The 143,996-nt window shown below is 34.9% G+C and overlaps 2 protein-coding genes and 1 long non-coding RNA gene across 6 annotated transcripts; 2 read left to right on the top strand and 1 right to left on the bottom strand.

Moving 5' to 3' along the window:
- Positions 1–7,909: 7,909 nt before the first annotated feature.
- LOC136025061 (uncharacterized) lies at positions 7,910–64,823 on the bottom strand. The gene is made up of 3 exons (XR_010617010.1): positions 64,695–64,823; positions 38,852–39,048; positions 7,910–9,335 (listed from the first exon to the last, which is right to left on the bottom strand). It is a non-coding gene; the product is annotated as an uncharacterized LOC136025061 (long non-coding RNA).
- LOC136025060 (neuropeptide F receptor-like) lies at positions 36,174–53,451 on the top strand. Of its 2 annotated transcripts, XM_065700743.1 has the most exons (3): positions 36,190–36,234; positions 39,531–39,591; positions 48,151–53,451. In XM_065700743.1, exon 3 carries the CDS (start codon positions 48,240–48,242, stop codon positions 49,461–49,463), a length of 1,224 nt encoding a protein of 407 aa, XP_065556815.1. In that variant the 5' UTR covers positions 36,190–36,234; positions 39,531–39,591; positions 48,151–48,239; the 3' UTR covers positions 49,464–53,451. The 2 variants fall into 2 exon arrangements, with proteins under 2 accessions (XP_065556814.1, XP_065556815.1); XM_065700742.1 differs by lacking the exon at positions 39,531–39,591 and having other exon boundaries at positions 36,174–36,234.
- Positions 64,824–66,798: 1,975 nt separating the features above from the next.
- On the top strand, positions 66,799–118,623 carry LOC136025059 (neuropeptide F receptor-like). 3 transcript variants are annotated; one of them, XR_010617008.1, is made up of 4 exons: positions 66,799–66,879; positions 81,864–82,041; positions 114,054–118,275; positions 118,308–118,623. XR_010617008.1 is itself a non-coding variant. In XM_065700740.1 (3 exons), the coding sequence occupies exon 3, from the start codon at positions 114,197–114,199 to the stop codon at positions 115,460–115,462; it is 1,266 nt and encodes a 421-aa protein (XP_065556812.1). In that variant the 5' UTR covers positions 66,799–66,879; positions 81,864–82,041; positions 114,054–114,196; the 3' UTR covers positions 115,463–118,623. The 3 variants fall into 3 exon arrangements, 2 of the variants coding, with proteins under 2 accessions (XP_065556812.1, XP_065556813.1); XM_065700740.1 differs by having other exon boundaries at positions 114,054–118,623; XM_065700741.1 differs by lacking the exons at positions 66,799–66,879; positions 81,864–82,041 and adding an exon at positions 108,371–108,461 and having other exon boundaries at positions 114,054–118,623.
- The last annotated feature ends 25,373 nt before the right edge of the window (positions 118,624–143,996 follow it).

Below are 143,996 nucleotides of genomic sequence, written 5' to 3' on the forward strand. Positions count from 1 at the left end.
TCATTCGATTCTGAATCCTATATTCCGCTGCCCTCTTAAGGCTCGAAATCGACCAAAGGGTAACATGCTATCGCTTTGAAGGGCTCTATGTGACGTCCGATCAAAATTTAGAGTATTTAAAATCAAAATTTTATTCGAATAGATCACAAGATAGGAAAAGTGTATGGACTAAACCCCACCAAGTATCCTCACCCACATTTTTTCATAAAAAACGGGAAGGGTTTCTGATATTTTGATAGCAAATATGATCTGAGAGACAAAATTGGTCCATTGCCCCTCCGCCAAGCTTCTCTCTCCTTGCTAACTATTTATCAGAAAGGTGAAACGTTTCACCTTGCTTTGAAGTAAAATTGTACAGCAATTTTAAATTTGTATAATTAAAGGTACAAATTGTGTTTGTCCTAATTAAAGGCCTCCAGTGCCATCACCCATCGGCAACTTTTCAGCAAAAACGTGGTTAGGCTTTTCTTCACAAATCGGTATGAAATCCATGTGGCAAGTAGCTCCTGCTAATGACACACGAGGATAATATTTTACAGAGGCGCACATTGCTTCTTCAATCTTTGCACAAAAGTCTCAGGCCCTCTTGAAGCAAATTAGAGATTTCTAGCCAATGGTGCAGATTGGACGAATTTTTTCTGATAATAAGTTGCTTCTGAGCTCTCATTCCCTTTCAAGATAGGCGTCGACATTCACTTGAAATGTTTTTGTCAGGCACCTACAGCTAATAAGACTTTAATCAAGAATTTTTATACCCTTGACGCTTCAGCCTGGACACTAGTAGGCTTTACAGTTTCAGTGTTCGGAGATTTCCGGAAAGAGCCGTCTTTTAACAATATTCTATTTTGTTGGGTTTGTTTTTTTAATAAATATTTAAAGACATTTTTGTGGTAAGTTTCATTTTGAAGTTTGATGAGCTGACGATTGAACGGTTTAATTGATGTCAAAGAAAAAGAACACGGTGCTGCTCCTATCGACAAAGGTAACCAAAGTTTGCCGCAAGACTTCACATCGCATAAACACCGTAAATCTCATTTCTGTTGCACTTGGGCCTTACATATCATATCCTCGTCTTCGACATGTTTTCTTAAGTTTAGCTGTTAAATTTTGCTCTTAACTCTTCGTGATTAAACCCTGCTTTTAAACTTAAGTTCATCAAAGGGATAAAGATGCGCACAAACACAACACCCAATATTTTTTTTTTAATGTCACCCTAAAAGAAATTTTTCTTTGGGATTTTAGTCAATTTTAGGGCAAGACTTCTGGAAGCTAGCGATTTATTGCACTTATTAGACTAAGGACTTATTGGACCTGTGGACTTTTTATTCTAACTTAACATTAGACTGCCTTCATTTCCATTTTAGACACGTTTATTTGGAGTTGTGGATAGTTGCAAAAAAAGCAGGACAAAATTATTGCCAAATTTAGTCAAGTGTTTCCACGATGGTCGATTACACATTGAAGGTGACGCATACCCAGAAGGATCTAACATCTCAAAAGAGATACATATATTGAAAATTTATTAATATGCTATGGGCAAAATTTAATAATATGTTACTTAAATTTTAAGTGATTACTGTAACTGTAAAAGCCCGAAGAGAACACAAAATTAAGTTTTACATTATTATTTCACCTTATAAGGAGTGTGAGTACAAAGGAGTGCCGAATGTTTTCACAATTGAACAAAACATAAAATCGAGAAGTTGTTCGTACTGGTGCGTTATATTGTAGCTTTAACTTCTTGGAAAGTAACGATAGATTAACCATGTCTCGTTTTTTCGTAAATCCAGAAACGAAGCGTCAATCAAGGCATTGAAAAACCCAAACTTCGTAGAATGTCTAACTGTTGATCACCATTACTGACAAACAATGTCAACCAATTAGAAGATAAACCCGAGCTCTGGAAATACAAAGTAAGTATTCTTTATCAGGACAACACACCGGCTCGCATTATCTAGCAACTGCTACATCTCTAGCCGCAATCTCTAGAAACTCCTATACTTAAAAGTTCATTGCTTTGTACCAAAGTCAAAGATGTACATTGCTGTGATTTATAATAGTAAACTCCCCGAGGAGTCATAGCACATGATCCCTCGGTTACATAAATCGATATTGCTTTCTTAAGAAATTCCCTCTAGAATCGTCTCTTGGTAATAGAAGAGAATTGCTTTTCTCCTTAAAGTGTAGGTCGTAAGTCAAGAACAATCCTAATGTGAATTTATTAGATTCAGAATATAGCTGATACAATATGAATCTATGAAAAACGTAAGAATTTGCTGTCAATAAAATTATGGAAAGTAGTATAAAGGATTGCCAAGGAATTGCAGCAAAGATCTCAAAATTGTCTCTGGGCTTACGAAACAAGCTCACCTCAAATCTGTTATAAATTCAAAAACAATAATCATTATACCATCGTTAGGTTCATAGAAATATTCAGATCATTGCTTATTAAAAAAAATTGATGTTCTGCAAAATTTATTTGCTGAGTAATTTTTGGGAATTTAGTAAAGAAGGCGATTATTAGTGTCAATTTGAAAACAATGTAATTTAGAAGAATCTTATTTTTATTACGCTTTCAAATATGTATATTTAATGTATTGAGGGGGAGGGGGCTGCACTTAGTAAATTGTTAGCACAAAATAAATTGCCCAATTTCAAAAAGAAGAAAACACATCAACAAGAGTTCGATTTCGCTAAATATTATACCACCAACTGATGTATATATGAGTGGGGCCAAAACGGATAGTCTTTTGCTGTCTTTGAGCAAAGATTTACTTTGTGTGTGCCAAAATGGGGATGTATAGATAAAGATAAACACCTGAAGTTGATTCCTTAGCTTTCGCTGCTTGAAGCCATATATATTTTTTGGGTTCCAAATCTCAGTTTAAGCAGGCACCCAAACAGCCACTAGCTTCAGATTGGAGGCAGACTAAATCTAGAAGTGCTTAAGATATACAGCGGGTCCATGGCACCGTCTTCAAACCATTTTTTTTTTTACAAATAATAAATAAGAAAATATAGATATCCAAAAAGGAGCATCTTACCACTGGTCCAAAAGTACTGCAATCTACTGATACCAGCTATTACTGTTTGTGATTTTGGTTAGTTTTATTATTTTGTCCTCTACGTTTGGAACGAAGCAGAGGAGTGGTGTCAAATTTGTGTCCTAAACTTGTAATAGTCCTATTATTGCTAAAGAAATAGGAGCGGGCCCTTTGCTTGTTTCTTAGTAGTGATATTAAAAAGTTGGCCAAGTGGAACAAAATCATCTTTCGATCTAAGAGATATACTTTTTTGTTACACCGATCAATAGCCCTTGAACAGCTGATAAGAGTATGCAACATCAGTTTTTCTTGTTGTTTTTTATTGATTTTGATCGTTAAACACACCATCTGGAAAAACCGAGGGTTGACAACTTTATCGTTGAAAGAAAGGGATAATGACTCCGTGTAAAGATAACCCGGGTGTTGTTTCATTCAAAACAAACCAAGTCCTGATCCACCGCAAAACAAAGCTGGGGTAAAAATCGAGCCAGTCATCCAATCCTCATCTTTCCAATCCATTCATCTTTCATTCCTCGGGACTCCCTCCGGCAATTTTCTAGTATAAAAGTAGGTATTTTTAACCTACTTTTGATAGTATTTTACTATTTATACTATTTTAGTTATTTTATCTACTATGGGTTCCCCCCCCCGTAGTAGCATAATGTCCTTAGGCATGAATATATAATGGGTTGGAGGTAATAGGCTCGGGACTGTCTGTGCAGGATTTCGACTCTTGCTTATAGAAGAGATCGCTAAGTGCAGAAAACCATGTTGTGAAGATAGGCCTAGGATTGCACAGAGTCTCCATTCACACTGGAGGTCCCAGGGACTTCTTGCTGTCCCGTTCTAAGCCGGCTTAAGTGCTTGAGATTAGATTTGACAAAACATGTTTATCCACATTCTGCACTGGTTTCTGGGATCTTTACTTTTCCTGATGCCAAAATAGTTTCACTGATTTAAAGAACATGAAAATTGGAACTTGGGATGTTACGAAGTTAAAAAATGACCATTGTATTGACATTTTGGCTGATATGTTCAGACGACTCGAATTTGACTTATTAAGAGTTACAGAAATTAATATCCCAGGGATAGGAAGCATGAAATAAGGTGATATAGAATTTGTTTACTCAGACAAGAAGGATGGGGTACATAAACAGGGAGTAGGGCTCATGATGTATTCATCATACATTAGGGAAGCTAATAAGTCTTGTTTAGGCTGGGAAGTTATTAATAATAGAATACTAATTGCTCATTTTATGACTAAGAATTAAGGGTATCAGTTATAGAAGTACATGCCCCTGTTGAATCGACTGACGGAAATACTAGTGACTAAGATGAATTTTACTTACAGTTACAGGAGCAAATAGACAGGGTCCCAGGTAGATATGATGTTTTTACTGGGAGGTAGAAATAGCCCAACGCCATTTCTATTTCAACGCTATAACTAGAAATAGCAACGCCCAGGTCGGTAGAAATAGCGATAGATGGTATCCTAGCCTAGGTAAATTTGGCATAGGAAAAGAAAACAGTAATGGCTATATACTTTTGTAGTTTTGTAGGTATAACCGTCTAGTTATAACCAGTACGGTGTTTGGTCATAAAATGGCCCATAAGTTGACATGGTACTCACGTGATGGTAAGACAGAAGACCATATTGATTATGTTATAGTAGACCGAAGATCGGCAGGATCAGTACAAGATACAAAGGTGTATAGAAGTGTTGTTATTGATGCTAAAAGTAAGGATCACCATCTAGTAGTTTCCGGGGTTAATTTCAAGCAGAAATTTCGGAAGGGTAACTACCTCCCGTGAAGTTTTGTTGTTGGTAGACTCAAGGATGAGAATTTGAGAGAAACTTTCGAGGGAACTGTTAAATACTAGAAAGTTTAATAACTTGAGAGTTTAAAATTTGACAATGTGGAGGATGGTTGGAGCAATCTTAGAAAAACAATTTGTGAAGTTGCTGATGGTGTCTTAGGAAAGAAAATTAAAAATGCAGCTAGGAATATTAGTAAAAAAGCTTATGTTCAATAAAGAAAAGAAGGGGTTTGTGCAAGAATTATCTGAGTGATAGACCTTATGAAAATAAAAGGAATGTAAAGAAAGCGGAGAAAGCATTAAAATTTGAACTAAGGAGGTGTGGGTTGGAGGCCATGCATAAAATTGCCAAAGATATGGAAGATGCAGCTTGTCGGCATAATAATAAAATATTGTACTGGCATGTTAATAAATTGGGAGGGAGTATTCGATCCGGACTTGTCTCATTTAAAGATAGGAACGGGGCCACAATTAGTGATAAGAAAAGAGTTAAAGAGAGATGGGTGGGACATTTTGAGAATGTGCTAAACGGAGATACATTTGCAGGAAAAGATACAGAGGAAAATGAAAATATTTGTGATATTTTGGATATGAAGAAAGATTTGTTTTGTAAGGAGGAATTAGCGACAGTATTAAAAGGATTAAAAATAATACGGCTTCAGGTTCTGATAATGTGGTAAATAAGTTTCTTAAATATGGTGGCTCCGAGGTTAGAAATAAGTTACCGATGATTATGAATATGATTTTTGAAAAAGAGGAAGTACCAAACAATTTTAGGAAAACCTTAATTAAAACAATCTATGAGAAAGCTGATTAGAGTGAGTTTTGTAATTATCAAGGTATTAGTCAGGTCTCTGTAGGTAGCAAATTACTTAGTAATTTGATACTTTTTGGACTGAGAAATACTGTAGATAGGTTTTAAGAGAAGAAAAGTGCGGTTTTAGAAAAGGTAGATGATGTTTCGACCAAATTTGTACTCTTAGGTTAATAATTGAGAAGTGTCTTAGTTGTCACCACGGAATCAAATGGGGAGGAAAAACTCTCCTGGATTTAGATTATACTGGTGATTTAAGAATCCTAGGAGAAAGTGTAAGCAAAATAAATGAACTTTTCGAGGTTTTGCAAGTTCAGGGTGCTAGAAAAGGTTTGAAAAAAATGTTAAGAAGACTAAGTCACTAAAGCTAGGAATAAGTGAAGATGAATAAGTGACGTTGGGTACCCAAAAGATTGATTAGGTGGGCAGCTTCACTTACCTTATTAGTATTATTATTAAAGACGGCGGGAGTAGTGAAGATGTTAAAAGTAGAATAGCCAACGCTCAGGGCGTTTTTTCACAATTAAAAAAAGTTTGTACAAATAGGAAGATAAGTTGTCAAGCCAAGAATAGAATATTGGAAGGTACAGTGATCAAATACGGCTCTGAAGCATGGGTGCTCCGAAAAGCGGATGAAAATTTACTAGATATTTTCTAGAAAAATTGCGTACGTGTTGTTCTGGGTACCCGGCTGACTGATCGCATTTCAAACAGTAGGCTGTACGAAAATTGTAGTTCAATCCCACTTTCTAGGGCTATAATGAAAGAAAGTTTGAGATGGTTAGGACACATTCTGTTGATCAAGGATGATAGATTGCCAAAGATTGTCCTTTTTGGCCAACCGTCTGCGGATAAGCGGAAAGCAGGTCGTCCTCGTCTGAGGTGGGAGGATGTCATAAAGAAAGATTTAAAGGAATTGGAAACTTTTTGGGAGGGTGTATAGAGGGAGGATTGAATAGATTGGGATTAAGGAGGATCGTACGTAGCTGTGTTGGCCTCAGGTGGCTTGGTGCTGCGGTGAGTTGTTAGTAGTAATAGTATTTTAGCGTGTTTGAAGTATCGTCAATTTGTTTTATCAGAGCCAAAAAGTAGGGCAGGCTTTTTTAGCTGATCGGCTTGAAATGTATAGGGCACGGATGTTGAGATGATGGGCAATGATAAGGATAAGGATAATTTTCCATAGTAAGAGGTTGCATAGTTTTTTTAATTGACCGCAATTAATTCATTTTCTATACACTTTTGGGTTTGGGAACTTGGTCTTCATGCAAGTGTATACGCAATAATTATATATATATATATATATATATATATATATATATATATATATATATATATATATATATATATATATATATATATATATATATATATATATATATATATATATATATATATATATATATATATATATATATATCAATGCAGCGTAATAACATAGTCTCACAGCTATAAGTGGATGTTTTTGTGACAATCATTCAGCGATATGAAGATAAATTCATAACAGTCACGTAGAAATGAGCGGTAGCTTTTAAATGAGTAATTGAGCATTTCTATATGACCTTCCGGTAGCCTGCTAGCCTCGGTAGAAAAAGGAAAAAAACAGCACACCAATGTTACCCACACAAGAATGCGACGTCTATTATTTTTAAAGATGGTCAGGGGCTCGGAACATCCCGTTTACTGCTTTCGATCATGGCGATTCTGTTGTTAGTTGTGTTAGTGACATAGATACGAGGGATACACCCTTATTTGGGGCCTAAATCTTGCCAATATTACAGAAGATACACCTGTATTTGGGACACTATAGTTTACCTATAGTCCAGAGGTCACGCCTGAGGCTTGTCCTACTTAAATGTGAGTTTACAGAAGTTAACAAATAAGAATTTCGGCAGTGGTCAGGTGATTTTTTTATATATACTGGTTGTTTATAAGGTAACAGTATCAGTTTTGAAACAGCTTCAAAATGAACAAGTGATATTCAACAGTAAATAATTAAGAATTATATTTGCCTCACCTTTTTACTTTTATCATTTAAGGAAAATCCGAATTTTTCATAGATCAAATTTATTTGATCTATAGACAAGCAAATACCCTTAATCAGACAAACAACACCCTTCGCAATACCCACGTACGATTTAATGCCCCTGAATTATAATCCGGATAAGAATACATTGAGAGAAAACTTTTCTGCCAAATAAAACTTTCACATATACCAAAAACATATATTTTTCGTTAAGAATAATCAAGGCATTGCAACACATCCTCATAACCAGATATCAGGTGACAGTTCCATGAACAACAATGCAATGATCCAACTTCCTGAAGGCTTAAATCTCAAGCTTGGATATGAACACTACTATGAAGTGGCTGTAGGCTTAATTGAGACGAAACTAGGCCTCTATCCCTTGCGATATTCGCCAATAAAAACTTCTTCAATGCGAAAAGGTCTGCACAATAACTCACCAAGGACTGATAAAGCAAGGAAAAATAAACAGAAAACGAATATCTCAATCTCTGTAAAATAAGAAAAGAACAATGAAATAGGAATTAATAATAAAAAACGCAAAAAAAACAAACAAACAAATGATTAATTAATTCAATGAAAAAAAATACAAAACACTACAAGCATTCCACAAGGCATCAATATCTTCGGTGCAGACGGTTCACCTGGAAGTTTCGCAAGTATTTTCCACGATCAGTTCATACGTGTTTTACACCAATCACATCCCTAGCTGCGTTTATGGTATCACGACGTCTTTTGGTGAGGGATTCACACACAAAAATACCAGAATCAGATAGTTTGGCCTTACTCGCTAAAAATATTCCTTGTGGTTTCTTTTCTGCTGAATTTACCGTCACCAGAATTATCACTTCATCGCCAGAATTCAGAGGCTCATTAACTTAAAACGAAAAACAGTAGATATGTCACTTGGCAAAATACCAGTAAGGCCCATCTTTGATGACAGGGTAATCAACATATTCGTTTGCAACTCGACGCCAGGATGCTGCTTCAAGCCGTTAAACATTAGGCGATCCAGCATGTTTTCTTAAGTAATATCGTCTAATTTCAGTTCAAGCTTGTTCACACGGTTATCTAGATTAGATGTTTGCAACCTATATGCTTTCAACTCGTGTTTGACCCGTTAGAGGGCTGGATGAAATTCCAAAGAAATAGACTTGTAAACCTCATTGATAACAACTTCGGCCAAGTTTTTTAAACTTTCAACCTCAGCCATATTTCCAATTTTAGCAGTAATTTGCCGAGCTATTTCCGAAACTATAGATTCCCTAGTCTTTTCAAGTTCATGCTCTGTGGCGGAAATCCTGGCAAACAGAACAGTCCGTGGACTAGAGCAACTGGAAGCTAATGGAGACCCATTCAAAGCAATGAAGGACTCTGAAACAGACTTTGTAACTCTGCAAAAATTTTGTAACTCTTCAAAAGCTTGTTTAACGTTCTTTGCAGTTAAACAAATCCTCCTTAAACGGTAAATTCTTCCGGATATTATCTTTTCCTTATGGTCATCGTAGCCCAATGTCAGATAACTGTTGTTTGCACCATCTTCTTTTGTAATCTTGAGAAATTCGCACAGGGCACAATGGATTGCCCAAAAGTTTTGTGAATGCCAAATCGAGCTATCTGAAAACCTTCATTATATCTAAAGAAAAACAAGAATAAACTAAGTTATAATCAGTAGGCAGGCCCACAGATTGTAATAACAATCCAAGAATGCACAGTATCTAAATATCAAAATATTTAAACAACACACACAATATTAAATCTTTGAATTCAAACACAATATTCAAATCTTTGAATATGCTCTATTGCAAACACTGTACTGTGAATTCGACTGAATGAAACAAAGCAGGGGAAGAGTCGATGCCCATTCTGCTAATCCCTGCAGTTTAAAGGAGGTCCCTATCGGCAAGAAAACAGGCTCTTGGGGTAGAAAAATCGCCCCTCTTCTGCCTACAATGTATTCACACTTCACCACTCTAATATATTTCTTAGATCGTCAAAATTAATAAAAAGCTTCGAAAACACAAAAAACAAACGTAGCTTTTGGTGGTGCCATAGGCTTATATTCAAGTCAGCCAAACAAAACAATTCTAATTACTTCATTAAGTCAGTCCAAAAAAATATAAGCAGAATCGATTTGCGTAAAAATGAACTTGTTACTTTAATCCTTACGAATTGTATTGCGTAAGAGTTTCTTGTTACATTAATCCTTTATGGAGGACTAATCCTTTACTTTAATCCTTCAATTAAATTAGAATAAATAATCTAAAATTAGTAGTTTGGATATTACCCCTAGCCATAAACCTTCTGATGGCTATTGGAGAATTTCTGCTTTACTGAAAAGATTTTATGTTTTAAATATCATTTTTATAATTATAACATAGAAAATGAAAGATTATCGTTACACGAAATCTTGAATCTTGAGTTGCTGAGACTTTCAAGAATTAAGATAACAAATAAATATTAAATTTGCAGTTTTATTTTTGTTTGTTCTTTCCAGTCATCTGGATTGTTATTGGGACTTTATTTTTATTTTTCGGCCGTGATCGGACAAAGTACACTGTTAAAAAAACAACAAAAATGATGCAATTGGCTTTAAAAAGTTTACGGCTAGAGGATGGGGCAGTGGGCACACTCCTTTTTGTAGTAGTTTCTGTTCGTTTTACATTTGATTTAAGCAATCATTTCAATTTTTAATTGTTCAAGAAATTATTCGTCTATATCAGTACCTGTTCTTTTTGTTCGATGTGATTCAAATGTATACATACATCGTATTTTCATCCATATAAAGGGTCATTTAGCTCTTTTTTTTGGTATGTAAGTAGGCTTTATTACCATTTTGCTCTTTTTCCTGGAATGTGAAGGCTTGCTTATTTTTGAACGGAATTTCTTCATATCGACTATATCAATTTTTTTCGATGTACCCTCGCTGGATATTTCCTTTTGCAAGAGTTTCATCAAGCGGGGGCATATAGCTCTTTTATATAAATTTCTTCTTGTTTTTCTTGATTATTCGAGAGGCTGAGTGTGGAGCAGCATTCATTTGACGTACAATCACCTTTTCTTTTCTCCGAGGATTTCTACTCGGATGGGAATACAAGGCTTTCACAACTTCTTGGTCCAGCAGTACTGAAGATTGCCTTAATGCTGTCTATCTACAATATTTCGAAATCCTATTTACCTTGTTATAGTATCACACAAATAGCCTTAGATAACTGGCAGTAATCTAAGCAGTAAGAATATTTCTCCTGCACTTTTCCACGGTTTGAGCAACACCAAAACTTCAAAATGGCCAGGTCGTATTTGACTAATTATCTTGCCTTTCAGTCCTGACTAAGTTAGTTCCAAGTAGCACTATTGTCAACTTGACTAAGATAACGAATCCAGTAAATCCAGGTTTTTTTTTGGATTTTAGCACGGAAACACATATTTTACTCCCAACTTTTAGCATCCGCAAGCGCATTGTTAAAAATTTATATTTATACCAGAAAACATAAATAGTAGACATTTGTTATGTTTGAAATAAAGTCTACTGAAGTTTATACCTAAATAAACTAGAGCTGAATATTTTTAACATGTCAACGTATAAGCATACGGCAAATAGTTTTGACGGTTTCCCCCATTACATGATTAGTAATTAAAATAGAAGTTTTACATCCTTAGGAATGTTCGCTTTGTTTATCTATTAATTAAAAAAAACAAGTTTTTTTTAACTGAAAGTAAGGAGCGACATTAAAACTTAAAACGACCAGAAATTACTTCGTATATGAAAGAGGCTGCTTCCTCATCAACGCCTCGCTCTTTACGCTAAAGTTTGACTCTTTCTCTCAATTCTTCTTTTTAAAACAGTAAAAAACTTTAGCGTAAAGAGCAGGGCGTTGATGAGGAAGCAGCCTCTTTCATATACGAGATAATTTCTGGTCGTTTTAAGTTTTAATGTCGCTCCTTACTTTCAGTTAAAAAAACTTGTTTTTTTAATTTAATTTCTGGACGTTTTTGAATCAATGCATGTTTTGATTTTGGCTCTCCGCAGAGGAATAATTAAAACAAAATTTGCATTTTTTTTTGGCTAAATGGCCTTCTCATAATTTTGATCGATTGATTTTGAGAAAAAAAGAGCGGGGGAGGAAGCCTAGTTGCCCTCCGATTTTTTGGTTAATTAAAAAGGCAACTAGAATTTTTAATTTTTTACGAATATTTTTATTAGTAAAAGATTTACGTAACTTATAAATTATCTTACGTAAAGAACTTTTGTATTCTCATATTTTTATTACATATATGAGGAGGTTCCCCCCTTGTCAGATCCTCGCTCTTTACACTAAAGCTTAAATTTTGTCCCAATTCATTAAGAACGACCCCAGAATCACAAAAGCCGTAGAATAAATAGTTGAAATTACTAAAAATACTTTAGCGTAAAGAGCGAGGTATTAGGAGGAGGTGAGCCCCTCAAATGGGTAATAATTTCTGTTTGTTTTAAGTTTTAATGCTGCTCCTTACTTCCAGCTGAAAGGACTTTTTCATATTTTTTTTTTTTTTTTAATAATGCTAGTAAATCCTGCGCTCCCTTCATGGAGATTTTCTTCCCCCATGACAAACTATCGATGGAAAGTTCCCCCAGCATATCCCTCTCTTCTCAACCCCTCCCCAAACCAAACCTCCCCTACTTCTACAGTAGGGTTCTCTGATACGCTGAATCTGATGGTGTGATTTTCGTCAAGATTCTATGACTTCTAGGGGGCGTTTCCCCCTATTTTCTAAAATAACGCAAATTTTCTCAGGCTCTTAACTTTTGATGGGTAAGACTAAACTTGATGAAACTTATATATTTAAAATCAGCATTAAAATGCAATTCTTTTGATGTATGTATTGGTATCAAAATTCTATTTTTTAGAGTTTTGGTTACTATTGAGCCGGGTCGCTCCTTACTACAGTTCGTTACCACGAACTGTTTGATAAAACTTGTCAATTTGGCTTCTGGAAGGTATTACAGTAGATTGTAAGTTTAAGATAAGTCTATGCTTGTCATATATGCAGTCAAATGAAATGAAAGTATTAAAAACAGTTAAAATTTTAATAAGACGGAGGAAAAAGTTTTTTTTGTACAAATAATAATAAAATTGCGAAAATTTCTGCTTCATATCCGGAAGCCTTTATCGACAGGAAAAAACACAAAAAAAGGCAAATGTTAGCTTCAACAAACATATAAAAATGGTAAGAAAAAATGAAAAATCGTTTAACACTATACAAACAAGAGCTAAGAGCTCATGTGGCACTTGTGACGAGGCAAGAAGAGCTAAGAGCCAAGAGGTCATATGGTATGAGCTCTAACAAAATTCTATGAATCAATAGATTGATTTAAAAAGGAAAATAAGAGACTTAATGCCGGTCAGGATTTAAAATAAGAGCTCTGAGTTACGATGTCCTTCTAAATATGAAAATTCATTAAGATCCGATCACCCACTCGTAAGTTATAAATACCTAATTTTTTTCTAATTTTTTCTCTCCTTTTAGCCCCCCAGATGGTCGAATCTGGGAAAACGACTTTATCAAGTCAAATTGTGCAGCTCCCTGACACGCCTACCAATTTTCATCGTCCTACCACCTCCAGAAGCACCAAACTCACCAAATCACTGAAACCCTCCCCTAACTCCTCCAAAGAGAGCGAATCCAGTACGATTCTGTCAATCACGTATCAAGGACATTTGTTTATTCTATCCACCAAGCTTCATCCCGATTCCTCCACTCCAAGTGTTTTTCCAAGATTTCCCCCTCCAACTCCCCCCAATGTCAAAAGATTTGGTCGGGATTTGAAATAAGAGCTCTTTGAAATGAATTCCTTCTAAAAATCAAATTTCATTAAGATCCGATCATCTATTCGTAAGATAAAAATACCCTAATTTTCACGTTTTCCAAGAATTCCGGTTTCCCCCTCCAACTCCCCCTAATGTCACAGGATCTGGTCGGAATTTAAAATTAGAACTTTAAAGCACAAGATCCTTCTAAATATCAAATTTCATTAAGATCTGGTCACCCTTTCGTAAGTTACAAATACCTCAATTTTCAAAATTACCCCCCCCCCTCCCAAATCCACCAAGGAGAGCAGATCCGGTCCGGTTATGTCAGTCACGTATCTTGGACAGGTTTCTATTCTTCCCATCCAGTTGCATCCTGATCTCACCGCTTTAAGTATTTTCTAAGATTTCGGGTCTCCCCAACTGCCCCCCTCCCAATTACGCTTGATCCGGTTGAAATTTAAAATTAGAGATCTGAGTTATGAGGTCCCTCTAACTATGAAGTTTCATGAAGATCCGATCACTCCTTTGTAAGTGAAAAATACCTCATTTTTTCTAATTTTTCAGAAATAACCCCCCCCCCCAACTACTCCAAAGAGAGCGGATCCGTTCCGTTTCTGTCAATCATGTATCCAGGACTTGTATTTATTTTTCCCACCAAGTTTCATCCCGATCCCTCCACTCTAAGTGTTTTCCAAGTTTTAGGTTTCCCCCTCCCAAATCCCCCCCATGTCACCAGATCCGGTCGGGATTTAAAATAAGAGCTCTAAGACACGATATCCTTCTAAACATCAAATTTCATTGAGACCCGATCAACCGTTCGTAAGTTAAAAATACCTCATTTTTCTAATTTTTCAGAAGTAACCCCCCCCCCCCCCAACTACCCCAAAGAGAGTGGATCCGTTCCGATTATGTCAATCATGTATCGGGGCTTGTGCTTATTTTTCCCATCAAGTTTCATCCCGATCCCTCCACTCTAAGTGTTTTCCAAGATTTTACTCTGAAAATCGTTCGATAATTTTTTACTAAAAGTACATACTTTTTTTCCCTTTTGGACGCTCTATCGTTAGCCCTACTTTGGTCCCTCTGAACATACGTTCAAAATTATCAATGGTCACAAATAAAAAGGGTGGTGACTTATCTATACTCATAAATTTCAGGGGTGGGAGAGGCTTCATGGTCCTGTGTGGAACACTCCTTTTATACCAAAGACAATAAAAGGATAAAATAGTAAATACAACTTATTTGAGTAAATCAGACTTAAAACTTAAGAACAAAGGAATGCCTCAATTCTAACATAAAATTCGAAACCATATATGAAATATATATTTGTTGTGTTTTTATTTAGGATAATCATCTCATCATTTAAGACCTTTCCCAAAAGGACCAATGAATACTCACGACCATACAATTATGCATCCAAATATTTATGTCCAATAATTTCAGTAAGCTATTCTTGTAAAAGGCCCATAATTTCATTAAAATTTATCCATGGTTCTTTTGTTTAAAATAGGCTATTGATATAAGTTGGGAGTCTTGCTCAGAGGCGTCTGGCAAGCATATGTATGAAATTTTGATTTCAGTCCCAAATTTGTAAAAAGTGACTTCAAATTCCTTAAATCCCTGTTTTGATTTAATTCAAACATCATATCTAAGAATTCGAATCCATTCCAAACATAGTCTCTAAAAAATTACAAGTTTAAATTGTACAACCTGTCTATAAGTAATATAGGGGTTCTAATTCGGAAGCATGGGGTACTATTTGGGTACATTCCCTAGATTCTTTTTTGCCCTAGATTTCAAATATTAGCTTTTCTTGGCCTTTTTTGAAAAGATTAAAACGATAACATTTCTCCCCTCTAGATTTCGAAAAATATGTGTTTTGTAGCTTCTTTAAAATAATTACCAAAATTCCCCCCCTTCACATATATTTTGGTTAACTGTGGCCCCTGATTTGAGAATTGGGGCAGTAAACCTTGGTTCCAGCAGCTTACAATTATGTATAACAAAAATCTGTGCTCAGAATGGTTTCTACGAGGTATTTTATTACCGTTATAGCTACCTGACTATGGCTCCTGTGAACTAGGTTGGGTTTAAAAAGACTGGATGGTCCTGATGGTTGCGGAGGTGTGGCCCTATCAGGTTAGTCTTGCCTTCCGTTCCTAGTTAAACTTTGGAGAAATCCAACAATGGTCTCCTCATGGTGGTAGTCAGGTGGAAATGGCTAGAATTGCTTATCCCAATTCTTGCTAGGCCCAACCGCAGAGGGTGCCATGAGGGGGTGGAGACCTGCATAGTCAGATGCATTTCCAGGAAAATGGTAAATGCAACTCAATGTAAAGAGTTCAACACATGCTACGGCATTCCCGGCAAGCGATGCGCTGGTGATTCCATAATTATCTTCTCCAAAAAAATTGGCAAGTATGTAAAACGGCATCCCCAGCAAGCGATGCCTTTAAGGTTTCATCAACACATTCTCCGAAAAATTGGCAAGCTGAGATACTCCTTCGGAAACAAAGACAGCACCTCAGTGTAGGGTGTTGGAACGTCTGTTCGATGAAATGCCATACGACCCAGTCGTTTCTTACTGAGGAATTATTGCGTTACAACATACACATCATGTGTGGTTTAAAAACTCGAATCAATGACATTGTGGAAGGCTCAGAGATTAGAACTCCTGAGGACGACTTTTTTTTTCTCCTTTTTCAAATCCGGATCCCTTGATGGATCTGTATATCGTTGAGTAGGCATCATTTTAAGCGTCCTTGTATCGAGGTTTTCTTCTAGAGTGGGAACCTATCTCACATAGGGTAGCAAGAGTGCGATTCAAAGGCCTCCTATTCAACATATCAGTTATTGTAGTTTATGCTCCGACAGACATGCACCGAAGACTGAAGCAGATGTTTTTTTTTTACTGACTTCTAGCTTGTACACTTAAGAAGATCCCGAAACAAGACTCTGCCAAGAGATGGTAGATGGTGAAAAGCCTGGTTGATTAATTTCTCGTGTCCCACCGTTAAAAATAAATGGCTACGAATAGTAGATTGTACATTGGAGTAGATACTGGATCGAAAGATGAGTCGGATAATCTTCTAGTCAAGTTAGATCTAAAGTTGTGACTAGAAGCACGTCCTAAAAGGAAACCTCCACAAAGATTTGACACCAATCACTTCCATGAGATTAACATACGACAGGCATTCTGCTTCGAGATGTCTAATCACTTTGATGCTCTCCAAATGCAAGTGACCGATGAGCAAACCCAAAGTTTGGATGAAGAGTCGCTAACTGTACGCAATACAATCCATGAGGCTGCAGAAGCTAAGATAGAATATCGCAAATGGCTATTCAATAAATGGATGTCAACACGTACAATTCAACTGGCAAATATCAGACAGAAAATCAGAGTTGTTCAAGCGCCAAAGAAGAGAATAAAATCATTCGGCTAAGAATTATAAGAACCAATACTGGGAGAAAACCACTGAAGGCATGGAAGCCACTGCCTCCAGATCCGACACCAGGAAGATGTATCAGCTTCTAAAATCAATCAGAAATAAATCACATAAGCCCAGTAGTACGTCCGTCGAAGATGAAAATGGCAAGTTACTCTCGAACAGTTCTTAAATAATAAATCAAACAGTTCGTCGTAACAAACTGTAGTAAGGAGCGACCCGGCTCAATAGTAACCAAAACTCTAAAAAATGGAATTTTGATATCAATAGCTACATCAAAAGAATCGCATTTTAATTTTGATTTTAAATATGTAAGTTTCATCAAGTTTATTCTTACCCATCAAAAGTTACGAGCCTGAGAAAATTTGCATAATTTAAGAAAATAGGAGGAAACACCCCCTAAAAGTCGTAGAATCTTAACGAAAATGACACCATCAGATTCAGCGTATCAGAGAACCCTACTGTAGAAGTTTCGAACTCCTATCTACAAAAATGTGGGATTTTGTATTTTTTGCCAGAAGACAAATCACGGGCGTGTTTTTTTTTTTTTTTTTTTTTTTCCAGGAGTCATCGTATCGACCAAGTGGTCCTAGAACGTCGCAAGAGGGCTCATTCTAACGGATATGAAAAGTTCTAGTGCCCTTTTTAAGTAACCAAAAAGATTGGAGGGCATCTAGGCCCCTCCCACGCTCATTTTTTCCCAAAGTCAACGGATCAAAATTTCGAGATAGCCATTTTGTTCAGCATAGTCGAAAACCATAATAACTATGTCTTTGGGGATGACTTACTCTCCCACAATCCCTGGGGGAGGGGCTGCAAGTTACAAACTTTGACCAGTGTTTACATTTAGTAATGGTTATTGGGAAGTGTACAGACGTTTTCAGAGGGATTTTATTTTGTTTGGGGGTGGGGCTGAGCGGAGGGGGCTATGTTGGAGGATCTTTCCTTGGAGATATCTGTCATGGGGGAAGAAAAATTCAAGGAAAAGGGCGCAGGATTTTCTAGCATTACTATAAGAAAACAATGAAAAATAAACATGAAAAGTTTTTTTCAAATGAAAGGAAGGAGTAGAATTCAAACTTAAAACGAACAGAGATTATTACGCACGTGAGGGGTTCTAAAAATACTTTAGCATAAAGAGCGAGGTATTTAGGAGGGTTGTCCCCTCCGCAATCCCTCGCTCTTTACGCTAAAGTTTGACTCTTTGCCACAATTCTACTTTTTAAAACAATTAAAAACTTTAGCGCAAAGAGCGAGGGATTGCGGAAGGGACAACCCATTTCATATACGGAGTAATTTCTGTTCGTTTTAAGTTTTAATATTGCTCCTTACTTTCAGCTAAAAAAATTCGTTTTTTTTATTTAATTGCTGGAAGGAGCTATTTGACAAACTACTTAACCAGCTACAACTCTCCACAGCAGTTGATCATAATTAGCGTTGCCAAAATCCAAATCGCAGCCCTGATGACCTTTGGAAACCTAACTCATCCAGTAGCATTTACAAAAACGTGAACGTGGCTCCCCTCCCCACGTTAAATGAAGTCCGACAAGAAATCAATTGCCTGAAAGTAATAAAGCCTCAGGTCCTGATGCCATTCTGGCTTAACTATATAAGTATGGAGGGGCAGCACTTGTCAGCAGGCTGTATAAGCTAACCTGTAGTATATGGGAAGAAGAGATGGCTCCTCAGGATTGAGAAGACTATCACCCTTCCAGTCTTCAAGAAAGGGCTAAAGATAAACTGTAGCAATTATTGCAGGAGCTCTCTCATCAACATTGCTGCTAAAAAATTTGCCATAGTGCTACATAGTTGCTTTCGTATGCAGCACAGCGAGAAGACAAGACCCAATCAAGCGGGATTCCACCCAGGCATGAGAACAATCGACCAAATATTCGTCTTAAAACAAAGACAGGGCAAAACACCACAAACTGGCAGTGTCTTTATTCAAAGATTTTATTACAGTTTTATTCTGAACTAAGGGTTGGAATCTGGAAGGCCATGACAAAGGATGATTTCGTAATCTACTGGATTATGACCAGAGCACTGACGATCTTTTCAGGCGTTCAAGTAAATCCCAATTTTGTTATCACTAATCTGGACTAGGCCGACGATATTTTTTTATTAGCTGAAGATCATTCAGAAGCCTAATCCATGCTATCGAAGGTAGCAAAAGAATCCTCTGGTCGACCTGAAGATAAACTCCTCGGAGAAAAGTCATAGTGTCTGGTATACCATCTCCAAACCTCCCAATTTTACTTGAACAGTCTTCAACAGACGATATATCTGAATTAAGTACCTAGGCTCTCTGGTAGACCAACTGGAGGATGCAAATCCAAAATTCAGACGAGAATTACTTCAGTAACTGGAGTCTTCATCCAGCTAAATCACCCTCTATGGAGCCAGAAAATGTTCGTTTGAAGAGAATAATAAGGATATATCAGGCCCTTATTTGGTCTGTCTTACTCTTCGACTCTGAGACATGGGCTCTGAAAGCATCCGACCTTCAAGTTTTCAAAGTATTTGACCATTCATGTCTAAGGAGAATCATCAGTATTAAATTCCATAATCGATTCAGCAATAAACAACCCCTCAAAATCTGCCATTAGTGTTTTGATTTGGCCTCTATAATTAAAAAAAGAATACTCCGATGGTTTGGCCATACACTTCGCCGCCCACACCACGCCTTCTTCAATATAGCCTTCGGATGTACGCCTTTTCCGGGACAGAAAAAGCGACATAGGGGACCAAAGAAAACGTGGCTCACCTGCATCAAGACTGACCAAGACGCAATCGGTGGCTTCAAGAAGTATGGACGAAGATAGGAAAAGTCCTGGCTCGAACTGATTGAGCCACTCGCAAACGACGGAGACTCCTGGCTTACTACAATGACGAAGCCATTGGACGCCAGGGAGAGCTAAAATGCTTGAATCCTGCTACAAGTACGACTAAGTATTATCACCATTATTTTTACTAAAACCTATCCATGGAATCGTTGTTTAAAAAGGGGCAGTTTGAATATTGCATAGCAGTCTATGCCCGGACATTGGAGACAATTATTTCTTTAATTACCCAATTCAGCCTGACGTTTGTAAATTACTGACATAAAACCGTTTAAAACCATTTTTTTGTCAAATCAAACAAATAATCAAATGAAATCAAACAATACAGGTAAATAGGAACAGAGTAATATTGTTATTTAAAATTGCTCAAAACAAAGTTCTTGGTAGCACTTACCCCCCTTGGAAATTTCCTAGTGAGGTGCATGATGCCCACCTCGTCTTTTCCACCTCTCTACCGGTAGGCATGTTGAATCCAATATTCTATGCTACATAGAAAAACACATCTGCAGTAGTAGGGGCACTATTACCCTTCCCCGTTTTGCATTTATAACAAGTGTGTAGACCAAAAACATTCCCGGGAATCAAGAGAGATTAGATATTAGTTTTCCGCCCCATTTCCTCTCTACTCCGGAACTCATGATATATTTATCTGAAGGCATAATGAGAGCTAGGACATTTGCGTATTAAAATACACTCTTTGCAGCATATCCCCCTCCTCTCGTATAAAATGACCCACTATCCCTCCCTTATTATAGCTGATGCACAGTTATGCATCAGTTATACATTAAAGATAAAGTGCATCAACTTATTTAAATCAAGCATTCATGTAAGCATCCATTTTAAGTATTAATCTTTAATACACTACCCGACTTTCCAGGAACGAATGCGTTGCTATGCGGCGTTAGTTTCTCTGCAACTTGGAACATCAATATACTGTTTTCTTTATACTAGTCCAGTTGCCAAGACCTAGAATGTGACATCCCCATGACACATCTGTTGCACACAATCTGAAAGCAGTTTTTGGTCATCAGTGAACCCACTGAACACAAATACACCTGCGAATAGGTACCTCCGAAGGGTGCTTAACCCTTAAAAATCACCTGAAGTATTAAATAGTATCAAGTAAGGAGTTTCGCTTGCAGCTCATTACATTTTGGTCCTTTTAGCTGTAGTTCAATCTAACTGAGCAAATTATAAGCACGTTAGTGACAAAAAAATAAACTAAATAAAATAGAAAAATTACTGTTATCGACTGAATGTTATTTTTATTCGATAAATTGAATAAAGTGTCAAAATAAGTTTTTCAAATCCTTGTAATGTCTAATTATTTATAATCCTCAAATGAACATTAGCGAATGACCAGGAACGGTCCTGATCAAGGGTAAAAATATAATAGAACAGAGAGTCCAAAATACCTATTTGAAATAATACTGGTCCTGGCCAGTACACAGACCATTTCGTGGCTCATCAATACTGCTAATCAGGAATGCTAGTGTGTTGTACAACATTGGTGATTTGCAAACAAGAGACTTGACATACTCAAAGATCAGTAGCATAACTTCTCTTGCTTTATGATATGCTATTGTGTCTTTGATTTCAGACTTAAGTTGCTTCATAAAGCTTAAACCTGAACAACTTGATGGGAGACTTTAGAGCCAAGCCGTGGCTAGTTACAATAAAGCCAAGACGGATAGTCTTTGTAAGAGGGAAAGCTGGCATAACTTCTCAAAGTTGTATAAAGATGATTCATTTCACTTGTTGATAGAGTAGTTGGTGATAGATACTTTGAGAAAAGTCATATTCCCCAGTACAAACACAAAGCAAGTCGCAATTGGGGATTCCTGCGCAATTCGCCATTGTGACAATGAATTTCTCAGAGGAATAGCCTCAAAAGTGTCACTGAATACCAATCATAAATTTAGGGGGTCTAAAACTATCAGTTCACTTTCCGTTGACTGTAAAATGATTCTCCAATGGTATGCAATTCTAAGGATGTGGTATTTAAAGCTGTTTTAACTGCGTGGAGGGTTTTTGAACGATTTTTTTGTGTGACACAAGTGCACTCTTTTGTGCGCATGCTGATTAATGTTCGTGGAACGTGTTGCACATTGATTTTCCTCTTCGTGAAACTTGTACATTAATTTTGTTCATGAAACTTGTTGTGTGCTTTTTTTCGTGGAACTTACTGCACGTTGATTTTTCTCTTTGTAAAACTTTTACATTGATTTGTCTCCACATGAAAGTAATTTTGTTCATAAAAATTGTAGCGGGCTGATTGTGTTTGTGAAACTTGTTGTATGTTGATTTATCTCCTAATGAAACTGATTTTGTTCAAGGTACAAGCTTAATTTTGTTCGTCAACCTTGTTGCGTGGTGATTTTTGTTCATGGAACTTTTTAAGAGCTAATTTTTGTTCCCGAAACTTGTTGAATGTTTATTTTTCTCTTCTTGAAGCTTGTACATTGATTTTTCTCTTACGAAACTCATTTTGTTCATGGATCTTGCTGTGTGCTAATTTTTTTTTCAAGGAACTTTTTGCGTGTTGATTTTTTGTCTGTGAAACATGTTGCTTGTTGATTTTTCCTCTTCGTGACATTGATTTATGGAATATTTTGCGTACTGATTTTGTTCCTGAAACTTATTGCATTTTGATTTTTCCCTTTGTGAAACTTGTACTTTGATATTTCTCTTCGTGAAACTGATTTTGTTCTTGGAACTTTTTGCGTCGTGGCTTTGTCCGTGGAACTTGCTGTGTGCTAATATTTTGTGCGTGAAACTTGTTTCATGTAGATTTTTTCTTCTTGAAACTTGTAAATTGATTTTTCTCTCTCGTGAAACTAATTATTTTCGTGGAACTTGCTGCATGCTGACTTTTTTCCGTTGAAATTGTTGCGTGTTGATTTTTGCACATGAAATTTGTTACATGTTGATTTTGTTCTTCGTGAAACTTGTACATTGATTTTTCTTCTCGTGAACTTGGTTTTGTTCGTGGAACTTGTTGCGGGCTTATTTTTGTTCGTGATATTTAATTTATCATGATATGCTAGTAGGTTAGGTTAGTCTAACCTACACAGCTATAAATAAAGGTTAACCTAAAATACTATGTCACAATATAGTATTACAAAGTCTGTTATAATACTTTGACTTAGTTTTTGTTTTTGCTTTTGTTCTATGTGATCTGCTTACATCAATGCTATTTATCATTATGAATCAGTGAGCCCACTACCAAATGAATTTAAAAAACAATCATAAATAATATTTCATTAAATCACGCATATTGAACTTTTGGCAAAAAAATTAACCTTTCCAGTCAAATTTGTTCAAAATCCATCCAAAACTGCGATGCACGAAGTTGTTGGATTAGTACTTGGTTCAACTATCGGAATATTTTGACAGTAAATTATGAAAAAGTGACTTTTTATCTGGAATACAAGGAACTTCGGCTATCTTGATTGATGACTGTTTTTTTAACCTTGTAATAAAAGACACAAAGGTGGTAGTTGCCGATCTTTCAGATTAATTATCTGGGTTTATAATCACTCAGGAGCTCGTAATATCGAATGGCTCGAAAAAAATCGGCCTTTTCGAAGCAAATAAAGGAATCTTAAATAATAGTACAATGATCAATCAGAAGGAACTTCTGAAAAATATATGCACTTGCACTGAAAAAATCATCAAAGATATGAACAACAAGTTCAAGAGTTCAACTTGATTTGAGTAATAGATATCGAACTACGTGGGTTCAAAAGTACCATTAAATCATACATAAATAACTTAATACTTAAGTGTGTTGTATAGAGTCAGCTTTTGTGCAAAATTTATTGCAATTAAGCTATGAATGAAGATCAAAATTCAGTTTTAGTTTTTTTACGCAGGTAAATGGTCCAATACCAAATCTACAGTTATAAATCGTCCCAGGAAGGTTTTATATGTTTCCAAATTTTGTTTAATTAATTTTCTCTTAGCTACTCAGGAAAACAACTTTGCTTGACATTGAAGATCGGAAAGAAGTTGGAAGAATTACCAAGAAAAAATAAGGATTAGTTACTAAGTTTTGGCACTAACTCTACATCAGACCATTAGCCACCCAAAATAATCTTTTATGCCCTGCAATTTTGCCCCAGCATGTTTTCCTGAATATTTTTGAAAATATTTCTACACCTTTCATGACAGACTAATAGATTGGTCACGGAAGTCAAATAGAAAGGAACTGTTAGAACAACTTAATAAATGTCTTTGTTTGTTTTCTATGCTTGCCTGAGTCAACAAAGCCAGATTTATTGCCTCATTAAATCCGAAGCAATTCTTCATTTAAGACAGTAGGCCTATGAATAAAAAAATTTAAAGCAAACTTTGCGAATGGAAAATTTCTACTACAATATAAAATAACAACAAACATCAATCAATCTACTCAGGAAGGACGTTTTCATACTTTGTAAGAACGGTTTTAAATGTTTTTCTTTATGCGGAAAAATAATTTCTGGGGGTTAACACAGTGATTTTCACAGGACAATCTTCTAAAGGACGTTTATACCATTTCATTTGTTACAGTAAGTTTTTGGCCATCCTCTTAGTCAACGTGAAAAACATATGAACTGACATAAAGCATAAAACAGTATATTGAAATACACACACAGTATATTGAAAGGTTCAAGCTAATGTGTAAAGGACTCAAGACGCGGGTAATAGTAAAACACAAACCTGGCAAATAGAAAGCGAGTTCGTAAATAATTTATCAAGTTCAACGAGATATTTATTTCAGAAGTTGCTTTCATAATTTTTATAATCTCACGCTTGAAGTTTTCTCCTGCTGGCAAATTTTTACCAGAAATTAGTGCTAAGAACTTGCTGTTTATTTAAAGTCTACATGCTTGTTCGTCGAAATTGCAGGCAACTGTTTTTGGTCGAACGGCGGAGACAAGTACTTTTTTTGCTTTATTTATGAATAAATTAATTTTGTAGTTACATTACTTCATGAAAATATAGAGGGGATAATTTAATTCTCAAAATTTAGTGGGGGGGGGGGCTAAATTTGCCTATTTGTTTTTCAATGAAAACAAAAATTTTGAAGTTTGACATTTTGCCATACTGAAAGTATTCCAAAAAAGACCTTTTTCCATGTCAAAGGGTGGCGCTGGATCAAGTGGGCACATGTCATCCCCTCTAATTAATGCAACTGCAAATCATTGAACTTTACTCTGATGCTATAATCTTATATGACAATCCTGTAAGGAAAACGTAACACCAATTAAACTACCTCTAAAGCTTTAAAATTTAATTTAGTCAGACATTTCATGGTAATGAACCGTAAGTAAAGCGACTTCGGCCAAAAGTAACGAATAACTCTAAAAACAGAATTTTCATTACAGTCAATGCAAGAAAAGAATATCCTTTTTGCGCTCATTCCAAATATATATAGCAATTTATGTTTAATGCTACCCAGCAAAAGCTTCGAGCCTGGAAAAATTTACCTTATTTTCAATAAAGAGGGAAACACCCTCAAAAAGGCAAGCGATCCTGATGGAATCCCACAATTAGACATATCAGAAAACCGTAATGAAGAGGCGTAATCCAAAAAATTTGCTTGCATTTTGCATTTTTCTAACAGAACGGCAGGAATTAATTTGACTGAAATCAAAAGTTCTAGTACCCTTAGGTGACAAAATACATTGTGACACGAGAAAGTGGCGCTTTCCACTATTTTGTGGGAACAAACATACAGATTAAATATAAAAAAAACATGTATTTTTTAACTGAAATTAAGGCGCGACATTGAAACTTCGAACAAACAGAAATTATTCCGTATATGAAAGGGGCTGTCCTCTCCTTATCGCCCTGCTCTTTACGCTAAAGTTTTTTTATTCTTTTAAAAAATAGAGCTGTTAGAAAGGATCAAACTTCAGCGCAAAGAGTTGGGTCTCGAGGAGGGGACATCCCATTTCATATACGGGATAATTTCTGTTAATTTTAAATTTTAGTGTCGCTCCTAACTTTCAGTAAGAAAAACCCTTTTTTAATTTAATTTCTGAATGTTTTTGAGTTAATGCATGTTTTGATTTTAGCTCACCGCAAATGAATAATTAAAACGACGTTTGCGTATTAATTTTACTTTTTAGCTAAATGGCTTTCTCAAGGTTTTAATCGGACGATTTTGAGAAAAAAGGGTGGGGGAATGGGCCTAGTTTTCCTCCAATTTTTTTGGTTACTTAAAAGGCCACTGGAACTTATAATTTTATTTACGAGCGTTTTTATTGGTAATATCTTGGTATTTTATTTTTATTGGTAAACGTTTTATTGGTAATACCTCGGTAATACCCCCTCGTTAATACCTTGCTCTTTACGTTAAAGTTCAAATTTTGTTCCAATTCTTTAAGAATGACTCCTGAATCACAGAAACCGTTTAATTAGAATAAATATCTCTTTTAAAATTACTAAAAATTCTTTAGTATAAAGAATGGGGTATTGAGGAGGGGACGACCCACCTCATATATGTAATAATTTCTGTTAGTTTCAAGTTTTAATATTGTTCCTACTGTCTGTTGAAAAAACCTGTTTTTTAATTTAATTTCTCGTTGTTTTTCTAAATAATGCTCGAAAATCCAGCGAATGATGAAAGCGATGATGAATTCCACCATGGAGAGATCCTCTCACTTAATTCTGGACTTCCACAATTTTTAATTCTGACACGAACAGTATATTTTAATTTTATAACTCCTGAAGTTGACCTGAAAAACTAAACTTAATATCGTTCTTAAAAGATCATATCTATGCTCTGTGAAAACCGGGATACGCTTACATTCTTTTTATTTATTTAAATTGTAAGAGCAGAAGTAGCAATAGTAGTAGCCTCAAAAGTTTTAATTTAATACTAGTTGTTTTCGATGTATTGGTGAGGTGTCTTGTTGGCAACCGTTAAAACAATACCTTTTGATTTAGCTTAAAGCAACATTTAATTTTAAAGCATAATGGGCCAATTGCGTAATTGTGGGGGGTTGACACGCCCAATATCCCTAGAGACATGGTTGCTGGACCGTTCTACTATGCTTAGCAAAATGGTTGTCTCAAAATTTTGAATGGATTTGTTTCGAAAATGAATGAGCTTGAGAGAAAGGCTGATTGCCCTCCAATCTCTTTTCACTCTTAAAAAGGGCAACAGAACTTTTAATTTTGAATCATATTAGCTCCTGTAAGAGTTTCAATTATATTTCTGGTAATTATAGAGTGGTGCTACCTATGATACTGCTTATATGTCCTTTTGAAAACCTGCTTGCAAGCAATTTTTCAGTTTAATTGAAGTGTCTCCTAAATGTTCCCTAAAAGTCTCACTTTAATACCCTTGGCGTTATTAGTTACAGCAAATATTGCGGTAGTATTGAAAGTGTACGCATAGTACCTTCTGGTTAGTTCAAAATCCCATGCAGCTTACCCTTAAAGTTCATACTTAATAATACAAGTTCTTCTTCAGATATTGGTTTGTCGCCTTTTTGAAGTTCCACATGCTTATAGATTTTTCTTTATTTATTTCAACATCCGCCAAAATATTCCTTAAAAGCTTCACCTTACTGCCCTTAGCTCGCAGTTGTAATAGCTGTAGTGGTATTAGTAGCAGCATTATGCATAGAACCTTTGGTTTTTTGAACATCCCCTTCAACACACACTGAAAGTTTCAGTTTAATACCGTCAACCGTTGCTGAAGCGTTTCTGATGCGTCTGCTTGACAACTTGTGCGGGCATAGTCTATTTCTAATTAGTTCTATATATTTTCTATATGTCCCAAAATTGTCACCTTAATATTCTTAGCTTTAGTAGCAGTAGCAGTTTTAGTAGCAGTAGAATTAATTGTAGTAGCATAACTTTTAGTAGCAATAGTAGTAATAGAAGTAATAATAACAGTAACAGGAGTAGTAGTATGAGTAGAAACAGTAGCATTAGGACGCAAATATTTTCTTTCGTTTAGTTCAACATCCTTCATAATAAGCCATTCTATTTTAAATTTCACACATTAAACTGTTCCTTGGATATTGCATTTACACCCTTTTATCAATCTGCATACAGACGGCGTGTTGTGATTCAGTTCACCTTTCCCTACAAAATTCCTTGAAAATTTTACCTTTACATCCTTAGGCATAGTTGTAATAGTAGTCACAGTAGTAGTGTAATGTTACTAATAATAGTATCGAATATTGATAGTACTACTAGCATAAGTAGTATTAACATAATGCCTTTTGGTCGGTAGATAAGCCCTCTCATCAAGCCCTCGAAGTCAACTTAATACAATTAGCCATTTCTATGACATTGCTGATATGTCCTTTTGATAACCTGTATTTTCATATACTTCTTGAAATTTTCATCCCAATGCTCTTAACCATACAAGTAGTTGCAACATAAAAAGTAGTAGTAACAGTAGTAAATGCAGCAGTAACAGCACAATTAGCAGTAATATGCACATAATGGCTTTTGGTGAGACTATCTTCTCCTTTAAGCATTCTCTGAAAGTTTCAACTTAATACCCAAATTAACTCTTGAGATACTTCATTTTAGGAATGTGCATCCACATAGCGTCTTTTGATTTAGTTCAAATTTCCCATCAATATAGTCAATGGAGTAGCGTGATAGTAATAATGGTGGTAGTTGTAGTAGTATTGGTAGCATGCAAATATTGCCTTTTTTATCATATCCCTTATCATTTCCTGAATTTTCAAAATTAATTTACTTAGCTATTCATGTGTCACACCTTTGACAATCCATATACACATAGCATTTTTTTGATTTAGTTCACTCTCCTCAGCGTCCTCTGAAAAGCTCACCTGAATGCCATTCGTTATCTTGGAAAATAAAGTTCAAACATGCACACACTTCTCAATAACATATTCTATGTGTAAACATTGAACGAATTGCCTAACTTACAGGCCTTATCCTGAGGAATATGGAGAGGTTGATATCCCCAAAGACATTATTACTGGACCTTTCAACAAGGCTGAACAAAATGGATCTCTAAAAATATCTATTGGATGGGTCATGGTGAATGAAAGGCTTGGGTGAGCTGATTGCCCTCCGTCCATTTTTGACTCTTAAAACGGCACTTAAACTTCCGACTTCCGATCAAATGGGTTCTATCCGATTCAAAATTTACACGACCACCCATTCCATTAAAACCGGGGTATTGGTAAATACCCCGGGGCATCACTTACAACCCTTGTCCATGGGCTCTGGGGGATTGTGTCCACCCTAAATACATTGTTATATGAGTTTTGGGCTATTAGTAACAAAATAGCTATCTCACAATTTCAATTGAATGCGTTTCGGGAAAAGAGCATATCAGGGATGGGGGCTAGTTGCTCTTGATGATGTTTGAATCTTAAAAGCGAACTAGAACTATACACTTTTAACCAAATGAGCCTCTTTTAAAGTTTACACGACCACCCCTTCCATTAAAAACTTCATATGTCTCTGGGGCATAACTTCCCACCCTTACCTCCAGACTCGGGGGGATCCTGTCAACCCCAAAGGTTTTATTGTATGATCTTTGGACTGTTTTTAAACGAATCGCTATCTCAAAATTTTTGTGGAAAATTTTGAGGAAACCGAATACCTTTGTGGAAAATATGACGTGGGGGGGCTGCCCCCGATTTCTTTAACTCACAGAAAGGGCACTAGAACATCTTATTTCGAATCAAATGTGCTTCCTCTGGAGTTTTTACAGCGATATTCGCCATATAAACCTTATATGCCCTAGGGGCATATCTTACAATGCTTGTGCTGAGAGCTGTGTGGGGGGGGGGGAGGTTGTCATGCTTGAAGACATAATTTCCAGACCTTTAAAATACGCTGAACAAAATGTCATCTCAAAATTGTGATTGGATATGTTTTGGGAATCGATAGGTGCAGGGGGGAGTTGCTTGTTGCCCTAAATTCACTTTTGACTATTAAAAATGGCACTAGCTCTTTAAATTTCTTGTCGAATTAGCCATTTTTGAAAGTTTCTAAGACAGCAAATGGTCATCTCAAAATTTCTGTTAGATGTATTTGGGAACAAACGAGGTGGGGGAGGGGGTATCCACCCTCCGATCACTGAATCTTAAAAACGGCACTAGAACTTCTGGTTCCAGATCCAATTAGTCCCTTCCAAAGTTTATACGATCACTCTTTCTGTATAAACCCTATTTCCATCCAGAGCGTAACGTACAACCCCTACCCTGAGGACTGGGGGGTGAATGGGTTGTAATTCTTAAATACATGATTTCCGGGCTTTTCAACTGCGCTGGACAAAATGGCTATATCAAAATTTTGATTGGATGTGTTTGGGGAAATGGCGGGTTTTAGAGGAGGGTTAGTTGCTCTCCAATCACTTTCGACTATTAAAATGGGCACTAGACCTTTCAATCTCCATTTGAATGAGCTCTTTTCGAGGTTTCTACGACAACTACTTCGATACAAAGTGCCCTGGTCTAAGACCAAAAAAAAAATCAATAAATAAGTACCCACACTGCTCTTTACTTAGGCCATACTATTGTCCTGCCTATAATAGAACGAACATTATTATAAAAATTGCTAAGTTTTATTTTCTTTTTTTGATTATTTCGTTTTCATTCCATTCGACGATCTATCAGAATATGACGACGATTTCCATTGCTGATATCGAGTCTGAAATACTTTTCTTTGATGAAATGAATAAAAATATTACTTATCCAAATACATCTCTTTGTGCGGGCTTAGGGTAAGAAGATTGATTTTCTGCGAACTTTTTTTTAGGACGTTTGATACAACAAATGTCATTTTGCGTTTCTCAGCTTCGGCTGACAGTACAAGGTCAGCCGACCTGTTCAAGTTCAAGTTCATTTATTTATTAATCGCACATACATGTATATATATATATATATATATATATATATATATATATATATATATATATATATATATATATATATATATATATATATATATATATATATATATGACATAGGCCCATGGGGAGACAAGCTCGAAAAACTAGGCCTAGACAAAGATAAAATAATAACACACTACAATACAAAGATAAACATGACGGCAAAGATACAATAACACAACAATAATATGAAAGTAGCAGCTAGCTCAGGATCATTCAATACTATTGAAGAAATTAAGAATGTAATATTATTAAATATAAATTAATACTGGAAGATAGCTGAGAGGCCCATAATCACCCAGAGCAACGAACCATACAAAAACTTTGCCTTACTAAAAAGATACTTAATTAAAAATAATCCTGAACTAAATGAAATTTAAGTTTCCTTTTTATTAAATGGATAGAAGAAAATTTATCAATAAGAGCCTTGTGAGCATCCCAGCACCGAGCTATTGACACAAACGGAGCGAATTTAGATCTCTCAGTATTATACTTGTCAATGTAGATATCCTTTTTTTGTCGAGTGTTATATTTATGTAAATCTTGTGATTGGGAGAACAAACTTTGATGGAGGTAATATGGCGGTAATTTCTTAATGTCATAATTGATTTTGAAAAGAATTGCTCCAAAAGCAAATTGTTGAGAGACTGGAAGTATATCTAGATAAGTATATAAAGATGCAGTAGAAGACTTATTTGGAAGTTCAATAGGTGATGGAACAAAAAGTTTAAGGATTCTTAGGGCTTTATTTTGTAAAATCTGTATTGGTTTAATATGGCTTTTAAATGTAGATAAATATACTAGAGAACAATAATTAATATTAGTCTGAATCAGAGCAAAATAAATACTTCGTAAAGCAGAGTAGGGCAAACAAAGCTTTAACCTTCGCATTAAACCAACATACCTTGAAATCTTTAATCGTAGATTTTGAATGTGTGTTTTAAAAGATAAGCTTTCGTCAATCACAAGTCCAAGGTACTTTGTCATTTTCACCCGAGATATTGATAATAGATACTTTGAAGAAGTAACTCGGGTAATACGAGGGCAGATATTTGACTTTCTGCCGTAAATTATGAAATTTGCTTTTGATACATTCAAAGCAATAAAATTTGAAGAACACCAATCAAGAACATTAGAAAATGCAGTATTCAGTTTTGTCTCCAACTCCTCGTCATTCTTTTCAGAAATTGAAACTGCCGTATCATCAGCAAAATGTGTGTTGAGACACGGGGATGTAAAAGCGCGGTGAAAATCATTTATATAAATTAAAAAAAGGAGAGGACCTAGGACAGAGCCCTGAGGACCCAAACCTTCGAAAACTGATGTACAGGTGAAGAGAGGAAATTGCCTCCATCTAATCGTTGCTTTCTCTAATCAAGATAAGATTTAACTAGATCCAACGCCGGTCCACGCACACCACAATTATCCAATTTACTAAAAAGAATACAATGGGATATTGTATCGAATGCTTTTTTAAAATCTAAACATATTGTTGCTGGAATTTCACCTCTATCTAAGCATTCATGAATATATTGGATGAGAGCAACGATAGCATGTTCAGTGTTGTGTCCAGACCGGAAACCAAACTGGAAATTTGTGAAGAAATTAGACGATTTAAGAAAGTCATAAAACCTCTTATAAATTGCCTTCTCAAGTATTTTAGACAATGCTGACAAAATAGAAATAGGGCGGTAATTTGATGGATTTTCAGGAGAGTCACCTTTGTGAAGCGGAACTATCCGCACTTCTTTAAAAGCAGATGGGAAAACTCTAGTTTTAAATGAAAGATTAATTATATGCTGTAATGGTAATATTATTTCAGACAGTATTTCTTTAACAATTTTAGAACTAGACCCGTCAATTCCCGCTGAATTACGTGGATTTAGATCACAGACTATTTTTGTTATTTCAGAATGAGAAATAGGCCCAAGAAAAATTGAATTACTTTGAGGAGATGGAAGGTATGAAGAAAAATGTTTATTACTACGTGAATCAAACTGGTTCATTACTGATGAAACAATTTTCTCTCCTATTTTAGCAAAATAAGTATTCAAAATATCAGCCACTTTCTCCGATTTATTAGTAGTTGAATCATCTTCTAAACTAGTAACTTCAGGAAAATTAGACTTATTTTCTTTTTTTATAGAATAATTAATTAAAGACCACGTTTTGCGAGGAGAATTTTGAGCTTCTTCGAAAGACTTTTTATAATACAATTGTTTCGACAAACGTATCATTGTGGTTAATTTATTTTTGAAAATACTAAAATTTTTAATATTATAATCAGTTGGATTCTTTAACTGCTTTTTAAATAACTGATTTTTTTCTTAACTGATATCAAAATTCCAGACGTTATCCATGGCCTTATAGGAAATTTTTCTCTGCAAATTTTAATCGTAACAAATGGGCAACTAGAATCAAGGCAGCAATTGAAATTTTTTAGAAAATTATCAGTTGCCATATCTGTATCCTCCGTGGATATTACCTCCTGCCAATCCAATAGTCCAAGGCTTTCATTCAGGTGCTTTAATGTTATTTTATTTATTAACCGTCCTTGACGTTCCTTACTTACCTGTGGTATTTTATAAGTAAAAGCTAAATCTGAAACCAGCAGGAAATGATCCGATATATCACTTAAAACAGCAAAATTTGCTTGAATAGGTAAAGATGTAAAAATATTATCAATGATAGAATCAGAACTAGGTGAAATTCTTGTAGGTATCAGGCAAGTAGGAAGCAGACACGCAGAAAAGCATGAAGACAATAACTCAACAGAAGATTCATTTGAAGCTTCTAGAAGGTCAATATTGAAATCTCCGGAAAGGATTACATCTTTATTTTGAAAACGGGGTTGATGCAAAAAATCATGGAGTTTAGAGAGGAAAGATTTGACTGGAAAAGAAGGCGGTCGGTATACTACGCAAAAAAAAACATCGTTTTTTCCAAGACTAATTTCAGTCACCATTACTTCAAAAAGCATTTCCTCATGAGAACCTTCCAGATTTGCAATGCGTCGAAAAGAGATACCTTCTTTAACTATTACTGCTAAACCACCTTGGCGCCTAGTCAATCGGTTTTTAAAAATAAATTGATATCCAGGAAAAACAACCTGAGGAGTCAGGTCTGTAAGAGAAGTCTCACAGAATCCAACGACATGACAAGATAATTTATGAACTACATCAATAAGATCATCCTGTGAACTAGAAAAAACCCTACAATTTAAAAATCCTGTTCTCACAACACCGGTACTGGGAAGATCAGAAACTTCGGAAGGTAATTTATATTTACAATTTGGAAAGTTAATTAGCCCACCGTCATTTATCTTATTTCCTGAAAATTTATCATGGCTCGGAATATGGAAAAATCAAAAGTGTTAGACTCAAGGTATCTCAGTCTATCCCCAATGCAATTATCATCCAATGTGCAAAATCAGAATTATGATCCGAACTAACAGAAACTTTCGCAAATAATGAAAGAAAAAGAAAAAGAAGACAACAAAAGACAAAAAAAAGGACCATGATTATTACGGCTAGATCGTATTTAAATTTTAAACAAACCATGATGACGACAAGAAAAAAAAAGAAACAAATATATATATGTATATATATATATATATATATATACATATACATATACATACACATATATATATATACCCATATATACACATACACATACATATTTCCCTACAAATTAAAATCTAACCCATACTCACAGCAAAAATCATCACTTATCTCGACAAAACCCCATCAAAAAAAAAAGAAAAGAAAAAAGAAGAACTTTCAAGTGTTGTCACTTAAAAGGAATAATAGACATTTTAAATAATCATTATAATCTTCACTGGAGTTCAATAATAACTATTAAGCTTCATGTTGGTCATCGTATTTTATCCACTTATCAGAGTTCAGGTGACATACTTCTAACCATAGATCCGCTCCCTTTTGTTTGATCCTGGAGGACTCCCATTTTCCAGCTTCGCGCAGACCTTTAGCCTTAGCAAGGAGGTTGTTCCTGATATCGTTAAGTTTGGGAGGAAGATCAGACACAACGCGAGCTCCGGACCCTTTAAGCTTCCCCACATTACGCATAATTAATTGCACATCTTTGTCGTTGCTAAGGGAAAGAAAAACTGGTTTTAACGTCTCAGTTTTCGATGAGCCTCGCCTAGTGGTAATGTTATTGCTTGTTTTAGACCCCAGTCTATACAAATTGTCAATTGTAATAGGGCTAGAAATTCCCAAAGTATCACTGATCCATGATTTCACGTTAGATTCCAGGGTTTGGTTACCCTTTTCGTTTCGTAGACCATGAATGATGAGGTTTTTTTCTGCTTTTTAAGTCAATTAGCAATAGTTCTTTCGAAAGTAATTCGCAGGAAGCTTTATGAGCATTCAATTGACTTTCAAGTTCACGAATCCTGTTGCCACGTTCTATTCCATCCGATTTTATGACTTCAATATCAGCTTTCAAACTCACAAACTTTAGTGACAATTCGTTTTGGTTTGCCAAAATTATATCAAGTTTATCAAGTTTCATCAGCTTGGCATTGATGCTAACTTTAAAGTCCTCAAAATCCTTTTTGCTGACGCTCGCCATCATTTAATAAATCAATAATTACGATCTAGTTAAAATCACCTTAGATCATTGCTTGCTATCAACAATAATCTTATGCAAAAAACAGGTTTTGCACGGTTGACTTTAGCGAGATGCTAACACCTTGAATGACCAGCCAGAGAATAACAATTGTCTTACTGTATTAATGTTTATATCCAAAAAGGTGTTTGCAGTATGAACTCTCATACAAAACTGATACTTATTATTTTAGCTACAATTTAAACCTGTCCTTATATTGGAGTTCTTTTACTGTGCTGATCTTTTTGTAAGGGGATTTGCCTAGGCATGTTTAGAATTTAATTACGAGTTTTTTTTCGACCATACTTCTTTGTTCAATTTAGTCATTTCTGGATGATTGTAAAATCTTAATCTAAACTTTTAATTTTTGATCAAGAAAAGCTTAAATAGATATTTGAACTTAAAAATTTCAGTTTATAATATCGTTGGGAGCCTGAGTCAAAAGACTTCTAAAAATATGACTGTATTTGAGCATTGAATATGTTCTAAATTACAGTTTAGAGTGGAGCTGTTGAATTTGTCTTCAAGAATGTGTGGATGAATTGAATGGCATAAACATTCTTGGTATCTATTTAATTTTGAACAATCCACATTTTCTTGCAATTTTCTCGTTATCACACAACCTTGGCTTTGATGCTGATTTCAAATTTGAAAAGTGGTGCTCAACAACTGGCCATCTGGATGGTTCGTGCTCAATCATATTTTAGGTCGTATTAAACTTTTTCTGTAGCGATTATTTACTTGCGGAACCATTTCGACATCTTTCTACAAAACAACAAACCGTTTTCGACAGTTTCATTCCCCAAGTAGCTTGCGCGAGGATCTACTCTCCACCAGGTATATTTTCTTTATTAGTTAATATATTCACTCATTCATGATTGAAGTTTCTCATAAACTAGGAACAACAAAACCTAGGATAATAAGCCCATAACTTTATAAGGTAATTTTGTGGTATTTTTTGGTCTGTCAAATTTTAAACAACTTTGAAGATCCTTAAGCCTTGGATCTTACTTTGTACCATATATATCTCCCAAGGTCTAATAGGGAGTGTCAGTCCTCCATCAACAGTTGTCACTAATGGGTTGGGTCCCTTTTTCAAAGGACTGTCCAAAATTACGCATGAAATAACAAAACTATTATTTTTAAATATTATAAGAAAAACATAACGGGTGTTTTACTCTGTTGAAGTTTATGCGTATATACTGATGCAATAGGTTGTAATACTTGGCAGGTGGGATATGCCCTTGTTTTGTTTTTAAAAATACATTAGAACAACTCATGCAGTATAAATGATAACGTCCACTTATTGTAGAAGTAGTTTTAATGGAAGTAGTTAGCTTATTTTCACAACGCAGAGAGGTGGGGGGGCACTCCCGGAGAAGCGTGAATTCTATGAGTTTTCCGTTGAAAAATTTAGACTTTATGGCATGAAAATCATTTTTGGCATTGTAGAGCCTTCTGGCCCAGTTAATCTTAATGCCTCTTATTTTTCTAAGGTAATTTTCTTTTCCAAAATTATGATATTTTAAAGTTAAAGTTTAATGTAAAGGCCAGGTCGTTGATGAGGACCACAGATAAAAGCACTAACAGAAATTAGATAAAAGCAAAGGTTTTTCAGTGTTAAGACTGAGGTTAACACTTAAATTTATCCTGTGTGTAAAGGCGTTTGCCCGCCTTCCAATACGACCTCAGTCTTTATGCTGAAGTTTAGATCATAATTTGTTGAGCATGTATTTAGAGTCAATCATATGTTATAATGCATAATTTTATAATATACTCTCTTAGATCCCCTTGTGTATATGATAAACAGTTGCCCGTGTTAGTAGGAATCCAAACTCCATTATACGAATTTTGATAATAATCTATCAATCGAAAAAAATTATGTTCAAAAAAGCAAACTTAATTGAAATTTACCATAAAAAAATTCTTCGCATAAAAAAATCTACATAATTTGTTGAAAAAAGAAAACATCCTAAAAAGCGCAGTTTTGATGGAAAATGTATCCTAAATTTGACATACCGAGAATTCTAGAGTATAGGTTCCAAGTTCTTATCTTAAGGGTAAAGATCCTCCAGATACATTGGTTGGCCATAGACCGTCAAATTGACATTTTAGCTACTGGAACTTTTTCATAAGAACAAGTAACAAGCCTGTCGCCCAGCCTTGTGGAAACTGGGATTAAACCTCGGAACCCGTACTACCAAGCAGAGCATTAATCCATCGTGTCACCATAGGATTAAGATCCTATCTATAGATTAATTAAAATACACTTTCCAAAAAGATTAGGATTATGATCCTATCTAAAGATTAATTAAAATAAACTTTCCAAAAAGAGTAAACAAATATTGAAAGAGCAAGATTAAACCAAAAAATTAGCAGAAATATGGTCAAATAAAACCTTAATCTTAAACGAACATAAATTACAACAAAAAAACCTTGGAGGGCAGCTAAGAAAGTAAGGGGCAAAGTTAATGCTTCAGAAGAACAGAAATTATTACATATGTGAGGAGAGTTGCACCCACATTAGTATCTTGCAGTATCTTGCTCTTTACGCTTAATTGTTTTTTTGAATATTTAAAAAAGTTTATTGTTTCTTTTTAAACGGTCCTGGTGTATCAGGACTCATTCTTATATAATTGGAAGAAAAAGTCGAACTTTAGCGTAAAGAGTGAGGCATTGAATAGGTGTCAACCCTATCATATATATAGCAATTTCTGGTTACTTTAAGTTTTAATGTCACTCCCTACTTTTAGTTGAAAAAACTTGTTTATGTATTTAATCACAACAAAATTCAAGGCTATACGGAACGTAAAGGCATTACTTAGAATACATATTTATATTCCGGACTTTCAACTTAATTTTACTATTTTAAAGGACGGTGTTATTTGTCAAAACCATTATTGTTTTTACTATCTAATTCAAAACTATAGGATATTGCTGCCTAAATGAAACATTTGAAACTTGGATGAATAATTTCTGAAAGTGCTTAGTTTGTTGAAGCAGTATTTTCAATTGGCTTATCAATAAATGATTCATCAATGGTTTTCTATACCACTGAAAGAAATGTATAACAAGGGAGAAAGTTTTAATGAAAACCTAATCTGTAGACTCATTAAACTATATAGGTTGTTTAACATATAATTTTATTTACAAGGAATGGATTCATTGAAGTGTCAGAAAGCTTTTCAGAAGGGATAATCCCCCTTTTATGTGTTACTCTGTGTTCGTTATGTTTGATCTGATTAGTAGCAATAGCAATTTATTTTTAAAAAAAATAACACATGCAAAATCAATCGGTAGCACACCAAAAGTGTCGCTTGCGAGGGTGTGCTACTAGTAAAAAAGAACAAGAAAAATAAGAGAGAGAAAAAAAAGAACAAAAAACAACGAGTTAATCTATAATAAGCAGAAGGGTGAAACCGTGCACAGAAAAAAAACTTACATAAATGATTCATGCGCAATAAAACAACATAATATCATGATTCTGAACAAAAAAATAAACAATTATTGTCAATTTTAATACCATTAATCTCAGTCTATTTCTAAGGTATACTTACCAAGCAACCCCAAACACAGCTCAGGTTTAAGTTGACTAATGAGTAATTCCTTGGTACTTGGACAAGCTTATTCTACAGCTTAGTCCCTCTGCAAATAACTTAAAAAGCAGTCATACTTGAAACTAGGCGGTAAACCCAAATATCTCCACTTTTCCGAGTTCTGTGACAATGAACGTTGGACCTTTCTCGAAATATTCCTGCAAAACAGTCTTGAACATACTCATAATAATACTTGTACATAAAAACCAGTGTATAAAAATCACGCAATCCAGCTGCAGACACTATATTAATTATACTGTGCACTGACCTGACCAAATCCCGATTCTCTATTCCACAAAATGATCTTATGACATTATTCTACAGTGCGCCTATTGGAAGGACTATTAAGTGGAAGGTAAAAAAATATAATATAACAATAATAAAGAAATAATAACCTTAAAACATGTGAAGGAAAAAAGTGCTTTAATTTACGGATAATCTCTAAATTCCGCGATATTATTTTACTTATAGCTTTTACATCTTACTTAAATGATAAATTTTCGTCAATAATAATCCGAAGGTACTTAACAGAGCTTGACCGCTAAGCCATTCCCTTCGGTGAAGCTATTTCTGTAATCAAAAAATAATAATTTGGAGACCGTGAAAATATAACAAAATTTGACTCCTCACTTATATTTAGGCCAAGTCGGTTTGCCTTCAACCAAAGACATGTCACAGTCGTTGGTGCATTAATTATATAGGTAAGTTGTTGTTCCGTTGAAGCAACACACATCAATGTCGCATCATGAGCAAGTAAGTGTGTAGTGATCCTGGACCCAGAAGGTGCAGGATCGACTAGATCCCTAATTCTAGAAGTAGTTGCAACAGTATTTGGAAGATCATTAATAATAATAAAAAAAGAGTAGGACCTAATACAGCCCCTGGGTGATACCATATTTAACAAGATTTTTACTTGAAGAAAATCCATTAATGTGAACGTACTACTCTCTATTTTGGAGGTAATCACAAAGCAAAGCCAAAGTAGCCCCTCTTAGTCCAAAAAATTTACATTTTTGCAATAGTATTTAGTGGTCAACAGTGTCAAATGCCTTAATCTAATCCAGAAACAAACCAGCTACTCTAAGCTTATTATCAAGAGCTCCATTAATTACCGAAGTAGTAATTCTACTTCTTACTATTCTTATTATCGCATTTAAAAATAGGAGTTATCTTAGCAACTTTCAAGCAATCAGGAAACGTTCCTAGTTTCAAACAAAAATTAATAAGGGAAGTAAGAACATTACCAATATAAGGAAACGCTGTTTTTAAAACAAGAAGATTAAGTGAATCACCACTGGCCGATGTACTTTTCATCCCAAAGGTCATTTTCTCTACTTCATCACTAGACAAAGGTTTGTTATGCATAGAAATATCAATTGGAGTCTTCACATAAAACTCCAAAGGAAGATCATCATCAGGAGGTACAATACGGGAAGATAAATTTACGCCAATATTAGCAAAATGCTGAGAAAGAGCATCACATACATCTCCTTGTTTATTTGTTCGTAAAACATTTTGAATTGAAAAATAGTGTTTTCTGTCGATATCACACTTTTTATTGTTTTTCATGTTTTTGTAGGGTTATCACAAGTTTCAGTGAATTTATTTCCAAACTTTTTTTTATATTTCTCAGTAATTTATTAAGGGCATTCCTATAAATTAAAAAAGATTTTGAACAAATCGGATCATTTCCATTATCTAAGCAATTCTTATAGAGTTGATCTCTGCAACGTAACAAGCTAGGTGACAGCCATGGTTTCTTAGGATTAAAACCTATTATACAAATATATTTAAATATATTATACAAGTGTATTTTAGTTCCTGCGCTGGATTTTAAAATTTGGATTAAAATGTTGGATTTTTATTTCAATTTTTAGGCAAAACCGGAATATTACTTTTACCTTAAAGTTTTTTTGGATGGGGACATTTAATAATACAGATTAAGAATCAGCCCAGGCTTTGGTCTTCTATAGGCTAAAGCCATCCTGACCTCTGTCGTATAGACAGCCTTTAATATCGACGTATTTCAATTCACTATTCTATCATAAGACTATATCCCGACTTTTTTCTTCTTTTTTTGTTGTTGTTCTAACTGAATGTTCGTTTAAAATATCGGGCGTCATGATTACTAGAATCGAATTTGTATCCTTGAAGATTCCTTTGGTACTGTTTACATTCATTTTAAAAACAAAGTTTTTCTGGTGAAAGAAAGGAGCAAAATTTAAATTTGAGACTAACAAAATTGCTGCTTCTCAGATTATACAACATATTCATGTTGTATAACCATTTCAAATAAACTGACTCGTATTATTTGTGGAATTCTGAATAACTAGGGTTTTGCTAAAGGCTAAGTTTGCTGAAGTTTATTGGAAAATTAAAATTATATAGAAAACTTCTTGATTTTATGGGCGGAAAAAGACTACTTAGCACTTTATAAATTAGCCTTCTATTTTCTGCTGGCTATATAAAAAAATTTCTGCTACTATTCCTCTTTTTTTGCGCAATTTTTGTGTTTTCAGTAAACCGCTAGTTTTTCAGAATTCTATAAATTTAGGGAAATATCAAGAGAAATTTTATTTGAAACAGTTTTTCAGGTGTGTTTTGCGAATTTGAGAAGCAGTAATTTCTGTTCCGCTTAAGCTTCACACCTTTTGATTTAGTTCAAATTTCTCCTTCATACTGTGAATGAGTAGTTTGGTGGTAGTAGTGGTTATGATTGTAGTAGTATTGATAGCATGCAAATATTGCCTTTTTGATCATCTCCCTTATCATTTACTGAATTTTCCAAATGAATATGCTTAGTTATTCCTATGTTGTGCCCTTTTGACAATACATGTACACATAATGTGTTTTGATTTAGTTTAACACTCCTCTCAACACTCTCTGAAAGGCTCATCTGAATACCCTTCGTCTTCTTGGAAAGTAAAGTTCAAACATGCATAGCTTTCTCAATAACGTATTCTATGTGTAAACAGTGAACGAATTGCCTAACTTAAAGCCCTTGTCCTGAGGACTGTGGGGAGGCTGACATCCCCAATAAAGGACCTTTCAACAAGGCTGAACAAAATAACTCTCTAAAAATTTTGATCAGATATGATTTGCGGAATTATTGGCTTGGGGGGTGCTAACGTCCCTCCATTCAATTTCGACTCTTAAAAATGGCATAAACTCTCGACTTCCAATCAAATGAGCTCCATTCCGATCGAAAGTTTCTCAAAGACATAATTTCTAGACCTTTCAACTCAATTGACTGAGCCCCTTTCGAAGTTTCTACGACAAAAAATGGACATCTCAAAATTTCTATCAGATGCACGCCAGGAAAATACGAGGTGTGTGTGTGTGTGTTGGGAGTGGCATCATCATTCTGAATCTCCAAAATGGCACTAAAAACTTCTGATTAGCAGCCCAACGAGCCGCTTCTGAGGTTTATACGATCACCCTTTTTATATAAGCCTTATATGGTCCCAGGGTACAACTTACAGGCCTTGTCCTGAGGGTTGTAGGGGGGTCGTCATCCTCAAATACATAATTTCCAGACCTTTCAACTACTTTGAACGAAATGGCTATCTCAAATTTCCATAAAAAGCACGAAATGGCTATCTCAAATTTTGATTGGATGTGTTTGAGGAAATGGTGGGAAAGGAAGGGGGTTAGGTGCCTTCCAACGACTTTCGACTATTAAAAGTCAATTTCCAATCAATCAGTTTCCAATCGATTGAGCCCTTTTCGAAATTTCTGCTACAACTCTTTCTATACGAAGTGCCCTGGTCTAAAACGAAAAAAAAACAAAAAATGAAATAAATATAAATAAATAAATAATACATTGTGGCCACATCGCTCTTTACTTAGGCAGCGGTATTGCGCTGCCTGTGATATAGTGAAGCAAACCAGTTCCCAGAACTATCCTGGGACAATACATATAGAAAAATTTAACTACTTTTCCTTAGCCTTTTGAAACAACCACTTCTCAGAGCCGTACTTTACCACTGTCATTTCTGTTACTTCTAATTTTCTTAATCCACAGATTTATCTATCTATTCTTTCAAAATTTTTCCAACTGTGGAAAATAGTCTTTAAGGTCCCTGAGTCTTACCTTAACATTTGACAGCATGTTCTCCCCTAGCCTTTACCGAGTTTCAAGCGAGGTCATTCAAAATAATCTGAATCTTGCAAAAAAAAAAAAAAAAAAAAAAACAAAGAATCTGTCAAGTGTGAAAAACGGTTCCATGCAACTGAATCACCGTGTAATTGAACCACAAGCAACTGACCCACTATAAATGAACCACCGTGCAACTGAACCACCATGCAATTGAACCACCGTGCAACTTGACCACCGTGCAACTGAGCCACCATGCAATTGAACCACTTTACAACTGAACCGCCTTGCAAGTGTACCACTAAACTCAGTTTTTCAGTATTCTACAAATATGGGGCAATATCATTGGGTAAAACACAAGTTAGAATTTTTTCATGTTCAACCTTGTTGGAATTATTTGTTTTTTTAAAGTCATGATATAAACGCCTGTCAAGATAATTCAAATGAAAGCTTTGTTTTATTTCTGCAAAAAAAGAGAAGAAGATCCAAAGTCACATACCATTATAGCTTTTTTTTCTCGCTTTTTTGAATGATTCAGATCTTTCTGGACGTTAAGTAATAAACATGTGTGTTTAAAATATTTGACTTTTGTGAATCTAGAAAACGAATTTTGATCACATGTCTTTGAGGAAATTGCAGCTAAAAAGGATATGGGAGGGGGACTGGTTGGGCTCCAGCCTTTTTTTTCAATATCTCTTCAAGCTACTGAGAAAGTTTAAAATTCATACCCTCAGCTTTATACCCTCAGCTGTTCTCGACATATTGTAGATACGTCGTCTTGTAAAACAGGATGTACAAAGTACCTCTTGATTTAGTTGAAGATGCTTCTGAACATTTTCCGAACCATGTGACGGCTGATACCAGAAACTTTTAGTTCCCTTTTTAAAAGTAAAAAGGTATTGGAGGGCAACCAGCCCTTCCCCCGGGTAAAACACCTCCTGTGAAAAATACCTCTGGGAAATACTACCTCGCAGAAAATACCCTCTCTGGAAAATACCTACACGTGAAAAATCTCCCCCTGAAAAATGCCCCTTGAGGTTTTTATTCAATTACTTTTAACTTATAAAAAAGACTAGCACTGCCTCGGGATTATAACTAATTTCTCCTCTATCCTCCTCTTGTCTTTCCCCTAAAGTCATTCCTGTATCAAACAGTTCGTGGTAACGAACTGTAGTAAGGAGCGACCCGGCTCAATAGTAAACGAAACTCTAAAAAACGGAATTTCGACGCTAAAAGATATATCAAAAGAATCGGATTTTTATGCTGATTTCAAATATATAAGTTTTATCAAATTTAGTATTTGTCATCAAAAGTTACGAACCTGAGAAAATTTGCCTTATTTTGGAAAATAGGGGAAAACACCCCCTAAAAGTCATATGATCGTAACGAAATTCACACCATCGCATTCAGCGTATCAGAGAACCCTATAGAAAAAATTTCAAGGTCCAATCTACAAAAATGTGGGATTTCGTATTTTTTGCCAGAAGACTAATCACGGATGCGTGTTTATTTGTTTTTTTTTTGTTTTTTTTTCCAGGGGTCATCGTATCGACCAAGTGGTCCTAGAGTGTTGCAAGAGGGCTCATTCTAACGGAAATGAAAAGTTCTAGTGCCCTTTTTAAGTGACCGAAAAAATTGGAGGGCACCTAGGCCCCCTCCCACGCTCATTTTTTTCCCAAAGTCAACGGATCAAAATTTTGAGATAGCCTTTTGTTCCGCATAGCCGAAAACCATAATATCTATGTCTTTGGGGATGACTTACCCCCCACAGTCCCTGGAGGAGGGGCTGCAAGTTACTAACTTTGACCAATGTTTACATACAGTAATGGTTATTGGGAAGTGTACCGACGTTTTCAGGGTGAAAAGGGCGCAGGATTTTCTAGCATTACTATTAAAAAAAACAATGAAAATATAAACATGAACAAGTTTTTTCAATTGAAAGTAAGGAGAAGCATTAAAACTTAAAACGAACAGAGATTATTACGCATATAAGGGGTTCTAAAAATACTTTAGCATAAAGAGCGAGGTATTTAGAAGGAGATAAATACTTCGCTCTTTATGCTAAATTATTTTTAGTAATTTCAACTATTTATTCTACGGCCTTTCTGATTCAGGGGTCATTCTTAAAGAATTGAGACAAAACAAGATTTAGTGTGAAGAGCGAGGTATTAACGAGGGGACAAACTCCCTCATATATATAATCAAAAATATAAGAATATAAAAGTTTGTTACGTAAGTTAATTCTTAAGTTACGTATATTTTTTACTAATAAAAACGTTCGTTAAAAATTAAAAGTTCTAGTTGCATTTATAAGTAACCGAAAAAATTGGAGGGCAACTAGGCCTCCTTCCCCACCCCTTATTTCTCAAAATCGTCTGATCAAAACTAAGAGAAAGCCATTTAGCCAAAAAAAAAGAATTAATATGCAAATTTCACTTTAATAATTTATGTACGGAGAGCCAAAATCAGACATGCATTAATTCAAAAACTTTCAGAAATTAAACAAAAAAAAAACAAGTTTTTTGAAATGAAAGTAAGGAGCGACATTAAACCTTAAAACGAACAGAAATTACTCCTTATATGAAAGAGGCTTTTCCTCCTCGACACCCCGCTCCTTGCGGTAAAGTTTGACTCTTTCTCGCAACTCTACTTTTTAAAACAATAAAAAACTTTAGCGTAAAGAGCGGGGTGTCGAGGAGGAAAAGCCCCTTTCATATAAGGAGTAATTTCTGTTCGTTTTAAGTTTTAATGTCGCTCCTTACTTTCATTTCAAAAAACTTGTTTTTTTTATTTAATTTATCTGAAGGCTCAATGAGAGTTAGGATGTTTTGGCATTAAAATGCACCCTTTGAGGTATCTCCTTATCTCCTTAGCTACAAAACGATCAGAGAAGCCCATTGCATAAGTTGAAGTGCCTTTTTAAGTTTTGTAAATTGTCCGTTTCTTAAAGATAGTGTTTGTTATTAGGAAACATACGCACATTTTTCGCGTTCGAGTTTTCCGAAGGGGGAGAGCTTCTGGAGGAGTTTATGAGAGGATCATTTTACAAGGAGGGGCGGCAAAACTTACAGATAAATTCCTTCTTTCCACTTTCCTTAGCACTTCTCAGCTAAACTAAAAAATAACAGAACACAAATAAAATATTTCAATCTGGAAAACCATGTTTTCCGCTAGGGGGTATTTTCCAGTGGAAGGTTTTTCCATGGGGGAAAGGGGGGTAGACACCTAGACCCTTTGACAGTGTCAGGTCGAAGGGAATCCCCATTAATAGACATTAAAATGGAGAAATAAATCTGGCTTTAAGAGTTTGTGACGTTTTTGTGACAACAAAACAGAGTTTTTTTGTTAATCATCTTAACAGTCATTTATATTATTACTTTTCTCTCATCTTGCTTTGTAAAAACGTCAGGGATTATGATTTTCCCTGGAGCGCCAGTTTTTTCTTGGCTTTGATATTTCTTGATGGTAAGACATAATCAAGTTTTGTTAAGGTAAAGGAAGAACAAAGCTTATCAGTGTGATATTTTTGATATATATAATGAAGTAGGGTTACAAACACAATGAGGAAAAGTAGAGTTATAATTATTAAAAGGAAGATATCTGAATAGTATGTAAATAGTATGTGGGTGTATAAAAGTCTTAATAATCTAGGTTTAAGAGTACGACATGGGAAAAAATTGATTTGTAATTAAAAAAAGAAAGGCTTTTGAATAATATGGATGTAAGAAACTGATATTGGGGTTTGGGGTGTACATCCACATACCATTTTCTTACCACAATACTCTTCAGAGGCCTTCATTTTCATAGTTTTAACTCTACTTTTCTACATTGTATTCTTAAATCTAGATTGTTCAGATTTTCGGAAACCCTTGGATAAATTTCTTACCTCCATACTTTTAATAATGACCAATTAATAACTAATAAAATAATATTTAAATAATAACTTTAGCGATTCTGAAATGAGTTTAAAAATTTTTTGAGCTTTTTACATGTTTTAAAAATACTTTTTTCATGTTTTAAAAAGACGTTGGTGTGATACTACTACTGATAGCCAGAGCAGCCAAGGCAAGAGTAGTTTTAGTAGAGAAAGTCTTAGTAAGAGCAAGTCTTAGTAAGAGCAATCGCCATGAGATTAGGCATGGAGGTGAGCTGCTCTAGCAGTGTGGAAATCCAATATCAAGACAAATTATAGAACATAAGCCATTTGAAAAGTGGCCTATTAAAAGGTAGGCTGTGTTTGATTTCCTGCAAAGCTGAATAATTTTCAGATTTATTGATTGCGAGAATACAGGTATATGTGGAAATGCAAAATCATTTTGCACCTACTCCACTCCTACCACTACTACTCCTCGCCCCAACAGCTACGATAGATTTTAACCTTAAATTAATATAGTGAGCCATTATAAAAAAAAAAACTTTCTAGTCATTATCACTACAACAAAGATATATATAATAAAAAAAAAAACAAGGAACATACATTTAAAAGTTGTTTTTCCATCAATATCTAAGAGCTAATTTAAGACAAGCAAAATTAGCGTATATAAATATCCAACCTAAATGAAACAGAAATCCCTGTCAACGAAGAAATGAATTCGAAATGTCAACAAAGAAATGAAGTATAGTGGACAATGAGGCCAAACTCTAAAAAAGGGCATAAATTACCATAACTACGAATGGTGCTCTACTTACAAATGGCCTTTGAAACCACATTCTTGTATCTGTCGATGGTTTTGGTTAAAGTGTTTGTCTTTGAAATTTTCATTCGACTTCCATAGCATAAGAGCTTTTGAAAAGGTGGCGATTTCACTTTTGATTGATTTTGGTTCAAAAACGATGCTAGAAACCAGGCTTTGTGCTTGAATAAGCTCTTTAAATCCTTTATGACCATCAGTTCTTTATGATAAGTCACGGGAATTAATAAAAAAGGAATTTATACATTATTATGGGAGATACAACGCTCTGTGCCAAGTCACAACTACTGCTTTGACTGTGACATTTTTATGTTTATAGTGAATTATTCTTTTGATTTTAATTGTTAAGTGACTCTCTGAGATATTGTCAAAGAAAATTTAAAGCAGCTTTTGCTTTATTGAATTGAAGGTTTCCCAGATATGTAAAAACTGAGACATAAGTATAGTAAGGCTGATTACCATTATTTCTACAGGTCATAAAGCCAAAACTGTGTATGCAGACAATCAAAGATTAGACCAAGAGGCGAAACAGTTTGAAGCATTAGTAGTGAAGATAAGTGTCATGGAGAACCATTACTTGCAAGAAGAACTATACGATTTAGAGATATCAAATGTAAGTGTTCCTGCTGATGTTCAAAAGCAACTCCTGATAAATAGAAAAATTCAACCACCCCTATACTATATTTTTATAATATTATATTCTATACTGATTTTATTTGGAGCCTTTGGAAATGGCCTAGTAATGTTCACTGTTCTGACCAAAAAGACAATGAGAACAACAAGAAACATGTTTATTTTTAATTTAGCAGTATCAGATCTTCTGTTATGTGTCATTGCTATGCCTTTTACATTAATTGGTGTATTAACATATTATTGGCCACTTGGGAAAACGCCATTTTTATGTAACATATCATTCTGCGTACCAACCATCTGTGTTTACGTATCAGCATTGTCGATAGCGGCTATCGCCATTGATCGTTATTATTTGATTATACACCCAACACAGAATACGATTGAATCAAAAAAAGCGGGCATTGCGCTTTGTGCAATTTGGACGATAGGTATTTTGTTTGCAGTACCACTATTTATTTCTTCGATCTTGACGAAAACTGTAGTAATTCTTCACGAGCCTTTGTATGTACCTTATATAATCATAAGAAGCTGCGAAGAGCAATTTTCATCAATATTCAGTATTGCTTACTCTGTAACAACAGTGATTTTTCAATACGCTGTTCCGATAATTACTGTATCGGTCGCCTATAGAAAGATATCAAAACAGTTGAAAAATAGAATGGAAACTCTAATGGCAATGCTGCATGACAAAAACCGAATTGAAGCAGAGCATAACCGTCTCAAAAGAACCAACCAGCTTCTAGCTTCTGTAACAGTTGCTTTTGCAATCAGCTGGCTGCCATTGCACGTGTTCCTTTGTGTGGATGATTCATTCCGTTCATTCCTGGGCAACTCGGAGAAGAGGTACATCCTGTATGGGATATGTCACTTAGTTAGTATGACCAGTGCCTGTTTAAATCCTGTATTGTATGGATGGTTGAATGAAAACTTCCGCAAGGAGTTTTTTGATATGTTTTCGTGTCTTATAAAAATAACAAAAAGTAATAAAAATAAAACCCCGGTAATCATTTACACAAAAGCTACAAGTACACCAACTCCTTCAGATAGTCAAGGAGTGAAGAATAAAATGTATGAGCGTACAATGACTTCATCTAGCAATCTACACTGCAGTTCACCTTCTTTGCTTGAATGTGATTTTATGAGCAAAAATTGACTTGAAATAAAAAGTACATCTGTGCCTAAGACCTGATAACTAGTGACCAAAGATGTCATTGCTGTTTTCTTCTGAGGCATCTATGTTCTCGTAATTTGTAAGAGAATCAAAAGTTCGGGAGAGAAAAAACTGAATAAAAACACAATTTTCAAGAAATCAAGAAATTGTATTCTTCTTCGTCCTATTTTGGGAAATTTGTCGCTAAGAAAATGGTGTAGCATCTTTGAAGTTTCTTTAAATCGCCTTTCAGGGCATGATTGTTAGAAGTGAGAGGATCCTGCCATTTTGAACGACACTTTGAAAATGTGACGTGTCAATTTGCAAACTTTGACTACAGCAGTAATTTTGAGTGAAATGTGTCACTGTTATTATGAACGATATTTAGGCACAAATATGCCCTACCCTTCACGAATAGTTTGTATTTCTCTTAATTATTGCCCACCATAAATCACTGCATTCTTAAAACCTGTTCACAGTAGGTGAAATATGAACAATTCAAAGGCTGGTTTGACCCGAGTCCTTAAAAAAAGCGGAGAGGATTCAAAGCGAAGATTCATAAGTTATTTTAGTGAATTTTGATAATCGGCTGTAAAAAAAAAAAAAAATCCAGAAAGTTTGGATGTTTGCTAATGCGCTTGAGAACTGAAAATACAAGAATGTTTTAGATAACGTTAAGGTTGTATTCTACTTCTTCTGATCATTCTGTTCTATACCTTTCTCAACTTTACTCCTTTTAATAGAGAATGATATCAAGCGATTTAAATAAGTCCAATCATAGTGATAGTCGAAGATATCTGATGCCCTAGACATATAAACAAAGTTTTTAATGGTACACAGAAAGTAGTCAGTTTCAACATTCACCTGATTTTCGTCACATCATAATTTAGTTTCTCATTTTACCGATTTAAGTGCATTTCAGTTTTTTTTTTCTCTATATTTATCCATGAAAGTCATACACTTAGTATGATTTATGTTATAAATAAATAATTACTGGAATTATTAGTCAAAATGGAATCCAAATGAAATACTGATCACCAATGAAGAACAAAGTTGTAAGTCATTTTTAATGTTAATTTCATTTTTTGAAAATACTAAGTGGCTGTGGAAAATTGAGAATTATTGCTATGATTCTGATACCTCAACCGTTTAGAAATTGGGTTTGTGTAAATTGTATTCTGAAAGTTATATAAGTTGTTTGATCAAACTGAATTTTTTTTTCTCTGCAAAGTCAGTAGTTGATTTTAGCATCTTCAAAAGCTGAGTAAAGTGCTGCTGAAATCAATTCTTAACAGAAAAAAAAGTTTAAAAAACAATGAAAATGTGTTTGACTTAAAAATGATCATAATACTCATGATTAATAGAAAGAACCAATAAAAGCAGACTGATTGTTTAATATACAATGGTATTAATTTTTGGGAGTTTCGACAATTCTTGACTGTTCAATCATATAATTATATTTAACATAAAAAAGGCAAATTGTTTCTAATGAGTAAATATTAAAGTTGAAACGTAAAAAGAAAAAAAAAAAAATATTGCTTAGCCGATGACATAGGATATAGCCTGCCTACAAAATTATCTCAAATAAACTGATTCGTTGTATTTTCCAATATCTTTAGAATTAGAATGACAGTTCTATGACTAGCCTGCTCAAACCGGAGACTAATTGGCAATTTTATCAACAGTCTTTAAGTGACTGCGATGTCGATAATTTTTTTTTATATACAATTAATAATCCTGTAAAAAACTCAAGGAAGCTCAGTTTACAGTAGGGAACTAGTTTTTTAGTAATCTAAAGAAAGTGGAAAATATGACTAATCTAAAATGAAAATAATAAAATAAAATGTAAATATGAAAATATGACAAATCTAAAAGTTGAAAATATTGGTAAATTTAATTGAGCTAGTTTTGTTGATATTAGTTGACTTTGTTGGTGAATGAATAATTTGGCTCTTTTCAAGTTTCAACTTTGAGTTTTGCTTGCGAAAGAAAAACTTTGTTGTTCAAAAATAAGTTTTTGTTAGTTTCTTAAATATACTTAATAAATTGGACAATGAAACCAAAGAAATCAACACGATTTCGCTTGGCATTGAATATTGGTTCCACTTTTGATGTCAGCTAAATTTTCATGCAAGATATATGCATCCTTGTCATATAAATAAAAAGTCTGAGGGGTATGTCATTGTGGCTATCTTTTACAATGTGCACACAAAAATCAAAATTATTTCGTAGAATTGAAAGTCAATAATTCGTATTTTATTCATTTGGCAGTTTTTCTTTACAAATCGTAGTTTTGTTTTTTCACTTACTAAGGGGATGAGAGGGAGAGTATACAAAAGGGAGAAATGTAGACCTCCGGCTAAGGTTATTTGACTACAGAGACTACAATAGTACTCCTGTTATGCTTTCCTGCCATTGTCCTCCAGAAATGGCACCAAAAAGCGTCATATGGCACTATAGCACTTTATGAAAGAGTTAGGAGCACAAATTTATAAGATAAAGCAGCTTTTAATTAAGCTGTTAAACATCCCTCTGTGATCTCGTGGTAGCCTGCTCGCCTTAGTGCCAAAAATACTCTAGCGTAGCTTTTATTTCGACCCGGTGCCATTTTAGAGGGCTACTACCCCTTTTTTGAAATTTCCATGAATTTGCTTTTGCAATAAACTTTTATTTAAAAGACGACTGAGTCAGAAGCTACTATTCCTGAATCAAGGTTAAATAGCAAATTTTCCTCACCAGCCAGTTTTTTCTCACAATATATTTTTGAACTTTTAGTTACAATGGGGTGTTTTAGCTCTTTACTATGTTGCAGCTCTCGCTCATGCAAGAGATAATGTTTAAAATGTGCTGTTTCTTTAGTAAAGTGCAAATGAAACTCTGGCTTTTAGAAGGTTGATGAAACAGTATATCTACACGTGTTTTTTTTTCAGTTTCTGTTCAGTTTCAGTTTAACTTTGACTTGATCGTTCATTTTACTTTCTATTTGCTTCGGGATTCATTTATTAGTCTGTATCAGTGACTGTTATCTTTATGTTTGATGTGATGACTCATTTTACGTTCTGTTTGTTTGGGCTTCATTTATTCGTTGATAGTAATTCCCATTCGTTTTAAGTTAGATATATGAGTAGATTTCTACTCGTCTTAAGTATAAAATATGGCTCTTTACTTTTTCTAGAAAATTTCTTTCTTGGAAATCTTTCCTTATAATTCAATTTTGTTTGTTTTAGATTGGCATGGTTTTACTATTTGTTAATAGTAAAAATGTTTTCTAATAGTAAGAATGTTTGAACCAAATTTGTATGTTCAGCCGAAACTCTCAGTCAGCAGCAATTTTGTGCAATATATTTTTGATAAAAGTTTGACTATTGAATATTTGTTAGCAGAGGATGAGGTTAATTCTTAATTCTATTAATTGAAAACGTGGAAATTTTCAATTAATAAAATTGAAACTCTGCTGATTCTGGTCTTCTATAGGCCCAAAACCATTCCAACCCAAATCTCATTGACACCTTGATACTCACTTTAAATTTTATGAAAGTTTTATTCTATTTCATTAAAGTTAAACGTTTTATCCTTTATATTGTTATAACAGTTTTTTGTTTAATAAATTACACGTTAAGGAAATTTACTAAAGAGTTTTTTTTTGTTGGAAAAGAATGGAAGAAAAGAAGAAAAAAAAAGCCATGAATCTTTTCCCTTGGTTTTTCTGACTTAATTGAGACTCTCTTTGTTCTGAAATTTTTGATGAGGTGTCCAGATGACCTGAGGAAAAACTAGATCAGACTAACAAAATAAAATGCTTTTTCTTGCTAAGAATCTGTATATCTGCATTTGTAAATATTTTCGAAGGCTATACTGCCAGTAGTGATGTCCCTCTGCTTTTAAACGTATAGTACCCCTTTCGAATCCCGGCCCGGACGTGTTTTTTAGGAACTTCTTCAAGACGCAAGTGCTAGCTACGTAAGAGGGTTTGTTTACTCCAGGATTTCTTTGCTTGTTACGCAACAGAGTTTGTTTAGTTATGCAAAAGCTTTCTTCGACTGTTATGTAATAGAGTTTGTTTACTTATGGAAATGCTTTTTTTGTTTGGTAGGTAATAGGATTTATTTACTTCAAGATGTATTTGCTTGTTACGTAATAGGGTATTGTTAACTTATGCAACTGAATGCGGGTTTATGTCCCGTAATAAGGTTTGTTTACCTTGATTGTTAGCTAATATGACTTACTAAAGTCCGTTAGTCAAGATGCAAACGTACGCGTTACGGCATAGTTCCTTTGATTGTTCGAAAAACCCGCAAGGGCCAGATAGACCTTCAGGGCAAGCTAGTGGGGAACCTTCAAGACACCTGGCCCGTAGCGAAAATTCTACCGGGCCGCTAACAACCTTTCCCATCGGGGGCCCAGATATTTAGGTCTGCTAGTCAAGCGAGGTAGCCTACATAATAATGGATTGTTTACTTATGTTGGGGGTGATGCCATCTTGCGTTACTTGGTAGGTTTATTGGAAATGACGCAATTTCACGTGACATATTTCTTCAGGGCCCGTGAGGAATTCCCGATATTAATTGACGAGGGTGCCCACGTGGATGTTACGTAGTGACGACACACACGTTGGTATTCCGTAACGACGGCGCACACGTGAGTATTATATAAAGGTGGCACACATGCGAGCGTTAAGTGATGGCGGTGCACAAATTGGATGTTAAGTAATGACGATGCATGCGTGGAGCGTTACGTAATGATGATGCACACGTGCGATGTTACATAATACTTTAAGAGAATTTGTTTTTCAGGATTTCATTTTTTCTCTGGGATCCTTTATAATCTACACATTTTTGTCCCTTTTAGGAATCGAAAAAGACTTCCCCTCAATGGAATGGTGTGCTTGACAGCTGGACCATGAAAACCTCCTTAGTATTTTGATTCGGGGAATAGCTTCTAACGGAAACGTTTCGAAAATTTGTGGATTATATGTTTCCTATGTTTGCAATAATTGTCATGCGGGGAAGAACATTGATTATTGGAAATTGGTTATATTTTATATATCCTAACGTGAATTAGACCGGTTACGTTAGGTATTGAATCAGTGAGAGCATTGGCTGTAGATATTTCATTACGTAAATTGTCAAATATTAAAGGTTCATCCTGGAAGAAGAAATCTAAAAAACACAAGTTTTTTATTCTACATAAAAAGTTTATTAATAAGAAACACTATAAAATCATTAAATCAAAGAAAAAGCAACGAAAACGAAAAACGTGAAAAAAAGCTGACATAGGATAAAATATAAGCAAAACAAGCGTGAATTAGAAAGACAGGGGCCATAGAAACCAATTATAGAGGAAGGGGGGAGGGTTGTTACTAAAGTTAAATTTAAGTCAAAATTAAGAGGAGTTTTTGGGGGGTCCTAATGAAAATGCCTTGTTTCTATTGCTTTCTTAGACGCACCTGCCTGTTACATTGTATTAGTTTAACTATTGGGACTAGCAAAATCACATTTTGAAGGAGCCGAAAGCATTACGCTTTAAGCAGCAGAAGCCTCATTACTTAAAATAGTAATAATAAGAAAAAATGTCAACTTCACAATGTGCGTTCTCGCTAGTAAATAAAACACGCAAACGAAAAAAAGACACACTTTTTTGCATTGGATTATTTCTGAGAGGTCTTAATGAAAATTCCAAGATTCTTTGACCCAAGATAGATAGATAGGTAGATAAATGTTTGTTTGCAACAAGAATTAAACCATCTAACCAAACAGCGCAAATGCCTAATAGCAAACTTAAGCGCGTGGTATATCACCAAAAAAAATTACAGCTAAAATTAATGTGCACTTCCTACGAAAATCAAACTTCAACACTCACAACGGAAAATATTATGGGAGACCAGCAACACGAATTCTTAATAACTTCAGAAATTGGTTTCTATCATTACAAATTCTCACAGCTCTTGGGATTAAATTCTAAACTTTCGGACCAGTATGACGCAAACTAAATGCCACTCGCACTGTTGGCCCAATTTGAAAAGAACAATCAGAACTGTGAGATGTTGGGTAATTGTGGAATTGTGAAAATATGGGGAATAATCTTGGAAAATCTAGTGAAAGTTGTCCAAAAACATAATTGTGGCAAATATTAGAAATGGCAATAAAATGATGTTGATGAACAGAGAAGAAACCAGAAGATCCATAAAGATGGCTAACTGACGATCTATTATTAATATTAAAAATTAATCTAAGGGCTTTATTTTGTGGAATTCGAAGAGTTTTAAATGTTGAAGGAAAACATAAACACAATAAAGAAATTATGGATTAAAAAAAATATATATATTGTCTTTAAAACATCCCTTGGGAAAAAATGGCGTAAAGGAGAAATAATTCCGATCTTTCGCGAGATATTTAGAGACATTGTTTTCAAATATTCGTGGAAAGACAGATTTTCACCCAAAATAACTTCAAGATATTTAAATTGATCAATAATTTTTATTACCCTATCATTTAGATAAAGAGAAAACTGTTCTGTTTTCTGAGAGCCAGATAAACAAAACAGCATATATTGACATTTCTTCTCATTTAACCAAATTAAATTTCTGGCGTACCAATCCACTGAAAAAGTATGGATAAATCAGCATGGGATGCGAAAATAACAACATCATCTGCAAACATTACAATTTTACAAAGCGGTAATACCTCGGGCAAATCATTTATAAATAGAAGGAATAAGGTCGGTCAAAGGACAGACCCCTGAGGGAGCCCACAACTTGTCAAAATATTTTCTGAACGAATACCATTAATTCTATCACGAAATTCAAGTTTTCTACCCATAAGATAAGTTTTAAGAAAATTTAAGGATTTTAAAGCAAATCATATTTTGGGAGTTTCATTAACAACAGACGATGGTCTACTGTCTCAAAGGCCTTGGCGACATCAAGAAATACTGCTAACGCATAATGATCACTGTGGATTGCAACATTTATCTCAAGCAGAAGTTGATCAATTGCCTACTCTGTTGATTTTCCTTTAATGAAACCAAACTGAGAAGGATGAAAAATATTTTTGCCAATTAAAAAACTATGGAGCTGATGGTTCGCTATCTTTTCCAAAATTTTACTAAACACTGATAAAAGTGATATGCCTCTGTAATTTGAAGGATCACTACTACTTCCGCCTTTATGTAGTGCAATAAAATTAGCTTTCTTCAAGAATATGCATATTCTCCGAGAATATACATATTCACGCCACCGTGACAATTTGTGGCCGACTGACCCGAGAAACCCTTTCCATGGGGAAGGGGGGAATTAATATTGGAGGTACATTTAAGCCATACTAAGAGATGTTTCTGGGGGTGGGGGTCTTAATTAAAAATGCCCCGTATCCATTAGCCTATTATATTGTATTAACTTAAATCTTGGTATTAACAAAATAACATTTTCAATGAGCTTTAAGTATTAATTTTTATGCAGCCGAAGCACCATTACTTACAATAGTAATAATAAGAGAAACTGTCAACTTAACAGTACGTTATCTCGCTAGTTAATGAAACACTCAAACGAAGAAAAAAGACACACTTTTTGGCATTCGGTTAATTTCTGAGAGATATTAATGAATATTCCACGTTTCTTTGAGCCAAGACTCTGCGTATTCACGCCACTAGGGCAATATTTGGCTGCCCCAACCTAGTAACCAGTTTTAGGGAGGATGGAGAGGGTTTTTATTAGAGGTAAGTTTAAGCCATATTAAGAGGGAATTCAGAGAGCTCTTAATTAAAATGTCTCGTTTTTTTTCTTTGTAAGAAGCACTTGCCTGTTAAAATGTATTAATTTCAATCTTGGCATTAGGAAAATCGCATTTCAACTGAGCCGTAAGTATTACGCTTTATGCAGCAGAAACCTCATTACTTACAATAGTAACAATAAGAAAAATTCAACTACACTATATGTTTTCTTGCTGGTTAGTGAGAAACGCAAACGAAGAAATAAAAGAACTTTTTTTGCATTTGGTAATATCTGAGAGGTTTTAATGAAGATGCTACGTTTCTTTGAACCAAGACTATGCGTTTCACGCCATCTTGATAATATTTGGCAGGTCTGTAATACCCCTATGATACATATTATCAATCCTAACTCATTTTCACACATTTTCTTGATAAAACTATGCTTTAAATCTATTGATATATGTTTTCACAAGCAACTCCTCTGGTGATACACCATGTCAGTTCATACCACCGTGACAATATGTGGCTGGTTCGTGACACCCCACTATACACATTATCATTCCTAAGGCATTTTGAAACATTTTCTTGATAAAAATTATTCTTTAAATACTATTGATTCATGTTTTCTTAAGCCATTCCCCTCGTGATACACCATGTCAATTCATGCCATCATGGTAATATGTGGTTGGGCTGTAACACCCTCGTGATACACATTATCATTCTAATGTATTCTCAGACATTTTCTTGATAAAAAATGCTTTAAATTCATTGGTCCGTGTTTCCTTTAGCCACCCCCCCCTTGTGATACACCATATCAATTTGCACCACCCTTGCAATATGGCCCATGGGATCCCTGCTATACATATTATCACTCTTAAGGCATTTTTCAGATATTTTCTTGATAAAAAATTATGCTTTAAATCCATTAGTTTGTGTTTTATCAAGCCACCCCTCGTGATACACCATGTCAGCTCACGCCACCATGACAATATATGCCTGCCACCTGACATGCCTGTGATAGACATTATCATTCCTGTTATATTCTCAACCTATCGCTGATTCCAGGATTTTTATGGGGCTACCCCCTGGTGCTCTATGACTTGTCATCAACAATAGCTAGTTTATTCCGCGTTATCAATAAGTATCATTTTTATATTGGAAGGATAAACACTAATATCTTATTTTAAAAAGCGAAGTTATAATATTTCAATAAAGTGTGCACAAGATAAAGTTATTGCTGCGTTGAATTCTCGCAATATTTGAACTATGAAACATGCATTAATAGGGATGGTATTTGAAATGTATGCGTGCATTGTCATGACAGTAAGGAGTTGAATTCCTCTGGAGTGCCTCAAGAATTTCCATCATCAAAATGGTGGATATGCAAGAGTAACATTTCCAGTGATGATAATGCTGAAAGATAATGCAAGGCAAAAATTTTAGTTGATAACGAAGGCCAACTTCTTGCTTATCCTGCTGGTAACGTGTTACATGTTTATAAATCCTATCTCCAACGGTGGTGGTTAACGGCAGACACATATTGTCACGATGGCGTGAATTGACATGGTGTGTCACGAAAGGGGTGGTTTGCGAAAAAACGAATCGATGAATTTGAAGCATTATTTTTATTAAGAAAAATGGCTTTGAAATGATAATATGTACAATAGGGGTATCAGGGACCAGCCACATATTGTCAAGGTGGCATGAATACGTATAGTATCGGCTGAAGGAAACGTGGGATTTTCATTAAAACCTCTAAGAAATAACGAAATGTAAAAAAATTGTTCCTTTTTTTCGTTTGCATGTTTCATTTGCTAGCGGGAAAACATATAGTGAAGTTGAAATTTTTTCTTATTATTACTATTGTAAGTAATGAGGCTTCTGCTGCATTTTGCATAAAACTTGCGGCTCATTCGACATGCGATTTTGCTAATATATATATTTAAATTTATACAAAGTAACGGGCAGGAGCGTCTAATAAATCAATAAAAACTAGGTATTTGAATTAAGAACACTCAGAATTATCTCTTAACATGGCTTAAATTTACCACTAATAAAATCCCATGAAATCCGCATGTTGTCACGGTGGCGTGAATATGCATTGCCTTGGCTAAAAAATTTGGGATTTTTATTAAAACATCTCATAAATTACCGAATTCAAAAGAGTGTCTCTTTTTTCTTGGTTGGTGTCTCTCATTTACTAGCGAGAAAATGTATTTAAATTAATACAATGTAACAGGCAGGTGTGTCTAATAGGGCAATAGAAACGAGGAACTTTCATTAAGGAGCCCCCCCCCCTGAAACACCTCTTAATATGGTATAAAATGACCTTTAATAACAAACCCCCTCCCTCTGGAATTGGTTGCTAGGACCCTGACCATTTTTAATTCACGCTTTTATCGTTATATTTTACCTTATTTCAGATTTTTCAAATTTTGTTTTTCTATTTGTTGAGTTTTAATTGCTTTTTTCTGGGATTTTATGATTTTATAATGTTTTTTATTAATCAAACTTGTATGTAGAATAAAAATTTCGTATCTTTTGGATTTCTTGATCCGGGATGAGCCTTCAATACGTAATCATTTATGTGAAGAAATATCTAAAGTCAATTCTATGCTACATCTCACTGACTCGATGCCTTACTTAACATGTCCTGGTCAAGTTGGAAAATTAATAACACTGTAACAAGGAGGTATACATCAAATGTAACGAATTTCCAATAATCGATTTTTCTGCTGCATGTTAATTATTGCATACCTAGGGAACATGTAATCCATAGCTCCATTGAAACGTTTCCATTATAAATTATTTCCCGAATCAAAATTTTAGGGAGTCCTTCTTGATTCAGCTCCTAAAGGGAACAAAAATACTAAGAATACTAGGTTTTCCTAAGAAAAAAAATTAAATCGTGAAGAAAAAATCTTTTAAAGTATTATGTAACATCTCACGTGTACATCGTTATTATGTGGCATCCCAAGTTTGCACCGTTATTACGTAAAATTCCACTTTTGCACCGCCATTACGTAACACTCACGTGTTTGCCGCTGTTACGTAACACCAGCGTACGCTCCCTTATCAGGTACAAGTGGGGATTCCCTACGGACCATGAAGAAATATGTCAAGCGGGATTATGGCATTCCCAATAATTCCACAAAGTTACACAGGATTGCATCACCCCCAACATAAGCAAAATTCCATACTATGTAGGCTTCGCCGCTTGACTAGTGGACCTTGAGATCTAATACGTTATGCAAGATTAATAAACAAGCGTACTATATCATTTCACTTGCGTTTTGGTTGATAGGGCCCCGTTTAAATTGACTGCTAGAGCCCCGTTGGAATTGGTTGCTATGGTCTCTGTTGGAATTGAACACTAGTCCCCCCCCGTTGGAATTGATTGCTAGGGCCCCCCTTTGGAATTGGATGCTAGGACTCCGGTTGAATTGGTTGCTAGGGGCTCCCGGTGCAAAAGACCACTAGGAGCCCAGTGGAATTGTGTAACGTCACGCGTGCGTTTGCATCTTGTCTAGCAGACTCTAACAAGTCCTATTCATAACAATTAAAAGTAAACAAGCCCTATTACGTAATATACACCTGCATCCATTTGCATAGATAAACAATACCCTATTATGTAACAAGCGCCTACATCTTGAAGTAAACAAATCCTATTATGTAACAACCAATAAAAGCATTTGCCTAAGTAAAAAAACCATATTACGTAACAACTAAAGAGAGCATTTGCATTAGTAAACAAACCCTATTAAGTAATAAATAAAGATTCCTGAAATAAACAAGCCCTATTACGTAAAAAGCACCTGTGTCTGGAAGAAGGTTAAACAAAAGTGTCCAGAATAGGATTAGAATGGATAGTGTTCGCTTAAAAGCAGAGGAATCCCACTACTACTACCTTTCTATGACGTACAAACAATAGTTCAAATAGGGATAAATACTTTTATTAGACAGTGAAAACAATGTCAAAATCTCTTGATATTTTGATCATATACAAAGTGATCTCTGTTAAAACTGTTATTTGTACGATATACCTGCATTTTTCTTTCGTAACGTATTGTCCTTGACGATGTCCGTTAAGCTAAGTGTGCTTACACAACTTATTTTCCTTGTAGATTACCCCTATGCTAAGTCTGCTTACCCTGAAAGTTTTAAGCCGACCAGAGAAATACAACGTTTGTTCCGTTTTTTGTTTCACGGGTCAGTACAACCCTCTTTTTCTAACCGTTTTCCCCTCCTAGGCTTGTGTGACTGAGGAATTTATCAGTAGATCCGAAACAAAATAAATTAAGACGTACTTTTAGTGCCTGGAAGCAATGTAATTTTTTCTCCGTAGATCTTTTCTTCATTGAGGTTTCCTTATCTTTCTTTACATTCACTTTAACATTAAGCTAATCTGAGAAAACAAAATTTTTTGGCCCAGTTTCAGATTTCACATATCACTACAACCAACAGTTAAAATACTTTTGTTTTCAGTTACGTCTGCTTGTTTCTGTCTACATGCTATGTAAGTTACTAGTACGATTGGACGATATTGAATATCCATATCGATATATCGATATATCGCACCAAATATCGATATCAAATATCAAAACATAAATATCGACATCAAAAACCATATTATATCGATTTTTTCTGGTATCTACCGATGAATGTCCAGCGGAAGAGATCGAACATAGAAAATTCTTTTGCAAATGGTCGAGAAGAAATAATAATCTATTCAATCCGCTGACTCGCATATGCTGATAAACAGCTGCCTCCATGAGATGACACAGCCCATTCTCAAATACGTTTGGTGAGGTCGTGCTCTCAAATATTACTAAGAACCTTCAAAAAGCTTGGCTAGAATGTGTTCAGATCAAATTCGTCACGATTGTACCATGCTTCGATCCGCGTTTCTAGATTTGGTATAATACCCTTGACGATCTTCTCGAAGTTGAGAGAGAACAGCAAGAGAGATGGATTGGGCCTTACTGGAATGTGTATCAGCAGACGCAAGTGCCGTAACAATCCCTATGATTCAGCCACTACACAATCAAGGCAGTTTGTGGGGATCTCATGACGAAGTTTCACTAGTCGGTGCAAGGCAAGCTTTGTCAGCAGTTGTATCTGTCACGGCTCTCTAGATTTTCAGTAGGGAGTCCTTAGTTCGAAAAAAGCTGATCCACTCAATTCATGGAAGTCTCGTAATATGGGTTTCGGAATTAACTGTACAAAGTTGTAATAAAAGTTAATGTCCATGATCACCGTCAATATCCTTTCTGGGAGTGGATTCCAAGCCTGATTAGTTAATCAAACAGTTCGTGTTTGCAATCTCTTAGTATGAAGCAACCTACCCAAATAGCTACCAAAACTATAAAACACAAAATTTTTATAACAATAGACACATCAAATGAATTGGCTTTTCATGCCGATTCCAAATATATAAAACTCATCAAGTTTCATGTACCCATCAAAAGCTAAAAGCCAGAGAAAATATGCTTGATTTTTGAGAAAGAGGACGAACACCCTTAAAGATTCAATGCATCTTAATAAAAAATCACACCGTTAGCTTCGGAATATATGAGAACCATAGGGTAAGGGTTTTTAGCTTCCATATGTAAAAATGTAAAAATTTTGCAATTTTTGCCAAAAGAAAGACCAGAAATACTTTTTTTTTTTCTGTTTTTGCCAGGGTGATCGTATTGAACCAACGGTAATATAAGATCGGGAAAGGGCTCGCTCGAATGGAAATTACAGTTCTCGTTCCCCGTTTCGTGACCAACACGATTCCCCCATCTTTTCCATACTCCTTTTTCCTAAAGTCGTCCGAGCAAAATCATACCTCAAGGGATGACATACTGCAAGTCCCTGGGGAAAGGGTGGTAAGCTATGAAATTTGTCCAGTATTTTCATTTAGTATTTGTTATTGGGAACTTAACATCCCTTCTGGGGGCTGGGTGTTTTTTTCGCGGGGGGAACCTTCTGCGGGGATTATCCAAGGGGAGAACTTTCCATGAGGTGGGAAGTTTCCGGGGAAAAACTTTACACGGGTTAATTTACTAAAATTCTAAAACAAAATTCTTTTTATTTAATTTATTTTCTCTTTGCCGATTAAATTTTTCATGTAGAGATATTCTGAATATTCCCAGGAAAATTTTCAAAGGAGTTTAGCTTGTCTGGGGGATTTTCTCGTGGGGGGGAATTGTCTCGTGGGGGGATTTTCGGCAGGAAAAATTCTCCATGGAGAAACTTAAAAGGGACTAACTTTCCATTTAGACATTGGGAGGGGTGAATTTACTGGAAAATTTTCCCACGGAGAGAGGATTTCCGGCATGATTTGAAAAACGATTAGAAATTAATAGAAAAACTAGTCTTTTTTCTTTAAGAAAGTTGGCTAAACTTAATTTTCCAAGCGGAATTGTCCGCAAGATGTTTTTTTTTTGGGGGGGGGATTTTCAACAGTGACAGAATTGTCTGGGAAATGGGGCATCTTGTGCGGGAGGAATTTTCAAGAAAGAACTTTCTTGGGGAGATTTTCCATGGAGACAAAAGGTGGATTGTTTGGCATCATTTGAAAAACTATTAGAAATTAAATAAAAAAAAACATTTTTTTTTACTAAAAGTAAGGAGCAATATGAAAATTTAAAACGAACAGAAATTACTTCGTATATGAGGGCAAATACCCCTCCTCAATACCTAGCTCTTTATGCTTATTTTAACTTTTTATCCCAATTGTTTAAGAACAACTCCTGAAACACGAGAGCTGTCTAATTAGAATAAGTACATTGTTAAAATACAAAAAGAAACTTTGGCGTGAAGAGGGAGGTATCGAGGATGTTTATCCCCCTCATATACGGAACAAATTCTGTTTTTTTTTTTTCAGTGCTGCCTCTTACTATCAGTTGAAATAAAAACATTTTTTTTTTATTTAGTCACCAAAATACTGGACCAATTCTCAGGGGAAAATATTAACATGTTGCTGATTTGAATAGCCCAAATACGCAGTAGGTTATTTTTTTTTTGTCCTGAGCTCGAGTATTTCCTAATCAGGTTTTTATAATATCCGTTCATGCGATGGAAGTTTTTTGTACATTATTCAAAATTTGGAAAAAAAAAATGTGCAAAATACTCATTAGTTACCAATTATGTTATTAAATTTTGCCAAACCCTAAAGTTAATCTGAGCAAAAAAAAACTGATAAGAAATAACAAAATCGATATATCGAATATCGAAAGTGAAAATATCAATATATCGTTTAATCAAATTATCACCCAAAGCCTATCAGAGACTAAACAAAATTAGGGCCAGTTTTCGAGGTCATGAACAGAAACAGCCAAAATTAGTTTCGAATTTTCTATCTGCGCACGGGTCAACGGGGCCAGGCAACTTACAAATTGTTATTTTAAGCCAAATGCAATTTCAGTCGCTAATTTTGTACCTCCAATATTTTCTAGCCTTTTGGTATGGAATGATGAAAAACTCGAAGTGGAGTGACTGAGATTAATATAATTAGTCCTAATGATCAGAAATGCTTACGAGATATTACGCATCCGTTATTTTGATAGCCTCGGTGAATATACTGTCTTTTTATTTGCCTCACTGCTTCATCAAAACTAGATTCTAGTTCCATTGCGGCTAATAGTGCACAGTCTTTTTGGCGAATTTGTGATTAATACTCGTTCATTCCCACGCTTCCGCCCTCTGAAAAAAAACGTAATGTCTCCTCGCCTTCTCTTCTTCCCTACATTCCGAGAGTTTAAGATTGATACTGACAAGTTGATGTCGCAGATAAGTTATTTTAATAGCCTGTATCCATAGTTTATTGCAATTTACCTCTGCCCCATCCTTCAAGTCAAATCTTCAGATTTGCTTGACCCTCCGGCGCCATTTGGAAATTTAAGCTTGTTACGACAATCTGCTCCTGAGATAGTGGAGATGAACTATTTTTATAAGCTTTGCATATATGGTTACTTTGGGTCTGCATCACTACTTTGCCCAAAATAGAACCTGGTCTGACAGGATCTTGTAGTAAAAATAAACTCTAATCATGTTAGAGATCAAAATCTTTGCATCATTCCCCTTTACCTCTTCTTATCGATTCAAAATTCAAAGCCCGATTACCACCCCAACACTCTTTAAAATTTCATCTTGATCCCCGAAGCTGTTCCCAGGACATTGCAGATACACCTTTTTAATCATCTCGCAATACATGCCAAATAATTAAAAGGAAAATTACTTCGTATATGTGGGCAAATCCCTCTCCTTAATACCTCGCTCTTTACGCTAATTTTAATTTAAGAACAACTCCTGAAACACGAGAGCCGTCTAATTAGAATGAGGGCATGGTTAAAATACAAAAAGAAACTTTGGCGTGAAGAGCGAGTATTTATTATGGGTTATCCCCCTCATATACGGAACAATTTCTGTTCTTTTCATTGTTGCTTCTTACTTTCAGTTGAAATACGAATACGAAATAATAGAAATCGTATTTTCTTAATCTTGTGTTTTGGGGACGCTTCATGGACGACATAATTTCAGTTCGGAATTATGGCGAAAATGAACTTAAAGATTTTCTAGAACATTTAAATTCTGATGATAGAAACCTGCAATTGACTCTAGTGACCGAAACAGATGGAAAAATACTGCGTGTTATAATACGTAGTGTCAATAACCTTGATTTTACGGTTTACAGAATACCTACGCACAATAATATATACCTTCACTTCAAATCTAACCATCCTACACAGTTTAAAAGAGGCGTGGTAATATCTCTTCTGGATAGAGTACTTAACACCTATTCAGAGCCGTATATTAAGAAAAAATTAAATTTTATTATAGACATACTTTTTGGCAACAGGTACCTAGTTTCTCTCAAAAATACTGTTATTGATCAAAGATTAGAGATACATTTTTCTAAAGCCTGAAATCCCACACCAGTAAATGATTCGAATAAACCCACAAGCACGATTTACCTACCTTATATTCCGAAAATTACTTCAAAACTGAAAAAAAGTTTGCTTAAAAAATAATTTCAGTGTTGTCTTCACAAGTAATTTAAGTATAATGGATCTTTTTAACTCTGGTAAGGATAAAACCACCGTTACTCGTCTAAGAGTGGTATATCAACAACCAAGTAGTTATGGAAATTATTACATTGGTTGGACCCATCAGAATTTAGGATCTATAGTACAGCAACACAAAGAAAGTATTGAAAAGCATTAAAATCTAAAAATAGCTACATATCTTTCGATTCAGCTTTAAGCAATCATATTTTTGAAAATTCAAATCATTATGTTCTATTTGATGAAACGATTCGAATTAGCAATGGCCTAGGAATCTAACAAACTGTCCGCGATCCAATCGAAATCAAACGAGACTTAAATATCAATACATCCCTAAATAGAGACTTGGGTGAATAAACACTCAACCCTATGTACACAAAATTAATTATGGAAAACAATCTAATTAAAAATAAAACAAAAAAAGGAACCATTAAAAACAAACCCAATCCCATAAGAACTATAAGATTAACTACAGAGAATGCAAACATCGCAATAAGAAATTATTCCGGTTTTTAACAAATACAGTTAGTGAAATGAATGAACCTTTTTAGCTTGTAAAATGTGAGCTTTTATCACACAGTCTTGACGAAACTTTCCGGTAAGAAGTAATGATACCAAGGCTATTTTAAAAAATGGATTTTTAACCAAGAAGTTTTATTGTAAGTGTTTTTTGTGTTAATTTTTATTATTTTCTTTACTGAAGACGCCCTTAGATATAGGGCCGAAATATTAAATAGGTTTGTTCATTCACTGTCTTGGGAAAAAAAGTCCTCATTGTATCTCTTCTGTATTTGTAAGAAATTCACGCTGAAACCTGGTTAAAGAAACTTGACTGTTCTATTTTGTTTATTTTTGAAGTTGCTGCCCAGTTTTAGCTCCCAAATCACATTGGGCTCTTTAAATTTTAATATGTGGTTGTAGATTTCCATTGACCTATATCTCTTGTTCACTTAACTTGGCAAACAAATCTAATAAGAAAATGTCAAGCGTTATAGGAGACAATTTTTCCTTGTAACCCGGTTGTCAAATTGACAATAGGACGACCAAATTTAATTTTCTTTTGAACTCAATCGGAGGATTTAAATTTCCCAAATCAGAAAATAAGACGTTACCTTACATTCTCAAATTGAAGTTTTCCTCTCTTATAAACGTCAATTTTCCGCTTTCAAATTATTGAATATTTTATATTTTCCTCACGACTTATCACGAAAAAATGGTTTTGAAAAAATTGATTCGATTTGGGATGCTTTTTATTACACGTTTAAGTTGTAACAACGGAAAGGAGAAAACTATCCATAGTAAGGGTAATTAGAGAGAAACAATTAGACGATGTCATGATGCTCCTTAATGTAAATTTCACATTTAAAAATACTAATATTGTCCATCACAAAATATTTTTATTTCAAAGCCACAAGGTTTTGCCTCCATTCTTTCGTTCATAACAAGCACATTAGACATCAAAGTAACACCCAAAGTATTTTGCAAAAAAAAATTTCCTTTGAAAAGTCAATTTTGTTGTTAATCTCACTGCTAAAAGTACCTAATCAATAATAACCAGCAGATAGTGCCGATTTTTTTTTCAATTTAACTATCCATATTGACAATCGAGATAGTAAAGGAAATGTTGTGTCTTGCGTCTTTCAAATATTTTAGTCTAGGTACTGTTAGGCTAGGCGAGTCCATACGTGGACTCGCTCTGTGTTTTTGTCTCTCTTTGGCCGGGTGCCTGTGTGTATGACCGGCTGTTTGACTGTCTCTGTGTCTTTCTTTGTTTGCTTCTGTGTCTGACTCTGTGTGTTTTTGGCTCTCTCTATCTCTGTGCCTGTGTGTTTGACCGTCTGTTTGCCTATCTCTGTGTCTGTCTTTGTGTGTTATCAGTCTCACTCTGTGGGTTTCTCTATCTCTCTCCCCCTCTCTCTCTTTCTCTGTGTCTTTGTGTCTGACCGTCTGATTCCCTGTCTCTGTGTCTGTCTTTGTATGTTATCAGTCTCACTCTGTGGGTTTCTCTATCTCTCTCCCCCTCTCTCTCTTCTATGTACCTTTGTGTCTGACCGTCCGATTCCCTGTCTCTGTGTCTGTCTTTGTGTGTTTGTATGTCTGATTTTTGTCTCTCTCTCTCTCTCTCCTCCTCCTCTCTCCTCTCTCTCTCTCATCTCTCTCACTCTCTCTCTCCTCTCTCTCACTCTCTCTCTCTCTCCTCTCTCTCTCTCTCTCTCTCTCTCTCTCTCTCTCTCCTCTCTCTCTCTCTCTCTCTCTCTCTCTCTCTCTCTCTCTCTCTCTCTCCTCTCTCTCTCTCTCTCTCTCTCTCCTCTCTCTCTCTCTCTCTCCTCTCTCTCTCTCTCTCTCTCTCTCTCTGTGCCTGTGTAAATGCCCGTCTGTTTGTTTGTCTGTGCGTGTTTCCCTTTGTGTGTGACAATATGACGCTGAAACATGGTTAAAGAACTCCCTCAGATTATTATATCTTCTTTATGTATGAAGCTGGTGCCCAGTTTTAGCCCCTAGACCACATTGAGCTCTTTAAACTTTAATATATCGCTGTAGATTTTCGTTGACTAATATCCATTGTTCACTTAACTTGGTAAAAAATGTAATAAGAAAATGTCAAGCATTATGTGAGATATTTTTTCCTTGTAACCCAGTTGTCAAATTGATAATAGGACGACCGAATTTAATTTTCGTTTGAACTCATTTGCAGGATTCAGATTTCCCAAATCAGAAATAAGGCGTTACCATAAATCCTCAAATTGACCTTTTCTCCTCTTATAAACGTTGATTATCCGCTATCAGATTATTCAATGTTTTACATTTTCCTCACACGTTATCGTGGCAAAATGTATTTGAAAAAACCGACTCCATCTGGAGATCCGTTTTATTAAGTGTTCAAGCTGTAACAACGATTAAGACGAAACTATCAATAATTAGGGTAATTTGAGAGAAACAATTAGACGATGTCGAGATACTCCTTAATGTAAATTTCACATAAAAAAAAAAGAGTAAAAATACTAATATTATCCATCACAACATATTTTTTTCTCAAAACCACAGGGTTTTGCATCGATTCTTTCGGTCTTACTTTCTTGAGCCGAAAAACTCAATTCCCTTTGAAAAGTGAATTTTGTTGTTTTTCTGATTGCTGAAAGTACTGTATCAATAATAACCAGCTTATAGTGACGTTTTTTCCAATTTAACGATCCAAATTGACATTCGAGATAGTCAGCATAAAATGAGTGTTGTATCCTGCGTCTCTCAATTATTTCTAGGTACTGTAAGGATAGGCGATCCTAGGTGCTACTTACCTGTTATACTATTAATGCCAGCAGCAGATCGAGTGGGGCTTGGGGGCACCGGGCCCCTATGACTTTTTTTCATTCCGTGTCTTTTTCTGTTTAAAATCGTTTTTAAATAATTTTAGTAATTTGATCAGTTTTTGGTATCCTTTTCACACTGTCCCTATCAAAATGAAAGGTTTTTCAGTAGATTCTTCAGATAACTTTTTATGTATTCATAGAATTGCTCCTACTGTTTTAATTCTTCCTGGGGCCAGCACAGCTTTGCAAGCTCCTCTTTCACCCAAATCTGTCCACAGCTCCCTCTTTATTCCCTCCCATGACAGTTTTGTTTCTTCTAAATGCTTAGTAGTGATGACACAATTACTTCTGGAAGCTTCATAGCCGCTGCTCTTTTCTTCCTTTATTGATTTAGATGACGGAGAAGTTAAACGGTGATCCACCTCAGGGCAAGATGCAGGTGCTTGTTAAGTAATAGGAAATGTTTTCTAAGAGATGCAGCTGCTTGTTACGTAATTTGTAATATTTTCTAAACGATGCATCTGTTACTTGAAAACCAAATCAAATAGAAAATTCGAAACTAATTTTGGCTGTTTCCGCTTATGACCCCAAAAACTGGCCCTGATTTTGTTTAGTCTCTGATTGGCTTGTAACTAGTGCTGGGTGATAATTTGATTAAACGATATATTGATATTTTTTAACTTCCGGTATTTGATATACCGATTTCGATATTTCTTATCTGTTTTTGCTTAGATTAACCTCAGGGTTTGGCAAAATTCAATAATAAAATTAGTAACTAAAGAGTATTTTGTACACTTTTTTTCTAAATTTTTAATAAGATATAAAAAACTTCCAATACATGAACGAATATTATAAAAACCCTGATTTCGAATTACTCGGTATCAGAATAAAAAAATAACCTACTACCGATTTGGGCTATTCAAATCAGCAACATGTCAATATTTTTCCGTGAGAATTGATTCAGTCTTTCGGTGATTAAGTAAAATAAAACTGTTTTTGTTTCAAGGTGAAAGTAAGAAGCAACATTGAAACTTAAGAAAAACAGAAATTGTTCCGTATATGAGGGTGAAAATCCCTCCGTAATACCTTGCTCTTGACACCAAAGTTTCTATTAGTATTTTAACAATATCTTTATTATAATTAGGTGGCTCTCGTGTTTTAGGAGTTGTTAGTAAATGATTAGGATAAAAAGTTAACATTAGCGTAAAGAGCGAGGTGTTGAGGAGGCGGATTTGCCGTCATATACAAAATAATTTCTGTTCATTTTAAATTTTAATATTGCTCCTTACTTTTAATTAAAAAGATAGTTTTTAATCCAATGTCTGATAGTTTTTCAAGTAATACCAAACAATCCACCTTTTGTCTCCATGGAAAATCTCCCCCAAGAAAGTTCCATCTTGAAGAGTTCCTACCACACAAGATTCCCCTTCCCCCAGGCTACCTCCTCCCATACAAGATTCCTCCCACACAAAACTTCCTCCCACAGAAGATCCCGATCCTCCAGACTACAGAACGGATGAGAACAATGCCCTTACTCATGAGAGAACTCCTTTTCTATGAGGGGGACCACGGTTGGGTAGAAGAAGTGGGCCCCTCCTTAATTTATCAAAACAATTCTTGTGGATCATCTTCATTTCATTTCTATCGTCGTCTCCGTATAGGTTGCTTATTTTAGGATCTCTATTATCCACACTATTCATTTATTTCTATAGCTTAATACGAGTACAACACTGAAGATGTTGGGGTAGATGACTCCTGGGAATATAAATCTATGCATTGAAAATGCATTGTTTTAAATATGCTGCGTAAATTGCCAGTGAGTAGAATTTATCTACCCGGTTGAAGAATTAGCAGCACCCATTCTTCCTTCTGTGTCGTAGCAGGGGCTATCCCTTCCTCTTCATTAACAATGAAGTGATCTCTATTATCATCTGCTAAAGATTGAGGGCCAAGAGGCCTAAATTCAGGTCTAAACTAGACTTGATATTATCAATTCTTACTCTGAGAGAAGTGATATCCCTCTTTTAGGATATAAGCCCAATGTTCTCTTTAAGGCCGTGATTAAGTGAACTTGAAAACATGGAGCTTCAGAATTGAAGTAAGGTTACCCTTCTGTCTTTTAATTCTCTAGAGATCGTCGATTGTCAAAACTTCAAATAGCACCAATTATCAAGTCTTGTCAAAGGTTTTGATTGACAGCTTCCTTTGGTGAGATGCTTCAGCCGAGAAATAATAATATATTTGACAGTGTCTTGCAAAGCTTGGTTACCGACCAAGGGAGATTAGAAAATGAGCAAAAGAGCACTATCATTCTCAAGTACAAAATGCCCATGTATATGCAACTGTGACGGCATGCATAGAATGCATTTTAAAATTTATTGTTTTTTCCACTTTATTTCCTAGGGATAGGCTATTTAAAATACCTCATTTCATTAATTCGAAACTAAACAGCGAACTTAGTTGAAAGCTTTCTTCGAGGATTCTTAGAAAACCAAAGTTTTCTTACAAATTAAATTAAAAAAAAAATAAAACTGAAAGTAAGGAGTGACATTAAAACTTAAGACGAACAGAAATTACTTCGTATATGAAAGGGACTGCTTCCTCATGAACGCCCCGCTCTTTACGCTGAAGTTTTTTACTGTTTTAAAAAATAGAGTTAAGAGGAAGAGTCAGACTTTAGCGTGAAGACCGGGGCATTGATGAGGAGACAGCCGCTTTCATATATGAAGTAATTTCTGTTCGTTTTATGTTTTAATGTCACTCCTTACTTTCAGTTAAAAACACTTGTTTTTATTTAATTTAATTTCTTAACGTTTTTTAATCAATGCATGTTTTGATTTATGCTCTCCACAGATGAATAATTAAAACGAAATTTGGGTATTTATTTTTTTGGCTAAATGGGTTTCTCATAGTTTTGATCAAACGATTTTGAGAAAAAAATAGGAGCGGGGAAGGAGGTATAGTTGCTCTCCGATTATTTGGTTACCTGAAAAGGCAACTAGAACTTTTAATTTCTTACGAATTTTTTTATTAGTAAAATTATTAGTAAAAATAAATTTTACTAGTTAAAGACATACGTAACTTACAAATTAGCTTACGTAAGGAACTTCTGTATTCTCACATTTTTATTACATATATGAGGGGGGCTCACCCCCTCAACAGTACCTCCCTCTTCACACTAGAGCTTAAATTTCGTCCCGATTTCTTAAGAATGACCCCTGAATTACAAAAGCCGTAGAATAAATAGTTGAAATTCTAAAAATACTTTAGCGTAGAGAGCGAGGTATTAGGAGGAGGTGAGCCCCTCATATGCGTAATAATTTCTGTTCCTTTTAAGTTTTAATGCTGCTCCTCACTTTCAGTTGAAAAAACTTTGTCATATTTATTTTTTCATTGTTTTTTTTTTAATAATAGTAGGAAATCCTGCGCTCCCTTCATGGAAATTTTCTTCCTCCATGAAAAGTTTCCCCAGCATATCCCTCTCTTCTCAACCCTGCCCCAGACCAAATGAAAACGCCCCTGAAGACGTCTGTACACTTATAAGGATTTAGTTATAAGGATTTCCGACTACGCTGAATAAAATGGCTATCTCAGAATTTTGATCCGGTTACTTTGGAAAAATAATTAGCGTGGGACGGGGGCCTAGGTGCCCTCCGAGATTTTGGTCACTTAAAAAAGGCACTAGAACTTTTCATTTCCGTTAGAATGAGCCCTTTTGCAGCATTCTAGGGCCACTGGGTTGATACGATCACCCCTGAAAAAAAAACCAACAAATAAACACGCATCTGTGATCTGCCTTCTGACAAAAAATACAAAATTCCACATTTTTGCAGATAGGAGCTTGAAATTTCTACAGTAGTGTTCTATGACTTTTAGGCAGATCACGGATGCGTGTATATTTGTTTTTTTTTGTTTTGTTTTTTTTCCAGGGGTGATCGTATCCACCAAATTGTCCTAGAATGTTGCGAGAGGGCTCATTCAAACGGAAATAAAAAGTTCTAGTGCCCTTTTTAAGCGACCAAAAAAATTGGAGGGCACCTAGGCCTTCTCCCACGCTAATTATTTTCCCAAAGTCAACGGATCAAAATTCTGAGATAGCCATTTTATTCAACGTAGTCGAAAAACCTTATAACTATGTCTTTGGAGACGACTTACTCCTCCATAGTCTCCGTGGGAGGGGTTACAAGTTAAAAACTTTGACCAGTGCTTACATATAGTAATGGTTATTGGGAAGTGTACAGGTGTTTTCAGGAGAATTTTTTGGTCGGGGAGAGGGGTCGAAAAGAGGGGGATATACTGGGGGAACTTTCCATCGAGGACTTGGTCATGGGGGATGAAAATTTCCATGAAGGGAGCGCAGGATTTACTAACATTATTAAAAAAAACAATGAAAAAATATATATGAAAAAGTTTTTTTTTTCAGCTGGAAGTAAGGAGCAGCATCAAAACTTAAAACGAACAGAAATTATTACCCATATGAGGGGCTCACCTCCTCCTAATACCTCGCTCTTTACGCTAAAGTATTTTTAGTAATGTCAACTATTTATTCTACGGCTTTTGTGATTCAGGGGTCATTCTTAATTAATTGGGCCAAAATTTAAGATTTAGTGTAAAGAGAGAGGTACTGACGACGGGGTGAACCCTCTCATATGTGTAATAAAAATATGAGAATAAAAAATTGTTCACGTAAGCTAGTTTATAAGTTACGTATATCTTTTACTTATAAAACCATTCGTAATAAATTAAATTTCTAGTTGCCTTTTTTTATTAACCAAAAAATTGGAGGGCAACTAGGCTTCCTCCCCCGCTCTTTTTTCCCAAAATCATTCGATCAAAATTATGAGTAAGCCATTCAGCAAAAAAAAAAAAAAAAAAAAAAAAATTCAAATTTTGTTTCAATTATTACTCTGCGGAGAGCCAAAATCAAAACATGCATTTATTCAAAAACATTCAGAAATTAAATAAAAAAAACAAGTTTTTTCAACTGAAAGTAAGGAGCGACATTAAAACTTAAAACGGACACAAATTACTTCGTATATAAAAGGGGCTGCTTCCTCATCAACGCCCCGCTCTTTACGCTAAAGTTTTTTACTGTTTTAAAAAGAAGAGTTGGGAGAAAGAGTCAAACTTTAGCGTAAAGAGCGGGGCGTTGATGAAGAAGCAGCCCCTTTTATATACGAAGTAATTTCTGTTCGTTTTAAGTTTTAATGTCGCTCCTTACTTTCAGTTGAAAAAACTTGTTTTTTTATTTAATGTATTTAAAATCAGCATTAAAATGCGATTCTTTTGATGTAGCTATTGGTACCAAAATTCCATTTTTTAGAGTTTCGGTTACTATTGAGCCGGGTCGCTCTTTACTACAGTTCGTTACTACGAACTGTTTGATAAAATTGGAGGACAAGCAATATAAACAAAGGTATTTTATTTCAAATGACAATACAATTAAGTATGTAACTACAAAGAAGGATAGAATGTAAGGAAAATGAATTTTCCTGTTACCGGTACTAGACGATTAATCTTATAAGTACGGCTCTTGTATTGGAACCCCCTGTGGAACTTTGGGATCAAAGCATCAATGAAGAATCCTTTCAGCTTGGGAAAAATCTTTTCGGTCCAAAAGCCTGGATTGCGGTCTATCTTTTCAATGTAGAAGTCTTTCTGGGTAAAAATCATGAAAAAGCAAGTATATAGCTGAGCACATTCAAGCTGACTGATTGTACTTGGTAAAAGTAGTCGTGGCCTCGTTTGGGGTTGACCAGTCCATTCTTTCCAACTTCCATGCAATAGTCCGCCTTAGACTCTTTTCGGTTCTTTATCCACTAGCCTATCCCCAAATTTCTCGCAGTTTCGCAGTTCCATACCTCGCTTTGATTTAATTTTCCCCATGATTTCGGCTTTGTGTGTATAACTTTCCTGAAGGCTCCTGACTATTTCTCATTTCTATTTTTCTTCATTGCATTGAAATAATTTATGAAAATTTCACACTATTAACAAGCAGCTGATTATTCCAGCTTGTCATTTTCGTCTCTAGGGGTTATTATCGGCGATCTGAAACGATTCTTTATGGCAACCGACTTGTAAAAATTTCAGGTAGCTGAAAATATTCTAGGGGACTGTTAGAAAACAGGAAAATACATCAAAAAATGGTTCCAATCATCTTATAGGTTATTGTCTTCTGCACATGATAGTACCAATTTTGTTCCAAAAGCAATATCCTTCATAGAGTACACTTGTGAAAAATACCTAGACATTTTCTAAGATTTCTAAGCAATTAGAGGAACTAGAACAAAATCCTTTCAAACATTTTGTAGCATCTTCAAGAAGCTATGGCCTGATATTAAAAGCGGCATCTTCCGCCAATGAATACTTGAGTACTTTTTAAATATAAATTTTCAATTTAACATGGGATTTTCGAGTTCCATCAGTTCACTTAATCACCCCCTTAAACTATTCTCCTTAATGAGTGAATCTGCAATAAAGCCAATATTTGCTTCATTCATCTAAGGGCACCTTCTTTTCTCTCGTAGAAAACTCTTGCGACAAGAACGAATGAAAAGAAAATAACTAGGTGGGTAAATAATAAAAGCGTAAATAATAAAAGTGAGTTTCAGAGGGACTGCGACTCTTAAAGTGACCGTTAAATGTCTGGTGGCAGTAAAAATATAAGGGAATAAACCAATAAAATTATGGCACAAAATAATTAAATAGGGCAATGACCAGGATATTAGCCCCAGATCTAGTCGGCCCTATAAAAAGGCCCTATCAGAATCCTCTTAACAAAAATTGAGGTAGCAAGGGGATCAATCAAAAAGATATTTTTGTAAACAAGAGTGGAATCAGCATTCTTAACCAGTTAAATAAAAAAGAGGAAGTCGGATCAAATCATGAAAAGAGATTTGCTATCATTTTTCAATTTAAATAAGTAGTTTCGTTAAAAAGTCCCCTAGTAGAAGAGAATGAATGTTATTGATAAAGTAAAAAGACTATAGTCATAAGAGTTCAAAGAAAGAGCATAGAGACAAGGAAGATTATGAACAAGGAAGCGGTATTATTTGAGGAATAAGAGACAGCCGCTGGCTTCTTGAAGTTGAAAACTTTATATTTATTATTAAACTAGGTCCCTATCTTCATAAGGGGTAATTACCATAAGAGAGCTTAAGAGGCTACTGCTTGATCTTCAGCCACGTTATGAAATATGTAACTCAAGTCACTTTAGAAAGTCATTTTCTCCTATAGCTCCAATTACAATAGGTATAAAACTATGCACAGAGCCACAAATTTCTGAGCATTGACTGTAAAATACTCCAGGCATATTCACCAGAAGTCTGGATTGATTAAATAGACCCGGGACTGCATCTGTCTGCATACCTAGAGATTGTACAGCCCATAAGTGAAGAGCATCATCTGAGGTAATCATTAGATGGATAGCTTGATTTTAAGGGACAGGTACATGGTAATTTACATCAAGTAAGCAATACGTACCGACAGAAAGCTCATTTGAAGGATTCGTATATGAGTCAAACTGAATATCATCAACAATCAGAGTATTCATAAGACCAATACTTCTGGTGCCCTGCTACTTTAATTGTGAAGGCAGGATTATGGATCTTATCAATTAAGTAAAGAAGCCGAAAAAGGAGAAGGGAAGCCTAATACAGGGAATAGTCAATTCCAACTGAGCCCTAGCAACAATTACCAACGGAGGCCCTAGCAACCAACTCAACGGGGCCCTACCCTCCAATCCCATTGGCATCCCTAGCAACCAATTTCACCGACAAGACGTATCTCGAGACGTTTCAAGACGTGTAATGGCATTTTAAGGCATTTTTCTTCAAAACATTTTTCAAGACGTACCTTAAGACATTTTTTTTTAAGGCATTTTTCAAGATTTCTTTGGTTGTTATGTAATAGGAGAATGATTACTTATGTTAAGGATGACACATTCTCACATGACTTGTATCTTCAGGCTCCATGGAAAATCCCCGCTTGTTACTGAGGAGGGAAAACTCGCGGAGTCTTGCGCAATGATAATGCACACGTGGGTTGTTACATAATACTTTAAGAGTTTTTTTTCTTTCCACTCGTTTTCTCAGGAAATCTTTATAATCTTAAAAAAAAATTTTCCGTATTAGGATTTGAAAGGGATTTCCCCTCAATGGAATGGAGCGCTAACGGCTGGACTATAAAAGCCATTCTAATATTAATATTCGGTAATAATTTTTATGTTATAACCTATTCAACACAAGCAAAATCCCCTGTCCACTTTACTAGAATGATTAAATGGATCGCGTGTTTTCCTATGACTGTAATATTTGCCAAACAAGGGGAAAATCCATTATTAAAAATTGGTTATATTTCAAGTGCACTTAATTGTTAAGAAATGCTTTAGAATGTACTATCAGTCAATGTTAGGGGTTGTTCTTAGCATATTTTTTAGTAATAGTGTCTTTTACTCTATTGGAACTTGAATGTGCTATCACAGATAAAATAAAAGGGTCACAAAAGTTATAATACTATGAAATCACAGAAAAAGATGTTAAAACTCAAGAAACGAAGAAACAACGCATTAAAAAGTTTATAAAGGCTAAAATATATGTAAAAAGAACCAAGAATTCGAGAATTATGAAAACCCTACCAACTATTTCCAGGGAGAGAGTTCTTATCAGAGGTAAAATTAAGCCATATTAAGAGCTATTTCTGAGCGTCTTAATGAAAATTAATTGTTTCTGTTGCTCTATTAGGCACACCGACAAGAAAAAAGAGAAATATTTTTCAGTCGGTTATCTATGAGAGTTTTTAATGAAAATGCCACGTTTCTTTCAGCCAAGACTATGCATATTCACGCTAGCGTGACAATATGTGGCTGGCCCACACTAACAACCAATTCAAGGGGGAGAGTTGTTATTATAGCTAAATTTAAGCCATATTGAAAGATATCTTCGACAGGTTTCAATGAAAATGCATCGTTTCTATTGCTGTATTGGACACACCTGAAAGAAAACTGTAGCACATTTTTACAGACGGTTATTTGTGAGATGTTTTATTGACATTGCCACGTTTCTTTGAGCCAAGACTATGCATATTCACACAACCGTCACACTATGTGGCTTTTCCACCCTAGCAAGCTATTCCAGAGGAAGAGAGTTGCTATTAGAGGTAATTTTAAGCCATATTGAGAGATATTTCTGAGATATCCTTATCAAAATCCCTCGGTTCTGTTGCTCTATTAGATGCACCTGCCTATGGAATTCAGTTAATTTAAATCTTGATACTCGCAAAATCAAACTTTGAAAAATAAAACACGCAAACGATGAAAAAAGAGACTCATTTTTGCATGCAGTTATTTCTGAGAGGTTCTAATGAGAATGCCACGTTTCTTTGAGCCAGGACTACGAAGTGAAAAATCAACCTGCGACATGTTTCACAAAGAAAAATTGACATAAAATAACTTTCATGAAGATAAAGTGAAATGTAGCAAGTTTCACGAAGAAAAAAAAATTAACATACAATAAATTTCAAGAAGATGACATCAATATACAGTAAGTTTCACACAAAAAAATCAAGACGCATAATGTTTCACGAATAAAGAATCAGTATGGAATAATTTTCACGAGCAAAAAGAAACAATGGGCAAGATTTTTTACGAAGAAAAAATCAAGATACACAAGTTTCGCGGAGAAAAATAATCAACATACCGCAAGTTTCAGGAACAGAAAATCAACATACATTCAGTTTCAATATGAAACTGTGAGTTTCCACTGTTCAAATAAAATAATGGCCATTTTTAGTTTATAAAGTTATTTTTGTGGGAAAAACGTTGAAAACCATTAGGTGTGAGAATTCGGGCCAGAGGTTGTCATCGGGCTGATAGATTGTGCCACGCTTGCCTCAATGGCCAGGAGTCGTTGGAAGAAACGTTCTTTAGGGGATTTTTATTTAGTTTAAAGATCGATTCTAGTGTAAACAGATATTTTTGGAGGAACATGTTTGAAAAATGTCATATTTGTAATAATACTTGCCTCAGGGTGCATTTTGTCAGCCATTGAGTGTCACAGGTGGGAATCGCCGTGGAACATTGCAATCTATATCGTTTTTACTTATCAGCGGAGACTTATCATTTCATTGTTAGATTGCAATTCCAAGCCTCTGACACTCAATGGGTAGCAGATGGATTGTTGTATGTTGATTTCTTTTTCACCGTGGAACTTAGTGTATCTTGATTTTTTCTTCGTGAAAAATGTTGCCTATTAGTATTTGTATTATTCCTAAGACGTGTTGCATGCTAATTCTTCATTCGTGAAACATCATGCGTTTTGATTTTTTTTTTTTTTTGTGGAACTTGCTGTATGTTTATTTTTCTTTTCTTTTCGTTAAGTTTCTTGTATGTTGATTTTTTCCTCATAAAGCTTGTCGTATGTTGATTATTTCTTCGTGAAACCTATTAAATGTTAATTCTTTCTTCGTAAAAACTGTTGTATTTTCAGGTTTTTCTTCGTAGAACTTGTTTTACGTTGATTTTTTCATTCATGAAACTTAATTTGTCTTGATTTTTTTTCCTCGTGAAATATGTTGCATGTAGGTTTTTGTATGTGAAACTTGTTGCATGTTGATTTATTGTTTGTGAAATATAAGGTATATTAATTTTTTCTTTGTGAAACTTCTTGTAGGTTGATTTTTTTCTTCGTGACACTTGTTGTATGTTTATCTTATTATTCAAAAAAAGGTTGTATTTTTAGTTTTTCTCCGTGAACCTTGTTACACGTTGATCTTTGGTTAAAAACTTGGTAGGCTATATGTTGATTTGTTTTTTCGTAAAACTTTTTGCAAGTTGGTTTTATCTTTATGAAAATTATTGTACGTTCATTTTTTCTCCGTGAAATTTGCTGTATTTAGATTTTCTTTATCTTCGTCAAACTGGTCTTATGTTGATTATTTTGCTCGTGAAACTTGTTGTATGCTGTTTTTCTTCGTGAAACGTAATGAATCTCATTTTTTTTGTCGTGAAACATGATGCTTGTTGTTTTAATTTCTGCTCGTGGAACTTATTTTATGTTGAGTTTTTGCTCGAGAAGCATAATGTATGTCGACTTTTTTCGCAAAACGTAATGTATCTTGAATTTTTTCTTCGTGAAACGTGCTGTATATTTGTTTCTTCTTAAAACATGTTGCCTTTTGAATTTTGGTATCATGTTGCCTGTTAAATTTTGTCTGTTGAAGCTTCTTTCATGTGGATTAGCCGTTCAATAAACTTGTTAAGGTTTCATTTCTTCCTCAGGAAACTTGTTGCTTCATGGTTTTTCACTTCGTAGTCTTGGCTCAAAGAAATATGGTATTTTAATTAGGAGCTCTCAAAAATAACTGAATGCAAAAATGAGTCTCTTTTTTCATCGTTTGTCTGTTTTATTTTTCATAATGTGATCTTTCGAGTATCCAGATTTAAAATAATTGAATTTCACAAGCAGTTGCATGTAACAGAGCAACAGAAACGAGGAAGTTCCATTAAGATCCCTCAGATATATCTCATAATATGGCTTAAATTTATTTCTAATAACAACCCTTCCTCTCTTTAATTGCTTGCAGGAAGCAGCCGCATATTGTCACTGTGCCGTGAATTTGCAAAGTCTTGCCTCAAAGAAACAAGGTATTTTCATTAAAACCTCTCAGAAATAACCTTATGCAAAAATGTGTCTCTTTTTTCATCGTTTGCGTTTTTATTTTTCAAAATAGGATTTTGCTAGTATCAAGATTTAAGTTAATAGAATGTAACAGCCAGATGCATCCAATAAAGCAATAAAACGACTTATTTTCATGATGATCCCTCAGAAACATCTTTTAATATGGCTTAAATCTACCTCTAATAATAACCCAGCCCCTCTGGAATTGCTTGCTAGGGTGGGCAAGCCACATATTGTGACGGCTGTGTGAATATGCATAGTCTTGGCGCAAAGAAGCGTGGTATTTTCAAAACTTAACAGAGGTAGCCGAGTGCAAAAATGTGTCTCTTTTTTCTTGCAGGTGCGTCTAATACAGCAATAGAAACGATGCATTTTCATTAAGGCCTCTCCGAAATATATCTCAATATGGCTTAAATTTAGCTTTAATAGCAACTCTCCCCCTGGAGAGTTGCTATTCCTAGATTGGTTTCTAGGGTGGGCCAGCCACATATTTCCACGCTGGCGTGAATATACATAGTCTTGGCTCAAAATACGTGACCTTTGAGCCATTGCTATTGCTGAATGTAGTAAAGACCACAGCCGAGCTAAAAGCAAGTGATGAATAGTTTTTAGTGACCACACAAATAAAAAATTTGCTCAAGAACATATTTTTTATTTTAGGCATCATGGGTGCAGCCATATAGGAGCTTATGGCTAGAGACTAAGAAACATTAGTTTTGATCGTTTGGCCCAACAGGATACTATTCAAGGTTCAACAGCTTCTTATAAATACACTTTAGTTCCGCCGCTGTTAAGAAATGACATTTGGTGGCCAAAAGCACCGGCCAGCGCTTTGAAGGTAAGTTTCTGATTATTGGATTATAAAAGTACTATATTTCAAAATTTAAAAGCATGACAGTAGCAGAAATTTTTTTTCACTTTTGAGAGACTGGGTAGAAAACTAAAGATTGATTTGAAAGGATACTCTAATTTCACTGAACGGATTGTCTTTCTGTTGGGACTGCGAGGGAAAATGCCTAAACATATAACTTCGAAGACAACTATAAGCTTGTTACCACAGCAATCGCTCTTTTATTACAAACCATTGAACCAGCAAGTAGATATTGGCTACCAGTAGAAATGGTCTAATGACTGTGATTTTGTGATCTAATGACTGAGATGAACAAGATGATAAGACAATAATAAGGGAAATACCTGAGAACTAATATGAAAGTTGTAATGGATTTGCGTTGATACTTATTGTCTGCAGCTATTACCTAGAACACAAAATGTAGAACAGTTATACCTAATTTCCATTACGTGATCAGTACCAAGCTTTCATAGTTTTTAAAGACTATGGGATTGAAAAGTTTGCTTAGAATGAATTCGATTTTTTTTGTAAACTTGGTTAGAAGTGAGTAAACGTAAATTAAGAAGTCAATGTTGGTTTTGGTAAGTCCAATATTACATCTTGTCCAAATATTATGTTTGGCTTTGAAAGCAGAATTTGGGTTAATGTTAACAATAGCTAGCAAGAAGGGGCTGTTTCACTATAATAGAACCTGACTAATATGTAAACAAACTTTGGTTCGTTTGAGTAGCAGCGAGAATGGAGAACTTTAAATGAACAAGCTTTACACGAAATTACTTTCCAGGAGAGAACTCTCTCCAGTAACAGAGAGAAAAAAAACCATCTTGTTAATGATAACAAGAGAGATTTCTTTTGTTTTCATGAAATAATTTTTCTGTCCCTGAGAAACTATGAAAGTAAGCTACTGGAGATTCAGTTTAGGTGTTTGTGTGTTTAGAAGGGATGGGGGTACAGAGCCTCTTGAGTTAGATTTTGGGCAGTTTATTCCCAGAGTTGAAAATGACAAGGATCTTAAGTGGAGTCGAAAATGTTCCAATATATTAATATTGAGCTTCTCTTAGTTTTCCATCTGTCAGAATTAAAGCGATTGCGTAAAGTACTGACCAATGTGTATTCAATTTAAGTTTTGTGTCGAGTCAACTTGCTTGGAAGTGGCGGTCTTATAAATCGGAAGGGAGCTAACTTGTTCGAAAATTGGTCACTCTAATGCCCTTTTTGAGGGCCAGAAGTGATTGGAGAGCGATCCACTATATGAAAGGGGCTGCTTCCTCACCAACATCCCACTCTTTACGCTAAAGTTTTTTACTGTTTTAAAAAGAAGAGTTGAGAGAAAGAGTCAAACTTTAGCGTCAAGAGCGGTATGTTGGTGAGGAAGCAGCCCCTTTCATATACGAAGTAATTTCTGTTCGTTTTAAGTTTTAATTTTGCTCCTTACTTTCAGTTTAAAAAAAACTTGTTTTTTTTTATTTAATTTCTGAACGTTTTTCAATCAATGCATGTTTTGATTTTGGCCCTCCGCAGAGGAATAATTAAAACGAAATTTGCATATTTATTATTTTTTTTTTTGCTGAAAGACTTTCTCATAATTTTGATTGAATGATTTTGAGAAAAAAGAGCGGGGGAGGAAGCCTAGTTGCCCTCCGATTTTTTGGTTAATTAAGATAAAGGCAACTAGAACTTTTAATTTTTTACGAATTAATAGAAAAGATGAACGTATCGTGACTTATTAATACCAAATCCATGCAAGGAATTTGGGATGTGTATGGACTACTTGGACCACTTTGGGAATCACTGATTTAGAGTTTCAGTTTTGCTCTTACTTAGGTAAAAAAAAAACTTTGTTTTTGAAAATAATTTTTTTTAGATACAAGCACCTAAATTTACAAAAAAGATCTCCGCTTAACTTGGACGAAGAAACTAAAGAAGTCAACATGATTTTCTGTCAGTCAACAGAAACAACATCAAAAGGTGCGATAAGGCATTAGTGGCATCAATTCAGGAGAATCTACGGGAGGGGAATGTATTTTTCTAGTGAAGGTTTTTTGGTTTTTCAATTACCATAACCAAACAAGTTCAATGCACCAAAATAGGTACCTGGCGCCATGAGTTTAGGAATAAATAAAAGTCACTGCCATCGTCATACAGACATAATAATGTCCAAAACAATAGGTCGCATCCTATACATTTTTTTTCAAAAATAGATTAGGAAATAAAGAAATATCGTAGCATGCATTTTTCATAATTCTATTCGAGGATGCATATTTAATTCAGGTTTTCAATACAATTTCATTTACTATTTATTAAAATCAAGCTGTATAATTTTAGAACACAAAACATTTTTTGGGGAGGGGGAGCTATTCATTAGAAAGATAAAAAAAAAATTTTGCTGTCTTGTAAAATTCTGAAATTGGAGATGCGCTCTTTCAGTTGTACTTGGAGATATCTTTTCCGTGACAATTTCATGGGAAATTTTATTTGCAGTTTTAATGTTGCATACGAAAAAAAAAATCTCTATAGGTTTAGTTTTAGACTTAATTAAGATATTTCAGGTATACTTTCGTCTTATGAAAAAAATGCTTATGTGCGTTATCCATAAAGATTGCAAACAATTTTAAAAAGAAATCCTGAGCTTGCTTGAACCGATATATGATTTCATTTTTTTTCCCTTGTCACCACAAACGATTTTGGTAGTTTGGCAACAACTATAACTTGTATTTGTAAAATAGTATGTCTACTAACTCCTATGAATAACTCATTCCAATACCAAGTCACCTGAGGCCAAGACTGCTGTGGGTTGTCTTCACCCCCTCCCTTGAAGTTCCAGATACTTTAAATTATTTCTTAAAGCCTCTTTCCGTCCCCCGGTGGGTGGAACGACTGATTTTCATTTGCCCCCCAATGTGTAGTAAAAAGCGAAAAAAAATTCAAAAATATATTATTCTTTATTCTCAAAGCATGACATAGACACCTTCACCATTGCTTCACTAAAATTATAAGTCCTACAAATCTATACTGATCTGGCTCCAATATTTATGTCTACTAACTACTATGAATCAACTCATTGTAATACCATGTCACCTGAGGCCAAGACAGCTGTGGGTGGTCTTCAACCCCTCCCACGGAGTTCCGGATACTTTAAATTATTTCTTATAGCCTCTTCCCGGTCCCCCGGTGGGTAGAACGACTGCTTTTTATTTGCCCCCCGGTGTGTGGTAAAAAAAAAACGAAAATATACTATCCTTTATTCTCAAAGCATGAGATAGACACCTTCACCTTTGCTTCAATAAAATTATATGTCCTACAAAACTATACTGATTTGGCTCCAATATTTATGTATATTAAATACTATGAATAACTCATCGTAATACCGAGTCACCCGAGGCCAAGACAGCTCTGGGTGGTCTTCACCCCCTTCATGGAGTTCCAGATACTTTAAATTATTTCTTATAGCCTCTTCCCAGTTCCCCGATGGGTGGAACGACCGTTTTTTATTTGTCCACCGGTGTGTGGTAAAAAGCAAAAAAACTTTGAAAATATATTATTATTTATTCTCAAAGCATGACACAGACACCTTCACTTTTATTTCATTATAATGCCATAAAATGGGTTTAAATCGCATTTTTTTTTTTGCTTTGTTAAATTCTTATATACGGTCAGTCAAACAAGTAGGCTACCTAAATTATCCTTACATAATTTTTCTGGAAAACATCTAGCACATCATTTCGACCTTCTGAGACACCCATACTTTAGGGTCATGCTTGATCAGTAAGATAATCTTAGTTTCAACAACTACTACTATTACCATTACTAATAACAGCTACCTGCAGTACCAGCCCGCCCGAGGCCATCACAGTAGCACGCGCTCCACTTCTATCCCAACCTATACCATGCTACCAATACTCAAATCTAAGCCCTGTCAAGAAGTTCCAATTTTATTTAAATCCTTTCCAACGATCTCTCCCACCCCATTATGGGAACACCTGCTTTTTGTTTGGCCTTGGATGGATTGCCAAAAAGGTCGATCTTTGAGAATTTGTCATCCTTTATCCTATAAACATGCCCTAGCCATCTCAAACTTTCTCTCATTACAACCCAAGTATGTGATACAGAACAACAACATTATTCGTACAGCTTGTTGTTTAATATACAGGCAGCAAAACGAGTACCGCAACCTATCCGTAGAAATTTTTCAGGAAAAAAACTAACAAATCCCCATCAGTCTTCCAAAGTGCCAACGTTTCAAAAACGTACTTGACAAATGTTATCACTGTAGTATCCAATAATCTTATCTTGGTTTCTAATATACCCCTAACTTAATATTTGTGTGTATTTTCTGAGCTGTTGGATGCCTTTTGGACAATAATTACTAAATTAGTTTGTAATTTCGAACTGATGGGGTGGTGCGATTATATATATATATATATATATATATATATATATATATATATATATATATATATATATATATATATATATATATATATATATATATATATATATATATATATATATATATATATATATATATATATATATATATATATATATATATATATATATATATATAAACATGGGGTTTCTTTTCTCTTGAATTTTTTCGTAAGATGTAAAATTTTCGTAAAATATTTAGGATGATACGTTGTTTTTGCTGCTTGCCCTAAATTGTTTGTTTGTGTAAGTTGATATTTCTCAATTTTGCCTAGAAATAACTCAAGGAAATGAGTCTGAAGGAAAAACATATTCGGTGTCTAGAACATCAAAGGCAACACTATAGCGTTGCCTAGAGTAAAGGCCATACGGCTCCAATAATTTATTTAGTTTTTTTCCCAGAGGGTGCTTCATATGGAGGTGATGATCGCATAAACTTTGGAGAGGCTCATTCGATTGGAAATTGGAAGTAATAGTGCCCTTTTTAGGAGTCAAAAGTGATCGGAGGCCAAATAGCCTCTTTGTCCTTATTTCCTAAATGCTACCAATGAAATTTTAATATTAGTTCAATGATTAGATAACAAAAACTCCGGGGTCAACACAACGCCCAAGGGCCCAGGGGCAGGTGTTGTAAGTTATGCCCTAGGTATATATGGTTTTTATGGAAGGGCTGCTCGTATAAACTTCAGAAGGGTTCATTTGATCGGAAATTGTAAGTTCTAGTTCAATTTTTAAGATTCAAAACGAGTGTAATTTAAATTGAATAAGCGAATCAAGCTTGAAACGAAGAAAAATCTCTACAAACAAGAGTTTGGATTTGCCTCTTTCTCTCACTGTAAAAGTCTAAAACCTACTGCTTCATTGGTGCTTTATTGAAAACTATATGTGTAATAAACAGCCTTGGAAAGTGCAAACAAAATCAAACTGAGTGTTTGATATGTAATGCTATTAACTGTTGCAAAAGCACTAGATCAATATTTTATTTCACCATAGTTTTATTTTCATTTTCAGTTCTGCAATAACTAGAAAAGCAAACATCTGTACTATAAATTTGTTTTCTGTGAAGCACCAAGGGCGTAATAAGCTTTAGACTTTTACAGTTAGGGAAGGGGACAGTATCCAAACTCCTGTTTGTAGTGAAGCTATGTTTGTCTTGAACAGTCTTGGAAAGAACTAATGAAAATAAACTGAATATTTGATACATAACGATATTAATTGCTAACAGCTCATCAGTTCAAAATTTAATTTACTGTAATTTTTATGTTTATTTTCAATGTTGAAAATATTTGTAATATAATTCGTTTTCAGTAAAGCGCCAATGACGCAGTAAGTTCTAGACTTTTGCCGTAGAAGAAAAAGGGAAAATCCAAACTCTTGTTTGTAGAGATTTTTGTTCGTTTCAAGCTTGATTCGCTTATTCAATTTAAGTTTCAGTTGTTTTGAGATCTATTTACTCATTTATATTAGTAATTACCATACGTTTGTTTGCTACGATTGTTTATTTAATTTCTGTTGGTTTTGGGTTTCATTTATTCTTTAATAGTAATTTTTGGGCGTTTTGAGTTTAAGTTATTGCATGTTTCTATTTCTTCTCATCTTAAGTTTAATATGGCATTTACTTTCTTTAGAAACTTCATTTTCGGTAAGTTTTTTAATTAATTACTCTGTAAAACTAAATGCAACTTTTCTTTTTACCCCAGGTGCCAAAATATTAGATTGTTATTAATCTTTTTATACTGAAGTCAAATATCTAATCATAACAACCAAGTTCAATATTGGAAAGTTTCATCAGTGTAATTTTTTTATACTGAATTCAAATTTATCTGATTTTTAGCGGTCAGAGATTTGTAGAATATAGTTGTTAGTGATCTTGGGTGGAATTTTCCATTGGGACAAAAAATGATCAGGATAAGAAGTTTCATTGATTAAAATTTTTATCTTTTGGAAAAATCAAAGTGTGTTTTTCTGCAAACTACGACTTCTACGAGCCATAGAAACTTGGCGTGATTTTCGGAAAGGGGAGAAACAACTGCAAAACCTAAAGAGCTCTTAAGGGAAATTGCACACTCAGATTCGGCGTATCAAACAACCCTACTGTAAAGGTTTCAAGCTCCCATCTGCACAAATGTGGAATTTGGCATTTTTACTGCAACATGGATACGTGTCTATTTCAATTCGTTTTAAGTTTTAATGTTGCTCCTTACTTTCATTTGAAAGCTTTTTTTTTCATTTAATACATTAAAGAGCCTCATAAAGTTTATGAGAGCTTCAGGTGTTCTTCACATTTTTTTTGTGAAATGTCTACTCGTTTTATAGATATATTGTGTGAAAACTCCATATGGTCCATAAGTTTGCCACATTGGTGTACATATTTCTTGGAGATATATATGTATTTTTTTTTAAAGAGTATGGACCGAAGAAAATGAAAAAGAAAACAAACATGGCCAAAAGAAATGAGAATCATTATCTTATTAAAAGATTAAAATGAATGATAATGTCAAGTTGAAAACTAGTAGGTACGAAAATGAATGAATTGTGAAACCTATACTAAAATAAATTAAAATGATCAAATCGAACTAAAAGCCAACAGAAATAACTAAAAATAGGAAAGGGGTTATTTCCAGCTCAGAGCCTACAACGGAAGTTTCATTGGTGGTTTGCTGAAAATCAAATGTATTGTAAAGTTTTTCTTTTTCCATTCTAAAGTTTAAAATCGAAGAACTGCTCAAACTTCTGGCACAACTATAGTCAGATCTTCGGTTTCCAGATCCGCTTTGTTTTATCTGAAGTCGGAAAAGAACTTAGCTAATTTCGGTACCTTAGAAATTTATAAATTTCCAAAATTGGGATTCGACCGCTAATTTTGGTTCTTAGGAAAAATCAGTAAGCTAATATAGTATTTGACTAGTATATCAGTATGGCCTGTATTTGACTTAGTGTCGGATACAAAAGCTCCAATGCAGCTAAATCCTTGTTTATCTCAATCCCATTCCAGGTCAACCCATTTACCTCATCCCTTGTTGAACTTAATCCCCGTTTAATATTCAACGATGTGACTTGACCCCCCCCCCTTTTATTCAACCTCCGTTTAACTCAACCCCCCATTTAACTCCACATCATTCAACTCAGTCCTATTCATCTCAACCCCTTGCAAAAGTCAGCCACATTTAAGTAAACTCCCATACAACTTGACCCCAATTCTCCTTTAACTCAACTCTCATTTAATTCAATCCTCATTCAATTTAACCTTCATTTAACTCAACTTCCATTCAAATCAACCCCATTCAGCAGAACCCTCCTTAAATAAATAAAAAATAGGAAGAAAATGTAATTCAGCCCGTGTTCTCGGATAAGAATTGAATCGAAAGAAACAGTCTTCATACCCTGATTTATTTTTATGTAAGTCTTTTTAATCGTATGCTGCTTCAATGCAACACTGCCCCCCCCATATTTAACCCTAGGATATAGACAAAACCCTGATGATATTTTTGGTTGTATTTTTTCTGTACTTACTTTACATCAACGATGATACCGACAAATAAATAGATAAATAGCAACGGTTTGGATATAGCCTAGGGCTATCTTCAGTCATTATGGGAGATGTGGCGCAATTATATGGTGGTGAATATTATATTTGGAAAGAGCACTTAACGGTAAAGCATATCGTATGTTTATCTTTCAGCTAGCGAGTTAACTGAAACTTTAACAAATTTATCACTGAAACTTTCACTACAAAACAGTAAAAATTTTGATCAAACAGTTCGTGGTCAAGCAGTTCATCGTAACTAACTGTAAGTAAGGAGCGACCCGGCTCAATAGTAACCGATACTCTACGGATTTTCGATACCAATAAATATGCCAAAAGAATCAAATTTTTATGCTGACTTTATATACATGAGTTTCATCAAATTTAATCTTACCCATCAAAAGTTACGAGTCTGAGCATATTTACCTTATTTTCGAGAAAAGGAGAAAACATCCCCTAAAAGTTATAGAATCTAAATGAAAATCACACCATCGGATTCAACGTATAAGAGACCACTACTGCACAATTTTCAAGCTCCTATCTTTAAAAATATGGAAGTTTGTATTTTTTTTTCCAGAAGAAAGATCACTGATGCGAGATTATTTGTTTTGTTTTTCTTCCCATTGATGATCGTCTTGACCCAGTTGTCTTATAATATTGTGAGAGGGCTCTTTTAAACATAAATTAAAAGTCCTGGTGCCCTTTTTAAGCGACGGAAAATTGGAGGGCAAATAGGTCCCCTCCCGTGCTCTTTTTTTCCAAAAGTCATCCGATCCAAATTTTGAGATAGCTATTTTGTTCACCGTAGTCGAAAAATCTAATAAACATGTCTTCTAGAATGACTTAATCACCCACAACCCCTGAGGGAAGGGCTGTAAGTTGTGAACTTTGCCCGTTGTTTACATATAGTATTAGTTATTGGAAAGTATGCAAAGTCAAGAAGGGGTTGAATTGAATAGGGGTGGAGTTAAATGGGGTTGTATTGAATGGGATTGAGTTAAAAGACGACGAGTTTCACAGAGGTTAAATTGAAAGAAGGTGACTTTATTGGTGGTTTGGGCTAAAACAGAGGTTGACTTTTACGAGGATTGAGTTAAATGGTTAAATTGAACCAAATACATGATGGAATATATTTGCTGATGTCGGTGCTCATTATGATCCATGCAGTAATTTCAATAAGCGTTCATATCGCAGGAAAATGTATATGCCGTATTTACTCGTTGACACTGCCTCAAACATTCCTCTCAAGAGTCAAAATGCAAAGTCAATCGATTGAAAAAGAAGGGGATGGCAGAGGGGAGATTAAAGCACTGAGGAACAAGTCTTTAGTTTTTTTTTAAAATAGGGAGCTCCCTAATGGGCACATAAAATATTTACGAAATACCTAAAAAAATAATATCTAAAATTGCAGGGGCATTATGACTTATACATATCAAAAACAACATAAAAACCAACAAAAATACCAGAATCCAGGAAAAATTTAATTGTTCCATCAATATCTTTACATGTAATCGTTGGTTCAGTGGTAGAATCCTCGTTTGCCACGCGCGCGACCTTCTGTGCGATTCACACTGTGCATTTGTTTTAGTTTAGTTTCAAAAATTGAAATAGCTATTATTTGAAGAAAACTTGTATTTTAATTAAACTAGAAGGGAATGGATTTACTAGTATAAATATAGTCTAGGATAATATTTGGCTAATGAATCAAATATGGTCCTAGACTATCTGCAAAGGGTCGACTTTTTTTTAAATAGCTTTATTTGGCGATATGAACCAAGCTGGTAAAAATATCAGTTAAAAAATTACAGCAAAAATGCCATATTAGCAGTGCTGATTTAGTCAATGATTAATTGTATACAAATATCCGAATTTATAGAAAAATTTTGTATCAAACAGTTCGTGGTAACGAACTGTAGTAAAGTAACAAAACTCTAAAAACGGAATTTTGATACCAATAGTTACATCAAAAGAATCGCATTTTAATGCTCATTTCAAATATATAATACTGTATATATTTGTATATATATTATATAAAAAAAAAACTAGTTTTTCTAACTGAAAGTAAGGAGCGACATTAAAACTTAAAACGAACAGAAATTACTCCGTATATGAAATGGGTTGTCTCCTCTGCAATCCCTCGCTCTTTATGCTAAAGCTTTTAATTGTTTTAAAAAGCAGAATTGTGGTAAAGAGTCAAACTTTCGCGTAAATAGCGAAGGATTGCGGAGGGGACAACCCATTTCATATACGGAGTAATTTCTGTTCGTTTTAAGTTTTAATGTCGCTCCTTACTTTCAGTTAGAAAAACTAGCGTTTTTTATGTAATTTCTGAACATTTTTGAATTAATGCATGTTTGATTTTGGCTCTCCACACATAAATTATTAAAATGAAATTTACATTTTAATTCCTTTTTTGGCTAAATGGCTTTCTCTTAGTTCTGATCAGACGATTTTGAGAAATATGGGATGGGGAAGGAGGCCTAGTTGCCATGCAATTTTTCGGTTACACAAAAAGGTAACTATAAATTTTAATTTTTAACGAATTTTTTTATTGGTAAAAAATATACGTAACTTAAGAATTAACTTACGTAACAAACTTTTATATTCTTAAATTTTTATTATGTATATGAGGGGGTTTGTACCCTCGTTAATACCTCGCTCTTTACACTAAATCGTAAGTTTTGTGCCTATTCTTTAAGAATGACCCCTGAATCAGAAAGGCCGTAGAATAAATAGTTGAAATTACTAAAAATACTATAGCATAAAGAGTGAGGTATTTGTCTCCTCCTAAATACCTCGCTCTTTATGCTAAAGTAATTTAGAACCCCTCATATGCGTAATAATCTCTGTTCGTTTTAAGTTTCAATGCTACTCCTTACTTTCAATTGAAAGAACACATTATTCCATGTTTATTTTTTCATTGTTTTTTTTATAGTAATTTTAGAAAATCCTGTGCCCTTTTCATTGAATTTTTGCTCCCCCATGACATATTTCTCCAAGGAAAGATCCTCCCACATAGCCCCCTCCCCTCAACCCCACCCCCAAAACCAAAAAAAAAATCCCCTGAAAACGACTGTACACTTCCCAATAACCGTTATTATATGTAAACACTGGTCGAAGTTTGTAACTTGCAGCCCCTCCCCCAGAGACTGTGGGGGAATAAGTCATTTCTAAAGACATAGTTATTATGGTTTTGACTATGCGGAACAAAATGGCTATCTCAAAATTTTGATCTGTTGACTTTGGAGAAAAAATGAGCGTGGGAGGGGGCCTAGGTGCCCTCCAATTTTTGGTCACCTAAAAAGGGCACTAGAACTTTTCATTTCCGTTAGAATGAGCCCTCTTGCAACATTTTAGGACCACTTGGTCGATACGATGACCCCTGGGAAAAAAAACAAAACAAAAACAAACAAACGAACACGCACCCGTGATTTGTCTTCTGGCAAAAAATACGAAATTCCACATTTTTGTAGATAGGAGCTTGAAAATTTTGCTATAGAGTTCTCTGATACGCTGAATGCGATGGTGTGATTTTCGTTAAGATTCTGTGATTTTTAGGGGGTGTTTTCCCCTATTTTCTAAAATAAGACAAATTTTCTCAGGCTCGTAACTTTTGATGACAAGGACCAAATTTGATGAAACTTATATTTAAAATCAGCATGAAAATCATATTCTTTTGATGTTTATTTTAGCATCAAAATTCCATTATTTAGAGTTTCGTTTACTATTGAGACGAGTCGCTCCTTACTACAGCTCGTTACCACGAACTTTTTGATAATACTATAATATATAAGTTTCATCAGGTTTAGTACTACCCATCAGAAGTTACGAGCCTGAGAAAATTTGCCCTATTTTAGAAAATAGGGAAAAACATCCCCTAAAAGTCATAAAATCTTAACGAAAATCACACCATCAGATTCAGCGAATCAGAGAACCCCACTGTACAAGTTCCAAGCTCCTATTTACAAAAATGTGGAAATTTGTATTTTTTGCCAGAAGACAAATTACGGATGCGTGTTCATTTGCTTGTTTGTTTTTTGTTGTTTTTTTTTCTTTTTCCCAGGGGTGATCGTATCGACCCAGTTGTCCTAGAATTTTGTAAGAGGGCTCATTCGAACGGAAATGAAAAGTTCTAGTGCCCTTTTTAAGTGACCAAAAAAATTGGAGGGCACCTAGGCCCCCTCCCAAGCTCATTTTTTCCCAAAGTCGTCGGATCAAAATTCTGAGATAGCCATTTTATTCAACATAGTCGAAAAACCTTATAACTATGTCGTTGCGGACGACATATATCTTTTGCTAATGAAAACGTTCGTAGAAAACTAAAATTTCTAGTTGCCTCTTTAAATAACCAAAAAATAGGCGGGCAACTGGGCCTCCTCTCCCTCCTTTTTCTTAAAATCATCCGATCAAAACTATGGGAAAGCGATTTAGCCAAATGAATAAATATGCAAATTTCGCTTTAATTATTCATCTGCGGAGAGCCGAAATCAAAACTTGGATTAACTAAAAAACGTTCAGAAATTAAATAAAAAAAAAAACAAGTTTTTTAACTGAAAGCAAGGAGCAACATTAAAACTTAAAACGAACAGAAATTACCCAGTCGTCGGATCAAAATTCTGAGATAGCCATTTTATTCAACATAGTCGAAAAACCTTATAACTATGTCTTTGCGGACGACTTACTCCCCCACAGTCCCCGTGGGAAGGGCTGCAAGTTACAAATTTTGACCAGTGTTTGCATATAGCAATGGTTTTTGGGGAGTTTACTGACGTTTTCAGGTAGATTTTTTGGTTTGGAGGGGGGTTGAGAAGAGGGGGTTATGTGGGGGAGACTTTCGTTGGTGGAATTCGTCATGGGGGAAGAAGATGTCCATAAAGGGGGCACAGCATTTTCTAGCATTCTTTAAAAAAACAATGAAAAAATAAATATGCAAAAGTTTTTTCAACTGAAAGTAAGGAGTAGCATTAAAAATTAAAACGAACAGAAAATATTACGCATGTAGAAGGGGTTCACTTCCTCCTAGTACCTCAGTCTTTACGCTACAGCATTTTTAATAATTTCAACTATTTATTCTACGGACTTTGTGGTTCAGAGGACAAAATTTAAGGTTTAGTGTAAAGAGCGAGGTACTGACGAGTGGTTGAACCCTCTCATATACATAATAAAAACGTACGAATATACAAGTTTGAGACGTAAGCTAATTCGTAAGTTACATATATCTTTTACTAATGAAAACGTTCTTAAAAAACTAAAATTTCTGGTTACCTTTTTAAATACCCAAAAAATAGGCGGGCAACTGGGCCTCCTCTCCCTCCTTTTTCTTAAAATCATTCGATCAAAACTATGGGAAAGCGATTTAGCCAAATGAATAAGTATACAAATTTCGCTATAATTATTCATCTGCGGAGAGCCGAAATCAAAACTTGGATTAACTAAAAAACGTTCAGAAATTAAATAAAAAAACAAGTTTTTTTAACTGAAAGTAAGGAGCAACATTAAAACTTAAAACGAACAGAAATTACCCCGTATATGAAAGGGGCTGTTCCCACTTCAACGCCCTGCTCTTTATGCTAAAGTTTTTACTGTTTTAAAAATTAGAGTTGAGAGAAAGAGTCAAACTTTAGCGTAAAGAGCAGGGTGTCGAAGAGGGAACAGCCCCTTTTTTTGCCACAGCAAAAAACAGCAAATTTGCAGTCTCCGGTATTCGTCGTCATTACCTCTAGGATTCGAATTGGCCAGATGGGATAGCCCGCAAATTTGGCTAGGAATAAATCACCGATTTTAATGTTCGCAGGATTCATGCCTAGTAAATGAAAGATTATAAAGTGAAAGAAACATATCTTTCTGTGAGGGCCGAGCCTCACTAATGTATCCAAGTGAACAATCAGTCCAAACAGTGCGAGGTCGGCCCAACTGCTAATCCTTCTCGACACTAAAAAGTGTAATTAACGCGCAGGTAAATTATATCCAATTTTCTCTACACACCACACTTGGCTATCGTATCTAATTTTCTCAATTCAAAACGCCAAAAATCTGATTGTGTGATGAATTCAAGTATCAGATTGCACAATTACTGTAGTCACTTAATTAATTCATGGCTAAGGAATCAAGTTCAAACAATTCAAAAGTTCAAACAGGTGTAATCCCTTTGAGAGCTATTTCAATACTGCAGCATATCAATATACTGCAGGAATCTTCTTTGAATTAAATTCATTTTTTTCGGTAATCTCGGCTATAACGTTTTTTTTCTGATATTATGAGAAATAGAAACATTCAGATCGAAATAAAGATTTTTAATTTTATGAATGGTTTGAGAATATTAAGTGGAAACTTTGAGGGAATGATGAGGGGCATGTACAACTGACGAAAAGGCAATATGTGCATACTTCCTTATATGAAATTACTCCGTATATGAAAGGGGCTTTTCCTCTTCAGAGCCCCGCTCTTTACTCTAGAGGTTTTCGTTGTTTTAAGAGGTAGAGTTAAGAGAAAGAGTCTAACTTTAGCGTAAAGAGCGGGGCGTTGAAGAGGAAAAGCTCCTTTCATATACGGAGTAATTTCATACAAGGAAGTATGCGCATATTGCTTTTTCGTAATATTGCCTTTCGTAACATAAAAATCGGTGATTCATTCCTAGCCAAATTTGCGGGCTATCCCCTCTGGCCAATTTGAATCATAGAGGTAATGACGACGAATTCCGATGAAGGCAAATTTGCTTTTTTTTGCTACGGCTAAAAACACATTTTTTGCTACGGCAAAAAAAGGGGCTGTTCCCCCTTCAACGCCCTGCTCTTTGCGCTAAAGTTTGACTCTTTCTCTCAACTCTAATTTTTAAAACAGTAAAAACTTTAGCGTAAAGAGCAGTGCGTTGAAGAGGGAACAGCCCCTTTCATATACGGGGTAATTTCTGTTCGTTTTAAGTTTTAATGTTGCTCCTTACTTTCAGTTAAAAAAAACTTTTTTTTTTTATTTAATATCTATGAAGAGCCGTGTACGCCGGCATACTGGCCAAAAATAACGAGATTATGTGCTTTCTATTTTAATGAAAAAGAAAACTCTTCTTTCGTGAGAAGGGCGGACCACATTCGCCACACTTAATCTATTCTAATATGCTATGTTTCATTGCTTGTAAACTTGATTAGTACTTATATTGTTTTTTTGCTGTTGTTAACATTTGGACTAATAATAATAAAAAAAACAACTCTTCGAAACACATTGTTTTTAGTATTGCGTAAATAATACTAAAGGTTTCTTGATTACCCATGCAATACGACTAAAAATGAAGACTGTGTATAATCTTTCAATTAGCTAGGGTGAAGCTTGGCAAAGATGGGCCATTTTCTTAAGAAAACCCATATAAAAACTAATAACTTTTTTGATTACCCGTTCAATATGACTGAAAAGAAAGAATTTAAACACTCTTTCAATTAGCTAGGGCTAAGCTTGGCTGAGATGGGTCATTTCCTTAAGAAAACCCTTAAAAATAGAAATAAAATACTAAATATTTCCTGGTTATCCATGCAATATGACTAAAATGAAGAATTTGCATAGTCTTTCAATTAGCTATGGCTAAGGCAGACTGGTGGCCGTGTAAGAAGGTAAACCATATTCTAACCCTATGGGCACTCTTGGCTTCATTTCACTGCCACTGGCACCTTCGAAATCCAACGGAGTAAAACCGATCATATCGAATACTAAAAATATGTTCACAATTATATCATTCTGATCTCTTGCATTTAATACTAATTGAAATTCCATATGTAAACAATAGAACTTGCTAAAATATAATGTAACAGTCACCTATGCACAACAGACCAAATAAACAATAGCTCCTGCGTCTTGGAGAAGACCCAATTTAAATTTATATTAGTAAACTTTAGAAGTCATTGACAAGGTCACAGATTCTTTTGTTTGAGACTGGGGTCAATGGTACGACCCTGTATGCTCAGTCAGAGTCAATCCAGCTCAGCTCTAAATGGGTACTTGGAGAAATCTGTGGGGAAACGAAGGGAAGCATCGGTAATTTGCCCCTAACCACAGATTGAACTCCCGGCCAATGGCATTCAATCAGAAAATCGGTACCTTCACAATGCAGACTAATGGTCAACATGTGAAAAGGTTTTTTCTGGCCTCTTGTAATCTCTTAGGTCCCATGTGGGTACTGGCCACTTGTAATGCCTACACTGAAGACGGCCACTTATAAAGACATCCGGGGGTACTGGCCACTTGTATTTTTGAGCCCCCATGGTATTACAACAGCACCTTTGTCTTGGAAAAGGCCAAGGAGAAACAAGTCTTGAAGAAAAACGTCTTGAGGGGGGATAAGTTCAATTTTTTACATCTGGGGTTACTGGCCGCTTGTATTCGTTCAGGTCTTAGGGGGTTCGAATAGTACCTGAGCCTTGGAGAAGGCCCTAAGGAAACATCTCCAGGAAAAACAATCTTGAAAAATGTCTTGAAGAAATAAAATATCTTGAGGGAGCACTAAGATCATTTTTTTTACATCCAAGGGCTCTCCACTTGACTAGCTGCTTGAAGAGTACCCTTGAGGGTTTTCTCAACCGGACCCGTAGGTTCTTAAACATTTAAATTCGAGTCAATAAACTTTAGACGTCATTGAAAAGGTTGTTTGAATTTCTTTATGTAAACAATAAAATCTCCTTAACTATGATGTAACAATCGCGCGTGCTCAATAGACCAAATAAACAACAACACCTGCGTCTTGGAAAAATGCCTTAAAGGGGTATGCCGGCCGGTTCCGAAGGCTTTTAAACATTTAAATTTGCATAGATAAACATTAGACGTCAATGACAAGGTCGTTTGAATTTCCATATGTAAACAGTAATATCTACTAAACTATGCTGTAACAATCATGTGTGCTTAATAGACCAAATAATTAGTAACACTTGCGTTTTGGAAAATGCCCTTAGGGGTTGTGCCAGTCGGATCTGGAATCTCCCCACTACTTATATAACTTTATCTCTGCTTATGTTTTAATATGATTTTTCATTGAAAAACTACAGCTTTTAAAAATTGTATTTATTTATATAATTTCTAGTGAAATCTGTTCGTTCTAGATTCTACTTAATTAACAACTTTAATTTCTGTTTGTTTTTGGCTTCATTCATTCATCCTTACTAATACCCTTTTTAGATTTCGACTGAAACTATCAGTAAAAACGTGAGGCGTGCTCACCTCTGCTATTCTGGTATTCTGACAAACTTTTAAAATGTTTTGTAAAACTGTTTACTTTTGCTATTAATAGGATATCATGAAGCATAGATGAAAAAAAAAATTATTAAAAAAAATCATGATTAAACAGTTGTATAAAAGCAACTATGGTAAATGTCAGACTATGAATGAAAATTCGAAAGTTGCTGCAGTCACAACTGATGAATTAGGGCAGACGTTTTCTGGCCCTTTCTAAGAGAATGACAAGAATGAATATTACAACAAGTAAGGTTGGGGCAGTCACGACATCGGATCCCGTAACGGTTAGAGTGTCATTCTTGCATTAGTGAAATTAAATACTTGTTTTTTTTTTTCATTTTGATTGCTAGAGGAGTTTGATTGCTCTCTACTAGGTTGCTGGTATTGTTTTAGCCATGACAACATATAATCAGAACAGCATTTTTAGGTTGGTCATAACAGCTAAAAAAAAAATTAGACACCACAATGAAAATAAAGTTTACTGGAATGAAGGGATGACTTCTGAGAAGATATTAATTAATGACTTTCAATTTTGTTTCGTTAATTGAAGATATCTATTTTTTGTCACTTTTTCTTCTTGTGATTCAAATTCAATTAAACTGATAGAAAGCTAATAACAAATTCAAACACTTTTAACGTCAATTTGCAATTTATGAAGACTTGGTGATTAGCTTGGTGATGCTTATTTTTGAATTAGTCAATCAGTTAATGATCAGCCCATTGATGTCCTATACATTGAAAGGATCGGATTTAAAAGGCAACAACATGCATGGAAGTAGTGGATAGTGGATGTTAGACTAATGGAACTGAAAATTCTTTAAAATATATACTCCATGTCATTCGAAGTGGTTATTATCATTCAACCCCATATCTGCTACTTAAGACAAATCTGCTTCGTTAGAGTCATTGACCGTCCTTCCTTCTTCCTTCTTCTAACATCATTCTCAATACAATTTGCTTTTATAATCTTCGGTTGATGCTTTAATGCATCTCTAAATGCTTTAGTTATATTTTAGCAATCTTAATGTACAGTATACTGAAATCGTGTTATATACTTTTATAGCAAAATGCACGAATGTTATAGCTATGGATTCCCAGAATGCTAGGACAGCAATAATATCTGAATCATGTGTGAAGTCATCCTTAAGCAAATGAGCTGGCTTCCTAAGGTAGCTTTTATTATTGGCCTTCTCAACGCCCCCTACTGAACAGAGTCAACAGAAATAAGACAACTTCTTGAACTCGTCGTTAAGGCTCTGGTTCATGTGTTCTATCTACGGAATCCATTTTGTTCTAAAAATGTCGTACAATATACATGTTGCGTATGGTGCTAAGCTGGGAAAACAATCTCTTAATGTTGTTCCTTCATCTGTAATCCGAGGCTCAGGTACTTCAATAGTGACATTAACTGTCAGTTGGTCTGATTTTTTTCAGTTAAAAAAAAGGAAAAAAAAAATGCTTCGACGATTCCTTCGCTTTTTTGTATGTGGTGATGGCGTTGCAGAGCTTCAAATTGTGGTTTCCAGCTATTCAGTCAGTAGATGCTTCTTCTTTTTCTAAACAAACATCCATCATTCAAAGTCTTTAGTCTCGATCCCTTTTTAGTCTTTTCTTTCTCCTCTCTGTGTTTCTCATACATTTGTGTCTAGTTAGAATGAAAATACTGAAAATAACAATCAGGCTTAAGATAAAAATCTTCCCTGATTTTTTTCTTAAACATACAAAAAAAATATTGTCAAAATCTTGGAGGGTTGGGTTTGATTTTTTTTCAATGAAAATGTCCAAAAAGTATTTTCCAAAATACAGGAGGTGGCGTTTTTTTTTTCTTCCAGGGAATGATCCCTGGAAGTTTCAAAGCAATCCGACGCCAAGATCTAACTGTATTAGATTACTACGTGAGGGATATCAGCCCTGAAGACGTACTTGTAGGATCATTTAACTGTTCTAGAAAATGACTGTCTGAAAATTTTTATCTTATGCCACGGGTGCTATGGGGGTTCCCAGGGGCAAGTAAAATTACAGAAGGGGGCTTGTTCCCTTCAAATAAGTTTTATCCTGAAAAATTAAAATAGAAAGTTCGATGTAAATCTTTTGAGATGATTCCAAATCATCTCTTGCCACACCTTCCATACGAAGTGACCGAAAAAAAGAAGTAAGAGAGTAATGCATGGGAGGCACTTCGGTCTTTACTAAGTCAACGCTAGTACACTGACTCTGATTCACAAGTTAAACTGAGATTTAAAAGGACATATGAATCGAATATCTCCTTCCCTTTTTAACTGCTATTGCAATCGATTGGAATAAACGAAAGTCACCTATAAGCTAAAGTAAGTTGTTGTACGTGCTAAATACTCCCTTAAACTAAGACCATATTAAAAGAAACTTATTTCTTTTCCGGTATTAATTTCGTGACAGCAATTAATTTTGGGTGTAAAATTAAGTTAGTCTCTAAGCGAACCGTGAACATTTCTGATCAAGACATGACTAAAGCAGTCGAGAGTTTATAAGATTGCCTTTTCATAAGCACTGGGGCAAATCCAATTTGAGATGAAATCTAAGAGAGGCAATAACATTGCCCAATATTCATGAATATTGGATGCTAAAGGAATAAAAAACAGTTCCATATGTAAATTCAACACTTATGTGTTGTAATATAGCAAATATTTCTAGCTTACAATAGGTAAAAATTCATAAATTGAATAGCATATGTCGTAAACAAAAAGTAATTTAGAAAATACTTTATTACTTGGGTAATTATTCTTGTTGGAAAAATGAAATAAATGTATAAATGAGGTCTGGAACCCACGCTTTAGTGGGGCATCAGCAATGTCCACTCATTATACATCATACGCCCCCACATACATCGAGCCAGCTCATCAGTTGGGTAAAAGAGATACCCATATATTATGAACCATAGGGAATATTAGAAACAAATGTGTTTATATGCTACTATTTTCTCACTTTTCAAGTTTATCTTTTTCTCCTTTCGATAAACCAAGCAATGCTGGTCAGATGCCTTTAAAACATACGAAAGGTCAAGGTTCACCTATACTGGAAGGGTTCATCTATATATATATATATATATATATATATATATATATATATATATATATATATATATATATATATATATGTATATGTATATGTATATCCAATCAAATTTTTTAGACATCCATAATGTTCAACGTAATTGAAAGGTCTGGAATATTATGTTTTAGAGGATGACAACCCCCCTCCGTAACCCTCATGGCAAGGGTTTCAAATAATGCCCTGGGGGCATATAAGGCGTATATAGAGAATGTGATCGTATAGACTTCAGAGGAGGCTCATTGGATTGATAATCACAAGTACTAGTGTCCTTTTTAAGATTCGGAGTGACTGAAGGGTGGACACCCTCCCCCACACCTCGGGTTTTCCCGTAATGCATCTAATAGAAATCTTGAGATGGCCATGTTTTGTTGTAGAAACTTCACGAACAGCCTATTTGATTGGAAATCGAAAAGGCCAATGCGGTTTTTAATAGTTGAAAGTGATTGGAGGAAACTAATCCCTCCATCCCACGCCAGCCAATTCCCCAAACACATCCAATCAAAAGCTATAGATAGCCTTTTTGTTCCACATAAGTGAAAGGTCCGGAAATTATATCGTATAAACTTCAGAGGGGGCTCATTGGATATATATATATATATATATATATATATATATATATATATATATATATATATATATATAAAATAAAAATAAAATGTATAATATATATTTTAATTCTTATATATATATATAAGAATAAAAGTTCTTATTGAATATTCCCTCCCCCGCACCTCGTATTTTACAGAAGTGCATCTGATAGAGATTTTGAGATGGCCATTTGGTGTCTTAGAAACATCGAAAATTGCACATTCGATTGGAAATTGGAAGGACCAGTGCCCTTTTTAATAGTCAAAAGCAATTGGATGGCAACAAACCCCCTCCCACATCCACCATTTCCCCAAACACATCTAATACAAATTTTGAAATAGCCGTTGTGTTCAACATAATTGAAAGGTCTGGAAATTATGTCTTTGAGGATGACAACGCCCTCCTCCAGCCGTCAGGGCAAGGGATTTAAGCTATGTCTTGGGGATATATCAGGTACATATAGAAAGGGTGGTCAGATAAACTTGGGAGAGGGCTCATCGGATTGATGATCAGAAGTTCTTTTGCCCTTATTAAGATTCAGAGTGATTGAAGGGTGGATACCCTCCCCTAAACCTCGGGTTTTCCCGCAGTGCATCTAATAGAAACCTTGAGATGGCCATTTTTTGTTGTAGAAACTTCAAAAACAGCTCCTTTGATTGGAAATTGAAAATTTCAGTGCGGTTTTTAATATTTGAAAGTAATTGGAGGGAGCTAACCCCCCCCCCCCCCCCGATCCCATGCCCACCATTTCTCCAGCACATCCAATCAAAAAGTTTGATATAGCTATTTTGTTCTACATAAGTAAAAGGTCCGGAAATTATGTCTTTGAGGATGACAACCTCCCTCCCTCACAGCCCTCAGAGAAAGGGTTGTAAGTTATGCCCTGGTGGCATTTAAGGTATAGATACAAAGTAATATCGTATAAACTTCAGAGGGGGCTCATTGGACTGATAACAAGAACTTCTAGTGCCTTTTTTAAGATTCAGGGTGATTGGATGGCAAATGTCTCCTCCCCCACATCTCGTATTTTCCAGAAGTGCATCTGATAGAAATTCTAAGATGGCCATATGTTGTCTTAGAAACTTCGAAAACAGTTCATTCGATTGGAAAGTGGAAGGGCCAGTGCCCTTTTTAATGTTCGAAAGCAATTGGAGTTCAACAAAACCCCTCCCATGCCCACCATTTCCCCAAACACATATAATCAACATTTTGAAATAGCCATTTTGTTCAACGTGATGAAAGTTCCGGAAGTTATTTCTTTGATTATGACAACCCCCTCCACCTCTAGTCCTCAGAGCAATGGTTTTAAGTTATGTCTTGGGGATGTATAAGGCACATATAGAAAGGGTGATCGGAGAAAATTCGGAGGGGTCTCATTGGATTACTTTCAGAAGTTCTAGCGCCGTTTTTAAGATTCAGAGTGATCGGACGTTAGATGCCCCTCCACCTTGGGTTTTCTCGAAATACGTCTGAAAGAAATTTTTATATGGCCATTTGTTGTCGTAGAAACTACAAAAACAGCTCATTCGATTGGAGACTGAAAGGGTAAGTGCGCTTTTTTAATAGTTAAAAGGGATTGGAGGATAACTATCCCCCTCCCCCACCATTTCCCTAAACACATCCAATCAAAATTTTGAAACAGCCATTTTGTTTAATGTAATTGAATTATCCAAAAATTATTTCTTTGAGGCCCCCTCCCCACAACCCCTAGGGCAAGGGTTGTAAGTTATGTCCTGGGGGTATATAAGTTATATATAAAAAGGATGATCGTATGAGCTTCGGAGGGGGCTCATTGGATTGGTAATCAGAAGTCTTAATACTCTTTGTAAGATTCTGAGTGACCAATGGGTGAACAATCCCTCCCCCGAACCTCATATTTTCCAGAAATGCATCTGATAGAGCTTTTGAGATTGTCATTTGTTGTAGAAACTTCAAAAAAGGCTCATTCGATTCGAAACTGAAAGGATTAGTGCACTTTCTATTAGTCAAAGTGATTGAAGGGCAACAAGCCTCCCCTACACCCATCTATTCCCAAAACAAATCTAATCAGAATTTTAAGATAGCCATTTTGTTCAGCGTAGTTGCAAGTTCTGGAAATTGTGTCTTTGACAATCCCAATACCTTCACAACACCAGAACATAGTTTGCACTTTACTGAAAACAAAATGCATGTTACCCGTTTTTATTTCGTTTTTACTTGTTTAAAATGTTTTACAATATGTGAAGGGCGAAGTTCTCCCCCTTGCACTCCAATTACAGCTCGAGTGCCTAGTCCCCTTTTTAAGAGTAACAAGAGATTGGGGGTAAACAGCCCATTCATTTTCGAAACACATCCAGGCAAAATTTTGAGACAGCGATTTGTTCAGTATAGTAGAAGGGTCCAGCAACTATTTTTTTAGGGATATTAGGCATCCCAACCCCTACAATTATGCAATTGACCCATTGTGCTTTAAAACTAAATGTATCCATAAAGTAAGCCAAAAGGCATTGTGTTTATGGTTGGTATTAAGACATCTCAGCAATATGTCGAGAACGACTGTGGGCATTAAGTTGAAACTTTTGGGGATACTACTATTACTACTTCTGCTCTTACAATTTAAATAGATAAAAAGAGCATAACTGTATCAAGCTTGTCAAAGAGCATAGATAGAATCTATTGGGAATGATATTAAGTTTTATTTGTCAGGTCAACTTCATAAACTATAAAATCAAACTAAAAATTATACTGTTTTGAGTCAGGATTAAAAATTGTTGAAAAAGTTTCTCCAACACACAAATGGCAACATCCAACAATATGGATTTTTATAGAAAAAACTGAAGAGGTATACGTTAGTTTTTTCCATGAAAAAGACAATGTCCATAAAAAACTAACAGAATTGATCTAAAAAACCTTTTCCACAAAACAAGTTTTTCAAAGAAAATTGAAGAGCTCTATTAAGCCAAGAATGAACAATAATTCAGTCAAGCAATATTCCAAGCGTAAAACTACCACAAATCACCATCAATAAATAAACGAAACTCGAAAACAACAGAAATTACAAAAAATAGCCGAGTCAAAGGCAAAACGATCAAAAATTAACGTGAGTAGGGATAATAGCCCCATTGCCTTTCGAGACCAGAACACAATTTGCTCTTTATTGAAAACAAAACGTTTTACGTTGGAAATCTTTTAATTTTTCTTGCTTTCATAAATAAAAATTATCAAAACCTTTAGCGACAAATGTCAGTATAAGAAAGAAAGAAAAAATTTATTCGAGCCCTAAGGCCATGCACAACATGATTTAATTATACAACACTGCATAGAACACACAATCAATATAAAACAGCACTTATTTTCATTCAATCGAACTCGACTGAGCCTCTCCCGCCTTTTCCACATATCATGCCATTTTGCATATGGTTCCAGGCTTCGAAGACCTCAGGATATCAGAAAGTAGCACCAACCAATGGTCCCCCAAATCTCATCCCTAAGACTTTCAAGCTCTTGGCACTCCATGAGGAAATGGGCTAATTTATCATCCTCAATTCCGCAATACCCGCACTTACAATTTTTACCCTTATTTTTTTTTTTTTTTAAATCTCTGTTCCCTATGTACTGGAAGGCAATTTCCCCTCAACTGGATCCATTATTTAAAATATTTAAAAGATAAATTTAACTTAAAGTAATATTCTTCCCCAAAAATGTCTTTTACTTTACTATATTCTTTCAATGTTTCCGACGAACGTGCTAAACAACCCGACTCTTGTATCTCTTAGTCTTTCAATCTCTGCATAATTACTTGAAGGCATTGTGTGCTTCCGAGTCCGTTTCCTTCCATTCACAAATAAGAGAGGCCTAATTTGTCAAGAGATTTCTTGATTTGTTGAGTCCAAGTAGTTTTCCTATTAATTCACAGCAAATCATTATAAGCTTGTTTAATCAATCGGTCCTCAGGAAGTTGGGTTAATATCAGCCAAAACTTAAATACTTGATAAAGTCGGTGCAGTTTCAGTGAGAAGATGCCGAAGTCTCCTTTGATTAGCTGATTATGTGTTGTCTGGTCTGGTGCATCCCGAAAAGTCTTTTGTAATATCTAAACTGGACTGATTCTAGTTATCCGCGGCCTCCAGGCCCCACAGCTCAGCTCCGTAATGGATGGCCGGTTTAATTTTCGAATCAAATATTTGCTTAAACATTTTTAATGACTTCGACTTTTTTACTAGGTCATTACGTAATATTGGACTCACTGCTGCTTTCACTCGCTTTGACATTTCGCTCAAATGTCCTCCCAACTGCAGTTAGGTGTCAGGGTAAATCCCATGTATTTCGCCTTTTCCACTACCTTAATCTCTTGTCCTTTGAACTGAAATTTCTCATTCTCAACTAAATTCCTTCTTCCTCCTTTATTGAAGATCTCCGTCTTCCCGAGGTTTAGACGTAGTTTCTCCGAATCAACGTATTCTGCCATCAGGTCAATTAAAATTTGTAATTCACGAGCTGTTTTCGCTACTATTGCCATGTCGTCGGCGAACAGCAGAGCCGAAATCGTTCTGTTGCCGAGCTTAACGGTTGGGGCCCATATTTTCTCCAAGAATTCTACAATGTCGTTTACGAATATTCTGAATAGCCGAGGTGCCAGGGTGCTTCCTTGTTTCACACCTCTTGTCTGTTCAAATATCCTTGAAACTCCTTTTCCAAACACTCTAACGATTGCTTTTGTACTTCCATACATATTAGCTACCAGCTGTGCAAATAGACCTGGTGGTCCAATTTTAATCAATTCCATTATCAATAATTCCCTATCCACGCTACCGAAAGTTTTTTGGAGCTCTACGAATGCCACGTAAAATTTATTTTTTCTCTTTCATATTTTTTAGAAAGGGCATGCAGCACAAATATTCTGTCCGCTGTATTGTATCCGGCCCGGAAGCCTCCTTGCTCTTCTTTAATTTTTGTGTACACTTCAAGCCAGTCAGTCTCACATCAATAATTTTTTCAAATGTTTTCGTATATATGTCAGTTAAACGGATAATCCACGGTCACTTGTTTGTTGTTTTGTTTTTCAGTAAAGCGCCAATTGTGTTCTGGTCTTGGGAAGGCATGGGGGTTATCGTCCTTACTCATGTTAATTTTTGATCGTTTTGAGTTTGACTCGGCTATTTATTTTAGTTTCTGTTCGTTTTGAGTTTGACTCGGCTATTTATTTTAGTTTCTGTTGGTTTTGAGTTTGACTCGGCTATTTATTTTAGTTTCTGTTCGTTTTGAGTTTCATTTATTTATTGGTAGTGATTTGTGGTAGTTTTACGCTTGGAAGATTATTTGACCTAGTTTCCGTTCATTTTTGGCTTAATGGAACTCTTTATTGTGAAAAAAATTTAATAGAACACAAAACTCGTCCTGTGAAAAAAAAATTAAATTAATTTCTACTAATACACGATCAATGTCATTCATTTCCTCCACATAGACTATCAGTCGACTATCAGAGTTCAAAGAGTGAAGAGCTAAACCAGTTTTCAATTGAATTGGATATAGTCCTTGGCTAAGAATTTGATGAACTTGCGTGAATAACCAAGCACATATTACAAACGTGAGTACTTTTGGGGCGGCAAATTGGAACATTCTGTTGTTGAAATTTGTTACCTGTAGTGTTCACCCCCCCCCCCATTGTGACTGAAGATTGTAAAATGGCAAAATACAAACCGTTTGATCTTGTCCTAGCTTCATTTCAAGGATATCCCTTATGGCCATCAGTAGTTATTAAAACCACCAAAGACCAGAAAAATCAAGCTAGATATCTAGTCTTTTGCTATGGCACCTACTCGGAGCATAATATAGCTGAAGCACACATCCGTAACTGGAATGACCATTTTAAAGAAGCTTGTGCGAGGACAGATAAAGATGTAAATAAGGCTTTTGAAGAGCAGTGCTTATCCCCTGATATTTTCAAGACTCTAAGTAAGTCCTACTTATCACTACCCGCTAAAACTAAAGGAAAATCCAGCCTAGCACCATTAACTCCAACTTCTGCAGCAGCATCAACTTTAAAAGAAATAATAAATGAAACTCAAGAGGAACTAATTCCTCTAATCCCCGGTGTTTGGGCCAAGCACCTTTGGCCCAAGAAGTGTTTGGTCTGATCATGGTCAAATTCTAGCCAAAGTTCCTGGTGAAACTCGTATACGCAAAATAAATTATTTGCATGAATGTATTAGTATGTGACTGGTTAATGTTTTCTTGATGCCTAACCTTTCCTAAGTTATTCTTTTTTACAGTTTCTTTTTATTTCGTTTCATTTGTTTTTTTCATGCTCATGGTTCATCCCGATAGTACCTTCTGTGCTATTAATTATTTATGTGTTTATAATCCTTTGACAGGTTTTTCTTTCGTAATAGATTTAGGTAAAGATTTCTTTTTTGTTCATCTGGTGATTTAAATGGACTCCAAGTAAAACATGCTTTTGTCAATATTTTAAGTCGTGAGAGACGCCTTTGCGAGCTTGAAAATAATCCTTTTGATCTAATTAGTATTGTGAATAATTCTGTGGGTCAGGTTAATCAAAACCTGACTAATATAAACCCTGTTTGTAATAGTAAATATGTTTCGGAATTGGGGGGAGAGGAGGTTACCAAAGGAAATTATTCTCTGACTGCACTTCAGCTTAACATTCAGGGTCTTTCCTCGTCAATAGATAATTTAAGACAAATAGTTTCGGATGGACAGCCTGATGTTGTTGGTTTGTGCGAGACATTTTTTGGATTCTGGCAATGAAATGCTATTGGATATCCATGGCTACAAAATGGAACATATAAACCGCTGCAAGATGGCTAAAGGAGGTCTTGCCATGTATATATCTAGTAATTTGCATTATTGCTTACGGGATGACTTATCAAGGAATTTTGAAGGTATCTTTGAGTCACAATTTATAGAAATTAGAGTTAATGGTATTGATCTAATCATAGGCAATATTTATCGTTCTCCTAGTGGCGCGGTTTCGTTGTTTCTTCGGAATCTTGAGGAAATACTTGACATAATATTGAAACGTCCGTGTCAGTTAATCATAATGGGTGACTTTAATATAAATTTGATGGATTCAAATTCTTCGGCTTCAGTTGATTTTCTTTCAACCATGCTTGCCGCAGGAACTCTACCAACTACATCCATCCCCACATGAGTAACTAATATTACAGCTTCTTTGATTGACAATATCTTCTCTACGCTTTGCTTGAAGAAAAACTCAATTTTAGTTACTGATATTTTCGATCATTTTCCCATATATTCTCGGTTCAGTTTTAATCGGGGAAGGAATAACCGGGCTCAAGTGTTTGATTCCTATTCTATTAGGTTTGGTGAGAATGAGTTATCTCTTCTTGGTTCTAAATTAGCGAAAAATTCGTGGAGCTTATTTGATAATGACAAGGATTTTTCTTGTTTATTTGAGTCGTTTTATGGAACCATAAAAGAGGCTATTCTTAGCATTTGTAAAGTACCACCTTCTAATCGCAGGTCTAAAAGGATTATTCCTCTAAACCCATGGATGACATCCGGACTTCTCAAAAGCTGGAGAAGGAAAAATAATCTCTGGAGGTATTATAAATGCGCTACACTTTCAACGAGTGCTATTCGTCTTTGTCAATTCAAGATTTACCGGAATATATATAATTCCTTGTGTAGAAAAGCCAAATCTCTCTATTATCTAAATAATTTTGCTGCGTGTAATAAGGATATTCGTAAAACTTGGAAGGTAATAAATTCTGTGCTTAAACCTGGTTCTCAATATAGCTCTTTACCTATGAGTCTGGTCATTGGTGATGAGACTGTAGAGGGTGAGCTTAATGTCCAAGAAGCATTTACTTCATTTTTCGCTAGTATTGGTAATAATATCGCTTCCACAGCTACTTTATCTCGGTCTAAGTCGGACTTTAGATCTTACCTCGGGCCGTCTTGTGTTAAGTCTATGTTTCTAGAGCCAGTACCAGAAATTGAAATTACTAAATTGTTAATGGCTTGAAAGACTCATCTTCATCTGGGCCAGATTCTATTCCTACAAAGGTAGTTAAATCTATTCTTCCTTCAATAGTTGTGCCTCTAACAAAACTTGTTAATCTTTCATTTAAATATGGGGTTTTTTTCCAGATCCTCTCAAGCGTGCTCGGATTATTGTTCTGTATAAAGGTGGACCAAGAAATGATCCAGCAAATTATCGACCAATTTCAATTTTATCAGTATTTAGTAAAATCTTCGAAAAGGCTATGCTTTCTCGTCTGCTTAAATTTCTAAAATCTAAAGAGTTTCTTCATGATTTTCAATTTGGTTTCCGAATGAAGCACTCCACTGAGCATGCCTGTATGACCCTTTTGAATTTTATACATTCTGAATTGGATTCGGGATTAATTCCGGCTGCTATATTCCTGGATATTCGCAAGGCATTCGATTCCTTAACCCATGAAATTCTTCTAACGAAGATGTCTCAATTTGGCATTAGGGGTAATGTATTTTCTTGGTTTATATCTTATTTGAATGATAGGTTAATTTCTGTCAATCCACAATTTAATTTCTGTCAATCACAAGTGAATTTTGGCGTCCTCCAGGGATCAGTTTTAGGGCCAGTGCTATTTTTGATTTATATAAATGATCTTTTTTACGCAGTAAAAAAGCAGAAACCTATTCATTGCTGTAGACTCTGTCATACTAAACCTTCCCTTGCCCATAGTGCCAGCTATAGTTCGCCATCTTCTGATGTCCTTGTTTGTTTTGCTGATGATAACACACTCGGCACTTCTGGGAACTGTGAATCCGAGCTTCGATTAAACTTGGAATACTTGTTTGAGAGAGTAATTTCATGGCTTGATGCTAATCTTCTTACCCTAAATTATTCAAAATCCAATTTTTTGATATTTTCGCATGTTTCTCAGATTTATCCCAAGTTATCAGAAATTCATCAGCCAAATGGGATAATTCACAGATCTAAAGATCGATATGTTCGTTTTTTGGGCATTCTTGTCGATGAAAACTTGTCTTTCAAGCGTCACATTGATTTGATTAAAATGAAGATATGCAAGAGTCTCGGCATTTTAAGGAAACTCAAACATATTTTCCCTGGATCAATTTTGGAAATCCTTTTTCACTCCTTGATCCGATCTTACGTATCCTACTGTCCAATAGTATGGATGTCAACCTTTCCTTCACTGTTAAAACCACTTTCTAAGGTTTATAATAAAGCTAGAAACCTCATTAAGGAAACTAACCCTTCAAGAGTTATTCCATTACTTGATCTCGAGTCACTGTATATTCTTTCGTGTGCATGTTTTACTTTTTCTCAGCTTCATGGTGACCTCCCCCGTCCCCTAAGTGTTCAGCCATCTTTCACCTCTGATCAGAATAATTATAATCTTCGCAATACCGAAAATCATATTCAAGTTCCTTTTACTCCTTGTGTAAGGTCAGACTTTAATCCTTTAATTGCGAGTTATATTGTATGGAATAAGTTGCCCGAATCAGCTCGAAGGTGCCACTCATTCGGTTTGTTCAAAAAAATTATTAAAAATTCATTGGCTTCCTAGAAATTATTTTATCTCTTTTTATATGTGTATATGCGTGTATGTATGCATATATATTTCCTTATTATTTCACTGGAGTCTATTTTATCTACAGATCTACATAATTAATTTAGTCTATTCAATCTATTAGTCTATTTAGTTTTTTTTCTATAGTTTTTCATTTTATTTATATTTTCCTCTCTTATCCTTTTTGCTCTTCTCTCTGTGAGTAAGTGATTATTTTTTTTTTTCTTCTCTGAGTAAGTGGCTCGTTCATCTTCCCCTTTTTTACAGGCCAAAGAGACTTTGGGGAAATAGTAAAATGTAATATTGTATGTGTGTTTCGTGATGAATAAATCTTATCTTATCTTATAAAAGCACTTTAATACATGTTCCTACAAACTTAGATGAATCTACAAACTTAGATGAACCTTTATAAAATTATTGTATACATCCAACTGAAAGGCCATTTTTTCTCCAAATTTATGTAAATGACTATAATTATGGCCCAAAAAATAATTTGCTGACTGCTTTCCCCAATAATACAATATTTCTGAATTCATAATGACATACACCCTTCAATGTTTTAGATTGTCATGTTTTTTTCATTGACACGGGGTGATTATGCAACAATTTGCTTTTCAGCCATTATGAAAGTTTGGTGGAAATATCCAAAACGAAGTGGCACCTCAATGTTGATCTAACAATTCAATTAGAAATATTGCTATAGTGTTACTGCGCTATTTGTAAAGGATCTTATCATAGTTTCACATATCATGAGAGCTTAAATGATTCCTATCTAAAATCTATTAAGCAGACTTAGCAGAAATTTAAAGTTGAAAGATATCATAAAAACCAATTAAAATATAATAATACTCGGACCTATCTTCGGTGTCCTTTCCTTTTGTGAATCAATCTCCTACTATAGAGCAATAATTTAAGAGTCGAGGAAAGGCTTAGTCAAGAAAATGAGTCAGGCCTTCAATAAACATTGTGTGAAAAAGAAAGGGTTTATGAAAGTAATATTAAAAGGATTATAACAAAACAAAGAAAAACAAGAGCAATTTTTGTTTTTATATGGGGAATTTGCCTAACTTACAAAAGGACGCTAGCAAAAATAAATTTAATTTCGCCAGACAGTTCGTTCTTAAAAATTTGAAATACAATAATGTTTCACAGATAGGCCAGAAAAACCCCTACGGGTACGTTAAAGTTTCACAAATACAGCAGTATTTTTAGCCAAAAAAATGTTAAGGTATAGGCGAATTTTAGGCTCCTTAAGAACTACACTAAACCCAGAGACCAAATAATTTTGAATAATCTTATAGAAAATGTGTTTTTTAGTGTCCTCAAATGTTTGGGAAGGCTTGGTAAGATATTTATGTCCAATAATAAATAATACGTGTGTAATAATAAAAGTATCTACATCCAGGTTGAGGGTAGTAATAACAAATAAAGCCAAAGGGATATTAACCACATCAATTGGGCATTTTGTGTTTAAAAGTCACTTATTCAAAAGTGTTATTCATTGATTTTTGGTCTTAAAAAGACTTAAGATGAAAAAACTTTTGTTTATCCTATAATCATTCGCTATATTTTTAGCTTTTTTTTAGTAAATCTTTTAATTTTGTTCTTTTTTGCAGTTGTAGCTCTTGAGATGATACTGAAGAAGCTCTGATGTTGCAAAACCTATTAGATGTTTGAACAAAGTGGTGAGAAACTAGTCTTTTTTACCACCTAGAAATCATCAAGATCTAAGAATATCCAAATAAACAGAAAGAAAGAAATGGATATTGAGGTCGGCCAAACCATTAATTCAACTGAGATGTACAAAGTGTTTTATAATGCCCCTCAGTTTTTTATTGATGCAATGATAAATAATGGTGAAAGGAAATCACCAAAGATCGTGACACTGATAGTTGCTTACTCCTTCATGATTTTATTTGGAGCTACTGGAAATGTATTAGTTATATTCGCAGCACTAAAAAAAAAGAGCATGAGGTCAGTTAGACATATTTTCATCTGTAATTTGGCTGTATCCGACCTTACATTATGTACATTTGCAATGCCATTTACATTAACTGAAGTAGTGACACTCTACTGGCCTTTTGGCAGTGGCACTTCTTTCCTTTGTAAATTAAGCTCATGCATCCCGACTTTGTGTGTTTATGTGTCTTCGTTTAGCATAACAGCAATTGCGGTTGATAGATACTTTTTGATCGTACACCCAACGTATAATGCATTAACAAAAAAAAGGGCCCTGATCTTAATACTATGCATTTGGGTTCTCAGTTTTATTTTTGCATTACCCATGTATTTATATAGAGACCTTTCTACTGCTGGAATAAAATTTGTGAATACGAACTCCAGCGTATATATTGAACTAAATCAGTGTGGTGAAACATTTTCTGTCAGTATTACATATTCAATGGTTACAATAATATTTCAGTGTATTTTACCTATCATAACAGTTTCAATAGCTTACAGTAAAATTGCAATCCAGCTTAAATCTCGAATGAACTCTTTAAGTCACATGACTATTGACAAGAAAAAACTAAGTAATGAAGATATGAGACTAAAGAAAACAAATCAGTTATTAGTGTCAATTACTTTCGTTTTTGCAATGAGCTGGCTTCCCTTAAACATCTTTCTATGTGTTGATGATTACATGTCCCAAGCTATAAGTCGAGACAGAAACAATATAACATTTCCTATTTGCCATCTAATTAGTATGAGTAGCGCATGTTCAAACCCATTACTTTACGGATGGTTAAACGAAAACTTTCGCAAAGAGTTCTTGGAGATTTTGTCCTGTTTTCGGAAACAGAATACCACTGAAGACGCCAATATTATTTACACAGAAAAACGACCGTCTTATAGAAGAGCTGTTGAGAAAAGAAATCTAACGCCAATAATTATCTATACTAAAGCAACGTCGACACCAATATCGTCTGATAACCAGATAATGAAAATTGAGACTATGGACATTAGCCTAAGTGGGCCATCAACAATAATCCCAATGAGCCCTAGTCCAAGTATGGGCTCAATTTAGGAATCGAACGAATTTACACTGAAATCTATGACACTTTCAAACCATTAAAATTGACAGTAGCCTCAAAGACTCCCTGAAGGCATTTTAGGTTTTATGGATGTAAGATGCTACTTGATACGATTAACATTCGGAAAAAAAAACATATACATTAAGTTTTTCGGCTAAAATGTTCTCTCCGTGTGCAGTGTCATTTTAAAAGTGATAACGTTTGCCGATATAATATTATAATGTCAAGGCAAGAAAGTTGGCAAGATATCGCTTAAGAAAGACAGGAAAAGTTGGCAAGGCAAGAAAGTTGGCAATATAAACTTAAATTATCGTTCATAGCTCTCAATATATCCTTTCACCTCATAAGTGAATTTTAAAATTCTATTGTATGCTAGTACGTGTACATAGTACACCGGACCATAGTACACCTTAATGTACTGGCGTTGAACCTAAAGCAAATATCCTACTTGAAACTTACACAGAAACCAATGAGCAAAAATTTTAATGTACCGGTAAAACTCCCTCTGCTCAAAAAACGAAATATCTTCAACGATCCCTAAGAGTATGAGTAACTGATAAGAGTGGAAAGTAGCAACAGTGTCAAAAAAAAGTCGCCAAAGCCATTTAGTTTGCTGGTGTTTCTTTACATTTTGTAAACATTTCGCGATTATGTTTTTTTCGGATACTTTAATCAAATATTCATTACTACACTAATTTTGCTAGTTACACTAATTAAACTAAGTTTGCCTTATTGTTGCATCATAAAAAAACTTCAGGAAACATCAAACGCTAGTTGTCGCTGGTGATTTTTTAGCAGTAGCACCATTTACCACTCGTATAAGTTGTCTATACTCTTTGAGCGAGAATTAAGGTATTTCCAACGGCTTGAATAAAATTAATTTTGTAGACAAGGTTTTTTAGCGTAAGTGAAGATATAAATTTATGCTCAAAACCAAATGAAAGCTCTAATTTTTAACTCGGCTGAACGAAATTATTTCCCCAGAAACTGCGCCAAAACAATTTTTCGGTAACTCCCAATTTTCCACATGGTGTTGATCTGTAAGCAAAACCAAGATTACCCCAGCCTTCCCCCTCAAATCCTGAAAAGGCTAGAGCTTTACTAAAAAGGATTGGTATTTTGAGAAATGAGTTATTTGTTTTCATAACATCAAGAGCAATACAAATAGTGAATTATCACAAGTCTAATCGAGGTTTACAAATGAGAGTGGTGCTAACCCCTTCCTGTTCAAATTATTTTTTGTTTATAGCAAAGCACAAATGACTCTCTTGTTTTTAGATGGTTTAGGGGGAGGTAGTCCTTCTCGTGTTTGTGGTAAATTCTGCTGGTTTTAATTTTGAATTAATGATTTATTTTAGTTTCTACTGGTTTTAGGAGTCATTTACTAAACTGTAGGAATATTTGTTATCTTTATACTTGATGTGGTTGTTATTTTAACAACCACTTTGGTTCTAATTTTGTTTGTAATTTTTGGTAGCAATCTTTGGTTTGTAATTATGTAGTTGTTCCTGTTGGCTTTCATTAACAGTTATTTCTGTTGATTTTAAGGAAGAATCCTTCCATAACGCTATTCCTGTTCGTTTGATGTTCAAATATGGGTCTTAATTTTTCTTTGAAAACTACTTTTGGAGAATACTTTTTAAATTAACCTTGTTCCTTTTTAATTGACAGGGTTTATTATTGATTAGTATTAGCAGTCTTTACAAGTTTTGTTTTTTTAGTTTTCTGCTTATGAATTAAAATATTGGAATCTAAGTTCAATTTTGGTCAAAATTTTACTCAATATTTTTGATCAACTCTCATGCTTAGAAAGACTGTATGCTCAGCCAGGTATAATTAGTCCCAATCAGACATCCAGCGAGTTTTAATTCATAAAGTTTAATAAACCAAATGGTTTGGAAACTGAAACATTTTTCTAAGTTTTAAAGTAATGCTTAAATGTCCAATTTAAATGTCCAAATTTTGTGCAACAAATTTCTTAATAACAGTCTTGTTACTGATGGATAAGAAGGGTTTTTTTTATTTATATGAATAGAAAATCTGCGTAATTTTTGTTATTTTATACGATTAAATAATTTTTAACTGAAAGTAAGGAGCGACATTAAAAGTTAAAACGAACAGAAATTATTATGTAAATGAGAGGGGCTGTCCCCTCCTCAATGCCTCACTCTTTACACTAAAGTTTGACTATATCTCACTGCTCTATTTTTTAATTGTGTTACCCAATTTCTTGTCTCTAATTCAGTAGGTAATGGGATTCTTTAGGTTTTCTTAGGATATAAATGGAATTTCTGGATATCGATTATGCAAGATTACATAGGTATGATTTGTAATATTTATTAATAAAAATTTATAAAAAATTTATATTAATATTTATAAATTTGTAATATTTATATGTCAATTATTATAACTTTTAGTTAAAAGAGCTTTTGCCAAATTCCATATTTGTGGTGCAAATCCCTATCTTTTATTTGTCTCTACATCAAGAATGTATCCCTTGATCAAATAGCAGAATGTTGATGTCTTGGAAATACAACAAATAAATTAACCAATTACCCGATATTATCTCGATAAATTTTATAATTCTCAACGTGTTTACCTTGATTTGAGTCTTACGTCGATATAACCCAAATAATCTTAATATTGGCAAGGCTCATATAAACTGAAACATCTTAGCAAGACTTTCCATTTCTCAATCGTAGACGTAACAAGAGCTAAGAGCTCATATGGCACTTGTGACGAGGTCGGAAGAGCCGAGAGCTCATATGGTACGAGGTCGGAAGAGCCAAGAGCTCATTTGGACGAGGTCAGAAGAGCCGAGAGCTCATATGGTACGAGGTCGGAAGAGCCAAGAGCCAAGAGCTCATTTGGCACTTGTGAGAAGGTCAGAACCTAAAGTTAAACTTTATAGCACAAGATCCTTCTAAATATCAAATTTCATTAAGATCTGGTCACCCTTTCGTAAGTTACAAATACCTCAATTTTCAAAATTACCTCCCCCCTCCCAATTCCACCAAAGAGAGCAGATCCGGTCCAGTTATGTCAGTCACGTATCTTAGACAGGTTTCTATTCTTCCCATCCAGTTTCATCCTGATCTCACCGCTTTAAGTATTTTCTAAGATTTCCGGTCCCCCCAACTGCCCCCCCCCAATTACGTTTGATCCGGTTGAGATTTAAAAAAAGATATCAGAGTTACGAGGTCCTTCTAAATATGAAGTTTCATGAAGATCCGATCACTCCTTCGTAAGTTAAAAATACGTTATTTTTCTTATTTTTCAGAATTACCCCCCCCCCCCCCCCCGCAATTGAGCGGATCCGTTCCAATTATGTAAATTACGTATGCAAGACTTTTGCTTATTTTTCCAACCAAGTTTCATCCCAACCCCTCCAATCTAAGCGTTTCCCATCATTTTAGGTCTCCCCACCCCAAACTTCCCCCAATGTCACCAGATCCGGTCAGGATTTAAAATAAGAGCTTTGAGCCACGATATCCTTCTAAAAATCAAATTTCATGGAGATCCAATCACCCGTTCGTAAGTTAAAAATACCTCATTTTTTCTAATTTTTCAGAATTAACCCCCCCCCCCAACTACCCAAAAGAGAGCGGATCCGTTCCGTTTATGTCAATCATCTATCTAGGACTTGTGTTTATTTTTCCCACCATGTTTCATCCCGATCCCTCCACTCTAAGTGTTTTCCAAGTTTTAGGTTCCCCCTCCCAACTCCCCGCCCCCATCACAAGATCTGGTCGGGATTTAAAATAAGAGCTCTAAGACACGATATCCTTCTAAACATCAAATTTCATTGAGATCCGATCACCCGTTCGCAAGTTGAAAATACCTCATTTTTCTAATTTTTAAGACTTACCCCCCCCCCCCCCCAACTACCCCAAAGAGAACAAATAAGTTCCGATTATGTCAATCATGTATCTAGGACTTGCGCTTATTTTTCCCATCAAGTTTCATCCCGATCCCTCTACTCTAAGTGTTTTCCAAGATTTTAGGTTTTCCCCCTCCAACTCCCCCCAATGTCATCAGACCCAGTCGGGATTTAAAATAAGAGCTCTGAGACACAATATCATTCCAAACATCAAATTTCATTAAGATCCAATCACCCGCTCATAAGTTAAAAATACTTCATTTTTTCTATTTTTCCGAATTAACCGGCCCCTACTCCCCCCCCCCCCCCAGATGGTCAAATCGGGAAAACGACTATTTCTAATTTAATCTGGTCCGGTCCGTGATACGCTTGCCAAATTTCATCGTCCTAGCTTACCTGGAAGTGCCTAAAGTAGCAAAACCGGGACTTAGGTTTTCCCCCTCCGACTCCCCCCAATGTCATCAGATCCGGTCGGGATTTAAAATAAGAGCTCTAAGACACAATATCATTCCAAACATGAAATTTCATTAAGATCCAAATACCCGCTGATAAGTTAAAAATACTTCATTTTTTCTATTTTTTGCGAATTAACCGGGCCCCCACTCCCCCCCCAGATGGTCAAATCGGGAAAACGACTATTTCTAATTTAATCTGGTGCGGTCCCTGATACGCTTGCCAAATTTCATCGTCCTAGCTTACCTGGAAGTGCCTAAAGTAGCAAAACCGGGACAGACCGACAGACCGACAGACCGACAGACCGACAGACCGACAGAATTGGCGACTGCTATATGTCACTTGGTTAATACCAAGTGCCATAAAAACATATATATGACTATTTATTTTCTTTCATTTCCGGACATAACCAAGTATTTTCTTGAAAATTTTCTTATTTTGAACATGTTTGCCTTTATTGTACCGTCAAAATCCGAAAAATAACAGTCTTAGAAGTCTAAAGTGTTAAAAGCAAAAAAATTGAATTCGTTGAATTGTGAAGACTTTAACTATAGAAATCTGGAAACTAAAATTCTCAGAACCAAAATTGTTAATAATTAGTTGAAGCTCTTGAAATTTAAAGGATTTTGTTTTTCAAAGCTGCAGTCCATGAATTCTACAGATTTTAAATAAGTGGAATTTATTGAATTGTGAAGAGTGAACTTACAGAAATAAAGAATCAAAAGTACTAAAAGATTGAAAATATAGAAAAAAGTTTAAACTCTTGAAATGTTAAGGATTTTGTTGTCAAAATTCCAAAAATAACAGCTTCAGCAAGTCTAAACTTGTCAAATGGTTAAGTTCTTGATTTGTGAAGAGTTTAGCTACAGAAACCTGAAAATTAAAACTCTTAGAAATTGAACTTAAAAGATGGAAATAGAGAAGAAAGTAAGAGTATGCTTCTACCAAGAGTTACGTTTTTGAAGGGGCAGGACAAGGTAACGTTAATAATTAGAAAATGAAAGAAAAATCATTATTTATGTTTGTTATAAAACAATGAAAAATCATTGTTTGTGAGCGCTAGATATAATTAATTTACAAAAATAGAACCCAAAAAAATAAATGTGAAGAATTTAGTTCCCGAAATTCGAAAATTAATAGTCTTTGAAGTGAAAATTGAAAGATGGAAATAGATTTGAAAATAAGGATTAAAACTCTAAAAAAGGAATGCTTTTAGCAAGGGCTTGTTTAGGAGTCACGTTAATAATTAGAAAAAAGGAAAGAAAAAGCATAATCATAATTAATAATTGTAGAATGAAAAAGGCATAAATAGCTGACTTATGGGTTTATGAAGCACTAGATAACGTTAATTTAAATTTTAAAATATAAAACCAAAAGAATAAATGTCCAAAGTTTATTCATCAATAAATATAGATTGGAAATACAATACTCTTATTCCCCTTCGAAAAGTAACAGTAAAAAAAAAGAGAACAATTGCCAAATAACATATAATATTAGAAATAAAACATACCTGAGGCCTGTGAGTCAAAATTTAGTTGCAGAATTTAGATCAATCTAGTTGAGGAAATTTGAAAATTAATAGTCTTTGAAGTGAAAATTGAAAGATTGAAACAGAGTTGAAAGAAAAGATTAAAACTCAATTAAAGGAATGTTTTTACCAAGGGTTTTTTTTAAGGGGCAGGACAAGGTAACGTTAATTATTAGAGAAAATGAAAGAACAAAAAAAAATCATAGTTTATGATTAAAGAATGAAAGAGGCTTAAACAGCTGACTTATGGTTTTATGGAGCAACAGATATCGTTAATTTAAAATATAGAACCAAAAGAATAAATCTTTCTTTGTCTGTTCTACTGAACTGTTAGTCTATTTTATGATACTGTTTTTCATAGCTATATTAACTTTATTGTGCTTGCTATTGTTGACTTACGTGTACTTCTTGTTTTGCTTGTTTATTTATTTTTCTCTCTGTACTCCACTGTTTATACTTTTGTATGTTTGTGAGTAATAAATATAATAATAGTAATGATGTGAAGAATTTAATTGCAGAAATTTAAAAATTAATAGTCTTTAAAGTGAAAATTGAAAGATAAAAATAGAGTTGAAAACAACGATTAAAACTCAATTAGAGGGACTCAATTTGGAGGGACATGGTAACGTTAATAATTAGAAAAAATGCAAGAAAAAGAAAAATAATATTTTGTGATTGAAGAATAAAAGAGGCACAAATAGCTGACTTATGGGTTTAGGGAGCACTAGATATCATTAATTTAAAAAATAGAACCAAAAGAATAAATGTAAAGAGTTTAGTTGCAGAAATTTGAATATTAATAGTCGGTGAAGTGAAAATTGAAAGCTTAAAATAGAGTCAAAAATACGGATTAAAACTCCATTAAAGGAATGCTTTTACCAAGGTTTTTTTTGGAGAGGCAGGACAAGGTAATGTTATCAATTAGAAAAAAATAAAAAAATAAAAATAAAAAATCAAAGTTTATGATTGAAGAATGTAAGAGGCCTAAATAGCTGACTTATGGGTTTAGGGAGCACTAGGAATAATTAATTTGAAGAAATAAAACCAAAAGAATAAACACGAAGAATTTAGCTGCAGACATTTGAAAATTAATAGTCTTTGAGGTGAAATCTGAAAGATAAAAATAGAGTTAAAAATTAGGATAGAAAAATCAATAAAAGGAAGGCTTTTACCCTGAGTCGTGCAGGGGAGGGATAAGAGGGGGATCGTCAGCTCAGACTAGTAAAGATGCTTAACTGAGGTTCAATTATTATTTAAAAAGAAGTGAAAAGAAAGATAGAATTTACTTAAGGTAAATAAGAAAACTTAAAGGAAGGCTACGTGACTCGGGACTCTTTACGAATAAAGTAGAATTATTAATTAAAAAGTAGAGTCGAAAGAAAAATTACTTTAAGTAAAATTAATATATGTGACTTAGGACTCCTGGGGGATGATGAATAATTATCTATTGAAATTATATTCAATTGAAAAATAAGGTAAACAAGAATTTCGTATTAATTAAATGAAATTTGGAGGAGGAGTTGGAAACAAAGATGTTTTGCTTTTCTGGGGGAGGGGAAGTGGTGTACCTAAGGGGTTGATGAAAAGTATGTCCGTGCAAGTACAGTTAATTACGAGGGAATTCAAGATTTGAGGTGACGGGGTCAAAATACCCCCGGAAATTAAAATTTATGAGATAGCTAAACAATGGTGCTCTGGATAAGATGGAGTATTGCTAAAAATTAAAGATAGGATTAAGAAAAATATATAGCTTCAGAAGAGTGTATTTATGTGTGCTGGGAGGGGGTGAAATACAATCATTATTGAGAAATAGACTTGAAAGGAAAGACTGAAGACAAATGACCTTTTTTTAGACGTAGGGTCTTTGGTTAAGTATGCTAGCCTTGGTGGATGGTGAAATGGACATACAGGATGGCGGACTGGAGGACTTATCAAGGGATTCAAGCCAACAGGCATGCTACTCACTCAGAGAGGAACGAATCCAATCAGAGAGAACTTATCTTGGCGAATAAGCATAAGAAAATTGGTAAAACCCTGACGTCTATGAAGGGGAATCTGCACAACGGTCAGACGGGATCCCGATGAAAATGTAAAAGTAGGGAAAAATATATTTTGCTGTAATTCTGGTACGTTAATTTCAGCTTTGGTAAGTTCGTATAAGTGCCCAAAACAGTGGGATTTGTCAGTTATGATACCATCACTTAAGAAGGAGGATATGTCTCATCATAATAATTATCTAGGAATTCATTTAGGGAGTAGTCTTCCGAAGTTGTTTTGTAAGGTGCTAGACTATAGATTAAGGAGGTGGACTGAAAATAGGAATATTTTGGATAAAGTTCAGATGGGTTTGAGAGAAGACTCCGGGGCAAACAGATCATATATTTAGTCTCTGTAAATGGAAAATTTATTAGAGATAGGTCTTTCGATCTCATTTGTGTTAGTTTTGGTTCAAATGTATAAGTTTACTGGGCTGGCTGTGAGAGCTGGTTGGTAGGTTTCAAGAACAGGTATAGGATATAAAGGTGTTAACAGGGTTGAACACTGTTTCCAAAACTATTCGCGTTGCTTAAAAAGTTTTAATGGCGTTTATGGAAGACAAGGAGGCACCGATGGTGAGTTGAAGTATTGTATCCATTTGCATTATGTTGTTCACAGATGAGCTTTGGTTACAGATTTACAAAGGAACCTTGAGAATTTATTTGATATTTTAGAGGATTATTTGGATAGGAAACAGTTAGAACTTTATGTAGATAAAACTGTAGTGTTAGCATTCCGTAAATGTGACTGACTTGAGGAGGATGTTAAGCTTAGTTTTAAGGGTAGAATGGTTAAGATAGTGGAGGAATATTTGGGGGTTAAGTTTAGGAGGAAATGAAACTTACTTAGTAGCCATATAGAAAGTAAGATTAAAAAAGGTAAAGTATGTTGTGATACTTAGAAGTGAGCTTTAGGAAAAAAAGTAGTTAAAGAGGTTTTCTAGGCTAAAATCTTGGGTGTTATGCACTATTGATCTAACGAATTGGGGGTGTGTGAAGGGGGATAGGCTAGAAACAATGCAGCTAGGATATTTAAAGAGGTGGCTAGGGATAAGTAAACATACATATAAGTTGGTAGTTAAAAGTGATTTAGGTTAGTTTTCTTTAAAAAGTCGTAGGCTAGTTAATATTGTTAGGCTTTGGGAAAATTTTTTGGGGATGCCTATGCTACGGGTGACGAAATTGGCTTATTTATAAATATTGATGTGTGGCTCAGGTAGGGCGTGGTAGAACCAAGTTAAGAGTATATTAGATCAGTGTGGATTAATTCATTTTTGGAGGAGGGCCTAGGGCTTGAAGATATGAGGGATCAAGTGAGTGCATTTGTTGATCTACAGGACCAGAAAATACAGGCACGTAGGCCCAGCGTTCGCTTTCGGCTGCTATGGGTTTTTATTGCCAGTCAAAAGAAATTTTTGGGTGAAGTCATATTTTTTAATGTGCTTTTAAATAAAAAGGATATAAAGTTATTAATTGAAATGAGGGCTGAAAGTTTGCCACTGAGCCAAAGAAGAATGTTTATTGCAAAGGCAGTTTTAGGGGGGCAGAGAGGTCACTCACCCCGGTGGCAGAAATCTTAGGGGCGCAAAATTTCAAATAAATAATCTAACGGTAATTTGTAATTTTCAGAATTTACTTTTATTAAAACAAAGTAGACAGCTCAGTTGGCAGTAAGTATAAACAAAATGAATCCAAAATTTCAATTTTTCCAATAGTTTCATCACCATTCCTTGAAAATAAAAGCAAGTAGCAATAAAAGTACAATATTACGATGATTTAGATTCCATTCAGTATTTCGAAGATGTCTAAAAAAATTTCAACACCAAAATATTTCCTTAAAGACACCTATATGTGTTTTAGATTTAATAATGCGATGTGGCGATGAAGGGATCTTCGTAAACGCAAGAGTTGCCTACCAAATATTATCAGCGATTGCACTGTGAAAACCAAAACAGAGCAGATCTGGACTTTTATATTCCTAGAGAATCTTCATTATTTTTCCTACCTTTAGCGAATTAATTTTGTCCATTGTCTTGTGGCAAAGGTTAACGCTACTTAACAAGAAAAGTCACTTGATATCACTTGTGACCTAGCGTGATAAACTTCCATTCCTCTAGTACAATATAAACCTTTTAGGATTAATCGGCCTTTTCCATGAAAGAAAGAGAGAGAATAAAAACGAGGCCGCTAAAGGAAATGAGATTCTTATTTCCTATCCCTTAGAAACTTGAGGAAGGTCTTCATTAATTAACGAAATGACTCGTTTTTTCTTCTTCCAGCAACTGAATCGTCGATTCAACGACCTTTGTCCTAGAAATAGCTCTGGAGGATCTGCATGCTTTGTTTTCTTCTAAAACAAAAAACTTTTATAAAATGGATGCATTCAGTCAATATATATTCAAGATACGATAATCGATATTTAGTGTCATTAGTACAGTATTCAAGGAGACAAATTAAAATAAAAATTCAAAAGAAAGTAAAGAGCGATATTAGAATTTGAAACAGACAGAAATAACTTGACATAAGAAGTCAAACTAAAAACAAATAGGAGTACAATGAACGAAGGTTTTTACCTAATCTATGTCATTTAAGTAACGAGGTAGATCAAAATAATATCTTGACTTTTTTACTTAGTGCTAATTACAAAATAGGGTATATATACACAAAATCACCAATGAAAAGCTCAGAACGTCTGAATATGGACGGCTGAGGTGTTTTGATTTTCAGCTATTAATAAAATTAAATTGAAAAAGGACAATAACGCACTCTTAATTAACCGACTATACACAAATCTAAAAAAAAAAAAAAAAAATCAAATTGAAAAAAAATATTATTTCTCCTCTCACGATTTGTTTTTCTTAATTTTACTCCAAATGGTCCACGGTGTTCAGCTAATCAATTGCAAGTTAATATGTCAATCCAAAAAGTCCAAGCCAAATAACTAATGCTGAAATCTACACTGATGTTGTGTCTATACTCACCAATAAATTTTATACGCCTCTGTTTCCCACCTTTGGAGTAAACAATTTACACGAAAAATCAGTTAAAACTGCAGGATATGCGTCATTTCAACGTAGATATGCAAAAACAGTAGCTTGGTAACTGCGAATCTGACCAACGTTAAGAACTTGTAAACTCCTAAGAAAGGGACACGGTATCGTCAACATTTTCTATCATCTGCCAAGAAGACGTACTGTTTTATTTTGTAGAATTTGCGCTCTTTTAAAATTTACTAAAAATTACTAGACCAGAGGGCACAACCATTAGTAATACAAGGTACAGCAAAAGGAAGATTCAGTAATATAAGAACTCAAAATAGTAAAGCATGCCCCAATTGACACAGAAATCCCAGACTTGTATCAACTTTAGCTGTAACAAGATCATTACGATGCTTCCAAGATTATTTACAATCAAGGTGGAAGCTCAAACAACGCACATCATGTACCCATGAAAAAAGGCTTACCGTTAGAAATATTTCTCCATCGAAATTCATAAAACATAAAGAATTCATAAACATAAAATAATATGTTTTATAAAAACATAAAATGGCTCTAAAACTTGACTTGCTTTCAACAGCAAATCATAAGCAGATCTACGAGATATAGTTAAATTAGTATCATCCGTATAAGTCTTGATAAAACGCTTTGGTAAGTAACAACAGCTAAGAGCTAATATGGCACTTGTGACGAGGCGAGAAGAGCTAAGAGCCAAGAGATCATATGGTATGAGCTCTAACAAAATTCTAAGAATCAATAGATTGATTTAAAAGGAAAATCAGAGCCTTAATGCCGGTCAGGATTTAAAATAAGAGCTCTGACTCACGATGTCCTTCTAAATATCAAAATTCATTAAGATCCGATCACCCACTCGTAAGTTATAAATGCCTAATTTTTTCTAATTGTTCCTCTCCTTTTAGCCCCCCCAGATGGTCGAATCTGGAAAAACGACTTTATCAAGTCAAATTGTGCACCTCCCTGACACGCCTACCAATTTTCATCGTCCTAGGACGTCCAGAAGCACCAAACTCGCCAAATCACTGAACCCCTCCCCCAAACTCCTCCAAAGAGAGCGAATCTAGTACGATTCTGTCAATCACGTATCAAGGACATTTGTTTATTCTATCCACCAAGCTTCATCCCGATAATTCCACTCCAAGTGTTTTTTCCAGATTTCCCCCTCCAACTCCCCCCAATGTCAAAATATCTGGTCGAGATTTGAAATAAGAGCTCTGAGACATGAATTCCTTCTAAAAATCAAATTTCATTAAGATCCGATCATCTATTCGCAAGATAAAAATGCCCCAATTTTCACATTTTCCAAGAATTCTGGTTTCCCCCTCCAACTCCCCCCAATGTCACAGGATCTGGTTGGAATTTAAAATTAGAACTTTAAAACACAAGATCCTTCTAAATATCAAATTTCATTAAGATCTGGTCACCCTTTCGTAAGTTAAAAATACCTCAATTTTCAAAATTATCCCCCCCCCCTAATTCCACCAAAGAGAGCAGAACCGGTCCGGTTATGTCAGTCACGTATCTTAAACAGGTTTCTATTCTTCCCATCCAGTTTCATCCAGATATCACCGCTTTAAGTATTTTCTAAGATTTCCGGTCCCCCCAACTGCACCCCCCCCCCCCCCCCAATTACGCTTGATCCGGTCGAGATTTGAAATAAGAGGTCTGAGTTACGAGGTCCTTCTAAATATGAAGTTTCATGAAGATCTGATCACTCCTTCGTAAGTTAAAAATACGTAATTTTTTCTTATTTTTCAGAATTAACCCCTCCCCCCAATAGAGCAGATCTGTTCCAATTATGTATATCACGTATGTAAGACTTCTGCTTATTTTTCCCACCAAACTTCATCCCGATCCCTCCAATCTAAGCGTTTTCCATGATTTTAGGTTCCCCACCCCAAACTTCCCCAATGTCACCAGATCCAGTAAGGATTTAAAATAAGAGCTTTGAGACAAGATATCCTTCTAAATATCAAATTTCATTGAGATCCGATCACCCTTTCGTAAGTTAAAAATGCCTCATTTTTTCTAATTTTTCAGAATTAACCCCTCCCCCAACTACCCTAGAGAGAGCAAATCCGTTCCGGTTATGTCAATCATGTATCTAGGACTTGTGCTTATTTTCCCACCAAGTTTCATCCCGATCCCTCCACTCTAATTGTTTTCCAAGTTTTAGGTTTCCCCCTGCCAAATCCCCCCCAATGTCACCAGATCCGGTCGGGAATTAAAATAAGAGCTCTACGACACGATATCCTTCTAAACATTAAATTTCATTGAGATCCGATCAACCGTTCGTAAGTTAAAAATACCTCATTTTTTCAAATTTTTCAGAATTACCCCCCCCCAACTACCCCAAAGAGAGCATATCCGTTCCGATTATGTCAATCATGTATCTGGGACTTGTGTTTATTTTTCCCATCAAGTTTCATCCCGATCCCTCCACTCTAAGTGTTTTTCAAGATTTTAGGTTTCCCCCCTCCAACTCCCCCTAATGTCATCAGATCCGGTCGGGATTTAAAATAAGAGCTCTGAGACACAATATCATTCCAAACATAAAATTTCATTAAGATCCCATCACCAGCTCATAAGTTAAAAACACTTCATTTTATCTATTTTTTCCGAATTCACCGGCCCCCCACTCCCCCCCCCCCCAGATGGTCAAATCGGGAAAATAATCGGGAACTATTTCTAATTTAATCTGGTCCGGTCCCTGATACGCTTGCCAAATTTCATCGTCCTAGCTTACCTGGAAGTGCCTAAACTAGCAAAACCGGGACCGACAGACAGACCGACAGAATTTGCGATTGCTTTATGTCACTTGGTTAATACCAAGGGCCATAAAAATGCATTGAAAAAGCATACACAAGGGTAGAAATGGTTCCAAAACGACTCAAGCACCACAATTAACTAGAAAAGAAAAGGGAAAAACATAGCTTATTGCAGCTTGTAAAGATCTACCACTTCGAAACTTATCAAACCCCTTCACATAGCTACCACAAACTCCAAGGGACTGTAGACATATAAGTAAAATTTTAACTCGACCATATCAAACGTCTTTCTAAAATCAGAGGCAGCTCTATAGTGTTGCTTATAGTTGCCTATACTGAAACTGAACACGAAGCTTTACTGAAAGCGAATTATATTACAAGTATGTTTTTTTATGTCTAATATTGAAACATAAAAATGAAAATTACAGTGAAACGACATCTTGAATTATTGAGCTTTCAGCATTAAATATCATTACCAAACACTTCGTGGTAACGAACTGTAATAAGGAGCGACCCGGCTTAATAGTAACCAAAACTCTAAAAAACGCAATTTTAATACAATTAGTTACATCAAAAAAATTCCATTTTTATGCTGATTTTAAATATATAAGTTTCATCAAGTTTAGTATTACCCATCGAAAGTTACGAGCCTGAGAAAAATTGCCTTATTTTAGAATAGAGGGGGAAACAACACCTAAAGGTTATTGGATCTTAAAGGAAATCGCACCATAAAATTCAGCATATCAGAGAACCCTACTGTGGAAGTTTCAAGTTCCTATCTACTAAAATATGGAATTTTGTAATTTTTGCCAGAAGACAGATCATGGATGCGTGTTTATTTGTTTTTTTTTTCCCAGGGGTGACCGTATCGACCCAGTTGTCCGACATTGTCGTGAGAAGGCTCATTCTAACAGAAATTAAAAGTCTTAGTGCCCTTTTTAAGTGACTAAAAATCCCTCGCTCATTTTTTCCTAAAGTCACCGGATCAAATATCTGAGATAGCCAATTTGTTCAACATAGTAGAAAATCCTAATAATTGTGTCTTTCAGGACGACTTAATTCCCCACAGTCCCTGGGGGAGGGGCTGCAAGTTACAAACTTTGACCATTGTTTACATATAGAAATGGTTACTGGGAAGTGTACAGACATTTTCAGGGGGACTTTTTCGTGTTGAAGAAGGAGAGCGGGTTACGTGGGAGGATATTTCCATGGAGGAATTTATCATTAGGGAAGAGAACTTCCATGAAGAGGCTGTAGGGTTTTCTAGCATTATTTAAGAAAATTAATGAGAAAAGAAATTCAGCTGGAAGTAAGGAGCGGCATTAAAACCTAAAAAGAACAGAAAGTACTAAGTAAATAAGGGGGTTCATCTCCTCCACAATACTTCGCTCTTCACGTTAAAGTATTTTTAGTAATTTCAACTATTTATACTATGGCCTTTGGGATTCAGGGGTCATTCTTAAAGAATTAGGACAAAATTCAAGCTTTAGTGTAAAGAGCAAGGTATTGACTAGGGGGCGATCCCCCTCATATACATAATAAAAATATACAAGTATAGAAGTTACATAAGTTAATTCTTAAGTTACGTATATTTATTACTAATAAAAATGTTCGTAAAAAAATAAAAAGTTCTAGTTGCCTTTTTAAGTAACAAAAACCGGAGGGCAACTAAACCTCCTCCCCCCATGGAGGAGGTTTAGAAAAAAACAAGTTTTTTCTAGACTTCCCTTGAAGTTAAAAAAAAACAAGTTTTTTTTAACTTCAAGTAAGGAGCGACACTAAAACTTAAAACGAACAAAAATTATTACGTATATGAAAGGGGGTGTCCCCTCCACGACACTTCGCTCTTTACGCTAAAGTGTCTTATTGTTTTAAAAATTAGAGCTGTGAGAAAGAGTCAAACTTTAGCGTAAAGAGCGAGGCTTTGCGGAGGGGACAATCCCTTTCATATACGGAATAATTTCCGTTCGTTTTAAATTTTAGTGTCGCTCCTTACTTGCAGTTGAAAAAACTTGTTTTTTTTTCATTTAATATATCAAGTAATCACTTTAATTTTATAAGTTCTTTCCAAGGACTGTTCAAGACACATGTTGATTTCAAGTAAATGCAAAAGACGCAATAGGCTTTAAACTCTCACGGCTAAGGAAGGGGGAAAGGGGAAGTAGCCAAACTCTTGTTAGTTGTTATTTTTGTTTGTTTTAAGCGCAACTTGAACTTTCAATTAAATTTTTACTTGTTTTAAGATTTTTTATTCATTTATATTAGTACCTGTTATCGGTATGTTTGTTATGCGTGTTTATTTAATTTCTGTTCGTTTTGGGTTTCATTTATTCTTTAATAGTAATTTCTGGTCGTTATGAATTTGAAATAATATAGGGATTAATGTCTGCTGGTCTTAAGTTTAATATGACTCTTCACTTTTCTTTGAAAAACTTCTTTTTTTTGAAAGTTTTTTATAATTAATCAATAAAGATAGTCAAAGGAAGTTCGCCGTGTTCAAAGCATTTATTCACAGTATCACGGAGGAAATGCACAACATCTGACGTCGAGTTCTCTTACCGAAGGCTGATCTGGGTTTCACTGAACCTCCCCGTTTTCATATGATAATCATAAAACCTTTTATACACAATTTTCTCTTTTATATTTTAGAAAACAGGAGGAAAATTGTAGAACTGACATCTGCCGTATGATTATTGACAGGGCGCACGTGGAACAAATCAGGAACAGCTTGGGGTATCATGCCGAAATTTTAAGGGGGTTTTTGAGGGAGAGGGGCAAGTAGAAGTTGAATTGTAACTTGGGGCGAACGGTGGAGTTAAATAGAAAGAACACAATGTTTTACCAGGTTATCAAATTACCATATTTGCAATACCTCGAGAAAGGCTTGGGGACGAAGTTGAAACTTTCAAGTAATGTAAGAGAGGGAAAGAGTAATAGTTAGCGGATTCAAATTTTGTGTTGGAGAGGAGAGTTTTGATATGTTGTTTCTTTAGTCAACCTAATTATTTTGTGCTACAAGCTATTACAGAACTTAGAATCTATTCATGGCTAAGCAGCAAGGCAGATCAAAATACATTAATTGTTACCAGGTTATAAAAGTGGCATGTCAAGAATAACTTGGGAAAACTTAGGGATATTAAGTTGTAATTTTCTGAATTTTTTTTTTTGGGGGGGGGGGTCTGCACCATGTGGACCTTGAAGTTTGAGTTGGGACAGGGGGCAGAAAAGACAAGACAGACTTTGTCTCAAAGCTTCCTTAATATTTTTGGATATCTCCAATATCCTAAGAATGGTTTGGGAGATTGAGTTAAAATTCGCGCAACGAAAGTTTTTGTCTCCTTAATACCGCTTAGTCCCAAAAAGGACTAACACTTGGGTCAAGAGAACTCGTATGCACAGAAGAAAACTTGACAAAATTTGCTTCATCCGATAATAGTCCCTGTACTTTTTTCGAATTACCTAGGACGTCAAGTGCTATTGTCAAGCCCAGTGACTGGATGTTGAATGTTTTATATCCTCTAGACCCAAAGGTTTGGGATGCACAGAAACAAGTTTCGCATCTCCTAAAATTTTGAAAATAACAACCTTAAGTTTCTTAGCCAGGTGGACACACAAGCAAAAGATAAAGTTGAAATTAATGGCGGATGTATCGGGTTAGCAAACCAGAAAACAGGTCCAAAATATTTTCGGACAGGCCCAGAGTGGTGTTAATGAAAGCAAAATATTTTGAAGATTGGCTCTATCTAAATATGAAACCTGAATTTGAGCCAACAAGTTTATGGTTGTCAGATTGGCTGAAATATAAAGAGCGTATAGACAAAGATAGAAGGATCACAATGAAGACAATAACCAAGGAAAAAGTCTTTGTATTGATTCGTCAACGTCAAAATATGCTCAAAATGATTTTGTTTCTCCGATTCGCTAGCGACATACATAGCATGTATGCTTGGGTCAAATGAACCAAAGTGGAAAATAATATTTAGAAAAAAAGTGGGTTGTATACATCCGTGAAACCTCAATATGTGCTGCCAAACATTGATTTTGTCTGATCAACCAGGAACTTTCAGGGCGAGCAGACTGGACCAAGTAATCTTAACGAGAACACAACATTTTGGAAGGATAATGTGGTTATGTCCATTCTTTGTGCGGAAAATTCAATTTTTCTTTTACACTGATCTGCTTTAAAGTTTCACACGAAATAAAATTTCATTCACGACGTGCTTTTTTTTTATCAACAAAACAGATTTTTTTTTTTAAATAAATAAAAGCCTTTTAAATAGACATATAATTACAGCCAAATATAACATTAAAAAATCTTTAAATAAAATGGTGGGTTATTTGGATAAATGGGTGTTTATTTAAGGATTTCTATACGATGTAGGTCAGGGTGGCTTCAGCCCGACAGAAGATTTAAAACTGAGAAAATTTACAATTCACACGAATAATAATCCGCCTCCCCATCCCTCCAAAATTTTATGGTAAAACTATATTAAAAATCTGTTGCACAAAACTGCTGTTAATTAAAAATTTTGAGTAAAAATCAAAACTTTGTCCAAAATTTAAATTACAGTTCTACGTTTAAAACTTAAGCAAATAAACTCCAAAATTTTTAAAATATGGCTAGTATTAAATAATATTAAGACTATATCAAATGAAAACGAACAGGAGTTAATTTTATTCCAAAATAGAATTCAAAGAAAAAAAAATCGCTGCGCTCTCCATGATGCTACTGTTTTCAATTCTTATTAGCCCATGGTAGATCACACAATTGTTTTTCTGTCATCAGTTTTTCACATCCTTAGGAAGATGTATAAAAACACATAAATAGGCCTGTTTTGGATCGTAGCACATGTAAAGCTAGGTGACCATGCTGAGGCATTATTAACCCGTGGTAAAACACACAGATTTTTTCTCTCTCCAGTTTCTCACACCCTTAGGAAGAGGTATACAAAAAAAAACATGTGAATAGGTCTGTTTTCAATCGTAGCACATGCAAGAATGACATGCCAGATGACGATGCTGAGTTATAAAAAAAAGAAAGCTTAGGTGAAACATTAGTTTTACCAAGTTACGCTAGTGCGTACATTAACTTATCGTCACTATTCCTCAATTTCATCACATTTCTCAAGGGAGCTAGAACGTTACGAACTTTCTAGAAGGAAGAGATAGAAAGTTAAAAGCTATAACACTAAGTTTAATCAAAGTCTCATTTCTTCTTATTGTTCTTTTTTAATAAAGAAGATTGAGTGAAAAACACTTTATTGAAAAAAGATATTTAATGTCATACATAGTTCTAATATTTTGACAGCTCTTGGGATTTATTGTCAGTTACATTTCAATCAATTGATATATTAGTCACTATAACTCAGATTGGTGTAGACAGTCAATAATAATAAAGTTTGTCAAATGATTTGTTTTCGTAGTTTTTTTTGCTGATTATTATTTAAATAGATGTGATAAATTGTTTATTACATTAAATACGTTTTAGGCTAAATTGACTATTTCGATGAAATTAACGATGAAAATTAGAAGCTTTGCCAACAATGGAAGTACCCGTCTAATTTCCTTAGCAACTCGATATTTGGAATCGTTTGTTTGGCTTCGTTTTCAATATTTACAAATCTTCCAAATAATTTACGCGTCAATGCCAGTTAATATGTGCTCATAAATTTTCTGTCTACCTTATAGATATCTTCGAGGTTGCTTCTGGGTAGTTGAAAAAACCTGCAGCATATTATCAAGTAATTAATTATACCCTGAAACAGGCTAAAGAAATACATTTTTTAGGCTGCTTGAGTGTGGTGGTTGGAGGATTCCATTCCCTCCATAATGGAAAAATACATTCAATTCTGAGTCACGCATGCTTTCGATTGTACCTACACAAATATCAGTTAAGCTATCAACCACACGCAAATGTAATAAGGTAATTCTTGTCACTCAGAGGAAAAATACTTACTTTTAGTTTCCACATCTTTCAAAGAGGGAAGGCATTGATGTAAAAAGTTTGAAGGACACTAATAGTAGACCCTCTTCATATGCGGGCTAATGCCTGTCCGTTTTTAGCTTTAATACTTCTGTTTACTTTCAATTGAAAAAACTTGAATTTCTTTCAATATATTTTTTACCATTCCCACATCAAGACTTATACTAGATATGAGACGGCTACCTCCCCTCAATATGTATTCTATTATAGAAAGCTTGAAAATATACACCTAAAATACACTATTTAGTGTCTTTCTAACCAAGATTGTAACCATTTTGGGAGTCGTTTTTCCTTTTTCTAATATTATGCAATATTTACATATATATATATATATATATATATATATATATATATATATATATATATATATATATATATATATATATATATATATATATATATATATATATATATATATATATGAGACTAAAATTAGGATTATATTATATATTATTTATTTATAAATAATATATTATATTTAAAAATTGTATATATATATATATATATATATATATATATATATATATATATATATATATATATATATATATATATATATATATATATATATATATAAATTATATTATATATTAGACTAAAATTGGGACTATTTTTAGTCCTAAATATAGGGACTATATATGTCCCTATATTTAGGGACATAAGCATATCCCTAAATACATAGGAATATATCTAATATATTCCAATATAATTTATATATTGGAAAATATAAATTCTAAGCATATATATATATATATATATATATATATATATATATATATAATATATATATATATATATATATATATATATATATATATATATATATATATATATATATATATATATATATATACAAATATCCAATCTTTAGGGTTTCGGTTGCTATTAACACTAGGCACTCTTAAGCAGTTCAAATAGTTCTTTATTTCAAACTTTTTGATAAATTTCGAAGCACTTTCATGTAAATTTCCTTAGATTACCTTATTTGATGCTCACCAAACAAGAATTTAGATTAGAAAAAGAGAATTTAGAAGTTCGATGCATAAATTGTTGAAACAATAAATAACAACCAACCTATTCCTAGCAGCACCAAGTGACTCAAAAAATTTAATATTTGACCCTAGCTAAAATTTTATTGTGTCTGTTCTTTTGTAAAAAACGGTCTGACTTTGTAAAAAACGGTCTGACTTGGGATTTTGCCAATACACTTCTGTGATACTCCTTTTTTAAGTCAGAATCGGACTTAAAGAAGCAAAGAATGCACAAAGCATCGTCAAGATTGTAAAAAATGTAACTGAGAGAGCTGCTTTTGTTATCCAATTTTTTTTTCATTGACACCAGTTTCTACTGTTTGGAGCTTTGAGGTCGTGATTTTCATAAGCACGAAGTCACCTAAAAATACCGAAATGTTGTCACAGTTAAGAATATCGATTCCAAAATCACACATTAAAACCAATATAGCAGGAATTATTTCGTAATAAATGCCACTGATAATGCACAAAACGGAGGCGAGATTGCAAGAAAAGTAACGAAGATTCCCAGTAAAAAAGAAAACAGAAAGAAAGAAAAATCATACACATATTAAATATGTTGTGCCGACAATTACAAATTTGGATTTGAAAAATGGATCTGAAAATACGGGTATTTTCCCAGAAATTCCAAGCATCGTCACCGAGAATGCATAAAATGCAGCCAAGATTGCAAGAAAAGTAGCTGAAATTCTCAATAAAACGAGATTAATATACGTCAAAAAACAGTTGCATGAACAAGAAAAATGGAGAATAGAATGCAGAAATTGTGACAAAAAATGGAGCTGCGATTGCAAGAAAATTAGCTAAGACTCCTAATAAAAAATAATATCACCATAAGAGATACAGTTCATAAATTACGAGAGTTGCCGCACAACCTTAATTTCTACGTAAAAGCTTTAAGTTCAATCTAGAGCAAAATAAGCCACAAGACTTAAAATTAACTGTAAGAACAGATCGAGCTCCAACTGATCAGCATCAGCGATATTTTAATGCCCCTCAATTCAATGAGATTGCTGCTTTCATATCCATAATTGGAATACAAGAAGCATGGTAATGTTTTACCAGACTTCCACAACAAGTTCTTCACTGAAATACAAAATAAAAGCAGGGTCCCATCGGTTACATGGTGCACTTGAGTATCCTCAAATCCACCATAGTGGTTAGGATGGCTGCAACTTTGGCACCTGGCAAAACAACCCTTTTTATTAATGAACCAAAAAAACCTATGCAATAATTACTATGTAAAGAATTTTCTTTCGTCAAAATTCTTGCAATTTCTTTTTTTGATCCGTCAAGCTGCTGAATCAGTCTATCGTAGATGTCTAAGTAAAAAATAGAAACTAAACAACTTAATTATACTTAACTTAACCAGACAAAATTAAGATTAGAAAAATATATACATTCATATTTTTTTTATTTTATGCTTCATTTATAAAAAGTCTTACACATACAGAAAAATGTTGCACCAAGAATTACATAAATAGCCCCGAGAATGCAGGAACTGTCACCAAGAATTACAAGCAACATACCAAGAATGTGCAAAATGGAGCTACAAAACAGCCAATATTACAAGATAAATCGCCAATATTTTCAGTTACGCAAAATTCTGTTCTTAGTGAAAATCTCTGGGAAGACGACCACCATCGAGATCTTGCACCTCCTTTCTCCAATTTTAGCGCAGAACACAGATGAAAAGCTTCGCTGCAGCCTTCAGAGCCGGACAAACAGTGATTCTGCTCTGACGCGATTTATGTTAACCTCTGCAATAGTGAAGTTTAAAAAATTCAGTAAGGTTACTGATGGTATCTGCGGGGCTGCTCTTGATTTTACTATTGATCTTCTGGTTAACCACATGAGCATGTTTTACTAATTGATCTTCTCACCTGCAATAGTACAAAAATCTTTTTACGAAGGTAAGCTGATCACCGTGTTAAAGCGAGGTGAATCTCACCACTTTTGTAGTTTGTATAGACCCGTTACTGCGTCGAAAGTTTTTCGTAAGTTGCTTGAACTGCTTATATACAAAGAAATTCGTTCAAAATGTAAAATTCCTTCGGGGCAGTTTGGCGTCTCAAAAGGACTATGGTGCGGCCATGCACTGTCAGCTTCAGTTATACTTTTAGATGCCGATACAGCTAGTGAATCACTATTTCTTGGTAGCCCCGATGTACACCACACATTTGATTTACTCGTCCATGAATATGTCCTGTATTCGGCATATATGAGGGGGGTCAACCCCTCGCTGATGGGAGCAAATTGGGATCAATATGGTAATCTACTATCAGGAACTAATATCGCGGTTCTAGTGACGTATATATTGTTTTACCAATTCATGAGGGAGTGACCCAGGGGTCTATTGTACCCACTGATGTTTTCAAAAACACCATAATAGAGCCATAATTGCAAATTAAATTTTCTTGCATAATTCGTGGTTTAAATCTGAATCTAGTTTGTTATAATCATGAAGCGTTTATGCCTTGCCTTGCTATTACATGCCTCGGGGAGATCTTAAAATTTTAAATGATAATTACCGGAAAATTGGTCTTAATTTCAAGGCAACTTAGTAGGAAGGATTCAAATGATTTATATATTAGACATAAAGATATTACGGTTAAGCCAGTGCCTTTGTCAACTTATTTGGACCTCCTCAACGGGACTTCCGTGCTAGCTATCCGCTCGCTCCTAGTTTGCACGCTGCAAAAACGAAATTGAGTGTCATACGATGGCATTGTGGGTAGTATGTTATATCATGAAAAGAGAAATCACCTATGCTACAGCACAAACACAAAAAAAAAAAAAAAAAAAAGAGAGACAGAAGGAGAAAAGGAAGACTGTTTTCCTAAATTAGTGATTAATATAGACCAGCACTTGAATGAGGCCTTAACCCTACTCATCCATACAATCACATAGGTCAAACAGCATAGCCACACACAATCAACCATAAAGAATAATCCATGGACAGGCAGTCATGTCGTCAATAAGTATAAGTCGTCATTTACCGAACAATAGAAAAAATAATATAGACAAATAATTCAGAGGCAACACCCAACATAAGGGCTCATCAGGAGAATACACTGGCCTATATAGGGTTTCGCCACTCTAAATTCTCTACCCAGCACAGTGTTGTGGCTACCACAGAATATATATATATATATATATATATATATATATATATATATATATATATATATATATATATATATATATATATATATATATATTATATATATATATATATATTTATATATATATATATATATATATATATATATATATATATATATATATATATATATATATATATATAATCATACTGGATAGAGCTAGCCAAGAAAAAAACTGGAGAGCTTAGATCAATTCTAGTAGCTTTCATAGTCCGCCCTTGTCTCTTAGCAATAGACTTGACAAAACATAATTTTACCGGAAATAGTTATCGCTTGAATTCAAAAGGCTCAGATGCAGTCATTAATAGTCTATGTTATAAAATGTTGCCCTTACGGACCGTGTTCCGTAGACTTGTTCCAGACGAAAAGCCTTAGGAGGATAGAAGGCCTGAAATGGTTCGACTTCTTCAGCAATGAGACGTTACTACTTACTACAAACAACGCAGCAGACCCTGTTTTCCGTCCAAATTGCGGAGCGCACTCTACAATGGTACGGTCTCTCACACCATCTCCTTAGAATGCCATCACACCTACCTGCAAAAAACGTGCTGGACTTTAGCCCCGCAGAAGCCGGCTGGAAACAACCCCGCGGCAGACCGAAACATCGATAATCGAATAGTCTTTCAAAATACTTGAAGTTGGCAAACATCGATGTTCACGATGCATCAGAGTTAGCTGCTGATTGCATCAGTTGTAGGAGGCTGACATCCCTCGCTAAGCTGAGCCACGCCCGGCAGGAGACAAGTCAAAAAAGTAAGTCATGTGGCTCAATATCTTTGGACTTTAAAATAGAACTAGAACTCTCAATTTTTGATCCAATGGGAGCACCCCGAAAGTTCTGCGACCATGAGATGGAGGATGGATGAGGAAGGGACTCACCCCGCGGCAGACCGAAACATAAATGATCTGATAGTCTTTCAAAATACTTGAAGTTGAATACACCACCGTTAGCTACTGATCGCACCAGTTGGAGGAGGCTGACATCAATCACTACGCTGAGCCAAGCCCGGCAGGAGACATAGGTAAAAAAAAAGTAAATCATGCGGCTAGTTGGTCTCCAACATCTTTGGATTTTAAAATAGGGCTAGAACTCTAAATTTCCGACCTAATGGGAACACTCCGAAGTTTTTGCGACCATTAGATGGAGGTATGGATGAGGAAGGGGCAGTCCCCAGCACAAACAGGATAATTTCTGCTCATTTTGTGGTTCAATGTTATTCTTTACTTTTATAATAACAGCGTAGACCAGAAATATTCCAGAATTGGCAAGAGTGTAGATATTAATTTCATATTTTTGATGCGTTTCTAAAGTTCCTTTTGCCCCCCCCCCCACGAAAAATACTTCCCCTAAAAAATCCTGGTTACGGTTCTGGGGATTACACATCAATTTCTACTCACTCACCCCTCTTCTCTCCCTTCGAACTGATTCTGTATTTGTCTGATAGCTAAATGAGAACTGAGATGTTTCGGTATCAAAATTCAGCCTTTGAGGTATCTCTCTCCCTCCCTAACTACAAACCAATCAGATAGTCCTATTGTAGTAATTGAAGTGCCTTATTGAGCCTTGTAATTAGTACATTATTTACAGATAGTAACTGTTACTGGGGAACATACGAAAATTTTTCGCCGGGGTCTTCTGCATTGGGGGAATTGTAATTAACATGAGTGGGGCTGAAAACCCCCACGCCTTCTCAAGAACAGAACATAATTTGCACTTTACTGAAAGCAAGAAAATTTTTAAATGTTTTCACTTTTTCGACTTAAATATATAAAGAGTTATTAAGACTTTAAGGAATGAATATCAGTATATGTATATTAAACTGACAATCCAGTTATTTGTTTCTGTTAATAAAGTGCAAATTATATCCTGGTCTTGAGAAGGTATGGGGGTTGTCAGCCAAACTCCTGTTAATTTTTATTCGTTTTTAGTCTGACAAGGCTATCTATTATAATTTCCGTTTGTTTTCGGTTTCATTTATTTATTAAAGATGATTGTATTTTTTATTCTTTTTTAATTTGCACCCGCTACTGCCAAAAATTGCAGGACTGCATACGGAAATCTTTAAAAAAAAAATAAAAAAAAATAAATTGCGATTTTCTAAATTTTAAAAGATACTTTAACACTTAATTAAAAAACTTAACCAAACTAAAAAACAAGAAAACTCAAATAAAATTCTCAAACTTGGAAAACCTTATTTTCCGCGGGGTGCGGGGCGGTCAGGGGTAATAAAACGCCTAGAACCAGACTCCAGATATTTGTTCGGCCTAAGCTACATTTTTTGTCGTTTGCTTTCGACCTTGTGCAATTGCAAAGCTTAAGAGGATTAAGATCTCGTGGTAGCATAATAGGATATCCGTTTTAGAAGATGTGGGGAAAATTTAGAGAGCTCTTAGGAATTCAACAGATCTTCAGGGAACTCAACAGCTTTGTTTTCATCAGCAATCATATTCTAGTACTGATATATTTTTCTCCTCCTGGGATTATTTCTAAAAACAAAAAGACATTAATTTGCACTTTACTGAAAGCAAGAAATTTTTTTTAATGTTTTCACTTTTTCTCCTCCTGGGATTATTTCTAAAACAAACAAAAAGCCATTTATTTTTCTAACATCAGCATTCTTATGTGCAAGAAACACCCTTTCATCCAACCAATCTTTAATTTTCGAGTTACGCATGTGCTCATTTGATTTTGATTGGTCCCCTGAGGAATAATAGGCAATGTATTCCGCTTTTGGTTGTCGTTAGTCTTTCAGTGTTAGGTCATGTGCCTCAAGAGATTTATTTCGTCTCATAGAACACTCATCCCAATTTATAAGATCACATGTTCTCAAAACTACCGCCTGATGACTCTAAACTGACCAACTGCACACCAACGTTTCCCTTTTTGTGACTATTCCTAATGATGCACCTGCTCATACTTTTTACCCTGAACTGTACCTCTGTTGCAAGTAGATTAAAGAGGAAATTTTCCCGGACAATGTCATAAATAATGTACGCTAGTTGGAACTCAATTCCAAAATATATCCTGGATTACTTTGATATTCGCTAATGGCAATTAAAACCAAGATGCCACCAAGCCATGGCTAATTGGAGAAAACGCCAAGACATATAGTCTGAGTAAAAGGCAAAATTGGCATAAGCGTTTTTTAGGATTGTATAAAAATGATGTCATTTCACTTGTTGAAAATTAGTTTATCATCCGTCCATCCATCCTAGGGCAGAACTACGGTAAATAGTCATAGAACTAAGGGATGGTCTAGAGTTTAGGGTCGACTCATGACGGACAATGTCCACTGGAGTTGTATGCAAAACGGGAGACTCTTTCTATAGGAGACCTACAAAATAGTCAGAATCGACAATACATCAGAAACGGTTTAACCCTTACGACAGAAAATTCGCTTTTTACTCCAAAGGTTTATATACCTTGCTGTGCATAGGTATTGAAATGTGATGTTTGATTTCCAAAGGAAGGACAAAATCAGGAGGAAAATGATCACCGGCTAAGCCAAACAAGGTGACAGAATTATTTCAAACCCTCTCTTATATCATTTTTAGCGAGAAAAAAAAAATCATAGACTAGAAATCCTTGAAGTTTTGAGAAATATCCAATACGGGACTACAGCTATCATAGGTTATACTGACGTAACTACCATAGAAAACTTTAAATATTTTTTTACATTGAAACCAATTTCCAAAAGGTTACAACCTCGTAAAATTTTTTACATATGGCTAGTTTTTCTCTCAGGCTCCTCCAACTCTCTATTCTAGTTTACAAGGGATCGCCAGGGAAATCGCTTCTACTAAGTAATTTAACCTCACATGTAGAAATGTCGATGGCACAATTTTCTCAAATTACATTCTCAATACAGATGATCTCTTCTGTCAGCGGCTTTACCCGCCGCAAATCACCCAATAATCCCCAAAGAAGAATAAGATGAGAAACCCTAGATATATTTACTTAAGACTGTTCCATGATCTTTACAAAGACAAACTTGCTCAATCACTATTTCTTCTAATAAAACACCTTTTTCTGCGATGAAAAAAAAGTCCAAATTTTATGTAGCTAAAGCCACAAATCAAAGTAAAGAGTCCGTATATACGTTTTCAGAGAGAGAAAAAAATCAGAAGAAGAGGAAGGAAGGCTGGACTGGTCTGTTTAGTGTTTCTAGAATAAAGATTTGCTTCTCTATTAACTTGACCAGTTTCTTTTTGTCACACTTAAAAATTATGAGACACAATCGAGCTGGAGTTTAATATGTTTAACCACCCCAGTGTTTTATCCTTCTACCTCGGCTCGGTGGAATCCAACTGACTTGGGTAAAACTCAACACTCATACCATATATGGTTCCCAATTTCACAGAACATCTTTTGTTTCTATTGCGTTCGACTGCAACTCGTTTTGTGAACAGACTTAGAGGACTGAAAAGTCATCTTGCTCCGTATTTGGAACAATTATTTATGGACATAACTCTAGACATAGAAGCATTAATTATTTTTAACAACTTACTTTCTTTTTGTTCTTCTCTCTTGTCTTCTTGATGGTGCTAATCGATCTAGTAACTGAAAGACTACAAAGCGATACACCGATATTGAAAAAAAAGAAGTTTTAAAGACACATCATGTAGCCAACTCAAAACGGAATATTTTTAGCATTGCCGGAGACACTGGT

This window comes from Artemia franciscana, chromosome 3 (assembly GCF_032884065.1).
Source record: "Artemia franciscana chromosome 3, ASM3288406v1, whole genome shotgun sequence".
NCBI classification, from domain to species: Eukaryota; Metazoa; Arthropoda; class Branchiopoda; order Anostraca; family Artemiidae; genus Artemia; species Artemia franciscana.

What these genes read in the sequence shown, in the direction of transcription:
- LOC136025060 (XM_065700742.1), top strand. Translation starts at nt 48,240, where the DNA reads ATGGAGAACCATTACTTGCAAGAAGAACTATACGATTTAGAGATATCA.
- LOC136025059 (XM_065700740.1), top strand. Translation starts at nt 114,197, where the DNA reads ATGGATATTGAGGTCGGCCAAACCATTAATTCAACTGAGATGTACAAA.